The sequence below is a fragment of the Cetorhinus maximus genome, chromosome 7, assembly GCF_964194155.1.
Source record: "Cetorhinus maximus chromosome 7, sCetMax3.hap1.1, whole genome shotgun sequence".
NCBI lineage: Eukaryota > Metazoa > Chordata > Chondrichthyes > Lamniformes > Cetorhinidae > Cetorhinus > Cetorhinus maximus.
In genome coordinates this window covers 132,376,004-132,520,182 of record NC_135885.1, presented here as the reverse complement: position 1 = coordinate 132,520,182, position 144,179 = coordinate 132,376,004, and the positions used below count along the sequence as shown (strand labels likewise).

The 144,179-nt window shown below is 43.8% G+C and overlaps 1 protein-coding gene across 8 annotated transcripts; it reads left to right on the top strand.

Annotated features, from left to right (window-relative positions):
• Positions 1-32,999: 32,999 nt before the first annotated feature.
• scel (sciellin) lies at positions 33,000-141,253 on the top strand. 8 transcript variants are annotated; one of them, XM_078545954.1, is made up of 27 exons: positions 33,000-33,135; positions 61,152-61,270; positions 69,341-69,434; positions 71,334-71,405; positions 72,761-72,826; positions 79,307-79,372; positions 80,640-80,738; positions 86,020-86,082; positions 94,078-94,113; positions 96,379-96,426; positions 96,811-96,870; positions 100,046-100,135; positions 101,713-101,781; positions 102,764-102,838; positions 105,179-105,262; positions 105,717-105,800; positions 106,779-106,856; positions 108,751-108,822; positions 110,121-110,204; positions 111,771-111,854; positions 112,577-112,663; positions 116,093-116,170; positions 119,740-119,829; positions 122,282-122,353; positions 126,849-126,957; positions 130,613-130,715; positions 140,635-141,253. In XM_078545954.1, exons 2-27 carry the CDS (start codon positions 61,213-61,215, stop codon positions 140,649-140,651), a joined length of 1,938 nt encoding a protein of 645 aa, XP_078402080.1. In that variant the 5' UTR covers positions 33,000-33,135; positions 61,152-61,212; the 3' UTR covers positions 140,652-141,253. The 8 variants fall into 8 exon arrangements, with proteins under 8 accessions (XP_078402080.1, XP_078402081.1, XP_078402082.1 ...); XM_078545955.1 differs by lacking the exon at positions 33,000-33,135 and adding an exon at positions 43,637-43,842 and having other exon boundaries at positions 110,127-110,204; XM_078545956.1 differs by lacking the exon at positions 33,000-33,135 and adding an exon at positions 43,639-43,842 and having other exon boundaries at positions 80,664-80,738.
• Positions 141,254-144,179: the final 2,926 nt, after the last annotated feature.

Here is a 144,179-nt window from a genome sequence, read left to right as displayed (position 1 = left end):
CAGCTCACTCCAAACTGCATGGATCTGGTTTGTGGGCTCGAGTCTAAGAGCGCTATGATTGGAACCTAGGTTCAGGGGTCCAGCAATGCTTTGAGGAAGGAACCTCACTACGCAACCCCCCAAAAATCTTGGGATGTCACTTCCTTAGCCGGTTTCTGGTGTTTATTGAAACAGCAGCAAACCATTTGGCCCTTTGAACCTGTTCCATCGGGCAATTAGGTCGTGGCTGATTTATATCTCGACTCCATTTGTTCACCTTGGTTCCATATCCCTTAATACACTTACATAACCAAAATGCAACAATCTCAGTGTTCAAATTTTCGATTGACCCAACCTCAGCAGTTTTTTGGGGCGATCTCCAGGTTTCCACTACCCTCTTGTGTGGAGAAGAGTTTCTCTGCATCACACCCAAACAGCCAAGCATCATTTTAAGGTGATGGCCCCTTGCTCTGAACGTCACCCACCAGAGGAAATAGTTTCTCTTTATCAGCCCTAGTTAAGTGGGGGCACAGTCTCAGGATAAGGGGCTGATCATTTAGGACTGAGCTGAGGGGAAATTATTTCACTCAAAAGGATTGCGAATCTTTGGAATTCTCTGACCCAGAGGGTTGTGGATGCTCCATTGGTGAATACATATAAGGCTGGGATAGGCAGATTTTTGGCCTCTCAGGGAATCAAGGAATTTGGGGAAAGGGCAGGAAAAGTGGAGCTGAGGCGATCAGCCATGATCGTACTGAATGGTGGAGCAGGCCCGACAGGCCATATGGCCTACTCCTGCTACCTTCTGTATTCAAAGGGAATACAAATCTGGTTGAGGCAACAGACACTTTTAATTTAACTGTTTTAGCCACAGCACCGTTCTTGTTAACCTGCACTGCACCTCCCTCCAGGGCCAATCTATCCTGCTGGAGGAGCTGTGCCAAGAACTGAACGCAGTTACTCCAGATGTGGTCTAAGCAGAACTTTATACAACTGCAGCATGTTATATTCCAGCGTCATCAGATAATGGCTAAAATCCTATTGGCCTTTCTGATCATTTTTGGACCAGTTCATGAGCTTTTAGTCATTTCTGCACATGGACCCCTCTATCTATTTGGTCCTCCACACTTTTTAGTTCCTCATCATTTATAAACATCCTGGGCGATCTTTTAGGCCCAAAATGAATGACCTCACTTTTCTCCCCGTTGAATTCTATCGCTTACAGCTTTGCCCACTTACTCAATCCAAAAATGGCCCTTTGCAACCTCCTGCTGCCACCCACACTATCACTTTGCAGCCTATTGTCAGCAAACCTGGATATATTGCTCTCTATTCCTCCATCAGTCTCTCTGATAATATGACTTGGCATAACACTTTGTTCTTACAAAACTTTAGACTCACCAAAGTCAATGCCATTTATTAGAACTCTTATTTTAGAGTGTTCCTATAAAGTAATAATTAATTATTTCCTCCTGCCTAGCTAATTCACCATGCCTGCTTGTCATGCCTTTCCAATTAAGAACGTACTCCTTCCTCATGGAGTCACTCCGAGTGTTCAAATCTGGCCTCTTGCCCGACACTGCTGACTGCTGCCTTCACTATAATCCCCCGGACTCAATGACCTTTGCAGTGATCTCAAGCTCCCACCTGCCACCCTCGTTGTAATCCAATTAATCCGAGCCAGATACTCGCTGCTGCAGCTCCAGTGCGCTAAAGAAAGAAGCATTTTAAGTTAAATTGATGCTTTTAAATGTTTTGCTCCCTCTTAAGAGTCCATAACCAACTTATAGCCAATGCCTGGTCATAACTTCTGTCCTGGGGAACACAGTTCCCAAAATAGTTTCGACAGTGCTCTGCAAAGGCTTTACTGTTTAAATCCACGAGCAAATCTAATTTGATGCTTGTCAATAAGTCAGAGGATTTGTTTGTTTTATAAAGTAGGGGGGGCTTCTACCATATAAGGAGGGGCGATATCAAGGCCTCTGATTTACAGTGATTGAATAAGTCAAATTCTGTTTTCGTTAAATGGTATCCTGAGATGTTTCCTGGTGCCTTGCGGGTTGAATTCCAAGTTCCTGTCCGTTTTATTCTGTGAACAACGTACATGAGTGTCCTTTCTTTGGCTAGCTCTGTATTAAATTCCTATACCAACTCTAAGATTGAAAATACACAGCAGCACAGTGAGCAAGAAAACAAGGAAGGGGCGTTGGGACAGTGTTGGGTAAGTGAAGTATGGAGGCAGTCTTGGGCTTTGAGGATGTTCTGAGCTATGGTAGCACTGGGGCATAATTTGGTAGGACTGGGGTTGACTCTGAGCTATGGTAGCACAGAGAGAACAGTATGGTTCTTTGACTTTGCTTACACAGGTACATGCTCGATCGGTGGCTGATGATGGGCCTCTAGAGTCGTCTGTGAGGCAGCAAACACTGGAAGTGCAGCAGAGTATGTGGGATGATCTAGTGGAGATACATGAGGCTATGCGTGACATGGTGTCAATGCTGGAGGAGTCCATGTGGAGCATCACCGATGCAATGAGCCTCATGGCCGAGCGCCATGCTTCCTCCATGGAGAGACTAGTGACTCTCATGGAGAGGCTCCTCCAGGAGAACAATCAGGGCCTCCTGGGGTTGGGCTTGGACCTGCAAGCCCTCACAGCGGCATTGGCCTCAGCTGATCAGTGGCAGTGTGGGAGATGGTTTGAGCACCAAGTATCCCAGCTTGGTGCCCATCCATCCACGGTGATTAAGGGGGTCCGAAGCGACATCACGTTGGCGCAGCAGCCGCCTGTCATCTCTGCGGGCTCCTCTCAGGGTGCTCCAGATGAGGGCAGCAGCTCCTCTGCCCCTCTGTCAGTGACCGTGGCATCCAATGAGGCTGTGGCGACTGGGGAGATGCCAGCTGTGGAACTGGCCGCTCCCTCTCAGGCGGGGCCATCAAATGCTCCACAGGCCAGAGGACGTCCGCCAAGGTCACCAAGGCCAACAGGACAGCACAGTGAGCAGGCTGTCTCAGATGCCAGTGCCAGCGAGGGGACAGCACCTAGACGTAGCACCCATAAGCGTAAAGTTAAGGCACATTAGGCAAACCACGAGTTTCTCACTGGTGCTTTTATGTTGGCCCATAGTACTTAGTCGAAGACTTGGGTGTGGTGTCGAACACCATTTTTGTTTTGCTTTATGAAGTTACATTTGTTCACTCAATAAATTTTGACATGTTGCCATGCCTCAGGGTGATCCCTTACTTCTTCAAGTGGATAGGAAGCCATGATGTTATGAGTGAGTTGTTTGACATTGAGCTTTATTGACAAGGGCCTTAGTTCATGTTAATGTCCAGGCTGATTTAGCACTCGGTTATCAAGTGTGGAGCCTGCAGCCCTGGCATGTGTTGAAGGCTCATATGTGGTGTGTTAGCTGGAGGTTCTTTGGATTAAAACCTCCCAGTTGTCCCTGCCTCTCTGGAGTACGCCCGGGTCAGCGTCTACCCCCTCAGCATTTCCCCGTGCGTGCTCATATTCGGACTCACTGCTCAACTCATCATGTGCATCCAGAGCAACTGCGTCTCCGTCTTCCTCATCCACTGCGTCCCTCCTTTCCAGCGCCAGATTGTGGAGAGCGCAGCATGCAACCAGAATCAGCATCCTGTGATCACACACTATCTGCACATTCATGGAGTGGAAGCCCTTCCTGTTGACGAAGGCACCGGGCTCACCTGCTGGCGCCTTGATGGCCACATGTGTACAGTCTATTGCACCCTGGACGCGGGGGAAGCCAGCAATGGCTGTGAAGCCTCTGGTTTGCTGTGCCTGACTTGCCTGGTCCCAACCGAAGCGGATGAAAGTCAATGCACACCTGAATAGAGCACCTGTCACCTGCTTGACACAAGTGTGGACAGATGATTGGGGGACACCGCAAAGATCACCCACTGACCCCTGGAAAGAACTGGGGACATAGAAGTTGCAGGCAGCTGTGGCCTTCAGAGCCACTGGCATGGGGTGTCCACCCACACAGTTTGTGGAGATCTCAGGGCCTATCATCTGACAGATGGAGGTGACTGTCTCCGTTGAGAGATGGAGCCTTGTTCAGCACTGGCCCTCAGACATATTGAGGTAGCTGCTTTGCAGCCTGTAAACCCTGGCAGCAGGATAGTGGCGTCTTCTGCAGCTCCTTCCACCTTGGATTACCTGTTGGCTCTGCGCCCCTTGTGCCTGCGCCTGTCCTCCCAAAGGTGGCTTCCCTGGAGGCTGAATGTACACTCCTGGCCTCCTCCCCCTTCTGGCCCTCCCTTCCTCCTCAGAGGAGGTGCCTCCAGTGGAGAGTTCAGCTCCCATTCCCAGGCTAAGGGAAGGCTTCCTGAAAGCTGCAGGCCATAGAAATGCTCTTTACTGTAGAGTCCTGACCAAGGGTTTTACTCCTGTCCTAGCAGCTGGTATGAGTTTTGAAGTCTTACTGCAAGTAAAGGTTAATTCACACTTAAATACTTGAAAGGTCACATTTGCGACCTCAGTCACCCCTCTTATCCCACCCGTGGATGACTTTTATACAAATGTCTCCTACCCGCCTGCTCGTTGCGCCAATGCGATGTCCTGAAGATCGCACGGGCTGCGAAAAATCGAATTCCATTGCTGCCTGAAGGGTCTTAACTGGCCTGTTAATTGATGGCAGGTGCGTATCCGAACTTATAGCGCGCCCCCGCCTTCCCAAGTATTGCGATGGTGCGCGGTGACATCGTGACGCACGCCCGACATCACCAGGCGTCATTCTGCCCTTGGAGGTTCCCTTCAAAAGCGTTGGTTTTCTCGATGTAATTCACTCTACTGGCGTAAAATGTCAGAATTTTAAGCACAATTTGCGTTACGGGCAAGTGAAGTTGACGCAATCTGTTTCCGTACACCTTAATAGCATCACGCTAAATTCAGGTCCTGCACGAATCTGGCCCCACTCCAAGGTGAATCCATCACTATTGGGAGTATCTGCTAGTTTCACACATTTTTAGACCCCCAAGGAGGCTCCAAAAATTAAGTTTGTACGTTTTGAAAGCCTTTGAATTATTTTTTAAAAAACTATTCAGGAACAGACTACTGTATTCGTATATAATTAGGCAATGTTCTTTTTAATTTTCTTAAAGCCATTTTCAGTAGTTTAAAAATTGTGTTGGATTAATACTGTGATGTAAAATGCCTATTTTTGTGATAATTGCATTTTCAGTTATATTAACCAATCTGCTCCGAGCTATCACTCCTAAATATTTCAAAGAATATATTTTGCAGTCATTTTTTGAAAACATATTATGTTCCAGAACATTGCTGGTTGTCCTGGTTTATGGCAGATTTTGCCTTTGGTAATTTAGAAGTGAGTTTCAGCAGAAACTCTTGGTGAAAGACACTTTATAAGGGTGCAATTTGCACTGGAATAACCAATTTTGTTGGGCATTTGTGTTGAGGTTAAACCTGACCTTACTATGTTTAAAGACAGCCATATAATTTTACCTGTATAAAGTCACTGAGATCTGTCACCTAGCTATCTTTCAATTCATTTTGTTAGGGATTGAAGTGTCCTGGTCCCTGCTGGTAAATTATGTGCACTGAGCACTCTCAGACTCCAGGGTCTGTCTTCCCCCTCATAGAATCATCACTCTGGGCAAAATTCTCAAGTTCAAATCCATCATCTTTCTCACAATTGCTCCCTTCCAGGATCTCTCTCCCAGCAGCTCTCCTCATCCATGCTCTCACACCCAAAGACCAACCTCACATCATTGCCGTGCTCTTACAGTTTCATTTTGGTTCACAACCAAAACCACCTACTTTCCTCTCTGTGGCATTACTCACCCATATCCCTGCTGGTCTTCACCACCACGGAAATGGCCATCGACAGCTTCAGTGTCTCCTTTTCACTATACTTAGGTCTTCCAGCCTTTCATAATCTCGTCACTGATTTCACATCCTCTGAGCCCCCATTCTGGCAGCACTCAAACTGCAACCTCCCCGAGTACGTCTGGATCTCAGGAATGCCCCCACCCCTGCATTATTCACATGTCCCAACAATCATGCCCTAAATCACTCTTCCAACTTTGCTGTAACCTGGAACATCTATCCTTGGCACATCTCTGTATATTGGAGACCTCCTCCACAGTTTCCACCACAGGAATTCCCCACTACCTGCACCACCCCTCCACCCCACCATGCTCCCAAACAACAATATAAGTCCACTTCTGTCTTTTAGTCATCAGTAATGAAATACATGACATCCTCCTATAGCTATATTCATAATTGTAATGCGGTCCTTATCTACCTGCCATCTGGGACAATTTCCTTATCCTCCTCTGCCTTCAGGTACCAAGCCCTAAGAGAACATTGGTGACCATGGACTTTGTCCGTTATTATGCTGGCAAAGTGCTGCAGCAGTCTGTGGTTGCCTTTTGCAGTATGGCTGACCAGGAAACTCTCCCGCTCTATATTGCCTGCCATTAGGCATACTGGAAGGGTTTACAGGCTGATATTCAACCTGTTAGGCCACATTATGCACACACCTTGCATGGCTACCAAGTCCTGGAGTGGGACTTGAACCTAGAGCTTCTAGCCCAGAAGTAGGGACACTACCACTGCACCACAAGACCTCCCTATTGTTTCACAATCATTTCTAAGTATAAAAAAACTAAGATCCTCAACATTCCTTGGGGGGAATGGTGACTTCTTTTGGGTGTATTGTTTACATGGTAGATGGTAAGTGCAGGGCAGTGAGGTATATTCACATCTTTAAGGATGGATGTATTTCTCAAATCTAGTCCCTCATCAGAACCATCTACTGTCATGTTCCAGTATGTTATGAACTTTCAGTCAATAGTTTATATTTTTTTAAAAACCACAAAAGGCACAAAAGGCTGTCTGCCTGAGGATCATCTGATTTCTCTTGTGGACTGAAGCAGCACTCCCAACTCTCCCGCTGTCTCAAGAGGCAACCAAAGGAACTTTCCAGAATGGTGTTGACAATGCTTTTTCCTGAAATTAATTCAAAAGGCTAATTTCAGATTGAAAGGATCGTTCATATACGAAGACACCAGCTGTCTCAAACTCTCAAAGTGTGACCACTACTATCTAAAAGGACAAGGGCAGCAGACACATGGGAACGCCACCACCTGGAAGTTCCCCTCCAAGTCACTCATCACCCTGACTTGGAAATATTTCGCCGTTCCTTCACTGCCGCTGGGTCAAAATCCTGGAACTTTCTTCCTAAGAGCACTTACCCTCACAAGGACAGCAGCGGTTCAAGACCACCACCTTCTCAAGGGCAATTAGGGATGGGCAATAAATGCTGGCCCGGCCAGGGAAGCCCACATCCCTTGATTTAATAAAAAAAAGTTATCACCACAGGGTGTGTAATTGACCCAGCCACACAACTTATTTGGAAAAGGACTTTGGACTTGTAACAGGTCACATGATGAGACATGCATGTTTGTTGCCTGCTTTTGAAACAGCAAGAAGCTGTTCTGCAGAGACATATTCCATTGAAAGCCATCAACCAACTGCAAGTCAACTGAGCAATCAAGGTAATAAACAGCCATACCTTGAAAGTGGGAGAAGGACTCTCCCCAATCTGTTCCAACTTCATTCCAAGTTCACCTGAGAACCAAACTCCTATAAAGTCGATTTCAAGAGGCTTGTCAGCTTACTGAAAATCCTATGCTTTACAGAACCTTCATTTCAACCAAAGCATCAAGTCACCTAAGAAAATTTAGGACTGCTAGGAAAGAGCAATCATAAATTGTAATTACATTTTTTTCCTTCATTTGTGTCTAATCTTTGAGTGAATGATAGTGTGAATGAGTTGAGTGGATGAAACGACACATTTTAAACCTTTGGGGCAAGTGTGTGACAAGTAACCTTCCTTATTTTAAAATTCACAGAACGTTTGCTGCTGGAATTGTTTAACTTGGGGCAATTGCTCTCAGGGAAGTAAAACTCAAATCCCTCATATGCAATATTCAATGATCTCTGGCAGTAAGAAAACATGTAAATTCTGTCCATGACACTACTTTCACCCATTGTAATGTAATTTGCTCATAACTTTACTTTGCCTCACCAGCATGGAAACCATCAGCCATCTGAAGCTTGATAGTTCCACACTGCCCTCCTTACTCTATCCTGTATCAATTACAACCAATCAGGAACTCTGGTGTTTTTCTCCCATTCTGTAAACAATTTACCCACTTCGCTCACTAACCATCATAGACTCCACATTCCCCAGTGTATCAATTTTAAAATCACGTTCCTTGTTTTCCAATTCCTTCCTGATTTCAATCCATCTTCCTGCTGAATCTGCATCAGCCTATGTCCCAGAGCCCACCTTCCATTTCTCCAACTGTGGCCTACTCTGCATCACCCTCCTCAGGGTCCACTCTCAGTGACAGGGCCTTCAGCCTCTGCACTCTGGAATTGTCTTCTGCAATCTCTCCACCTTGCCACTTTTCTGCCTGCAGTTAAAAGTCTCCCCCACCCACTTTCCTGTTTGGTATCCTCTAATGTCCTTTAAATTGCCTTGGAACATTTGTAGTTCAAAAAAAAAAGTAAGTTATCATTGCTGTCATTAGGCAGTGAATTTTACGAATGCACACTTACACCAGGAATACATTTATTTGTTCACAGGATGCAGGCATTACTGGCTAGGCCAGCATTTAGTGCCAACTCCAAATTGCCCTTGTTCAGAAGCAATTTAAGAGTCAACCACATTAAGTGGGCCTGGAATCACATGTAGGTGAGGACAGCAGATTTCCTTCCATAAAGGACCAGATGGATTTTTACAACAATTGGCAATGGTTTCATGGTCATCATTAGCCTTTTAACTACAGATTGTTATTGAATTCAAATTTCACCATCTGCTTTGGTGGGATTTGAACACTGGTCCCCAGAGCATTTCTTTGGGTCTCTGGAATACTAGCCCAGTGACAATACCATTATACCATCACCACCCCCAGTAGGAAAAATAGATATCATGAGGTTCCATATTAATTTCTTCCCTTATTTCCCCCTGGGTTATATTGTGTCCTGACTCCTTTTGTTCCATGACATTTCCAGGGTTCTTCTTTCATTGCCAAAGATTATTTTTGCAATTCCGTGGCCAAGAAACAGCATGCTTACAGACCAGATACTGAGAGTTTCTGCTACACCCAGTTGGAGGTGTCAGTGATTTGGGACTTCAGGTAGTTTCTTTTTCTGCAACTTCAATGGCAACTTCCGACAATGTTGGGAGCAGTGGTGATGTTTTACAGATCACACATACTGTGGTAACAGGCACCTTTTACGTGTGTGCCGTAGTCTGGCGATGTGATGGTAGAGGCTCCAGCTTTCTTTCCATCACGTGGACAGCAGAGCCTTGGAGCTGCTCCCCTCTGTTGGGGGTATCTTCTCAGGAAGTGTGATGAACATTCTGTGCATGTGCAAAAACCGAGTTTCCAGCAGAGTTATAACAACAAAGTGGGAGCAAATTCAAGGAAATTTCCAACCTGAATACGTGTCAAGTTATGTGGTAAATTTGAATTTTGTTTGATAAGGAAAAGTGGGTGATGGTGAGTTAAAAGAAAGGCTTGCATTTATATAGCTCTTTTCACAAGCACTGGGTGTCTCCAAGCACTTTAGAGCCTTAATGAAGAGCTTCTTTTGTAAGTGTAGTTGCTGTTGTAATGTGGGAAATGCAGCAGCTAATTTGCGCTAAGTAAACACCCACAATCAGCGCCGTCTTCGTCGCTGGCTGTTCCTCGATTCGAGGATGTCGTCCACTCAGGGTCGGAAATTTCAGCCACGCGTTGTCGAGTAACTGAACAGGCCGACTCTTGACCCATGGATCTTTGGACACATGGAGCAGGACATCCCATGAGGGAGTGGGATCCGGAATACAGAATGTGTTTCCTTTTCTTTCCTTCTCTACTGCTGCTCTGCCTCATGATTAAGGCGTTTAGGCTCTAAGCTTGATGGACAATTGTCGCCATTTTGAATGATTGGTAACGAACTCCTCCTAGTCATCAATGTCAATGCTGCCACGTTTGAAAGGAGAGCTACTGTTTTGAAGCATTTTCTTTGTCTTGCCCTGGAATGCTGGCCATCTGAGAGTTGAGAAAACAGGATCTGACAGGGAGGTGGTTTTCAGCCATCCAGACAGAATGTCCAGTCCATCACAGTTGATTTTGCGGGAGTTTTGCCTGAACCTTGTGGGGCTGGCTTCAAGAAGGACACTAGCATTTATTTGACGTTCCTCCTATTGAATCCAGAGGATGCAGCAGAGGCATTGTTGATTGAATTTCTCTAGCACTCTTATATGTCACTGATGCACAGTCCAGGTCTCACTGGAATACAAGACTGTGGTGACAACAACTGTTCTGTACTCTATGAGGTTTTTGTTGTCAAACATTGGTGTGGTTGGTAGAAGGCTGATCCAGTGTTGCATCTCCTCATCAATGGTGGCCTTTTGAGAGAGGTGGCTGCCAAGGAAATCAAATAGCAATGTGACAATGTCTTTTGAGGGATAAATATTGGCCAGGACAGCTTTCCTGTTCTTCTTCGAAATATAACCATGGGATATAATCCACCCAAACCAGAAGATGTGGCCTCAGCTTAACACCGCCTCTGACAGCTGAGCACTACCTCAGTACTGCACTGGAGTGTGAGCCTTGATTTCTGTGCCCAAGCCCTGGAATGGAACTTGAACCCAGAATCCAATGACTCAGAGACCAGTGCGCTATCAACTAAACCACAACTGACAGCTTGCTTTTTTTTTGCTCCATTGACTTCAATAGAAATATTTTGTAAAATTTTGGGCAAGATGGAAAATAGGCTGCCAACTTACTATCACTCATGTTACAATGTTGCACATATGCAAATTTGCACCCCTTAATTCCAATTTTTACTTTGGTGGAAAATCATTCTTAAAGAAGTTAAAGATTTTGCAACCAATGCAGTGTCAGCAGTTATAAAATTAACATGCCTTTCCTTGTGAAATTCAGCCATATCTTATGAGGTGACTGTACACCAGACACCAACAAAGTTGCCATCTGACATCAGTGCATTGTATTTAAAGCCTTTCTGACTCTGTGAAAGAAAATATCCAGTTAGAAGTGCTGGCATAGCTCAGCATTTTCATTGTATAATAAACAACAGTTTGCATATAGCACTGTTAACGGAGTAAACACATTCCAAGATGCTTCACAGGAGTGTTATCAAAGAAATTTTGACACCGAGCGGCATATGGAGATATTAGGACAATGTGAAAAAGAAGAGGTTTTAAGGACTGTCTTAGAGGAGGAGACAGGGAGATAGAGAGGCAAAGAGATTTAGGAAAGTATACAGGCTTTATTCAAAGTTGCTTATTTCAGATTGACTATTCCATTTTACTTTAGCACTATATTCCCACTTTGGTGCACTATTTATGGTGCTTAATTCAAATTATTGGATAATTCAAATTTCCTTTGTTATAGAGGTGCCCTAAGCTATCAATAGACTGTTGCTTACGAGCGATGGTTTGACACACTGCTCATCCAAACTTGTGGACCTAGTGTTTGTCCATGCTCTGTGCTGTTAGTTGGGGCCCCTTGTTTAAATGATGTCAGATACTCTTTCTTCAGCTCTACCGTAATAGATAAATTCACATTTCCTTTGGTCGTAATGAACACACTAACACTAAACATGAACAACATTAACAAACCACCCCATAAAACACACATAGCATTCCAAATTATCTTTTAAAAAGATGAATCAGTCCAAACCACAAAATGCAGTTATGTGTTATGCTACTCCACCCACAAAGGCTTTCACTCAACAACAGCCTAGAATGTAGGTTTATTGCAGCCGCTCCTAGTTACAGGTCAACGTCAAGAAACTTCAGCATTTTTCACCTTCCTGTGAACAATACAGTCAGTTTTGTTTCTATAGCAAAAATGGATCAGGCATTCTCATTAAAAAACTGGTTAAACCTGAAACGCCTTGCTGCCATCATAATTGCAGAATGTTTTAAAGATTCAAACAGCACACCCATATCAAGTTACCTACCCTGGTTATATTATTTGCAACAGTTTCTTTCTCAATAAATCACAGGGGTTTCCAGCTAGAGTAATTTCTATCTAAGAATTAGTTTGATCCATATGTTGATCCCACCCCACCCTGCCCCACAGCCCGCCCAACCACGTCTCTTCCTTTGCTTCGACAAATGGCTCACGTGTAAAACAGATGTTAGAAACTGCAGTGCAGCATGATGCTCAAAGTGATCTATCCCACCCACTTCTGATACATTTCCCAGTGACAGCCTTAAAGGAGAGAATGCCCTGTGTGTTTGAGGGGAAATATGCTTTATTTCAAAAGCACACGCTGTCGTGTTCAAAGATGTTGGTTCCTTTGTGTTTTCTGCCATCTGATTGGATGGAATTGCAATTGCTTTATTTGAAATTGCTTTTTTAAAAAAATCTTTAAATGTGATCAATTAGTTCGAAGCAAGAATCCACCAGGAACATCAGTCATTTTATTGAATGGCCACAACATGAGAAATTTACTCTCAGTAAACCACTGGACACTCTAGCAGGCTTTTCCAACAGCACTTGCATCATAGTCACCTCAGGCATGAACCCCAGACAGAAGCGTTTTCTTAAATTTGGAGGCAGAAGGTGTGTTGTCGGGGCGGGGGGTTGGGGGTGGGGGAGCTGTTTTCTGTGCGCCATATGTGATAAAGCCAGAAACCTGTTATTTATAAATTGATCTCCAATTCTGGGGCACAAATAAATATTTATGTATTCTCCTTGGTAAGTCAATTTGATGTGAAAAGGGAAGGCTCAGAAAATAGGCTGCTTGAAATGGAGGCTGGCATCGCCACATAACCTACTGAGTCATTCTGTGATATGGTCTTCATAGGCCAAGCTATCTCATAGAGGAGTACAAAGGGCTTCCCAGTTATTTGTTTCATTGCAGATCACAGTAAAAATAGAGAAAGGCAATGTCATTCAGCAAGATTTCTCCGTTCTGCGTAGTGCCATTGAGCATCATGCAGAATCAAAGGCTTCTGCTGGAAGAGACCTTAGCTACTTAGGCGAGGAGTATCGCCAGCCCACTGATGCTGCTACACTTAACACTATGATCAATAAAAGCTTACTCCTAGGGACAGAGGGATTCTAATATTATGCAGTGGTTAACAATTCTTTCACTGTAACTCCGAACCCTGAGGGAAAGCATAGCAACAGCCAGATCGCAGAACTACAATCTAGAGAAGCATGAATGAGAGATTCACAAGCCTCAAAAATCTGTGCTCAGGCAGATCAATGGTTAATGTGAAGACTTGGCTTTCAACAAAGGCCTGTGGGAAGAAACACAGAAACATATTATACTGCGGCGCTGTACTGCAGTATAGCACCAGTCTCTTGTTCTGGACAAGTAACATGAGAAGTTTGTAAAACCACAGGTGCTACAGCTGAACTGGAATGGAATATTTATGGCATATGTATGCAACACCCTAGTGCAAGTGACGTATTATGGAACATGATCAATTAATGAGCAACTAGAAGCCAATCCTCTGCGGAACTTGCAGGAGGCTCCAAACCTACCCCTTCCAGTAGAATATCACATAGGAGCAATGCAGTAGAATGACCACAAGGAGCGACTACACACACCACATGGGGGAGGTACAGCAGCACATGCACAACACCTTTGCCAGTATCTACAATAAAGGTACAAGACATCACAAGTATTTAGCCTCAATAATTATAGAGGCTCTAGGCTTAATTCCAGAAGAAATCCAGAGGGGCACATCAGAATGTAACAGGGCTGAGTTGTGTTGCCCAAGATTCCTGGGTTTCTTGCCCAGCTTTTTAAGAAGGCAAACGTTTTTTTGCCTCTTTCAGGTCAAATAACGTCCAGGTTCCAGCCCTGGTGGTACAGTCAGGCTTGATAACCCCATATGCCAGGGGTTCCAGATTTCCCAGCTTAGCTGGAACTCAGCACTAGACTGGAGTTCTGTGTGTCAAGCGAGATGAGACGTTCCAACCTCCAAATGGTCAATGAGCCTGAGGGGGCTAGTCCCACGTGTAATTGATGCCATCCTGCTGATCTCCAGCAGGGTGGGTTCTGGAAGGCACCGTAACCAAGGCCCACAGATTTTTGAAGACCTACTTCAGTAATTCATTTATCCATATAGATTGAATTGCAAAAACCAGAAATGAAAAGAGAATAGCAAAACAATGCAGTTTGATGTAATGGCTGCTCTTCTGCTAGGACCTTGACTTCCTCTTCCTCATCCTGTGCTATGATTTATAGCTGGTCTCGATCCACAAGCAAGAATATGCTTTTTTTCCCCCATTGCTACAGCATCAAAGAAATTATAATAAGATGCATTTTTAATAATGATGTTAGCAAAATAAAACATATGCTGAGACCAAAAATAGCGGATTATACTAAAGTGATATTAGGGCTGGTTGAGGGGGTCATTTGAAAGGAGAGAGAAGTGGAGAGGTGAGGGTGAGGGGGGAGGTTAGAGAAGGAATTACAGATTTTAGGATCCAGGTGACTAAAGTCTCTGCCACTTATTGTGGGACAAGGAGGGATTGATGCATAAGACCATAAGATGGAGGAGCAGAAGTAGGCTATTCGGCCCACCAAGACTGCTCTGCCATTCAATGAGATCATGACTGATCTGATAACCCTCAACTTCACTTTCCTGCCTTTTCCCCATAACCCTGGATTCCCTTAATGATTAAAAATTTGTCTATCTCATCCTTGAATATATTTAACGGCCCAGCCTTTGCAACCCCCTGGAGGAACAAGATCATGGAGAGATTTAAAAAGGAGCAATGAAGATTTGAGGCATTGTGAGATGGGGGCCCAATGTAAGTTATTGAGTTTTGGGAAAGTGGATGAGCAGAATTTAGTCTGGGGCATGATTTCGGAGGATAAATTTTGGATAAGTTGGGATTTTATAGACATTAAGAACATATTGATATAGTAGTAAGCTATTCAGCTTCTCAAGCCTGTTCTGTCATTCCATTAGATCATGCCTGATATCTCATCTTCATTTACCTGGCTTTGCTCCATATCTCCAGGTACTCTTTCCCAAGCTAAAACTCATTGACCTCAATTGACCCAGCAACTGTATCCTTTTGTGAGTTCCGGAATTCCACTATCTTTTGTGTGAAAATGCTGTAAATCAGGTCAGGCAGCACCTGTGGACAGAGAAGCAGAATTAGTGTTTCAGGTCAATGACCTTCCATTTTTTCCCACTACTTTTTTCCCTCTCTGCTTTCCTTTCCTATCAGTCATTCAGGGATATGGTTCCTGGAGAGCGACAGCCTTTCCAATTCTTATCCTTAATGCATAGATTGAACGGTGAAGACCCAGATATCACGGCACTGTCAGCAGGACTTATTAGATAGCCATCAAGAATAAAAATACTGGCTGTTTGTTTGCCTGCCTAGCTTTGTGGTGCTGAGGTCAATTGTGGTGACCTTCTGAATTAGCTGAAATCAATTTATTCAGCACAGGCAATGGTTGAAATCAGAGTCACTCCCGATCTCTGGGCTTCAGTATTGCACCATGCAGTCCAATGTACATGCTGAGAGTTTGAGGGGATGCCAGTGAAATGTTTCCATTAAAAAGTTGGAAAGTGTAATTAAAGTTACGGATTGGCCACGCCACCATATTTCATTTTCTGTTTCATACAGTTCTTATCATAGAATCACAGACCGATACAGCATGGAGTGGTGCCTATGCAAGCTCTTTGAAAGGGCTACCCAATTAGTCCCACTGCTCTGCATTCATAACCCAGCAAATTTCCCCATTTCAAGACTTTATCCAACTCCCCTTTGAAAGGTACCATTGAATTTGCTTCCACTATCATTTCAGGCTCTGCATTCCAGATCATAACAATTCGCTGTGTCATATTTTTCCTCATGTCGCTTCCGGTTCTTTTGCCAATTACCTTAAATCTATGTCCCCCATCCGAACGCCCGCCTCCCCCTCACACACCCACCTAAACACCCCCCCACCCTCCGCCCCTCCCCCCCCCCCCACCTCCCCTGCAACCGGAAGCAGTTTCCCCTTATTTACTCTCTCAAAACCCTTCATGGCTTTGAATCTGTCTATCAAATCCTCCCTTAACCTTCTCCGCCGAGCGGAAGGTCAGAATGACAAGCAGTGACGTCGGGACACACGCATATCATTTTACACGTCAGCAGACGGGGCCCGGCCCCACACGCCAACCAGAAGATTCTGCCCCTGGTCTAGGATTTGGACCCACAATCTCCTGACTCAGAGAGAAGCTGACAGATCTGCCATGCCTCTACTGCCCTTTTAATCCAATGGGGTTCAATTTATAAACAAATCGACTATGTGGTACTTTATTAAACACTTTTTGAAAACCCATATACACAAATACCAAATGCATTACCCTCATTAATCCTTTCCATTACTACATCAAAGAACTCAGACTAATTAGTCAAACGCAATTTGCCTTCAACAAATCTGTGTGGCTTTCATTTACTAAACCATGTATTTAAGAGTCTATTAATTTTGTCCAGATTAATGTCTCTATAAGTTTCCTCACAACTGATGTTAGGCTGACAGCTCTGCAGTTGCCAGGTTTAACTCACTCCCTTTTTTTGGACAGAGCTAAAACATTTGCAATTCTCCAGTCCACTGGCACCACTCCCACATATTTTTATTAATTCACTCACAGGATGTAGCTGGGGCCACCATTCCTCATTGCCCTTGTTCAGGGGCATTTAAGAGGCAACCATATTGCTGTGGGTCTGGAAGTTACATGTAAGCCAGACCAGGAAGGACAGCAGATTGTCTAATGAACCAGATGGGCTTTTATGACAATTGACAATGGTTTCACAGTCACCATTAGATTTTCAAGTCCAGATTTTTATTGAATTCAAATTCAACCATCTGCCATTGTGGGATTCAAACCCGGGTCCCCAGAGCATTACCCTGGGTCTCTGGATTACTAGTCCAGCGACAATACCACCAAACCATCTCCTACCCCATATATCTTAGGAGGTTTGGAGGATTGTGAACAGAACCTCCAGAATTTCCACCCTTGTGGTGGGAACAGCATTCTGGAACTGACACACCATTTGGCACCAGGATATTCAGCCCCCTCCCTGGCCTCTATTCCCACCTTCAGGGGGGCCCCCAAAAATTCAGCCCTTTTACTCCAAACTTCTTGCAATAGGGCAATGCAACTTGCCTTCCTAATCATTTGTTGTACCTGCCTGCCCATGTCCTGTGTTCTTTGTACAAGTACCCCCAAGTTTCTCTGAACATCAACATTGAGTGGTTTCACACCTTTTAAAAAATATTCTGCTTCTCTATTTTACGGCCAAAGTGAATAACCTCATACCTCCCACATTATACTTCATCTGCCACCTTGTTGCCCACTCACTTTACCAGTCCATATCTCATTGTAGCCTATTTGTGTCGCCTCACAGCTTACATTCCTACCTCTCTTTGCATCATCAGTAAATTTGGGTGCATTGCTCTCAGTCTCTTCATCTAAGTCACTAATATAAATTGTAAATAGCTGAGGCCCCAACACTTATTCTTGTGGCACTCCACTAATTACAGTCTGCCAACTTGAAAATGCCCTGTATACCTGCTCTGGGCTTTCTATTAGTTAACCAATCCTCCATCCATGCTAATATATTGCTCCCAGCTCCATGAGCCCTTATTTTATGTATTAAGCTTTTGTGTGGCAAAGTACTCAGCCATATCTCCTGCCTTCACAAGAAGATCTCATTTTGGTCCCTGATCAGCTCCACCTTTCCTTTAATTACTATTTATATATCTCTAAGCTTAATAATCACCGAGCGGATGCAATTTGGGGCCATAGCCAGTCTGAGGGGTTCCCAGTGTGTATTTGGAGGTTGAGTAGGCGTTGAGGGAATGGGTTTTTTAAGACTTTTGAATTTCCTTTTATGTTACCTGCTGATCTATTCCCATTTACTTTCTTTGCCCCTCGTATTTTCCTTTCTCAGTTCTCCCCTGTACTTTTTGTATTCAGCTTGATTCTCTACTCAGTGATGAATCTGACCTTCATCAAAAATCTTCTTTTCTGTCCTGCTTTTATCTGTATATGTCTCGTCGTCTTGCTTCGATGCTTTTCCTTTCCCTCTCACGGGATCGTGTCTAACCTGGGTCCGAGCTATCCCCTCTCTCTTTGAAGATCTCCCATTGCTCACTTACTGTTCAATCTTTCAATCTTAGGGCAGAATTTTTGTCTCGTCAGGCGGACACGCGCCCGACCTGAATGAGTGTAAAATGACGCGCGATGGTGTTGGGCGAGCGTCCTGATGTCATCGTGCACTCGCGTGATATTTCGGACAGCAGGCACACGTGAGAGTCGGCAGCACGACCGCCGACAATTAAGCGGCCTATTAAGGCCCTTAATCAATTAATTGGCTAGAATTTTTCACTGCCCGTCCAATCATTCAGTTGGCGGGCGAACGAAAAGGCCAAGCGGCCTTTGCATTCTTGGCGAAACCTCATCCATGGGCGGGATAAGGTATCAACCAGTGATTAAAAAAGAAACCTTTTAACACTCACATTTAACATGTCTCTGCTCATGTGACAGAGTCACATGAGGGCACATGTTTTCGTTATTTTTAATATTTTTTTTTATTATTTTAAAAACCTTCAGCTCCCTGAAGCAGCTCTGTGCCTCAGGGGGCTTTTACTATGTGCACCCTCGCGCATGCGCGAACTTCAGTGCTCGCGGCCCTCCCGCTCCCACCCCGGCAACGCTGAGGCTCTGAGTGCGCGATTCACACTGGCTGCCTGTCAATCGGCCAGCCAGCGTGAAATCGCGGTCAGGGGTCCGATCGCGGGCAGCGGTCAACTCCCCGACCACTTCCAGGCCCGCCTGCCGAGCCTGCCCAACGACCGGAAAATCTTGACCTTAGATTCCAATCCATCTAGGCCAGACCCCTTTTCAACTCACTGAAATTAGCCCTCCTTCAGTTGAATTGAATGTAACAAGATTTGCCCATTTATTATAAGGCAATCGTCAAGAAGGATTGGTCTCAAGTGTTCATTCCTACCTTCCATTGCACAGTTGACAAGGTATATCTGCATTGTGTATGTTTGAAAGCATCGGATATATTTGGGCCGGAATTTTCCGGCCCCATTTTGCGTCAGGCATCATGATGGGCGGCGGGCGACAATATGTTGTGATAGTCAAAAAACGGTTTCACGCCATTGTGAAACCAGTTTGCGAGTGTCTGCTCCACCTGTTAATGGCAGGCCGCGTTTCCCGCTGCCACACATCGGGAACCTAATTTCAATACATTAGCATCTCAATATAAGCCCTGTTTGCTGGAATCAACCCTCCGCACTGGATCATCTGTGTATGTCGGTGTGTTTCACAACTGTACATAAGCGACGTGCACCTGGTGGGCTGCACTTCACTCGGGACTTGGAGGTTTGTTTGCCTATCTTGCTTTGGGCAGCACTCGCAGTCATCAGCACCAGGCTTCGCAGACAGCACCACAGCACTTTTAGGGGGGCTCACGGGCAGGTCTCTACCTACCAGGCCAGCTGTATGGCGGGGGTGGCTTTTCAACGGCTGCTGGGCTAGAGCTTGCTTGGGGAAGCGGGAGAAGTGGCCTCAGGCAATGGAAGAGGCTGCAGGGCGAGGGCTGCATTGGGGAAGGGGGGTATCCCAGGGTGTGTGTGGGGGCACATGTTGATCTGTGCAAGTGGCCTCAAGATGGTGAGGGATGAGGAGGTAGTCTCAAAGGAGATGAGGCCAGATGGAGATGTGAGGGTGTGTGTGAGAGAATGAGTGGTGATGTCACTTGAGCTGGCAGTGAGTGAGATGCCAGCGAATAAGCGATGGCCTTGCGAGTGTGAGTTCAGAGTGATAAGATGGCTACCCTGGCACCACGGATGAGTTCATTCATCTATTTTCTGAACGAGATGGCCAACCTCTTGTGTGCAGCATTGGCACTGACCACCTCTGCCACCGCTTCCCAAACCGGGGTGGTGAGGCTGACAGGCCTCCTGTGGCCAGAGATGGGGTAGAGGACATTGCAGTGGGCCACCACAGCATCGAGAACGCATCCCAGGGATGTGTCACTGAATCGGGAGTCTGCACCCATCTTGGCTTTTGGGGCCATGTCTTCACCGGAGCAGTCCTGGGATGCAAACATTGAGAACTGTGCGCATGACTGCAGTTTAAATATGGCGTCCTGAGTGGGGAAGCAGCGAGGTAACGGCATGGTGGGCAAATCGGAGGCTGCCCGCCAGCAAGACAGCATGTTTCCTGTGGCTGCATGATTAATGAGGCGGGAACGGGATGATATGGTGTGAAAACCCACCACTGCGGCCAGCGGGTAAAACGACTTTTTTCCCGCCCGCTACTGCACTTTGTACACATCTGGGACGGTTCCACCCTTGGGTACATCCCTACCCCATGAGTTGTTCAAAATGAGCAAAGCAAGGGTGCAAAATTCGATATTTCAGTCCCTAAGTTGCAGAAAACAAGCAAAGAAGAATTTGCCCTCTGGAGTCCAATGAAAGAAGTGGGCTGGTTCCTTTAAGGTATGAAAGAATGTGAAGCACTAAATATTCGAGTAGAACCAGTGTGTCTGATTGATTTACTAGGAGTGAAATAATAATCACAGGAAATAAAGGCAATGATCACCACTTCAGGAATGTGGAATGCACATCGTGACGAAGAATCACGTAACTACAAAAAATGCTCTTTGTTCTTCTGTTTAAAAACGCGATATCCTAGGTTATTCCAAATTTAGCAGTCTGAGCTGGATATGCTGTTAAAAAGAACAGAATGTTAACACCACTGCCGTTATTAATTAACAAATTGATCAGGAGTTCAGGGAATTAAGAGATAAAGCTTGAGTTACAAATCTCTAGAACTTGCTGGTCATTTTACGCAACTCTTACCTTTGTTACGATTCCTGTGGGGGAACCATAAGCCAAAATAACCAGATTTACCCCCAAAGGAAGAACTTGCCAACTAGATTTCACTTTTTGTAACTTTTACTTTAACACAAATCAGAGCCAACGCAAATTAATCATGATATAACGGGCAAATGATACTTCAGATAAAAAGATGAATTTCGCTTTAGATAGTCAATACAATAAAGATATGTATTTCACAACCACAAGCACTCTCCTTCAGCATGAATGGGATTAGGTAGCTACACAGTTCCACAATACACTGCTCTTTATTTACGCAGGGTAGGTCAGGAGTCCTATCCAACAACAACTTTTGCATCTGTATTTCATGGATATGATTAAGACTCGCGAGGCTCACTTCTACCAATCCTCTCTCCCTTAGGTCACAACAATCCTAGCTTTCCTAACAGTGTAGCTTTCCAGAGTTCCAGTGACAATACCACTGTGCCACCACCTCCCCTTCATCACTGTAAGAATGAATTTTAAATTTTGATGCTGGCGCAGTGGAGAGGGTTTTGGCGGGGGGGGTGGGTGGTGGGTGGAAGCGGTGGAGGGGGTGGGTGAGTGGGGGGTGGTGGGAGGGGAGTGCTACTCTTCTAAGGCAGAAGCCATGGCCTGTCACTTCTCTTCAAGAAATGCCTGCTTTGTGTGGCTGGATTAAAGGGAGCACCGAAGGTGGCTGTAATTGATATTGGCACCGGGCAACAAAACTGACAAAAGTGTTTCACTGCCCACATTCTTCACATTGGTGAATATAAAATTCAGTCAAACTCAGGGGGCTGACCTGCTAGCTTTATGAATAAAGGCGCAGCTAAGTGAGCCACTAAACTACACACATGGGAAGTTCCCAGTCTACGCTGAGTTCACATACCTCAGCTGGATCAGCAGTTAGGACAACAGAGTTGACCTCATCGACCAGGTAAGTGAACTTAGCCAAGGTGTCCAGTCCTAAATGTTACCTCGTGACCTCAGCTAGGATGTGGGTGTATAGATTTTGGATGAAAATTTTGGACAAATCTGATGCACTCCACATTGAAATAACCGGTTCACTATTGAACCTCGCAAAAGAAAATTTGGAAAAAGAGATGGCAACTTACTTGCATATTCAGTTGTTAAACTTGCAGCACATAAATATGCACAAATATGTGACCATGCTGCATTCTAGGAAAAAAATAGCTTTATGATTTAAAATGCTCCTCCCAGAATATATCTACCTACTGATCTAACTAGTATCCAGAGTGAAAGCTTTCTCAGCAATAGGTGTGATGTTATCTAATTTGGTTCATTGGTGTTCTATTTGCACTTCATCATTAAAGAAATTGGATCTTTCTACTTACAACATTTCTAACCATATGAACCAAAGCTTTGGAGCCAGTCAACTGCAGTAACCCAAAACTATTTAAAATGTCTTTGAGTGACAGACACCATCCATTGTGACACCATTATTATAGTGGGCTGCAGAAGGGTGGTTCTCACTGAAAATCTATGAGTCGTCCAGAATTAGTTGAAGTAACACTGGAAAGACATTGCATGCCACCTGTGGCTAGTTGGTTGCACTCTTGCCTCTGTGAGTTCAAGTCCCACTCCAGGAACTTAAGTCGAGGCTAATACACCAGCGCAGTACTGAGGGAGTGCTGCACTGCCAGAGTGCTATCTTTCAACTGAAATCTCTGGTAAATGTAAAAAGAAAAATCCCACGGTACTATTTTGTGTAACTTTGTGGGCAAGATATCCACGGTCAATATTTATCCCTCAACCAACATCTCCAATGCATATTACTTGGTTGTTAACAAAATGCTGCTTCTGGGACCTTGCTGTGCGCAAATAGGCTACTCCGTGACCACACTTCAAAAGTACTCGAGCTGCGGTAAAGTGCTTTAGAATTCCTGAGATTGTGAAAAGTGCTCCATAAATGTTTGCCTCTTTTTTCTCACTCTTCCAGTCTCCTTTCTATGCATATAAAATGGAGGTCCTATTCACGCCTCCTCCCATCTCATTTTTTCATTTTTTTCCTGGCTGTAGCAAGGACAAAATTCATCAATTATAAGGCACACCTTCATACCTTGTAACACTCATGGTTAAATAAGGAAGGAATGAGGTATTTCAGCTAGGAAGGGCGAGTGGGTGGGTGAGCTAATAGTGAAAGGAAAAATAGTTTGGATAATGTGTATGCAGAAAATATGAGGGATATGCAGCAGAGGAATAAAATCAAGCAGACTAGTTGCAAAAGGTGAAAAGGCTGAAATAAAAGCAAGCTCAACATAAATTTAAAAAATGGGAAGAATGTTAAATAAAAGGTTAAAATGCTTATGCTGCAATGCACAATATGTGAGAAATAAATAGCAGAACCTGGGTGCAACTGTCTTACAGAAAGACCTAGACTTGTCCACATTAACAAAAATTTGAGTGAACTGGAGAAGAATGTGAAATGAATAATTTGTGATATATTTAGGACAATTAGAGGAGAAAACAAAGGAGGTGAAGTTTAAGAAACAATCCCAGGATGTGGGAATTGATTGATCTTCTCTGGTTGTATTGCACAACTTGCTTGGCAACTTTAAAGTCACTCTCATTAATATAAGTCGGACACAGGGTAAAGATAGCTGGTTTTCTTCTCAAAAGCACGTGAGTTGGTTTTTAAACAACAACCTGATAACTTTGTGATCAACTTCTCCCTACTTAAGGAAGGATATCATTGCATTAGAAGCACTTCAGACCAGGTCTACTCGACTGCTTCCTGGAATATGGGGGTTATCTTACGAAGAAAGGTTGGACAGATTGGGCCTGTATCCATTGGAGTTTAAAAGAATGAGACCTTGATCTTTATTGAAACATTTAAGATACAGAAGGGACGGGAGAGGGCAGATGCAGGGAGGATGTTTCCCTTTACTGGAGAGACCAGAACTAGAGGCCACAGTTTAAAAATAATGGATCTCCCATTTAAGACTGAGATGAGAATTTTTTTCTCTCAGAGGGTCATTAGTCTGTGGAATTCTCTTCCCCAGAGAGCAGTGGAGGCTGGGTCCTTGAATATTTTTAAGACTGAGTTAGATTTTTGATTGTTAAAGGAGTAAAGGGGTACTGGGATAGACAGGAAAGTAGAGTTGAGGCCGCAATCAGATCAGCCATAATACTAATTCAAATGGCGGAGCAGGCTTGAGGGGCTGAATGGCCTACTCCTGCTCCTAATTTGTATGTTCATAGTGACAGCAGCAGTTTATTTCAAGATTTAAACTGCCATAGTGGGAATTGGAACTCACTTTCACTGGATTAGGGGGCCGGTTAACTCAGTTGGCTAGGTGGCTTGCATGTCATTCAGAATAACGCCAACAGTGCTGGTTTGATTCCCATTCCAGCTCAGGTAGATTTGGGACCTGCCTCCTTACCCTACCCTGAGAATGGAAGGCAACGGCAAACCACCACTGACAAAAACTGTCAAGAAAACTGCTCAGGGTGAAGCATCAGCAATGGTCCAAGGGCCTGTTTTTGGGCAGAGCAATCATGAAATGGAATTATCAGCTCAGGCCTCTGGTTTAATAGCTCAGAAACATAGGGCAGAATATTCCCGTTGGTGCCTACACATAAAATGATGCGTGATGATGTCGGGCGAACGTCCCAACGTCACCGCGCGCCATGGCGATATTTGGGAAGGCGGGCGTGCCATAAGTTCAGATGCACACCTGCCATCAATTAATGGGCCAGACAAGACCCTTCAGGCAGCAATGGAATTCGATTTTTCGTAGCCCGTGCGATCTTCAGGATGTCGCACAGGTGCAGTGGGCAGGCGGGTAGGAGACATTTGTATAAACCTCACCCACGGGTGGCATAAGAGGAGCGAGTGAGGTCGCGAATGTGATCTTTCAGGTATTTAAGAGTGTGAAAGTTACTCAGACTTGCCTGTGTGAGCAGGAAGACTTCAAAACTCATACCAGCTGCTAGGACAGGAGTAAAAGCCTTGGTCAGGACTCTACAGTAAAAATCATTTTTGGGGCCTGCAGCTTTCAGGAAGCCTTCCCTTAGCCTGGGGATGGGAGTTGTGCTCTCCACTGGAGGCAGCTCCTCTGAAGAGGAAGGGAGGGCCAGAAGTGGGAGGAGGTCAGGAGTCCACATTCAGCCACCAGGGGAGCCAACTTTGAGGGTAGAGGCGCAGGCACAAGGGGCGTGGGGCCAACAGAAAGTGCAAGGTGGAAGGGGCTGCAGAAGATGCCACTATCCTGCTGCCAGGGTATACAGGCTGCGAAGCAGCAACCTCAATATGTCTGAGGTCTAGTGCCGAAGGAAACTCCATCTCTCAAGGGAGACAGTCACCTCCATCTGTCAGATGATAGGCCCTGAGATCTCCGCTAACTGTGTGGGTGGACACCCCATGCCAGTGGCTCTAAAGGTCACAGCTGCCCTCAACTTCTATGCCTCTGGCTCCTTCCAGGGATCGGTGGGTGATCTCTGCGGAGTCTCCCAATCAGCTGTCCACACTTGTGTCAAGCAGGTTACAGACGCTCTATTCAGGTGTGCATTGACTTTCATCCACTACCGCTGGGACGAGGCCAGCCAGAGTGAGCCAGAGGCTTTGCGGCCATTGCTGGCTTCCCCCGTGTCCAGGATGCTATAGACTGCACACATGTGGCCATCAAGGCGCCAGCAGGTGAGCCCGGTGCCTTCGTCAACAGGAAGGGCTTCCACTCTGTGAACGTGCAGATAGTGTGTGATCACAGGATGCAGATTCTACAAGTCTGTGCAAGGTACCCAGGCAGTTCCCATGACTCTTACATCCTCAGACACTCCCAGGTGCCGGGGCTCTTCAGTGCTCCAGCCCGGCTGGATGGATGGCTGCTGGGTGACAAGGGCTATCCCCTCAGAAGGTGGCTCATGACGCCTCTCCACCATCCAAGAACAGAAGTAGAGCAGCGGTACAATAGGAGCCACGCCTCCACAAGGGCTGTGGTGGAGAGAACCATCGGTCTTCTCAAGATGCACTTCCGATGCCTGGTCCGCTCAGGGGGCGAACTACAATACCGCCCCGCAGATCGTGTGTTGCTGATAGTGGTTGCATGCTGCACTCTGCACAATCTGGGCATGGAAAGAGGGGACGCAGTGGACGAGGAAGATGTAGACGCAGTTACTCCAGATGTGCACGATGAGTCCAGCAGTGAGTCCGAGGATGAGCATGCACAGGAGAACGCTGAGGGGTAGACGCTGACCCGGGCATTCTGCAGGGAGGCAGGGGCTCCCGGGAGGCTATAAACCAAAGAACCTTCAGCTAGTCCACCACATATGAGCCTTCAACGCACGCCAGGGCTGCAGGCTCCACACTCGAGACCCGAGTGCTAAATCAGCCTGGACACTAACATGAACTAAGGCCCTTGTCAATAAAGCTCAATGTCAAACAACTCACTCATAACATCATGTCTTCCCATCCACTTGAAGAAGTAAAGAATCACCCTGAGGCATGGCAACATGTCAAAATTTATTGAGAGAACAAATGTAACTTCATAAAGCAAAACAAACAGTGTTGGACATCACACCCAAGTCTTCGACTAAGTATTATGAGCCAACATAAATGCACCAGTGAGAAACTCGTGGTGTGCCTAAGGTGCCTTAACTTTACGCTTATGGGTGCTCCGTTTAGGTGCTGTCCCCTCGCTGGGAGTGGCGTCTGAGACAGCCTGCTCACTGTGCTGTCCTGTTGGCCTCGATGACCTTGGCAGTCGTCCTCTGGCCCGCGGAGCCTTTGATGGCCCCGCCTGGGAGGGAGCGGCCAGTTCCACAGCTGGCATCTCCCCAGTCGCCACAGCCTCATTGGATGCCACGGTCACTGGCAGAGAGGCAGAGGAGTGCCCTGAGAAGAGCCCGCAGAGATGAAAGGCAGCTGCTGCGCTGACGTGAAGTCGCTTCGGACCTCCCTGCTCACCGTGGATGGATGGGCACCAAGCTGGGATACTTGGTGCCCAGAGTTTCTCCCACACTGCCACTGACCAGCTGAGGTCAATGCGGCTGTGAGGGCTTGCAGGTCCAAGCGCAACCTCATGAGGCCCTAACTGTTCTCCTGGAGAAGCCTCTCCACGAGAGTCGCCACTCTCTCCATGGAGGAAGCATGGTGCTCAGCCATGAGGTTCATTGCATCGGTGATGCTCCGCATGGACTCCTCCAGCATGGGCACCATGCCACGCATAGCCTGATGTATCTCCGCCAGATCGTCCCACATTCCCCGTTGCACATCCAGCGTTCACTGCCTCACGGACGACTCCAGAGGCCCATCATCAGCCACCGAACAAGCATGTACCCGGTCCCCAGCAGTCTTCCAACTGCCAGCGCCCTGGGCACTCTCTGTCTCTGCCTGCACCTCAAGCGAGTCTGAAGTGCCCTCACCACCGTGCCCCGGAGCACTAGCCGAATATCTAATTCACACCGAGGTGCTAGGACCTGCTCTGGTGCCTGCCTGGCTGAGATGGTGTGATGCTGGTGAGTGGATTTGCTCTGGGGCTTCAGGAGTGAGGCGTGGGCCCTCTGCCTCCTCCTCCCGGCCCTGCTCCGGTGATGCTGAAAGGAAGAGAAAGGACATTTGATTAGTTACAGTGCAGACTATGTCAACTTGCATGCAGCTCCCCCCGATCATTATGCGCTCATCCTTCCATAATCAATGGTTAACCCATGTTGCTACCTTCACTCACTGAGCATTCAGCATTGCCATGGCTTCTGTGACACACATGGTGACCTGAGTGCTCACCAAACATACCATCCCGTGGCACCCCAGCCTCACTGCCACTGGTGGACCTGGGAGCGTGGCGCCTCTCCAGATCCATGGCCTGCTGTTCGAAAGCCGTTAGGATGGCCAACCTCGCCTGCCCTCCACCAGTCCGCATTCATTCAGAGGCATTGTGCACAGTCTTCTCCTGAAAAGGAGAGAAGAGCATCGATTAGTCCATCCTGCACCTGAATTCCCATCACATCCATGCCACCCCAGCCAGAGTGGGACATTGCAGGACTCCAGTTCTTCGTCACCCAGCAGCTGCCGCACACTCACCCAAAGAAGTCAGGACTGACTACCCCCCGTTGCCCAAATGCTGCCTCCTCCACATGTGGCACCACAAGGTGCCACTTTGCTAAGCAAGGAGGCACAAGCACGTGGAGCGCAAAGACCAGCAGATGGATTGGTGCCCCGCCAACTGGAAGCTCCCCTCCCAGCATGTTAGCACCCTGACTTTGATATGCTTCCCTGTTCCAGCTCTCTGCCTGGATGCATCCCTTGACTTTCAACCCCATTCTATACTCTGGGTGTCAGTGTCATACATGCTGCGGATGCAGAAAACATCCTAGCTCAACCCTCTCAGGGTGAACTGGGCATGGGCAATACCTCCCGGCACACCCAGCGAGGGATCCATGCCGTGGGGGATTCAATGCCATTACTGTACTCAGAGTTGCCGGAGGGGGGTTGGGGGGAAAGGATGACGGCTGCTTTAAGTGATTTGAGGCAACATGGTACTCACCCTTCCTGAGCGTAGGAGATGGTTGAATCTTTTGCGGCACTGGAGCCATGTGCGCCGCACCACATCATGGGAGCTCACACTCTCAGCCACCTCACGCACGTTTGGTCAGGTGGGGAGGCCTCCGCTCCCTTCCCTCGGAAGAAGGACCTCCCGCCACACTGCCACCTCCTCCAGGAGGGCAGCCAGGCACTCATTTGAAAAGCGAGAGGCACACTGCCCCCCTGGCTTACCCTCCGGCCTGGCCTGCCCTGATGGATACCTTCCGGAATTGTGTCAGGCACATTGCCCCTCTGATGTGCTCTTTTCCCAGCCATTGGGAGCAGCCTTTCCAGGGCTGCCAGGCAATCATTTAAACAGGCCGCCGGGTCGCCATTGGAGCTGCCAGTCTGAGTGCGCCTGCCGCTGCCTGCCTACTCTCGCTATGCATGGGAGTCATGAACTACGCTGGGCGGGCTTTAATTGGCCTGCCCATGTCAAATGGCGGTGAGGACCTGATCGTGGGCAGCGATCGGGTCCACACCCGCCCGGGCCCACTCCCACATGGCCCGCCCCACATGGGGAAAATTCTCCCCATAACCACTAGAACATGGTACCTGTACAGATCGACACCACTGGTTAAAGAGGGGGCACATGCTACAGGGAGAGTTGATAAAGACAAGGAAGGGTTATAAATGGAGACAAGGTAGTCAGGACTTAAAGTTAAGAAAAGAACATGTTACATTATTAGGACTATATTACAGATCTCCAAATTGTGGGAAGGAAATGAAAGATGAAATCTGCAGCCGGATTCAAGGCCAAATACTGTTATGACAGTTCTGGAAGATCTTAATTATCTTTTGGGATGGCGTTGGTTACATAAAGTGTCTATTAGAAAAGTCTTCTTGGTCTTTGGTATGTTAACCACAAGTCTTTGTTAACCACTTGCAACTATATACAGATATACAGTTAAGTGTACAGGCATGGAGCTAACTCCATCTCTAGGTCTTAATACATCTTTGTCTAACATCACACTGGCCCTGGTTTCGGTCATGTGCCTCCTTCCATCACTGTGTGGGCGGTACTGTACCCAGTACCACCCTGTATGTACCAAACCCTTATACTACACCACCCCCAAGTCTTTAACCCATGGATATAGAGTTACTTTAGTTTACTTCAAGTCTCACATTTTTATAAGTCTAATGTATTTACCTTATTGTCCCAACCTTAATGCTATTCCAACATTATTGCTAATACACTATTAGCATTGAGAACATTCTCAGTACCCCATCTCCCACCTTCAAGTCCTTGGGGTTAGAGGTTCAGGCAGTCTGGAGGCCATATAACCCTTCCACATCTTGTTCACCGTTCTGTTGGGAGAGTGGTACACTCTGTTGGTTTTGGTTCTTGTTGTGGGATTGGAGGTGGGACTGGCATTTAGGTATCCTCATCAATAGTCCTCCACTATGCAATGGAGGGAGCCTGTCTAGGGAGAGGCTGGAGACTCTTCCTGTTGTATCCGACTGTGCCCTCTGGTATGCCAATCTGGTAGGGCTGGGATTGGTCCTCGTTCTGTTGGAGGACCATTCCTTGTCTCCCAATGGTCAAGATCCAGACCTTGTCACCTTGCTGCAGCTGTGTTAAGTGTCTGCTGCGGTGCCATCTGTTGTAGGTAGAAGCTTGCTTCTGTCTGTAGGACTGCTTGCACGTCCTGGTCATCCTTGGCTATAAAAACCTGGCTGAAGTTTCTTCGGCAGGATCGGGAGTTGTGTACAAAGCTTCCTGTCCATCAGGAGCTCGGAGGGGGACAGGCCGAACTGCAAGGGGGTGGACCTGTAAGTGAGCAGTGCGGTAAGGAAGTCCTCGTTTTTCTTCAGGAGGGCCTTTACCATACGGGCTCCTCATTCCACTTCACCGTTTGGGAAGTTGGTACAGTGACGGAAACTGGCTATGGCTGCAAAGTGTGCAAAGCATTTGTTACAGAATTGTGAGCTGTTATCTGATATGAGCTCGTCTGGGATGCCATTGCTTGCAAACATCTCTCTGAGTGCTTTGATGACCATCTCCATGGTGATCGTATGAAGTTGATTTATCTCCACCCCCGGCTGGATAAGTAGTCAATGATAATTAGGAAGGATTTACCACCATAGACAAACAGGTCTGCATCCAGCTTTTCTCATTGCTTGTTGGGAAATTGTATGGGAATGAGTGGCTCCCTTTGGTCCTGGTGGTGCATTGCAGAAACCAAATTTATGATAGTCGCCTCTATTGCTTTGAAGATACCCAGCCAGAGATGGTGGATTGGGCCCATGCCCTGTACTTAGTGATGACCAGTTGACCCCGGTGTATCTTCTGAAGGATATCTGACCGCATAGAGGCCAGGATGACCAGCCGTTTGTCTAGACCAGGAGGTCATCTATGACTGCAAAGTGACTCTGCTGTTCAAACCACATTTGGCTGAACACCACTTGGTCTCTGACGAGGCCACCCTTGTTGGCCACCCTTGTTGGCAGCAGATGCGGATGCAGGCACACTCTTCATTGCGGAGCTGCTCTTGGCAGAAGCGTAGTAGACGGGTTACCGACTGCCATTTATTTGCTCCCGAAAGAGAACTGCTCCAAGGCCTGTGGACGAAGCATCGGCCACTATGGTGGTGGCAGAGCCGGGTTGTAGTGGGCCAGAATGTTGATGGAGAGCAACATCTCCTTGCGAGTGAATGCATGCACTTGCTGGGAACCCCAGTACCACGCTTGGTCTTTCTTGCGCAGGTGTCTCAATGAGTCCATGACTTGTGCCAAGTGAGGCAAAACTTTTGCCAGCTGGTTTACCATCCCTCGGAAACGCTGGAGATTGGCCATGGAGGAAGGGTGGGGAATTCAGTGGGCGCCTTGGTCTTGTGTGGGTCTGCTTTGATGCCTTTGTTGCTGACGAGATGGCTCAGGAACTGGATGGAGGTCTTGGTAAACTCACAGTTATCATTCAGTGTCAGCCTTGCCTCTTGCAGTCATTCCAAGACCGCCGTGAGCCTTTCATTGTGCTCTTCCACCATGACCCTGTGAACCAAGACATCGTCCATATGCTGAAGGCCTTGCAGGATGTCTGGCCTCATGCACTGGAATATCTCTGGCGTCAACATAATCCCAAAGGGCAGACGGTTGAAGTAAAATCTGCCAAAGTGGGGTAATAAATGTAGTTAGGAGTCAGGAGTCCTTATCAAGGGAAGCTGACAGAAATTACTGTTGGTATCTAGTTTGGAAAACACCATGACCGTTGAAAGTTTAGTCAGGTTCTCATCCACTGAGAGCATGGGATGGACCTGTCTGGCTAAGGCCTGGTTAAGCTGTGTGAGGTCTGGGCAGATGGGGAGGGACCTGTTTGGTTTTTTGACTGGGGTCACCCCAAGCACCATGCAGTAGTTAATTGACTGGGGAAATGACTTCCATGTTCACCACCTTGTCCCGCTGCCGCTGTACTTCCTTTATGAAGGGTGGGAACCTTCCATCACACCAGCTTGGCATCACTCCTGAGCGTGATCCTGGGTGCATTTTTCAGGCAGCCCTGTCCAGTGAACAGCTTCAGGGACTCTCGTCTGTATTTGGAGCTAGACCCGTTCTTCTTGGCCTTATCAATCTGTTGCAGGAAGTTAAGTTCGTTACAAGCACTGCGGCTTAATTGAGAGTAGTCCTGGTTGTGGTCCACGAAGAGGGTTGCTTGGATTGTTTTGTCCTTGCACCTCAGAGTTGCCTGCAGGGTGCCTTTGACTGGAAGTCAGAATCCTCCTGCCACGTGAAGTGTCCGTTGTTTGAAGTTGGTGGTCTTTGAGTCATGGTCCCTTGCCTGACAGGACAGTCACCCTGACACCTGAATCTAATTTAAGGTTTGTTAGATGACCATTTACCAGGATGTCAGCATTCCAAAATGAAGAACCACAATCTTTGACCTCACCCAAGAAGCATGGCTGAGTGTCCTCTGGGTTTTTTTGGTCTCGACCTCATGGATTAGCTTTGGGATATCTGTGCAGTGCTGAGCTTTTGACTTGCACAGTTTGCCAAAGTGTCCCTATTGGTTGCAGTGGAAGTATCGGGCTTTACTCGCAGAACACTGATCGCTCCTGTGAGGGTGCTTCGCACAGCAGCGCTGGCAAGGTCACTCTGCTGGGCGGTTCGGGAATTGCTTTCCCTGACTTGGATTGTCCCTGTGTCTTTGTGACCTGATAAACTGTACTGAGGACTGGCTTCTGCCTCATGTTGTATTCTCTCCCCGTGGGACTCTCCTGTGTTGTCCATGTAGTTCAGACAGTCTAACTAGCTGGATTGCCTTGTCCAGGGTGAGACAACCCTTACCTTGCAGGTCTGCAGACTTTTTTTGCTGAAGTCTGGAGCATGCTGTCCCATAAAAATATTTCCCTCCAAAGACTCAAATTTTGTGACTGGTCTGGGCCTTGGGTGAGTCCCAGTCGAGTTGGAAGCGTGGAATTTTAAACCATGTTGAAGATTTTTAAAGTGTGGGTACAGCTTTAAGAGCTTACAGTCTTCCAAAATGGCGTCACCGTTCACTGCAGGACAGTGCTGGTTTTGGCAGGCTTCACAGAATTGCGGCTGTGCTCTTTGGGAAGAAGAATTTCCAGAAAGGGCTGTATAACTCTGCAGTCTGCCGACTTGATTTATTCAGCATTGTAACGTTGTGAGTAGCGACGTGTTTAAATGAACTGCAGGCTTGCTGTTTACAGATTTGTATGGTCACGAGGCTTCCGAGAGTTGCGTAAGTTCATTATTAATGCTTTTATTTCTGTTCAGCTTGGAAACCACGTGTCGAGGCTCAGAGTTGGGTGTTGGGATTAGCGACGGGTTTCATTCAAATGGCACTTCTGCCTGAATTTAGTAAAAGGGTCTTCTCAGGACTGGCTGCAGCCTGGAAGTTAAATAAGATTTAGCTCATCTTTGCAGGTTATGAACTCTTTGTTCTGAAGCTGGACTACCAAGGGAGATCGTATGGAGTCTTCAGCTGCAGTAAAACCTCTGCCTTTAGTTTCCACACTCTCCTCTCTGGAGCTTTTTCTGGCAAATTTTCTCAGCACCTGTAGCTTCATTTGGGAGCTTCTTTCAGTTCAGAATCCATTGAAGATGCCCTGTTTCTTAGCTTTTCAGCACTTCTGTGAGGCTGAGGGTTTTTGATCCAGAGCTGCCACCATGTTGGGATGGTGTTGGTTACAGAAAATGTATGTTAGAGAAGCCTTCATAGTCTTCTGGATGTTAACAGCAAGTCTTTATTAGCTACTTGTAACTATATAGATATACAGTAAAGTGTACGGGTATGTAGCTACCTCCATCTCCAGATTTTAACATGTCTCTGGCCAACATCACACTGAGTCTATGGCCGAGAATTTCTGGCCAAATTTTCCCTTCCTGCCTACGACGATGCCTGCCTGTTTCAGGGCCAGAAAATCCCGCCCTTGGGCCTGAGTTATGTGCCTTCTTACCTCGCTGTGTGGGCGGTGCCGTACTCAGTCCCACATTAACCCTGTATATATCAGACTCTTACACCAAATTATTTACTTATTGATTGAGACATAGGGAGCAAAGATAATTGAATTGCTGAAATATGTACAAGACTCTGTTCTCAATCAATAATCAGTCTACAAAGGCGATCTTGCTGGATCTGGTTCCAAACAATGAAAGAGATCAGGCAGTTGAGCTTATGAGGCCTTGTGGTGCAGTGGTAACGTTCTTGCCTCTGAGCCAGAAACTCCGGGTTCGAGTTCCACTCCAAGGCTTGATAACCGTGGAAGGTGTGCTCATGATGTGGGCCAAACAGGTTGAGTATCAACCTGCAAATCCTTCCAATAGACACCAGTGGCAGGTGGTAATAGTGTGAGTGATTCCTGGACAGCCATGCGATGGAAGGAAAATTGGAGCCTCTACCATCGCTATTCATAGGTTTGGACTACAACATGCATGTTAAAAGCCCATATTGTTGTAGCAACTCGGACTCCTTGGGAGGCTGGTTGGCTGGATGGCTGGTGTGGATTAGTTTGCTGCCAACATCATGGGGTTCGATCCCCATTCTGGCTGGGGTGGATTCGGCACCTGCCTCTTTGCCACACCCATGGTGGAGATAACAGTGCCATGGGTTGGACCTGTCTTTGGGCAGAGAACTGAAGACAAGGAAGTAAGATAATGTGAATGAGCAGCTTGGGAGCAAAGTACCACAATAAGGTGAGGTTTAAGATTCGACTGGAAAGGGAAGATAAAACTAGAAGGCCAGATCGGATTAGAACAAAGAACAAGAAAAGTACAGCACAGGAACAGGCCCTTCGGCCCCCCAAGCCTGCGCCGATCATATTGCCCGTCAACTAAAACATTTTGCACTTCCGGGGTCTGTAACCCTCTATTCCCATCCTATTCATGTATTTGTCAAGCTGCCTCTTAAACACCACTATCATACCTGCTTCCACCACCTCCTCTGGTAGCGAATTTCTGACACTCACTACCCTCTGCGTAAAAAACTTGCCCCGCACATCTCCTCTATAGTTTTCTCCTCTCACCTTAAATCTATGTCCCCTAATTGACTCTTCCAACCCGGGAAAAAGCTTCTGACTATCTACTCTGTCCATGCCACTCATAATTTTGTAAACTTCTATCAAGTCGCCCCTCAATCTCTGTCGCTCTAGTGAGAACAATCCGAGTTTCTCCAACCTCTCCTCATAGCTAATAACCTCCAGACCAGGCAGCATCCTGGTAAACCTCCTCTGCACCCTCTCCAAAACCTCCATAACCTCCTGGTAATGTGGCGACCAGAATTGCATGCAATATTCCAAGTGTGGCCTAACCAAGGTTCTATACAGCTGCAGCATGACTTCCCAGCTTTTATACTCAATACCCCTGCCAATGAAGGCAAGCATGCCATATGCCTTCCTGACTACCTTATCCACCTGCGTTGCCACTTTCAGTGACCTGTGGGCCTATACACCCAAATCCCTCTGCCCGTCAATGCACTTAAGGGTTCTGCCATTTACTATATAATTCCTACCTGTATTAGACCTTCCAAAATGCATTACCTTGCATTTGTCCGGATTAAACTCCATCTGCCATTTCTCCGCCCAAGTCTCCAACTGATCTATATCCCTTTGTATCCTTTGACAATCCTCTTCACTATCTGCAACTCCTCCAACCTTAGTGTCATCTGCAAACTTACTAATTAGCCCAGTTACATTTTCCTCCAAATCATTCAAACAGCAAAGGTCCCAGCACTGATCCCTGCGGAACTCCACTAGTCACAGATCTCTATTCAGAAAAGCACCCTTCCACTGCTACCCTCTGTCCTCTATGACCAAGCCAATTCTGTATCCATCTTGCCAGCTCACCTCTGATCCCGTGCGACTTTACCTTCTGTACCTTCTGAGGATTAGTGCAGGTTTCAGAAAATCGAACCGGTTTGCTGAGGTGATACACAGGACTGTAGAGGACAGTGGGATGATTTTCAAAAAAAAAAACATGACTAAGGTACAGAACCAGTATATTGCATTCCAAAAGGAGAAAAGATACTAGTACTTTTATATTTACATGGATAAATAAGGAGATTAAGAGTGTTGGAACATGATAAGAAATTCTGAAGATGCAGAGAAAGAAGCAATTCCCACACTCCCCAACACCCCACCAATAAAAACAGAGAAGTAAGGTATTTTGCAAGTTTTTAAGGGTGACACGGGACCCTGAGAAGAGAGCATTGTCAAGTTGCAAAAGAAAGGGGGGAGTATTTATTAAGGTTTTACTTACAGTGGCTTTTATAAAAAGGGAAGATATTTGGGATATAGAGATTTATCCTGATATAGTTGAGGCCTCAAAAATGTCTTCAGAGGCTTCATTATGTATTAGGAGCCCAGTTAGCATAAAATTTATAAGACTTCTGCCCAAGTTAAGCAGATGCCTCAGCCCAGCTTTAAATTAGCTGAGGGCTGGAAAAAAGACAGTAAGTGAACCACTTTGATTTTAACTCCATTACCATCTGGTCTCTGTTTGGTTCAGTGACTTAAAATCTCTCCTTATATGTCAGAGCTATATCAAATGTGGATATGTGCCAGAGGATTGGAGAATGGCCAATGTAGTACCCATTTTCAAGAAAGGGGATATTGCTGAGGTGGGTGATTACAGACCAGTTGGCTTAATGCCTGTGGGAGGAAAATAATTTAGAGTTTATAATTAAGGATAACGTTGTCATACATCCAAGAGAAAATAGCTACAAACACTCAGCACATGCTTGATAAACGTCAGAATTCTTTGAGGAGGTAACAGATGTGGTGGATGAGGAAATGCAATGGATGAGATGTAAATAGATCTTAGGGAAGCCTTTGACAAGGTATCACATTGGCGATTAAGGCATATGGAATTAGGCCGGGTTGATGGCAAACTGGATTAAAACTTGATTATAAAGGAGGAAGCATTGGCTCAGTTCTACTGTTCACCATGTACACCAATGATTTAGATATAGGGTTAGGAGATGTGGAGTCAGAATTTGCAAATGGTACCAAGATAGGAGGTAGAGTTAATTCTTCAACAGATCAAAGGAAGCTGCTAAAGGTTAGCGATAAGATAGAACAGTGGGCTATAAAGGTGAAAACTAGCATTTAATTAAAGTAAATGTGAGGTGAGGGGTTGGCTAGATGGCTGGAATGTAGTGCTGAATAATGTCCACAGCACTGGTTCAATATTTGTACCAGGTGAGGCAATTCTTGGGTCTTAGTTCCTTGACTTGCCCCATAGGGATGTCATGATTAGCAACCCTCGCAACAAGTACACTGCATGGTGAGAGAGATGTGTGAGGTGGTGCACTCTGATTAAACAAAAACTGCAGTGATTATATTTTGAGTGGAAGTTGGGTCCATTGTGTGGAAGAGAACAAGATATTAAAAATCTCAGTTGATAGGATTAAAAAAGATGCTGATGGGGTTCTGGGTTTCAACACAAGAGGCATAGAACATAAAAGCCGAGAGTTAATGATAAGATATCAGTTAAAGTATTGGGCTCCACATGATAGGAAAGATATTGAGGCTCTCGAGACAAGTGCAGATTCACTTGGAGACTTCCTTTTGAGGAAACAAAAATGCACATTTGAATAATTGTGTCTTATTCATTAGATTAATGCAGATTGTGGGTCTATATTTCAGAGCCACATAAAATTATGAAACTATAGGACAAGGAAGATAGAAGCTGACTGTTTCCAATGTTTGAAGGTTTAAGAACAAGTGTCCAAGATACGCAGTAACAGATTTAGAATAAAGAGTGGGAGAAACTTCTTTACCCAGAAGCGTGAGGCTGTGGCATTCGCTTCCAGGGTTAGTGACTGAAGCAGAGGTTAAATCAACATTGAAGATTAGATTGAATAGGTGGATAAAGTAAAAGGGATTAAAGGGATTTTGGAACATGGTGGTCAAATATGATTAAAACCAATTGCTCAAATGGAGGGTATCACAGGATGGGCTGAATGGCCTTTTTCAATGTTACAACCTCCATAAATGAGTTCAAATGTGAATCACAATCTGAATGCAAAGCAATAAACATTATGTACTAAGCTTTACACTTCAAACCATAAAATGGTAAGAAGGGTAAAGACTACAAATTCCATGCAACTCATCCTGGCATTGAAGATTTTTTTTCAAGATACAACAAAAGAATACAAGGAATAGGAACAGGAGTAGACCATATGGCCCATCGAGCCTGCTCTGCCATTCAATATGATCATGCCTGATCTTGGGTTTCAATTCTACTATCCCACCCACTCCCCAAATCTCTCAATTCCCTGAGAGACTAAATTCTATCTATTCCAGCCTTAAAGGTATTCAGTGATGGAGCATCTACAACCCTCTTGGGTAGAGAATCACAAAGATTCCCAACTCTTTGAGTGATGTAATTTCCCCTCATTTCAGTCCAAAATGATTGTCCCCTTATCCTGTGACTCGATGTTTTCCCTGACCAGTGGAAACAATCTCTCAGTGTCTACCTTCTCAAGCCCCTTCAGAATCTAGTATGGTTCAACGAGGTCACCTCTCATTCTTCTAAATTCCAGAGACTGTAGGCCCAATTTACTTGGCCTTTCATCATATGACAACCCCCACCCCATCCCAGGTACCAATTTATGGAAATCTTTGCTGTATCGCCCCCCCAATGCAGGTATATCCTTCCTTATATATGGAGATAATAACTGAACACAGTATTCCAGGTGTGGTCTTACCAAAGACACTCATAAACCATCTTCATCTTCATCTTCCTCTCATTATGGTAAAGCTATCTTTCTTCAGTTAAATCAGGAATCTGATCTTTTTAATTTGTTAATGTTCATTGCACTGAGCGGCAATTAACCCCATATGTTAAATTCTATTTAGGCTCCTGGTCTAAACATTACTTATTGACTCCCGTATTGTATTCATGTGAGGAAGGCTCATTCCTAAACGGCCATGGAGAGGAAAACAAGGTAGACAGCTCTGGTATGGAGTCTCTGCCCATAAATGCCCATGGGAAGAACTGGATCTTTGACTAAAATAGGTGTAGATCAAAATTGTAGTAACTGTGGCTTTAAGGAATGTAGTAACTCTAGCTTTAAGGAATGTGGTAACTGTAGCTTTAAGGAATGTGGTAACTGTAGCTTTAAGGAATGTAGTGACTGTGAATGAATCAGCCCTAAGCATGGGAAACTTTAGGGATGGAATTGGTGTCTAGTTGCTCTTCTTGATGGAAGCATGTAACTGCTGCTGAAGCCCTGTAAATAAAGTTAATTGTTTCTTATGAGAAACCTGTCTGGAAAACCAAGTCCATAACAACCGGTGACAAGGATAAACTAGTTCTGGTAAAAACAAAAAACTGCGGATGCTGGAAATCCAAAACAAAAACAGAAATACCTGGAAAAACTCAGCAGGTCTGGCAGCATCGGCGGAGAAGAACAAAGTTGACGTTTCGAGTCCTCATGAGCCTTCAACAGAACTAAGTAGAAATAGGAAAGGGGTGAAATATAAGCTGGTTTAAGGGGGTGAGGGTGGGGGGTGGGGGGGGGTTGGGGGTGTGTGGGCGGAGGGAAGGGTTGTTGGGACAAGCATGCAGTGATAGGAGGAGATAACCAAAAGATGTCACAGACAAAAGAACAAAGAGGTGTTGAAGGTGGTGATATTATCTAAAAGAATGTGCTAATTAAGATTGGAGAGCAGGACAAGCAAGGTAGCTCTAGTGGGGGTGGGGTGAAATAAACCATGGGTGGAATACATTTAACAATAATGGAAATAGGTAGGAAAAGAAAAATCTATATAAATCATTGGAAAAAACAAAAGGGAGGGGGAAGAAATGGAAAGGAGGTGGGGCCTTCGTCTCCGTGCTCACTTCTTTGGACAGGAGTCGTCTCCCCATTCAACGGATCCTTTTACCCACATCCAATATTCTCCCTCCACCTGGACCCCTCCCTCAGACCTTCTCCTGTCTACCCGTGGGTATGGCCTGGTCGACCCTGGGTGAATCTGCATATAGATTATGTAGGTCCATTTCTAGATACCATGTTTCAACTAATAATTGATGCACTTTCCACATGGTTAGACGCGTACGAAGTTAGATTGCCAATATCAGATGCGACTATAGAAAGGTTATGCCAAAGTTTTTCTATACATGGATTGCCAGGAGTCATTGTCTCAGACAATGGTACTGCATTTACTTGTGCTGAATTTCAAAGATTCATGAGCCTAAATGGCATCAAACACATAAAGGTAGCACCGTATCATCCGTCATCTAATGGATTGGCCAAGAGAGCAGTACAAACTTTTAAAGTTGGGAAGAAAAAATTATCAGGAGGATTATTGGAGGCTAAACTTTCACGTTTCCTGTTTCACTAGAGAACGACACCTCCCACACTACTTGGGGTTCAACACCTTCAGAATTACTTCTGAATCACCACCTTTGAATGAGATTAAGCCTGGTACTCCCCAGTTTGGAGAGGGAGGCAGAGAGCAGTTGAAGGGATCAAAAAGTGATTCATGATTTGCATAGTTGAGAGTGAGAATTTAATGTTGATGAAACAGTATTTGTGTGAAACTTTGGTAGTGGATCGAGTTGGTTACCTGGTGTAATAGTTTCTGTGACAGGACCGTTGTCATACCACGTAGAAGTGGAGGGCTGGATCACCCGAAAACACAGGGGTCATTTGAGAAGAACGGAGATACCCCAACAAACTGATGTTCCACCTGTAACCATGTATGCCTGTAGCCCCCGTTGTGATTGATCAACCAAGGATAGACATACTATATGTCTCAGGTGGAGTGGGTAACACTGAGCTGCCTGTGCCTAATGAAGTACCCGATGTTGCTGCAGTTCCAGAAACTGAAGATTCAGTAAGAGGTTCTAAAGTTGTGGAGCTACCACGCTCCACCTGGATCAGGAAACCACCTGAGAGACTGAACTTATAATTTCTTAACCCGTGTATATATTTGTAATGTCATGAATGTAGTTGTTCTTATAAATACAAATTGCAAAAAATATGTAAAGGGGGAGGAATGTAGTAACTGTAGCTTTAAGGAATGTAGTGACTGTAGCTTTAAGATTTAGAGTACTGTGTAGTATCACGTAACAGTGTGAACGAATCAGCCCTAAGCGTGAGGAACCTTAGGGGTGGAGTTTGTGTCTAGTTGCTCTTCTTGATGGAAGCATGTAACTGCTGCTGAAGCCCTGTAAATAAAGCTCACTGTTTCTTATGAGAAACCTGTCTGGAAAATCAAGTCTATAACAAAAATTCCCATAGACAGGAGACCACAGGTACATTCCCATCCCTCCTTCCCTACTTTTCTCTTGCTAAAGCCAGAGAGTATCTAGAGGCTGCCCAAAGAATGGCAGTACACAAGTCTACATAGAAATTCCTGCATGGAAACGGTTTAAGCCAGCCCAGTTTTGGAATTGAGCATTATTTCTTTGCATCTTGACTCCCCTGTTGAATTTGTGTTTTTTTGGAAGCTGAGTGACTAACCAATTGGCTATGTGTAATGTGTAATCAATGGAGTCAAAGGTGATGGGGCGTCGGCAGGAAGGTGGAGTTATGGCCACAATAAAATCAGCTATTGCGTTATTGAATGGTGGAGCAGCCTCGGTTGTCTGAATGGTCCTACTCCTGCTCCTATTTCTTATGATCGTATAATCTTATGATGATGAATGGCAAAATGTGGAAATCCACGCACCGTCTACACAATAAATTGTGCAAATGTGCATTTTGACGTGGAGCCTATTCATTGAATATGCATCCTGCTACAGTAGTGATAAGCACAGCAAATAATGAAAGATCATCAAGTTCGAGTGCTTTAAATGACGAGGCGGTAAAAGAGTAACAGGTTTACAGGTGGAACTTGGGGTATGCAACCTCCAGCCATCTGATGGGCACCAAACACTGTTAGTCTTGCCTCTGACTTTCTTTGTGTCTACTAACTTATGCATTTGTTTCCAAGTCCTGCCTAACCAGGAGAAGGAAACTAGACTTTTGTAGCCATTATCTCCTGGGATTTCTCCGTGCCTATCCTCCAGGGAGGTTTGCCTGGAATGCCCCAAAAGTGCAATCTTTCTTGTATTTATCGCATTTGCACTAACAATTCCGATATCTGGTGCACCTCAGGCCTACCTGTTCTGGCACATGCAGGGATCAATCCTGTTGATGTAAATTAATTTCTAGTCCTGTGTCCATAGATAACAAAGGCATGGATGGGATTTCAGTGGTGGCAGACAAAGATAGTGCAGAGATCGTTGCTGTTGCAAAGGTGGCATTCGATACAATGATGAGATGAGTTTCAAGCTAAGCTCTGTCAGTCCTGTGCAAGGTCTGGTTCATCCTGTGCATGTAATAAGGAAAGGAGGGACTTTAAAACTGAGTTCCTCCAACCTGAGCCTTGTGCAGATTTTAGACCCTTCATCCTAGCATTGTTAGACGCACCTTCTGCTGCCAGAGCCTAAGACCTGCCCAGAGCCCTCTCTGCCTCCCAAGCCTCCATCTCCTTTGAGACATTTCTTAAAACCCACCTATTTGACCAGGCTTTTAGTCACTTCTGCTAATCTGTGCTCGGTGGTAATTTTTGTCTGATTATGTGTCCATAAAACCCTTTGGGATATTTTAGACATTAAGGTTGCCATAGGAATACAATTCCTACTGTTGTTGTCAGCAAAAATTCACTAGTGTGACACTGCAGATAGTCATTGCTATCAAGAAAGGGTATAAAATAATCTTTGTTTTTACTGGAATGGGGAGGTTGCTGGGAACCTCCTGGAAGTTTTCAAAGGTTTCGAGAAATTAAACATTGAAATATTGTAGCCCTGAAAGTAAGTTGGTTTGACATTTGGGCCTGTTCCTCTTGGCTCCACGGGTTAAGTGAAAAAAGGAATTCCTCTTTGGGCCTTTCCTGTTGCCAGTTCCCCTTCCTGATCGGTTGACCTGGCAGGAAAGCCACAGCAGCTTCCCTGCCTTGGGTCCAGGGTAAAAATAGTAGCCGGACACCACGTTTCTCTCCTGTTCAGAAGAGGAGGTTAAAATCGCAGCCTGCGGGACACCGGTGGGTGAATCGCCTGGACGATTTTAAAATCACCCTTTGCTTCCTCTGGTTGGCAAATCAGTAGCAACAGGGTATAGATTCAGGAGTACTACTGAATAAGCAAAGGGGTGGTAAAGGGACATTTTTTATAGGAGAGGTCATTTGGATATGGAAATCTTGAGAATAAATGATGAATTAATCAGAGGCTTTAATGTCATTTAAATTTGAATTGGTTAGGTACTTGAAAAGGTGCGATATTAAAGTGTATGGGGGAAAGGACAGGGAAATAGAGTAGATAGCTCTGCTTAAAAATTTGGCACTAGTAATGTCTGCTTCTTATTAGTACACAAGTGAAAAGAATCAACAGTTTGTAATCTCATTTGAAATTCCAGGTGCCTGTTTAACTGTTCCTTTGGTTTCTGACTTGTATTCATTCTTGGATATCCATTATTCCCTTTTTCTTTAAATGGTATCAACAAAAGGGCTCTGTCAGGAACAGGTTGATTCTCACTGTACCTTGCAGACAGGTGTATACGATGGCTACATTGCAAATACGTTTGGGTGGTGGAATCTGCTCAGGTGGAGTTGCACTGATATGGAAGGAATGCAGTTTAGTTGACCTGAGAGGGAGTGGCGGAATGTGGAAACTCTGCTGCCAATCTAGTTTTTTTTTAAAGCGCTCTCTGCTTGACGGAGGTTACAACGTACCCTCCCTTTTCTCCACCCAGAGGGAGTGAGAGTGTGAGTCAGTGCCACTGGGGTGGAACCCTGTCAATACAGGAACAATTAAACTGGGAGTTAGCTCTGCCAGTGTTACCTTCACCATTACTCTTGTCAGCTCCCTGGGACACGGCAGCAAAGAGTATTCAGCGTTTAACACTGGAAGCAGAGAAGAAACTCCAAAGGAATTCCTTTAGAGAATAAAAATCAAATAGGTGAGTACAAGATATTAATGTTTGTATTTCTCTTAATCAACCTGACACTTTGATAATTTTGATAAGATTTACTCAAAGTTCAACTAGCAACCTATCTGTGTCCTCTTGTAAGTAATATGTAAGAGACTAAAGAAAATCTTAACACCTTTAAAATGGCTCAAATGACAATATTGTTTACCTGGCAGAGGAACCTTTCTTTTCTACTTGGGGGCATTGCTAACATTAATCCAGCATCTGCTGATGGATTATTGTTTTGTTGGGTGTGAAAGGTGTTTCCCTCTTCTTAAAATGGCATTGTATAGGTCATAAATTTTAAGATAAACTTGAATGCTGTGTAAACTAATGAAATTACGGAATTCCGAGGACCATAGTCCTATATGCCAAACATATACTTGGTCCAGATATTCCCAGTAGACTTGTCAAGGAAAGTGAAAATTAATTTATTTTTGGAATTGTAATTGCTTTGAAGTACTTGTTCAGTCGAGTAGTATGACTGTAACTACCTTTCAAATAAGTTATGACATGGAAAGCCTCTGCCTTTATTTTGGTATATCCTTAATCATTTTGGACAATTGAGGAAATCATTGGAAAACAGGTAAATAATAGCAGTGCTTGTGAAATAGCCATAAAGCTAAAGGTGATTTTTATGTTTAGGTGTGTCTGTGGTTGATCTGGCAGGAACAAAAATGTGTTCGAAAAGAAAGGTTCTTTTTTATGTTGATGATTAATCATGGATTCAGTGGGCATGCATAAAGTAGCTCAGGGAAGAGATGATTTGGGCAGTCAGGTGCCTAACATGCATCGACATCCATTACAATGGTTAGCGTCTCCAAACCAATCTGCTGGGAGAGCCAGATAAGTTGAATTTTCATTCGCCCAATATGAGGTGAACGCCCGCATACCTCAGTTATCTCTGCTCAGAGATTATTGGCACAGCTGGAAGGAGACAAACCTTAAGAACCTCAAGCATACAGCGTACACTGGAGTTTAACTCACAGTGTGTTGCTAAGTTTCTTCCTGATTGCCCACCTATATCAGGACCACCATATCTGTTTTGGAGTTAGCTTACAGGGTGGAACAGAAAGGGAAGAATTTTAACTGCAGTGATATGTCTGCCCCTCCAAATTCCCATCATTAAACTGGTCAGCCATTAGAAACAGCCTGGAGTGGTGCCTACCTGACTCGTTCAGGTATTGGATGACTGAGGGTGTCACTGAGTAACAAATTAGTTGTAATCTTCTATCACAAGTCATGCCATCTTGGATCCAACTTGATCCTAACGAAATCTGACTTACACCCTTATCAAGGAAGATAGTCACTAGATGGTCGCTAGTGACACATATGGGTTCAAGCCTTGTCAGAAGGTACTGGGAACTCTTTCCAAGAAATATGGTCAGCTTAACCAAAGTATGAACTCCCTACATACTGAATGGTGGTGGCAGTAGCTGGAACTGCACAAGTTCAGCATTAATCAAATACCAAACCCTGAACATGTGAGCATGAGTTTGCGCCGTCAAGACTCCAGTGATGCCTTCATGCAGCTGGGTTCCAAGCCTCAGAACTTCCTCATCAGTTATATGTTGGAGATTTACCTTCAGCAAAGGACCCATGCAAGACAGCTTGTGAGGTGTCAGCCACCCTGATGTTGTAGCTGCCCAGGTCCAGAGGCACATGTCAGGTTTGCACATCAACACCTGGTCATGATGAAGGTCCTTATGGAAGAGGCTTGAATAAGGAAATGTTTCCTCCATGAGACTGACTCCTCCTCTAGAGCACTGAGGGAATCCACACAAACCAAATGCCTTCCCTCCTGAAACAGTTTCCAGTTTTGACCATAAATTTACTTCACAACTTGCTCCTGTAGTCTGAAAGAGTAAATTGTAAGTCTGGGGTCTCTGGGATTGAGGAGCTGAGAAAGAGATTCATTTTTAAAAAAAATAAATGATACAAGCTGCAATTTATGAAAACTAGCTTCCAGTGTCAATTGATTCCTTCCTTGTTTTTTTCATTTTGAAACACTATTTTGCAGTCCACTCCTGACAAGAGTTCCATGTACTTTTTTTTCAGTTTAGATACAATATCACTGTAAATGAGATGTGATGTGAAACAAAGTTGAAAATAATTTAGGTTTACATATTCCAGAAAAAAAGCTTTGGACTTTAGAAGGGTGTAATGTTTTAACTCCACCCCGTAATGAGAATAAAATAAAATGGACAGCTAGGAGGCAGTGTGGTTGTTCAGTGGGTTGGATCCTATTGGATGTAAGTCCACAGCCTAACTACTCTAAATTTGCCACAGGTGAGCTGGTGTCTATTAACATGCTGAAGCTCACTGGGTAACACTCTTGCTTTTGAGTCCAGATTGTTGTGGATTCAAGTTCCACTCCAGGACTTGGGCAAGTAAATCAAAGTTGATGCTCCAATGAGGTGTTGCATTTTGGATGGGACATTAAACCGAGGTCCCCATCTGCCCTGCTAGTAAAAGATGTAAAAGATCCAATGAACTATTTTGAGGAAGAGCAGGTGAGTTATTTCTGGTTCTTGGCTAATATTTATTCCACAATCAACATCACAAAAACAGAGTATCTGGTTATTACCATATTGCTGTTTCTGGGAGCCGCTGTGTGCAAACTGGCTGCCACATATCCTACATAGTAACAGTGACCACACTTCAAAAGTACCTCACGGCTGCAATCTGCTTTGGGATATTCTGTGGTTGTGAAATAGGTGCTATTTAAATGCAAGTCTTCCTTTTTTGACATCATTGCGTGAGTCAGTGAGTTGGAGACGGGCCAGGACTTATAGCTGATTGTGCTCAAATCAAACAGTGCATTTTATAGCATGAGTCTAAGAGTCTATTCAAAAATAACCTCTATGAGCTTCAGCAAACAAAACTCCTGCATAAAATCAATTCCAGTTATTTACAGCACTGCAGGCTCCAGACGTGATTGGAAAAGAAGTTACCCAATTGTATCCATTTAGCTGGGAATATTGGTAACACTATTGGCAGATGACAGAGGGGTGTCTAATAGGCAATCTCAATCAGAGAGAGAGGTGTGAGAAATAAAATATGTGACCTTGAGCAGACTACCATTGTGATCGGGGAGTACTTCTTCCATCTGTTAGTCATATTACAAAGAAATGCTAAGGGACACCAGGCACCTTCTCTCTAAAATGAAAAATTGCATGGAGCACCTTAACGTTGCTGCATCCAGTGGAAATTCTGACCATGGTGTGAATACATGTAAGAGACTGAAAAGTTTCTTTATTTCTGTTGCTGATGGATGAGACTCTTGTTGGATTACTTTTCATCATCAGAAAATAGTATAGCTCCGAATTGGAAAATGGATGAGAGATAGATTGATGGAGAAAGATTACATGGAGAGTAGAGTACCATATTATGCCAAGGACTTAGGTATGAATCCAGTGAGATGGATTGGAATGCTGTTTCCTTTCTCCTGTTGGCTATAATAGCCCAATTTTGCCAGCTGGCCAGCTTTGCATTAGACTTATACCCAGACCCTGGCCATCATTTGCCACATGGTGGCTAGTTGCAGCCTTGTGCAGAGATGCAATAAACATGATGGTGTGGAAAATGCAAAATGTTTCACTGGCACAGGAATTGTTGGTCTCAATTTGAAGTCTCATACCTTTGTCTGGAAGAGAGTAGAATAGTTTACTTTGCACTTGGAGCTCCACTTGGCTCAAATGGGGCATAAATGCTGGTTGGAATGGTTAGGTCAAATGCCAGTTTCCATTCAGTATATCCTATATAATTCTATGTTAATTACTATACTTGTGCGATTGATACTAGCACTGAGTGTTCAAAATAGGTAAGTATTCTGTTTGTCTCATATGGTTATCTCTCAAAAAAAAAGAACTTGCATTTACACAGTGCTTTTCATTACTTCATAATTCCTAAAAGCTTTTCACAGACAATGAAAGACTTTTTGCAGAGCAGGACAGACAGCAGCTAGCATGCATGCATCATTTATTTCTTTGCTGTTTGCATTCACAAGCTAGCAATGAGATAAATGATCACCTGATGTATTTTGGTGGTGACTGATCAGGGATAAACATTGCCTGGGACTTATCAGTAGAATTCTCCTGCCCTGTGAATAGTGCATGGGTTCTTTTATATGGTAAAAAGGGCCTCAGTTTAACATCTTTCACATCTGAAAGATGATACAATTTTTAAAATGTATTATTTTATGGGGTGCGAGCAAGGCCCAGCATTTATTGCCAATCCCTAATTGCCTTTGTGAAGGTTGTGGTGAGTCACCTTTTGACAACTGAGTCACTTGTGTGGCCAATTCAGAGGCCAGTTAAGAGTCAACCATAGAGTCATAGAGAGTCACAGAGTCATAGAGTTATACAGCACAGAAACAGGCCTTTCAGCCCATCATGTCTGTGCCGGCCATCAAGCACCTATCTATTTTAATCCCATTTTCCAGCACTTGGCCCATAGCCCTGTTTGCTAAGGCGTTTCAAGTGCTCATCTAAATAGTTCTCAAATGTTGTGAGGATTGCTATGGGTCTGGAACCACATATAGGGCTGGCCGATTTCTTTCTGTATAGGGGCATTGGTGAAGCAGGTGGGCTTTTACCACAATTATTGATCACCTTTACTAATACCAGCTTTGTATTCCACATTCATTTAATTAATTTTAAATTCCTCAGCTACCATAGTGAGACTTGAGCTTTTCCAAATCATCAATCCAAGCCTCTTACTAGTCCAAAAACATAACCACTATGCTATCATTTCCCCTTTCAAAAAATAAACATGGAAAGTGTAAATCTACTGTAAATAGAAGCATACAGCTGATAATGGCCTTTAAAGTCAAAGCAGGAAAGTGTTGCATAATTAAGCATTTCTGTCAAAGTCCTGTCAATTTGTAGTTTCAATTAACCAATGTTCCTCTGTAATTAATGCAAACAAATGCAATTTACCTTGATCCAAGTTAAGAACAAACCCAACAGTATTTAATAACAGGGTAGTAATAACAGAATAAAAAAAATCAACAAATTGATTAGATTTAATGAAAAATTTGCATTGGCTGTTAGAATGGGGGAATAAAGGTGTACCATTGGTGTCATTCTGGTGTGCATATAACCCCACCCAAAACTTGCACAACCGGTTTAGATAATTTGCAAACACCCACACACACACACACACAAACAAACTACCTAACTCCTTGTTTAAAGTTTTCATTTTAAAGAGACAGCTTTTCATCACCCAGATAATTTTACTGCATGGTTTCACATCTATTGGATATGTAAGTACAATCTCTGAATTTGTTGTCACTGACTGGAAGGGGTTTCAGATGAAACCAGTCCTGAATACAAAGCAGGATATGTGATCAGGGCAGTGAGTCTTAAACATGCGTTTAAGTGTCAGCGTATTAACTAATGGCCTTTTCTACTGTTCCTCAGGGTTTGAGAGAATGGTTTTCAAGTGGAGAGTTGTGGCTCCTCAGCACACTGTCACTTGTTCCCTTTTTAGAGTTTTTGTGTACCTCTGCTCCTTGTGTTGGGTCAGTCGAAAGAGACTTATGTTTTCTATGCTTCTGATTCCCCTGATTAATGGGAAGCTCCTTGGAGCCATTGTAAGAGCAGTTCTTCTTTATCTTATAGAGGTTAAAGCTCGGCTAGGAAATTTAAAATTATTTTTCGTGAGAAACACAAGCCATTGTTCTACACCTTGCCCTAGTTTTAGAATTGACAAAACAAAGCTACTTTTAATCTAGCGGTAGGGGGCAAACTGTACCTTTAATGGTTCATGTTCAACAGTCTAATGGAATTGCAGAGGTGCATTTTAAGTCTCAGTCCTCTTCTGCTTGTGAAGAATCTAAGGTCACAGGCATTCTATTCATGATATGCTGGGTCACTTAACAATTAAATATTAAAAGTATCATCCAATGTTTGTGGTGGAGAAACAATAACTCATTATGATGAAAAAAATAATGCAGAACTGTGTTTATACCAGTCATTTACTCCTGAATTTCTTCATTTGGATGCTGACCATTTATACACAGTGAAATAGATTGTTGGGCCTATTTTTGCTGGAGTGGGTCATCTTGTGGCATGTGCCGTTTGTTAGACATTTTCCTGATCAGCTCAACAACAGCAACAACAAGTTATTACATTTGTATAGCACCCTTAACATAATAAAGTGTCCCAAGGCATTTCACAGGAGTATTATAAAACAAAGAATGACATTGAATCACATTAGGAGAGATCAGGTCATATGACCTGAAGCTTTTTGGTCAAGGAGGCAGGTTTTAAGGAGTGTCTTAAAGCAGGAAAGCGAGGTAGAGAGGCTGAGGGGTGAAGGGAGGGAATTCTAGAGCTTTGGGCCTCGGCACCTGAAGGCACGGTTACCAATAATGGAGCAGTTTGATTGGAAATGCACAAGATGCCAGAATTAGAGGAGCGCAGTTATCTCGGAGGTTTAGGTGGTTGGAGAAGATGATAATAGGAAGGGGCAAGGCTATGGAGGAATTTGAACACTTGAACAATTAAGCTCGAACGTTATTTGCAGGAAGTGTGAGCTGATAATGATACAGTGATGGCAAGGGAGCATCTGGAACCTTAGTGCACAATGAGACCGACAGTCTATTCTCTTAGCTAATGTGATTGAAGGATTGAGAAAGAAATAGGAATGATGGACATGGAAATAGGGGTGAATTAGTGTCAAATGAGGTTTACGAAGAGAAATAAAGTGAATGAAAGAAGGATTGGACTAAGAAAGAGAGAAAAAAAATGAGAAGGAAAAGTCAGAAAAAATGTAAACAATTCAAATATTGAGTTTTTTAAATTTGCAGGAGTGAGAGTCAAGTTTAAATTGTTCCCTTTCTGGATTAGAGAGATTGATTGGCATTATGTTGCTCAAGGGGTACCCATGCTGTTAATGATGAGCCCTAACCTTGAGTGACATGTTTAATGGGCAAGTTCTAAGGGCGAGACAACGTTTGTGTGAAACAAATGACAGAGTGGCATAAATTGACCAGAAAGTTTGAGAGGTTTGCAACTTATGGGGTATCTCTTTTTCCCCTAAACTTGCTGACGGCTTTATGCATTAAGAATGGCGTATGTGTTGAACTCAATGTTACCTTCTGCAGGAAGATTTGACCCATCCTAGAGTATCATCATCATCGTCATCAGGTGTGCTCTGCCCAAAGGTCCTTGGCTCATAGTGGTCTTTCCATGTCTCTCTATCCTGTACCAGTTTTTTCATTTGCCAATAACTTCGGTTTTCAAGCCATCCAGCACTGATATTCTCTTCCTTTCTCTTCCTCTTTTTGCTTGAAATCTTCCTTCCATAATGTTTCTTACTAGTCCGTTTCTTCATAAAATGTGCCCACCCAGTCTCCCCGCTTTTTACTAATTACGTTCAGCCAATTTCTTTGTTCGTTCACTCTCCTCTGCATCTCATCATTTGCTACGTTTTTCTGTCCAGCTGATCCTTTCCATTCTCCTCCAAATCCACATTTCAAAGCTATTTAGCAAGTTGATCTCCTCCTTCCGTAAGGCCCAAGTCTCACGCCCACACAAACCAACAGTCCAAATCAAGCTCTTTAAAAAATCACTTCTTGTTGTTTATTCAGCTTTCTGGTTAGCAACTGTCTCTTATAAATACAGCCTTTCCCATTGTTCCTATTTCTTTGTTGCATCTTCCCTCTGCAGATATGCTTCTTAAATACTTTAATTCTTGGACCTGTTCATGTTCTTTTCCCTCTCTGAACATATGCTATGAATATTTATTGGAACTTTGTAATTGAAAAAGACATTTGACAAGCGTGTTATTTATCACTAGTCCTCTTCAACTTCAATGCAGAAGCAATGATCAAGGAAGTGCATGAAGACACAGGACTTGGCGTTAAGATTGGGTGGGAGAGGGATGATAACATCAGTTACATTTGCAGATGACAAAGCTCTTGCAGCAAGCACAGAAGAATGATTGCAAGAACTAATAGACAGACAAGTAACAACAGGCATGAACTTTGGAATGAAAGTGAACATTGACAAAACCAAAGAGATGCATCCCTCAAAGTCAACAAGGAATATTCATATATTGATGGAGGAAAAGAGCTAGAGCAGGCATAATTGCTAGAATAATTCAGTTTACATCCAAATCAAAGCCTTATAAGCAGGCAGAGGATGACAGCAGGCTGAGCATTTGATTGCCTGCCAATTTCCTCTGAGCAGTTGAATGCCATTGTGGGAAAAGTGCATGTGTAAATGATACAACTTGTAACCTCCACCTAGTAACTCCTTCCTTAACCAGTTGCATGGGAATGGAATCTGAACCTCTGCACTAACTGGTTTAAATACTCCCAGCTAGTGATGTGGCTCAAATGTTTTCACTTTGTTTCATGAGCTTACCAGAAAAAAAAGCTTCTGGCAACAGAAAAATTGGCCGTGGAATTCATCTTAGACAGTTGTGCATAATGTGCGGCAATGCCTCAGCAGCCCTTTTGACGCTGGAGTTTCGTGTCCACTGACTGGACATGGAGAAGAAAGAAAGGCAGAGTATAAAACAGGCTGCCCATGCACGACAATAAAAGCAAAATACTGCAGATGCTGGAAATCTGAAATAAAAATAGTAAATGCTGGAAATACTCAGCAGGCCAGGCAGCATCTGTGGAGAGAGAAACATTGTTAACGTTTCAAATTGAATATCACTCTCCTTCAGAACCTATTCAATTTGAAATGTTAACTCCTTTTCTCTCTCCACAGGTGCTGCAGTATTTCCAGAACTTTCCATTTTTCACACTATAGTCCATTTTGCATTAACAGCAAAGATAAGCTTCACCTGCATAATAAATATTCCAGCCTTCCTAATCCATAACAAATGATAAAGCTTCCATTATTTAAGGTCAACAGCATCTGAACAACTCAATGACAAAAGTCGGGTTTCCTTTAACAGCACATAGTCTTTTCACAATAAAGTGTGAAATTAATCTTCAGTAGCACTGTGAAATACGTCTTAACGCAGCCCATTTTTTCCATTGATAGAAATTGCATGTATTTAAATTGTAAAACCACAACAAAACACAATACTTCATTTACAGCAGCTGGTAAAAACCACCCCTGCTCTTTTATTTGATTTCTTTAACTTAAATGTTTTTCAATAGCTCTGTTTATGTCTGAACAGTGATTGAACGAGCGCTGACAACAGCTTGCATGGGCTGCAACATAAAACAATCATGTACTATAATGAGGAACTCATATGTTCATGATATATTCTTTAACTCAGCTACCCATCCCAAAAGAATTCCTCATTGCTGTTTGATGACCGTTTACATTACACATCTCAATACTGAAACAGATCAGGTTCTTTAAAAAATTAAGAATTGGGGTGTGGGCATTGCTGGCAAGGCTTATTTTTGTCCATCTCTAGTTGCCTTGGAATAGGTGGTAGTGGGCTTCCACATAAACCCTTACTGTCTGTCCGTGTGGTGAAGGGGTATTGTTCGGTAGGGAGTTACAGGAGTTTGATGTATGTCCAATGGTGACATATGTCCAAGTCAGGAGAGTATGTGACTTGTAGAACTTGGAGTTGATGGTGTCCCCATGCACCTACTGCCCTTGTCTTTCAATGTGGTGGTGGTTGCTGTTTTGCATGTGCTGCTGAGAAGCGTTGGCAAATTGCTGCGGTGCATCCTGTCACTACTATATACTGCAGCCAGCGTATGTCAATGCTGGAGAGAATGGCTATTAAAGCCAGTGTATGGGGTGCCAATCAAATGGACTGCTTTGTTCTGGATGTTATTGAGTTTTTTAAGTATTGTTGGAGCTGCACACATCCATGAAAATGGGTGTATTCTATTATATTCCCGACCTGTGTCCCGTGGATGGCGAAGAGGATTTGTAAAGTCAGGGGGCGAGTTACTCACAGTGAAATAGTGAGTCTCTGATCTGCTACAATATCCCAAACATTTATATGGGTTTCCAGTTCAGTTTCTGGTTAATGGTGACCCCTACGGTGTTGATGGCTCCAAAACTACAAGCCTTCATGAGGCCCAGAGTTAACGATGACGACTCCCACCAGACTGTATACCACTGTGGTCCTACCTTTAGTGAGCGTGTCCTGCTTGTGTGACAAAATATAACCAAGGATGGTGATAGAGGAGTTTGAGACATAGGTCGGGATTCTCCGGCCTTGTCACGGGTGGGACCCGCCGGGGGCAAGGCGGTGCCCCAGCCAGAAATCCATTGACTTGCAGCGGGTCCGGAAGATCGCGGAGTGTGGGTGTGGAAAATCCCGCCCATTGACTGATCCCGATGTCAGGTTATTGTTTGAGTCGCTTTTGAGGGAGATCTCTCAACTCTGGAGCCAGACCCAGATGTTCGTGAGGAGAAGTTTGCGAGGTCGTCTAGGCTGAGCGTGCTGTTATTGTGTCCTGATTCAATACCTAGGTAGTAGCCAAGTGATCTGTCCAGGTTTTATTATTCTTCTTTTTTTCTAGTGGTTTGATATGACTGATTGGCTCGCTAGACCTCTTCAGAGGACACTTAACAGTCAACCATGTTGGTATGGGGTTGCAGCCTCATAAAGGCCAGGTTGATTAAGGATGGGCGGTTTCCTATCCTAAGGGACATTAGTGAACCATTTTTGGTTTTCAGTGTGAACCATCCAGTTTGTAAAACAAATGAATCACTCCCTGTGTAGTTGACACATCCTCCTGCCCTCAAGCCTGTTCCACTAAGGCGAGCACCATTTGTAAAGCATAGAACAAAAAAAGGTACAAGTGTTTTCAGTTGTTAATTTGGAAATGTCAACCTTAAATTTTGTGTTGTAGATGACAGCTTGTTATGTGAAGTGTTGTTACAAATGTGCAATGCTTCTACTGACCACCAGTTCATTAATATTCAACTGCTTTGCCCAAAAGCACAGTCATATTTTTAGCACCTTAGATCTGTTACTAGAAATGATCATTATTAATAGTCTTCAGAATACAGTGGAATAAATTACTGTATCTATTATTCTTTTGTCCATTTCAGCATTAAAATGCTACTCTGACTCATATTAGTCTTATAACAAGAAGGATGTCTTAATAGGGAATTGAGGGAAAGAAAGACTTGCATTTATAAAGCATCTTCTGCAACTTCAGGATTAGCTTTACAGCTAATGAAGTACTTTTGAAGGACAGACACTGTTGTAATGTAGAAATGTAGCAGCCAAATTGCACATAGCAAGCTCCCACAAAAAGCAACGTGATAATGATGGTACTCTGTTTATAGTGATGTTGATCGAGGGTTAAATATTGGCCAGGGCACTAGGAACAACTCCCCTGTGCTTCTTCAGAATAGTGTCATGGGATTTTAAAAATATCCTCCCGAGAGTCTCAGTTTAACCTCTCGTGTGAAAGATAGCACCTCTGACAGTGCAGCGCTGTCCAGAACTGGAGCATCAGCCTAGATCTTTGTGCTCAGTTCTTTGGAGTGGGACTTGAGCCCACAGCCTCCTGATTCAGAAGTGAGAATTCTCCCAATTGAACCATGGCTGAGACTACAGCTGCAAGCAATTCCTTTTCACGTATTTTAGGTGAAAATATTTTTCCACTGGAGTAGCTCTAGTTTCAGCAGTGGGAGCTGTGATGTTAAAAAGGTAATGCAAACAACTCCAGTGATGTGGATCTCTATATGGAAGGGGGTTTATTTTGTTTTTACTTGTGGTGCTGGCTGTAACTTTAAAATGACCCCTTATCATTACTGGATGGCTACGCTTTCAGGCCTGTATTGATTGTTTTCCTGACATTGGGAGGGTTCCTACTCTGACATTGTGGAGTATACCTGGACAAGATGTTACATTTACAAATGCAACTGCTGAACGGTTGCCCACATACAGTATAGCAGATCCCGACCACTGGCGCCCTGAATCCAACAGCGCCGTGCAAAAGGGACAATTTAGCATGCCCAGAGCCAAAACAAATAGAATGTGTCCATCGTTCTGATAAACCAAGTGGAGTATCCTCTATAATGCCTTTGTCTTTAGTTCTGATATCAATAGTCAGAGCTGGATTTTACCCTCCCTCACTGACTTCAAGGCGTGGGGGTGCGGGGGACGCGGGGCTTGTTAAATCCAGTGGACGGCCTGCTCGCCGCCTACTCACTCGCCCCTTCCTCCGCCACAATTGTACCAGCAGCAGGGGTGGCGTTGGGTGGCTGCCCGCCAGTGGGCCAATTGAAGGGATTTAACTGCAGGCGGGGGAGGCCCGCACCAAACTGGCATGTTTCCCCTGTGACAGCTGGTGGTGGCCATGGGGTGTGGGGGGAGGGGGGGTGGGGTTTCTCCTTAATGGGACCCCTGCACCCATTCAGGCCCCTCCCTCCCGCTCACTCATCAGGGCCTGCCAGCTGGATACCCGGTGAAACCCTCAAACACTGACCCACATCCCGATCCAACACTGCACCCCTCTGTCCCAAAGTGTTGGAGACCTGCCGGTTTCTGATTGATTGGCAGATATCTGAGGCAGGACTTCCTGATCCAGAAGGGTGGGGGAAGTCCTGCCTCAAGTCTTCTAATGGCCAGTTGGCCGTTAAATGATTGCGGGGCAGCTTGTGTTCTGTCAGGGAGCTCCCCACTGATTTTTTTTTAGCTGGGGAGAGGGGCAGGCAATCCAGCGCCTCATATTATTCAGCCCTAAGTTTCTTCGACTTTCTAGCATGGATATTGGCAGAAAACACTTAATTTCTTCACTGAGAGAGGTGGCACCACATGTTGATCTCACAGGACATCCTCTAGACCTGATCCTGCTTAATTGAGTTTGAAAGTGCAGCAGATAGCTCATCAGAAGGCTACATGCCACAACCTCAGGAATGAAGCTGCATTATTGGCCCGTGAGAAAAAGAATAAGGAAACTCGCCAAGGCTCCTTCGACAGCACCTTCCAAACACATGACCTCTTCCGCCTAGAAGGACATGGGCAGCAGACGCATGGGAACACCACCACCTGGAAGTTCCCTTCCAAGCCACACACCATCCTGACTTGGAAATGTATCACTGTTCCTTCACTGTCGCTGGCTTGCAATCCTGGCACTCCCTCCCTAACAGCACTATGGGTGTACCTACAGCACAGGGACTGCAGCGGTTCAAGAAGGCAGCTCACCACCACCTTCCCAATTAGGGGCAATCAAAGATGGGTAATAAGTGCTGACCTAGCCAGCAACGCCCACATCCCATAAATGAATAAATTTAAAAAAAAGAAGAAAGTCCAAAATATCTGTGAGGTTATGAAAAGAAACAACCATTACAATTTTGAAGTGATGTGGTCTCCAGGGAAAAAAATAATATTCAAACTTTTATTTTGTTTGGAGTGGCAAAAGTTTGGCAATTCATGTCTCAGTTTGGTTCTCTACCGGCATGCACAAGGGATGTGTTTCGTTGAGACTTACCTCCATGCATTGTGCACTTGGACACATAAACTGAAGAGGTTTGCTGAATGCTTTTCACATGATGCTTGTACTTTAATTACAGAAAAATCAGTTAAAAATCAGGTGCACATTTGTGTGAATATCTGAGATACGGAGTTAGAGATATTTATCCAATGCTTGAAACATTACCTATTTTGAGATTGATCTGTAAACTCTTAGAGTTTTGCAGAAATGTGCTATTGTTTGTGCTCAGAATAGTTTGTCTGCATGCAAAAGACTGAACAGTTTTTTCGTGACATAGAAAAAGTGACTGTGGATAACATTTGTGTATTGCATTCTAAAGGTATACAGACAATATTGGAAATGGAAGGTGAAATTGAACACCAATCTTCTGACATTCATCCTGCCAATGTGTAATTTGATACACAGGGATAGTTGCTAATATATAGCTACACTTCAGATAAAGCACAGGTAACTTCCTCAGGGTTCACACAACATGGAACACCGCCCAAAGTTCAGACAACTCATAATGCTAACACTTCCTATAACTCAAACAATGCACATGCCAACACTCCCTGGACAAAGCACAGTGCTGATGTCCACAGTTCAGACAATGCACAGCACGAACAGCCTCGACAGTGTGGACAATGCACAGTTTTAATTTTGAAAGTAGTAACAGAGTAGAGGCACTAACACAGCTACAACACTGGCATCTACCCAGCAATGTGGAAAATTGCCCAACGTATGTCCTGTACACAAAAAGTAGGCTAAATCCATCCCGGCCAATTACAACCCCGTTAGTCTGCTCTCCATCATCAGTAAAGCAATGGAAGGGGTCATCAACAGTGCTATCAAGTGGCACTTGCTTAGCAATAACCTGCCTACTGATGTCCAGTTTGGGTTCTGCCAAGGCCACTCAGCTCCTGACCTCATTACAGCCTTGGTCCAAACATGGACAAAAGAGCTGAACTCCAGAGCTGGGGTGAGAGTGACTGCCCTTGACATCAAGGCAGCATTTGACCGAATGTGGCATTAAGGAGCCCTAGCAAAACTGGGATCAATGGGAATCAGGGGAAAACTCTCTGCTGGTTGGAGTCATACCTAGCACAAAGGAAGATGGTTGTGGTTGTTGGAGGTCAATCATCTCAGTCCCAGGACATCACTATAGGAGTTCCTCAGCGTAGTGTTCTAGGCCCAACCATCTTCAGCTGCTTCATCAATGACCTTCCTTCCATCATAAGATCAGAAGTGGGGATGTTCGCTAATGATTGCACAATGTTCAGCACCATTCACGACTCATCAGATACTGAAGCAGTCCATGTCCAAATGCAGCAAGACCTGGACAATATCGAGGCTGAGGCTGACAAGTGGCAAGTAATATTTGCGCCACAGAAGTGTCAGACAATGACCATCTCCAACAAGAGAGGATCTAACCATCGCCCCTTGACATTCAATGGCATTACCATCACTGAATTCTCCACTATCAACATCCTGGGGATTACCATTGACCAGAAACTGAACTGGACTAGCCGTATAGAGACTGTGGCTGGAAGAGCAGGTTGGAGGCTAGGAATCCTGCAGCAAGTAACTCACCTCTTGGCTCCCCAAAGTCTGTCCACCATCTACAAGGCACAAGTCAGGAGTGTGATGGTATACTCTCCGCTTGCCTGGATGACTGCAGCTCCAACAACACTCAAGAAGCATGCCACCATCCGGGACAAAGTAGCTCGCTTGATTAGCACCCCATCCACAAACATTCACTTCCTCCACCACCGATGCACAGTGGCAGCAGTGTGTACCATCTACAAGATGCCTTGCAGGAACTCACCAACCCTCCTTAGACAGCACCTTCCAAACCCAAAACCATTACCATCTAGAAGGACAAGGGCAGCAGACACATGGGTCACCACCACCTGGAAGTTCCCCTCCAAGCCACTCAGCACCCTGACTTGGAAATATATTGCTGTTCTTTCACTGTCACTGGGTCAAAATCCTGGAACTCCTTCCCTAACAGCACTGTGGGTGTACCTACACCACATGGACTTCAGCAGTTCACCACCACCTTCTCAAGGGCAATTAGGGCTGGGCAATAAATCCTGTGACACTCATATCCCATGAATGAATTAAAAAAAACACAGCTAGCCATTAGAAGCAAGAACCAGTCTGTGCTAGCTTAATTCCCAACCTTGTTTGGCTTTGGCTCAAAAAACTATTGCCCGTTTTTCCAAAAGCCTTGTGTACTGTCTGCAGTAGCTTTTAAAAGAAATCGTGGTGGTGACAGAAAAAGTTGATTAGGCATTCACAAAGGTGCAGGAGAGATATATAACTAGAACTACTCTCGATGCTGAAGTGTTGCAGTTCCTGCTGTAAGAGGTTTACCAAAACAGGCTGCGGCAGAAGACTACTTTCCAGTCAAAGTATAGGTGCAAGCTGTACTGAGTAAGTTTATTGAATGAGGCAGTGCATTCACCGAATCGACCCTGGTGTCCGATCTCAACTGAGGAAAATGTTTCCATTTAAATGTAACTGTACTCAATTTTGATCACACTTCTTGTATGGTATGTGTGCTCTGCCTGAAGGCAGCTCCTTGGTTCATTGCCTGCTGAAGCTTCATCCTGAGCTGTTTTTCCTTTGCAGTTCTTGTCACTGGTGATTTGCCATTGTTTTCCACAGAGGTAGGGTGAGGAGGCATGTCCCAAGTCCACCTCAGCCAGAACAGGAATCAAACCCCTGCTGTTGGCATTATTCTGAACCACCATCTAGCCAATTGGGCTAACCAGCCATCACACTTCTTGTGGGGCCCAACAAACATGAAACCCTAACTGGGAACTCTTCACCCTCTGGGAGGTACCATTTGGAACAATGTGCTATTAGCCTTTTGCTTACATGAACTCTTTGAGCTTGCACATACTAAACAATAGCGAGGATATGAATCCAATTACTGCATAATCAATTTGCTTGGTCAGGGCTTAGGCGGGGAGAAGTAAGCTGCAGTGAGCTACAATCAGATAGTCAGGTAGATGAAATTTGAGACCTATAAATCAATTCAGCTGAAAAACATAAGCATGTTTATGCAATGAAGTTAACACTGTTTGTACATCTGCTTAGAATATAAAGTTGTATTATGCAGGAACACCGTGAAGAAAAGTTGTTTGTTGTCAAAGTTTACACATTAAATATTGTAATCTACTAAAAAATTCAAGGCGTAGAGAAATAGATAACTTAGGGTATAAAATTAAGAAAAACAATTTCCTTTACAATATGTTGTTTGTGGATGTATTTTTTTTTCTACAACCAATATATTTACAATAATTCGTGGCAAAGAGTTGGTTTACTCTTGAACTTGATGGTCTGCTTTTACAGATTCATTATCTGTTGACATTCACGATTTTTTATCTGAAATGAGACTCCCACATCACTTTCATTCCAATTGCCAAAATCTCTCCATAGTGTCTAATCTTTCTTTTTCCCTTCAACAACTCTTAACAGGCTATAATTCCCAATTTATGCAACACCTGAATCGTATAGTTAGATTTCTAGACTCTAAAGGCGTCAAGGGGTATGGGGAGAGAGCGGGAGTAGGGCCTTGAGTTAGAGGATCAGCCATGATCATATTGAATGGTGGAGCAGGCTCGATGGGCCAAATGACCTACTCCTGCTCCTATTTTCTATGTTTCTATGATCCCATATTTAGGAATGTAATCTCTCAAATTTGCAGATGGTTTATCTGGTGAGCAAGTCTTCTCTCTCAAAGATAACATCCAATCTCTACGGCTGTTGCAACCTTTTAGGCTTTTCTTTGCAATGTCAATGCTACATTTTCCATTTGATTTGTAATAACATTGTTCCTCTAAAGTGTATCCTGTGATTAATAAATTGAACAGATGGTGGACTATGAATTTTGGCTAAACTTTGCCTTATTTGCTTGTAGGTGAACCTGTTGAAGAGTTTATCTTCATTGAAGAAGCAGTAACGAGTTCAAACCTTTGAAAATGTCAATATTTCGCAAACTAGCAGACTCTTTCTCAGATGCGAAAACCGCTCGAGCAGGTTTGTAAATTTGATATTTCTTGCTGGGATTTATGCACGTATACACGATAGGGCAGAACGTTATGGCCCCATCATGGCGGGGACAGGGCCTGAAATTCGGCAAGCATTCAAAAGTCCAATGACTTCGGCAAGACCGGGAGGAGTCGTAAAATTCCACCCGTTGTTGGATCCACTTGTAAATATGTAAAACAGAAATTATTTTCCCGATTGCTCGCCAATGAATGTCAGTAGGGATGTCACTGAATGATTAAGTAATGGAACAAAGCATCTAAAAGGTGATAGAACACAAGAACCACCACTTAATGGATAGTGCGAGCATTGATGCACCTGATGGTCTCTTGTCATCCTTCTCTTTAGCTATTCTTATGTATGCCCTGAGTTATGTCAAGAGTAGAACAAGCAAATGTTGCCCCTATAATAGTGAGGCATATTTTAAGGATAAATGAAAAATAAAAGCGTCTTTTTGTTGGTCTACCTTTTTTGAAAGCTTTTGCCCACTGATACATTATAACAAAGTAATATACAAAGAATTGCAAAATGATCAAAGACGTTCCAATGATTACGTTTCCTGTTTTATAGAATCACCATTCAAAAATTTATGGGCTGGATTTTCAGTAGTAGGTAGTGGGGGTCGGGAAAGTTCCTGGCTTGGACCGCCCACCTCAGGGGAAAGTGCCCGCAAGGATGCGATTTTCATCGGGTGGTGGGGGGTGGAGGGTGGGATGGGGGAGGGGTGGCGGTGGGTGTGAGCTACTGTCACATCAGCCGACCCCGGGGAAAGAGTTTGCAGGCAACCAGCGGGGCTGTTGGGTGCCGAGACGGATGCCATCCATGCCACCTCAGGCCCCACGCACCCCCTATGGTCCCTCATGCCAAGCCTTGCTCTCCAAACAATTGCTATGGCCCCTCTTGCACCCCCATGCCAAGCTATGGCACGTCTATGTCAATTCACCCACTATACACTGTAGAGAAGAAATTAACCCTATCCTTACAGTGGAATGGTAAAGAAACATTTTAAAGACAGTCATTCATTGAGCACTTTCCACTATCTTAAAAAAAAAATACTTTTTATTACAGCCCAATAAAAGTGTCAAACGTCCAGACCCTTTAAAGTATCAAAAGCTGAAACTGACACGTGAAAACGCTTTATCTTGTGTAAATAAACGTTGTGAAATTGATAGTAGTAATCAGAAAGTAAGCAATGTCAACCAAGCAATGTTTTCTCTGGGTTTAGGTGTTTTAGTACTCTAATGGATGCCTATGCTGTCAGCCAAGAATACAGAAGAGCTCAGACATCCTTGGGGCTCAAGGGGCCATAGGGTTTGTTTGGATTGGCATAGCTTGACTTGTGGGGCATAAGGGGACATTGGGGTTGTTTAGGAGGCTTTGTTTGCCATGGGGGGGAGGTCATAGGGTTTGTTTGGTGGTCTGCACGTGGTGCATGAGGAGGGCCCCTTGAATTTACCTTTCCAGAGGTTCCCTCATGCAGACCATGGTTTACGATACCTCCTGAGGTGCCATGAACCACGCATCTTTGAAAAGCTGGCCCCGCTCCATGAAAATTGAGGAGAGCCAGGCCTATCGCCTAATGGAGCCAGCCATGTCGGGAGTGCAGTGTGCGGGCTATTGACCCAAACCAGCCTGCACACTTAGAAGGCACTTCTGAAAAGCAAGAATCACTGGGAATGGGGTTGGGAATGGGGTTCTGGCTGTTGTTTTTAAAAGGCTTCCAAGTCATCCCTGTCATGTGTGATATAATGATATAAAAGCACCAATCACTCATAAGGGATTGTGCAAACAGACTGTGGGTACATTTACAAAGAACAGGCACATGTGAACATATATACATGGATATAACGCTTGAGGACATCAGCAGGAGGATTCTACTCCAGGCCAAAGTGAAACTGAGGGTGGATCACACGACATGCTTTCCTTAAAGTGATAGCATGCTGCTATTCCTTAAAGACACATTACAACATCCCTCTTTCTTTTTAAAGATACTTTCCCTCTTTCTAACAAAGTATAAAAATTTACAATACATGTTCATGTTTGGTTACAATTACGTGAGTTTATAGGACTCATGAATCTATGAATCTATAAAGCGTAGAGGTAATCTATTGGTAGGTCCAGATGTTGTAATGGTAACCTTGTCTGGAGGTTTCTTTGATTGCTCACGGTGATCTGTGGGATTGTCATTCTTAGATGTTGTTCCTAGTTGTATTTTGGATCTTGTCCTAGATGCAATAGGGCTACACGGTGGTTGAAGAGCTGGAATGGATCTGATTTGTCCTTGGTTATGTCTCACCATTACGCCTTTGTGTGATGACTTCATAGAGCCTTGGTTCCGAAGAAACCCTTGTCACTTCGGCTGGTAGCCATGTAACTTCTGTGGGATACTGGATGCAAACTTGTTATCCCAACTGTAAACTTGGTAATTCTGTACCCACATTTTTATATGGCATGTTGGTCATCCTCTTTTGCAGTTTTAACAGTTGTTTTCTAGTTTCTGAGAGAGTAGAATGGGTAAGAGAAGGTAAATTGGTACATGCTTGTCTGTCAAACATAAGCCCTGCCGGTGATGGAATAGCTGCACTTAAAGGTTGCTCTCAGATGTAACATTGCAATGTGTAGACCCGGATTGGCGTGTCAACATTTGAGAATTAGGGATTTCACCATGTGAATTATTCATTTGGTCTTCATGCCATAGGAGAGGCACATCCTTAACAATTCCCATAGTGAGGACAATTTTTGGGCAAAATTGGTAATGTATGGGTACAGGAAATTGAAGAGACCTGGACGTCTTCGAAGTTCATCCTTATCTTGAGGATAATCCTTAATATCCTATGTTTTACCTGTATCGGGACATATGCCAGCAGTGGAATAAACAGAACCAAATTAATTGAGCTGCTGCATATTAATGGCACATTTCAGACTGTTGAACACCACGCCTTCACTCTGAGCCACTTGCATCAATAAGTGCAGATCATGGTCACGTTCTTGCTTTGTTCTTCCCACAACGGCAATGTCATTGGCGATACAGATGCATCCTGGCACAGTGCATGTAATACGGTCCATTTGAGCTTGAAAGAAATCTTGGCTAACAGAAAGCCTGAAAGGAAGTAATTGAAAACAGTATTGTCCAAACAGGGCACGAAATGTGGTAAGTTCTTGGGACTTCTCCACGAGATATACTGACCAGTAGCCATATTTGCCATTAAGTTTTGAGAACAATTTTGCACCTGAAAATCTCGGATTTAACTCTTCTAATGTGGGTATTTTGTAAGGACAACGTTTCAAAGCTGCGTTTAAATATTGTGGATTGAGGCATAGTCTCAATGATCCGTCCTTCTTTATGACACACATAATTGAGCTACACCAGTCTGTGCACTCTTACACTCTTCTAGTGATTCTGTCTTTCCCCATTTTGTGTAGTTCGACCTTCAATTTGTTTTGTAAGTGGATGCTACAGTTACACAGTGAATCAATGGACAGACTTGCATTCTCCTGTAAGTGTAATGTTGCAGCTTCCTTGTAACTGCCAATTTTGTCGAAACATTCTGGATATTTTGATGTTCGGTCGTGAATTGAGGTGATAGAAGTAGTTTCTCAGTTTGATCTGCCATATGAGGTCTGACTAATTCTGTGGATTGTCATTTTTATGAGGCCGAGGCATGCTGGTAGACTTGCACTTGCCAACTTTTAGCCTCCATGATGTAGAAATTCTGCGGCACCAAGGAGGATTAATTACACTTGCATTCCAGGACTATGGAACTTTCACATGGAATTAGTAAACTGTTGTAAGTCAAAAGTTTCACAGCAGCAGGTTTCACCACAGTCCTCCATGTCTGTGAATATATGTTTTTAGAATTCACAGAGATAATATGTTGGCACTTGCCCCTGTGCCAATCTTGGGCAATAAAGAATAGTTACCAACTTCCTTAGGCCAGGAATTTTTAAGCCAGGATTTCTCAGTCGGCGAGCGGGGGACAGGGCCCACTCGCCGACGCATAAAATGACGTGGAATGATGCTGGGTGGAATTCCCGACTTCACCCCGCTCCATTTAAATTTTCAGGTAGGTGGGGGCTCAGCAAAATCAGCTGTCCAACTGCTGACCTGTCAATGGCCAATTGAGGCCATTGACAGAGTTATTAAAGTATTAATGGACCTGCCCGTCCAACCTTAAGATTGGTGGTCAGGCCAGGAGCCCTGGCGGGCATTAGAAAAAGCATGAAGCCTCATCCACGAGAAGGATGAGGTTTCATGTAGGTTTTAAAAGATGTAATTAAACAGTATTTAAAAGTGATGGACATGTCCCAACTCATGTGACAGTGTCACATGAGGGGACATGTCTATGAAATTTTTTTTTTTCTATTTTTCACATTTTTTACTGTAGAGCCGATCACCCTGAGGCAGCACTTAGCCTCAGGGAGATGAGTGTGCTCTTTTGTGTGCATGCGCGAAAGAGCGCAGCCTCAGCTCAGGAAATCCCCCCCCCCACCCCGCCAGCACGGAGAGCGCATAACGCTTCTGTGCGGACGTCACGCTGGGCAGGCCTTAATTGGCCAATCCACATAAAATGGCAGCGCGCCCCCAACTGGGGGCGCCGATTTGGAGGCACGCCTCCACACATCCACTCTTAAACTTCTACCCCCCCAGCGGGGAGAAAATTCTGACCTTAATCTTGGTGTGATGGTATCTATGTTTTCTTCAAAATTGATAGTGTGAAACATGTGTTCACTGCTCTTCAGCTTGTCATGCACATCATCGTTATTTTCTGGTTTGTCAATCACCTCACCTATATGTTTCTGACAGGATACCGATGGTCATCCTTACTGCTTGAAGGCACCCATTGTATATGGTCTGTGTGGATCACTGCGCGGCTCTTTGTAGCTGCATCAACCTTTGTTCTAGTGCACTGCCACCTCCAATGCCCCTTTCGGCCACATGCTTTGCAGCTCTGATGGAAAGCTAGGAATTTCCTTGCTGCATGCAGAAGGCCACATCTTCCACATGCCTTGCCAGGTTTGCGCCTTTTATTAAGTACATCAACAATTGGGGGTGTACTTAGGACCTGTAAGCTCTGCTGACCTGCGAGGACCGCTTCATACCTGTGCCCCTCCTCGAATAGCTCTTCAATGCTGTCCTTTTTGGGCTTGTCTAGCAGATCTTGCTGAGATGCTTCCATGGGAGTGGATGCGATCACCAACTCAACAATTCTGTCTGCTAGTTCTGCATCTGAAAAATCACAGCACGTTCCCTTTTCTCTGCATCTGCTGATGAAGTGGCCTATGGATTCTGTAGGCTATTGTGGAAATGATATGAACTCTAGTCGATGAATATGGAAGTTTAACCTGATTCTGAACTGGTCTTCCAAAGTAGTCCATTTCTTTTGGGGATCCTTTAGCTCTTCTACTGTAAATTGTGATGTGTTCAGCCTGTGCATAATGAATTGTGCAAACACACTGTGGGTTTATTTATTAAGAACAGGCACATGTGTACATATATAATGGATATAAAGCTTGAAGACATTAGCAGCAGGGCTGTGTGTCTGTTCTACTCCAGGCTGAAGTGAAACTGAAGCTGGATCACATGGCACACTTCCCTTAAAGTGATAGCATGTTGCTATTGTTTACAGGCATTTTACAACAATCCCGACTCATTGGAAACCCAGCCCTATTTATTTTAGTACCTGGGACTTACACTGTTAGGATAAAGTCATCAAGACTCATAAGGTGTATCTGATGTTTGTATTAGCAACAGTAGCAGAAAGATGGATTATTATTGGATAAACTAAAATGTCACCTTCCATAATCACTGGCAGGAATGTTTATTTTAATTTCAGAGCAATTCATTTTCAAAAGTATGGAAGAAGTGATTCTCATAGACCACCTTTTTAATTCCTGCTCTCTCAAGATTTGACCAAATGGCACCCATGTTCAAAGTGAAAACACCCCAAGGGTTGGACCTCTTTAATGACTCTTTTGATCAGAAATTATATTTGTATTAATAATACGCAATTGAAAAAAATCAATTGACTTACTTTAGACAGGTGTGCAACATGATAGGTGAATCTGACACTTGTACTCTATAGCTAAAAGCTAAACATGTAATTTGGAGCACAAGTACTGTGGGTAGATTTTATGAATCAGTGCTTCTGGGACACCAAGACGACAACTTGGGAAATCGGGTAGGGGTAGGGCAATGTGGCCTACAAAATTTACCTCCCCATTTAAACTCTGTTCTGATTATAATTCTTCCAATAGGCTTGTTGACTGGGCCTTTCAGGGCAGGCCTTGTGATTGAACTTTTAGGATAGACACATCACTTCACGCCACAACCGGATATGTTCAGTCAACAGTAATTCACACTGGGGTTTCATATGAGTTTTGATATTGTGCTGCTTTTTGAGTTTTTCCACTCGGGGCATTTCAGCGTTCCTCAGGATAACTTATCTCATTTGTTATGTCCTTTTTAAGCATGCGAATTCTAAATGAAATTTTTTTTCTGATTACGAGCTGGAAAATCTAATTCCATCAAATACAACAGAGCGTTTTTTCTGGAAATCATGAGGGGAGGGCTTTCATTGCAAAGCCAAAATTGCCAACAGTAGCCAGTTACATAGCTGTTTGCTCTCCGTTGAATATGCCATCCTCGTTTGGCTGTTTATATCTCATTGCAACTAGGTGAAAAGCAATGTGCTTGCCTCATTACAAGCACACAGTTAAACTGAACCAGTGCAGCACACTTGGAGAGTCATGGCAGAACAAAAACAGCTCATAAAAGCTACAAAAATAATGAGAACCCTGGAAGTGGGGCCATTTATTCCAGAAGGAGCTGTTGATGACATGTCTGCCATTGCTCTCTTATGGCAAAACTGCTCAAACCAAAGTATTAGTTTGAGAGGCCAAGTATATATTATCATTCACTCTGGCTCCTTTGCAAACAGTGGCTGTCTGCTGGCATCCTCATGCAGGCCAAAGGAAGATAAAATAATTTATTCTAAGTCCTCCAGGAAAAGAAATGGACATGCTCTTGGCTACTAGGAAGAGGCAATCTTGAAAGCCTTATATCTCGATGTAAAACCTGGGGTTCCCTGGGCCATTGGGGAAGGTAAAGGTATGTGTAGCTGCCTTCTCGCAAGCACAGTCTGCCGGACGAGTGCCCAGAGGGGAAAATCTATCCGAGTGACTCAAGTGAAACAGTAGAAACCAAATCGTACAGAGTCCTTATCTAGTAGAGCTAAAGGGGCTATTGGAATGTGGACTGCTATACAAAGGTTTATAAGTTATGGTATAGCTGTACAGAGCTCTGGTTAGACCCCATTTGGAGTAGTGCTTTCAGTTCTGGGTACCGCACCTCAGCAAGGGTATATTATCTTTGGAGGGGGTGCAGTGCAGATTTGCCAGAATGTTACAGGTGCTAAATGGGTTAAAATTATGATGACGGATTACATAGACTACTCTCTTGAAAATACAAGATTAAAGGGTGATCCAATTGAAATGGTTAAAAATATTAAAGTATTTGATATTAAAGGATGCATGGAGAGAATTATTTCCATTGGTGGGAGAGCTCTGAACAAGAGGGCATAAACCTCAAAATAGCAGCTAAAACCATTCAAGGGTGATGTCAGAAAGCCCTTCTTCATACAAAGAGTAGTGACTGCTCTAGAATCGGGAGCTCTCTCCTCCAAAAAGCTGTTGAGGCTAGGCCAATTGAAAATTTCAAAAATGAGATTGACAGATCTCTGCTAGGCGAGCGTATTAAAGGTTACAGAACTAAAGCGGATAGATGGAGTTTAGATCCTGGTTGATTCGTATCTTACTGAATGTCAGAGCAGGCTGCTCCTGTTTGAATGTTCCTATTAGAGTGGAGGGATTGCAAAATGCAGAATAGGAAAAGAATAGAAATAAAAGTGGTTGGTGTAAAAGAGGATCTAAATGGGATGAACCTGATAGTTTAATGGCTTTTTCTTTTACCTACCTTGTTACTTTCTGATGATAGACCTTTGCTTTCATCTGTTTTGTCTCTTTAACCATAACTATTGACAGAGTGTAAAACTTCAATTTCAGATGAAGACAGGGATCAGGTCATTCGGGAAGCAAAGAAGAGGACTCGCTTATTAAACGATGGCGACTGGATTAAAAGTAAACCAGAGGAATCTCAGTAAGTGTTGAACCACATCCTTGAAACTATGGTTAAAAAGTAAACGGGACCAATGCTTCAACATGTGCCACTTTCAATTCATTATTCTGCTTGAAATGAGCTTTAATAAAATATATTGATTGATTAAATGAATAGGAAATTATGTATTTATAAGAACAAAAAAATAAAAAAGCTGTGTATGCCGTTTTTTTTTTTGGCATAAACTTTTTTTGTGGGGAAGGGATTCCTCAGGATGTCTCCTTAGTCCCTGCACCAGCTCTGGCCAAGAGGACTGGAGGTTGAAAGGAAGTGGGGAGCAGCTCACAAGTCAGTTCGCTAGCATCTATCAATGCTACTGATGAGCCAGCCGTTGGCAGGCACCTGTCAGCACATGTCACGGTGACTCTCAGTCCAGTTTTCTAGCACTCCTCCTGATGAGTGGTCTGGCCTTTACTCCGATATCACCCCACAGCAGCAAACCTGGGTTTGGCGACTCAACTCATTTTCATATACTTTACAGGAAGAGATTTACAAGGGCAGGTTGAGGGTTGAGAAAGAAGCTGAAGAATTTTTCCAGAAGGAAAAAACAGTTTGGATCAGTACTCTTATTTCCCAGTTTTACTGGTGTTCCATTTTAAGATATACAAGACCAATTCAGACCAGTATCCCTATTTTTCAGTTTTTACTGTTTTTTCCTTGTGGGTTGGGTACAAGAAGGATTAGCAGACTCAAAGAGACAGGGTTATAGGAAGCATTTGAAAGCAGGGAGATAGATAGCAGAGGTAAAACTGATTGGGGTATTTCAGAACACATGGCTGATAGGTCCATGAATAATGATGGAGCTCAGGTGGTGGGATCAAGCAGTAATCCAGAGCTAGAAGTCCTGATGGTGTAGGGCTGGAAAGTATTTCACCGGTATAATGGAGATTAGGTAACAGAGATGGTTGAAGGCAAGGACAGGTGAAGGCACACACAGCCAGCAGTTGTGGATCTAAGGGAATGGGAGACGCATAAGAAGCCAGAGTTGGAGGGTTTGGTAAATAAATTGATCAGTGTGGCTGCCAATCACATTTAGAGGGTAAGAATTCAGCTCAATAAATTATTTTGTTCTCCCTTAGGCTACAAAGTTGACGATTTGGTTAATTGATATAAGATCAGACATGTGGCAACCAAATTATTTTCGACCTGTGCATAAATGGACTTCAGCAACAGGCCAATGTTTGTGCAGCAGTTTTTACTATACTGAAGATACTCACGCATCTAGGATTTATGGACATTTGGTGTCATCATCTACATATACCACTGAATATCGCTCTTCTAAAATAGTTGTATTTTCAAATCGCTCCACCTGGGCTTCTGATCTTCCTCCATCAACTCAGTCCCTCAGACCCCCATCATATCTCCCATTTTGTTTCTTTACCATGTCAATGACCTCCTCAAATCATCATCCTATTCACCTTTTTGCTGAAGATTCCACTCTACATTTACCAATTCCATTCTGATTTCCCGCAATCAGTATTTACAACGTCCATTTCTCCCTCAGGGCAATATTGCTGGATGTTGATTTCTGCCACACCCTAGTATGGGGCAGTGAAAATTTTGTTTTACTTAATCCTTGACCATACAATCCTTTCATGTCTCTCACAAGTCTAATCAACAATTTTTTTTAACCTCTGTCAGTTCCTTCACTATGATGATTGACATATTCACAATCATCTCTGACCTCCAATGGAACTTCCACTTATCCATTGCTAAAGCTTTAAAAACAATCTGCCATTTGATGACTGACCACCCTGTAGCAAACTTCATCCCCTCACCCCTCCCCCTCTAAAGCTATGCTTCAAAATTAAGGGGCAACTTTTATTCTGAGGTGTTTATACATGCATATTCAATAAAAAAAACTATGTTCTTTGTTAACAGACATATGGCAGCTGATGTTAACTATGGCAAATCTGCACTAAACCAAGTTAAACCTGACGAAAGCCTGAACAGGTAGAAATGTTCTGCTGCTTGAAATTTTTCATCAGAAATTTCACACAGAAAATTGCCGCTTATTTTCTGTGAATGGCTCACTGGTTCTACACTTGTACCTGCTTCATGTGTGGGAATCCTTATAACTCTCCAGGTTTTTGTAAACTGCTTTCGTATTTTTTATTTTGTTATTCTTTGTCTTTTTCTCTCAATCTCAATTTTGTCCTTTATGAAAGCTAATCAGAAACGGCTTCATGTGACCCCTGACTTGACTAATGTAAGCATTAGACTAGGTTGCTGCACATTTGCTTCTACGTGTACCTAACACCTGGTAGAAAATGCTTTAAAAAAACTGACCTTGGTGCATGTTTAAAGGAGCTGTATGTTATTGGAGCATGAACTTGGCACTATCTATGAGGGCGAGTTATGAAATATTGAAATATTGTTGGATCTGCAAATATCAGAAATGCAGGGGAGCTAGGGCAATTAGGGATGGGCAATAAACGCTGGCCCAACCAGCGAAGCCCGCACCCCATGAACGATTGAAAAAAATATTATTACATCTCAATCATCATTTAACAGTATCACTCCAACACTATTTGTGTCCTGCATCTTTAGCAAAGCTAAAGAATTTTGCACAACAATCTCAAAAGTGTAATGTAGCACTGCTTATTCCATTGACATAAGTCTGACCACCTCAAAGACAGAGGGTTGTTTTTGCTTTGCATCATCGTTACTTTGAATGCTTCGCGTTTAAAACCTGCTTTTGAATAATTAATTTATTATTAATTGATGAGTCATTTTAAAACTCATCATCGGTGAAAAGACCTGAGAGTCATCAGCGCTTTTATCAATAAAAATATCTCTGGCCCACGGAGAAGCTGAGCTTCATGTATCCACGTGAGTGTGCAAGCGTGGAGTTCTGACTTGCCCACTCCTTAAAGGGAAGGCGAGAAGACAGACTATGAAATGTAGATACTTTTATTTAAAGTTACTGTTTGCTTTTCTTCTCCTTGCTGTCAAACGCATGTCTTGAATCAATTTCAGCAAGTGCAGAAGGAAATGTTCATTTAATGAAAATAGCTTTAATTCTTTGCCTTTTCTTCCTATCTTCGGTTTAACAGCATGGTCCCAATAGCATACAAATTTACAAAAGTTACAACGCCTGTGTCCCTCATGAAAGGCACTGATCCCATAGTGAAGCCAAAATGAATAGCTGTGTCTCTTAATTCGTTAGTCTGATTATGCTCTTTAAAATTCTGTGTTCTTTTTCAGCAGACCCTTTTCTTGCTTTGCTAGTTGGTGTGCACAGCACATTAGTTGAATCGTGTTTCTCTTAATGTTTTCTGAGCCTGGCTTTCATCTTGTTTATTCAGGGATCTGAGTAACACTAGCAACCTGAGATCAACAACAAAATCCGACACCATAGATGGACGAAAACGGTAGGACTTTATTGAACGTTTTCCCAGGTCAGGATTTTTACGGCCCCTCCCGCTCGGTGGGATATTATGGCCCCGCCGAACTGAATGGAGATTTAAATGGCTTGCCGCGTCCATCGGGGGAGGGGGGGAGACACGCTGTGGCGGGGCCATACAATCCTGGCCCTAGTATCATACATATTGCTGTGTTTTTAAAAAAAACAAACGAGTTGTTCTGTTAGGGTGGTTCGCCAATGTAAATGACGATCAAAGACTTCAGCTTAGAAGGGCTATTGTCTCATGAACTCACTTTCTCAGGTTGAAAGAGTTTCCACAGGTTCCCACACGGAGTTCCAAAACCTGTCATTCCCACATTGATAAATGGAATTAATCCAACCTTCCCTACTGGAATCATGACTCCTGCTGGGCAAAGGTAGAATAACATTAATACTGATGTAATGAGAAGTCTGTGGCCTAGAATATCTTACCTTCCTTTCATTAGAAGTGAGCAATTTTGCTACGTTAGGACATTTAGAAAGGTCTGTGTCTGCGAATTTTGCTGCGCACAACACAGGAAATCTTCCCAGATGTGAGTAACAGTGACGATGTTCATTCTTGTTTAACAGCGTTGGATATACATTCTGACAGACAGCATGACATAATTGACAAAGGCTATGTTTTGACATTACCCTTTCATTTGTGGCTAGTCCAGCGAGGTGGAATAAAAAGATCTGTCTTTGCACTGAAAGTCTAAATGTGAGCCTGGAAAGTTGAATTCCAAGTTGACAGCAATCATACTATCAATTCCAGTGTGTCGTAGAGAGGAACAGAAGACAATAATTTGGAAATTTTGTTTTGTCAGCAGATATATCAACTACATAGTGATCTCAAGACCAGGCTTATAAGCAATTCTGTATAAACAGCTTGGTAAATGCAATCTCTTTGTCAATAATTAACTATCATGTAACGTGCCCAATTTGAAATTAAGCTATAGAGAAAGAAATCTGGGGTTCAGGACTAGTTGAACTGAATTATTAATGTAAATAGGTTTTGGGGGGGAAGGCCAGGCAGCACCTGTGGGGAAAATGGACACATTAACATTTCAAGATCGGAATCTTTCCATAAAAACTTCACTGAATTCTGTGAACAAATTGATTAAAAACCATGTTTATAAAAAAAAAAGTTCCTTTCACTGCATTGAGGAAGGTGTACATTTCAAATGTTAACTTGTCTGCTCTCCCCACACATATTGCCTGACCTTAGTGTCACCAGCATTTAGGGAACTTTTCGTGGAATTTTGAAGGGGGATTTATTTTTTTAAATAAGAATTTATTTTATTTTATAAGAAGGAAGACAAGCAGGGCATTTGAGGAATGCTGACGGTTTCTTAAGCAAATATGAGATTTGGAAATTTACTGGGAGTGGTGAGCAGGGTGTGGTTTTAATGGAAAACCACGATATTAAAGCAAAATCTGGAATGACAAGTTTGACAAAATAAGGAAAAGAGCACAGCTGGTAATAACGTGTTGAACAGCAAGCTTTTCTAACCTTCAAAGGCTGACTTAAAAGGGAATTGTTACGAGATTGAGGAGTTTTCTGAAACTCACAGATACAGGCATAAGCCACCTGGATATTGTCATTTTTTTTTCATTCTTTCATGGGATGTGGGCATCACTGGCAAGGCCAGCATTTGCTGCCCATCCCTAATTGCCCTAGAACTAGAGTGGCTTGCTCGGCCATTTCAGAGGGCAGTTAAGAGTCAACCACGTTGCTGTGGGCCTGGAATCACATGTAGGCCAGACCAGGTGAGGATGGCACATTTCCTGCCCTAAAGGACATTAGTGAAGCAGGTGGGTTTTTACCACAATTGATGATGGCTTCACGGCACCGTTGCTGAAACTAGCTTTCAATTTCAGGCTTTAATTCATTTTACTTGAATTTCACCAGCTGTCATGGTGGGTCTGAACCCAACAGAGCATTAGCCTAGTCCTCTGTATTACTATCCCAGTAACATTACCACTGTGCCACTGTCTCCCCGCCATTTGTATCAAAGTTGGCAGTCTGAGCTGCACAAGATGTTATAATGGCTGTTGAGGAAGATATCATGCTGCTCTTTGAAGGTCTCACTGGAGGTTATTTCCATGAGCGACTGCAGATTCATATTTGTAAAATGCTGCTTGGGTCACTTAAGATGTGAAAATAAACGTCTGACGCTGGGTATCGTCATTTTTATGCTTGTGCTGAATCTTGTAACAGTTTTTTCCTTCGAGCAGGAACCTTAATTAAGCCAAAGCGTGGGAATTTTTTCATTAAATAAGGGGTTCTCATGCAGATCAGAGTTGCTTTGAAAGATAGTTAAAACAGGGTTGAATTCTTCTTCAATACCAAAAATCAATTGTAAGAAAGAAGTGTGAAGAATGATCCAAAGATATAGTATGGTTGAACAAAGTCATATAGTTCTAAAGATTCAGTGAATGGCGCCCAATGATTTTGTGTGCAGGCTGAGTTAGGTGTACATACGCTGATTTGTGCATTATGCACTTGGTGATGATTAGAACTCAATTTCCAGGAAAAGACATTGGAACAGGAAATTATTGGAGAGCACTAAATAGCTGGGGAATAAATGAAGATTTTCCAGTGCTCAGTACCCAATAGATTTGCAACGGTGTTCTGTTTTAAAAAATGTTTCAGCTTTCTAATGTGAAGATAATCAACGTGGAAAGAGTTCAACTCCGTTCACATTCCATTTGTGTGAACGGGATCGCTGGGGTTAAACTGTGAGTCTGGTTAATAATTATGGTGTGGCTTTAACTTCCCCAATTCCCACATCTCAGGTACTATGGTTAATTGGAACGTATGTACATCCACCATCGATGAATTCAGCACACAAGGATCAAAGCTGGGGAATTCCTGTTTCTGTTTTACTTGGCTTCTTTCCACCCTGATCATTTATTTTGCCATCAGAGCATTTTCCTTCCTAGTATTTGGATACAGTGGCTGCAGTTTACAGTTTCTGGCGGGGTGAGGGAGGCTGAACGGTAAGTGAGCGGTCCACTCGCTCCTGACCCCGCCATCTCAGCTCAGTGAATCAAGAGCAGAATTTTCTGTTCGGCGTGCCGATGGGTAAAATGATGCACGGTGACGTTGGGTGTGTGTCCCGACATCACCGCGCGTCATTCCGATTTTCCATTCGGCGGGCATGTGTCGGAGGCAGCTGCGCGCTCGCCGAACTGTCAAAAGGCCTGTTAAGGCCATTAATACACCAATTAAACTAATTGACAGGGCTGCCGGTCCAGCCTTAAGGTTGGCAGGCAAGCGAAGAACCCAAGTGGGCTTCACATTTTTCATGGAACCTCACCCACGGGCGGGATGAGCTTCATGAAGGTTTTATTAAATAAATAAAAAAATTTCTGACAATTCGTAAACATGTCCCAGCTCATGTGACACTATCACGTGAGCTGGGACATGTCTGAATAATTTTAATCTTTCCTTTTTTTTCAATCATTAAAACTGAACTCCATCTCCCTGAGGGAGCTCCGTGCCTCAGGGAGATTTCTGCGCTCTTTCGTGCGCACAAGAGCACAGGCCCCGACCCTCCCTCCTCCTACACCCGCCCGCACAGGTATCACTGAGCGCCACCGGGTGCATGTCAAATTGGCCCACCCACGTCAAATGGCGGTGTGCAGCCGATCGTGGGCAGCCGATCGTGGGCGGTGATCGGCTCCGTGCCCGCTCCCAGTTGGCCCACCCAACAGGGAGAAAATTCTGCCCCAAGTGTCAGATGGCCAATTAGCGGCTACCTGGTGAGAGGGCGGACAGTTAGCGGTGCGAAGGGGATGCCAACTGGGAGTCTAGCCCGGGATGCCAGGGGTTATGCCGTGAACAGGAAGCCTGTCACAGTGACAAATTTAAAGGCCCCATGTTCTCTCCGTCTCTCTCTTTTTTTTCTTATGGCAGGCTCAAAAAGATTCACAACTGGAAGTCCAAAAACATACAGACAGTGTCACCTTCACCAGTATAATCTGCTGCCACATGCAGCCGTTGTCCCGTTGGTAGGCCTTTTCTTCTGCCCTCCTCATACCCGCCGTAAAAGACTCCCAAATTTTTTTCCCGTCCGATGCCCGTATATTGGAGTGGGCAATGAAAAATTGCCCAACAACTGACTCTTTAACAAGCTCGATCGCTTGTTAATTGGTTATTTCACAATGGCGGGTGGGGCCCCTGATTTTGATGCCCGCTCGCCTTCTGTAATAGCTGAGACGGGCATGGTGATGCCGAATTGCCAACCCGATGCTATCACGCTGTATCTTTCCGTTCACACCTGCCCGATTTGCAGCTGCACAATCCAGCCCGGTGAAACGACTATCATAGAAATAGTGTTGAGACTTTTTCTTCATTTCGGGTTTAGTGATATTTTCGATGGAAAGGACCGTTACACAAAAAAAAACCCACTTTTTTAAGTGTTGCGTTATTGATATTTTAACAAAAGGCCAGATTCATCCCATCAAAGGTAACCGTGGATTTTTAAAAAAACACATTTTAAGGCAGAACTGTTCTCTTTATCAGCAGCAGCACTTGGGTAATTAATGGTGGCCGTAACAAAGTTGTTCTCAGCCGATTCGGATCTGAAGAGTTCCTGGACAGGTAGAAATGCTGGTGGTACCAGTACAGTCTCTGGCCGACCTCCGCCTGAGTGGCATTGATGCACATGAATTCCTGAAATGATTCTGGCTTGCCCGATCACCTTGAATCAGCTTAATTTCATTGGATGATTGCTTATAGATCAAATTTCCTTCTTTCTAAATATTGAATAGAAATGACCAGATTTAAGCCATGCCTTCAAATGACATTTGCTTGTTGATTTTGTCCTGGTTCAGACAATTTACTTCTGTTCAAAGGATACCTAACAGGAGTAATCAATAATCTTAAAATTAATTGAATGAATGTGAAACATAAAACCCTGCAAAATTTTTAACATGAACATCTTTGGATTAGAGCACTTCGTCGTGAATGACACTGGATTAAACTGCTTTCATTCAGGTTAGAATAGGGCTCAGGTAGCTGAATGTTTAGATAGCTGTGACTATCATGTCCCACTTTGGAATATTTGGAGATAACTATATTTGAAGGAAGGGAACTTTATTTTTTTCCTTTGCTAGATTTAAAAAATGTATAAATATCTACCTTGTTCCTCAAGCCACAAGCTCCCATAAATACATAAAAATGGCTTGTCATTGTAACTCTAATCCAAAGGAAGTGACTATAGTTGAATAGTTAAAGAATAGAGTGTCTGGAAATTTTGGTAAGCAAGGCAAAGCACAGCTGGGATATGCTGGAATGGCAGAAATAAGATCAGATCCAAATATTCTAGATCCCCTGATCTTTCCTGCCTGCTTTTGTGGGGCCTTGTTTGAGACAGACCCTTTGCCTGTTCCAAACAAGAACATTTGTACCAGAGAAGGTAAGGCTGGGAGCATGGGAATTCCAAGCTGGAGTATCCTCATTCCGGCCTGGCAATGTGCTGGCAGACTGGTATGCCCAGCTCAGTGAAAGTAGGTAAACCAGCCCATTAACTAGTAAAACTGGAGTCTACCTTGGAATCCTGCCTGGGACATGGTGTGGACCATTTCTTTCTTGATCCCTTGGATCAAAAAAGGCCAATGAATCATGTTTAAGAGCCAAAGTTCTTAAGGGATATGGCGAAAAGGTGACTAAATGGAGTTAGGTTGCAGACATGATATTGAATGCTGAAACACGCTTGATGGCCTTCTCCACTTTCTATGTTAGGATGTTTCTGGGATCTCTCCCAACCCCTACCCCCACCCCTTAAGGAATTGTTCCTTCTATTGTGATTCCTGACCTTTTTTGACTGGCTGGCTGGTCCCTGACATTACATAAGATAGAAGGCCCAGAAACAGGCCATTTGGCCCAATCAGCCCTTGTCCCTAGTGCGCTCACTGACTATATTCAACTGAAATGATATTTTCTTGATGCCAGATATTCTCCTAGGGTCAGGAGACTTGAAGATCACCAGTGGGTTGATCCAGGCACTGCCCTTGAAATTATAATACTGCAGAATTTGAGGCCAGAATGCATCACAGATCAAAGCCCCGCCCCCACCCCCCAGCTCAAAAATATAGATTTTAGAGTTTATATATAAAACCAAGTGAAGACAATGATGACGTTCCTTACATCTTTATGGTCAAGGTTAATACTGTGTTGTAGAGATAGAAGAAAAATGCTGGCGATCTGAAACGAAATCAGATAATGCTTGAAATGTATAGTAGGATGGATTAGGTGAAAGAGAAAGATAGATGAAAGGTTACACCTGAAATGATAACCTGTCTGACATACCAGACATTTCCAATTTTTCAAGGTTTTTAGCACTTTGGATTTTTGCTTTCTTCGTTTCATTACTGCAGGCTGCAAATCTGATGAATTAACATGAAAATGTACGAACAGCAAAATCTCCTTTTTAACACTGATAGTTTTATTTTTGCATAGGGATACGGGCAGTACTACTGATCTCAGCAAGATACAGCGGGCTTCAACTTTGGACAGACCTACAAGGTGAGATCGCAGCAGCAACTGTAATCATACATCAAAAAATGGAGGTTACATTTATGAAGCCCATATGGCTATATCCTACAGTATTGGACTGACCCAATAAATCAGGAGTGAAAGGCTGCACATGAGTTGTGGTCAGTGGCGCATGTGGATTAAATAGAGTAAAAGCCAGGCCCACAGTTCATGGGAGGCAGGGAATCAGCCACAAAATTTATGGTAACCTTTGGGAGGTATGAATGGTTTATCCTTTATCCACCATCATTTTTGGATTTTTGTTCCAGTTTGACAACATAAATTATTGCTTCAAAAACAAAAATAAATACAGTTAACTTTTGCTATTGCATTTTTAGCATGAAGCTGTGGAGAAGCATTGTGGGGACATCATGAAGGGTTAACAGTACAAAACTGTTCAGAATTTGCCACGGGAAATTCTTCCCCTCATATTAGAAATGGGTGTTGTGGAAAAATAACATCTGATTTATATAGCAGTTCTGTAAGGGCACTGGTGCTTCTGCTGATGAATGTGCTCTGTTACCGCAGAGTGGATACAGCAAACAGCAGAGGGACTTATAAGCATTGCAGATGTGCTGTTAGTGCCTTTGTCATTCTGGCTGAAACCTTCCTCTTTGCTGTGAGATGGACTCTGTTGGCCAGATATAAATGACAATTGTGATGTTGGAAAGCTTCACTTGAGCTGGAACGAGCGTCCTCCACATGATCAGATCCATGGTATCTCTCTGCCTGTCCCCCTCCCTCTCCTTGTTTCTCATGAAAACCCACCCCTTTCAGCAAGCTTTTAGACATATCCCCCTCTCGTACTCTTTTGGGCATGGGATTGATTTTTGTCTGATTGCTCTTCCGTGATGGGCCATGGACTGTTTTGCTACGTTAGCAGGGCTTTTTAATGCAAGTTGTTGTTGTACAGGTACCCTAAATGCCAAGATGGCTGATCCAACCAAAGCGTCAATGCCCTGAAAAGCGTCCTTGAGGATGGCTTGCTCTTATGACATGTTTTATTGCTTATTTCAGGGTTGCCTTTAATGTGTTCGAACCAGTGAAGGCAATCTGGTAACATAACTATGTATGAGGGAAGTTTCACTAAAGCCTGGTTTTCAGTTAGTGTTGATATGGTTTGACATTATGCAAGAAGACAGTTATTTTGTTATAGTGGCGAAACAAGGAGAAGACTTTCAGCATCTTAAACCCCGATGGTATGCGCAGTGTGAGGTCAGAACCTTTGAGTAAATTTGTTTAGCTTTGTATGTTTGAGGTATAGAACTGTTCTTTGTGTCAGCAGCTCAGAGTCAGCTCATGGACTTCATGAGAATGTTATGCTCAGCCGACACAGATCTGAAGAAATCCTGAACAGGTAGAAATATCAATTGTGGTACTGGCCAGCTCCATCTGAGCTGCAGCGAGTCTCCTGCACATGATTGAATGCAAGAAATTGTCCCAGCAGCTTGAATCACTCTTAAAATAGAAGCTGCATGGTGAGAATGATGGAAACATGCTGTTCATTATATGAGTACGGCGGGCCTGACAATACAGCATGTTTTGGTTATTCATGCTGTATGCCTGCATCATTGGCTAATAAACAACATGCTATTCCCATTTCGAACAAAGGTAATTTATACAACTGGTGTTTTTTTGAAAGGTCTATTTTAAGGTGTTTTCTTTTTAAGTAAACCCTTGCTGACTTCCAGCACTGAACTCACGCACACCTGCATCATTTCAGAGCTCCTGCACTGATCCAGTAGCACATTAGGAGTTCCTTTTCCCATTAATGTTACACGGGAGCTGGGTGCTTCATGGACAATGCATGAGCTACGACTACACTGGACCTACATTGGGGGCTGGATTTTTACTGGTGTGAGTGGGTTGGAAGGGAGGTGGGCAACCTGCAAAAAATTACACCGATGGCCTGTGTGCCGGGCCTGTCGATTCCACTCCTGACCCAGGCGATTTTCAAGAGGACAGGAGGAGAACAGGGTGTTGGGGGTGGGGTGGGTTAATGAACTTACCTGCAGCAATGATCAGGCCAATTAAGACGCTTAAGGAGCTCATTCGGAGCTCGCCTTTGATTCTTTACAAAGTTTCACAGGGGCAGCTGGCTTTTGGGAGCTCCTGAATGCAGACCAACTTAAGGGTGGCGAGAACAGGGAGGACATGGGGAAGGTCAACTTACAAGCAGCAGAACAAATTCTCAAGTTCCTACCCTATCTCGGGTCCCATATCTCCACCTACCCTCAGAAACATGAAAAGTCTGTGCTTTTCATTTTGCAAAATTTAAAAGTTGCTGCTGAAATGCTGAAACTGCGAAGTTTCTTGATGGGGATGATGGCAATCTCCTCTCAGACCCTTTTGTTGGTGTGGCAGTCATTGCCAAGGCGGGTGTAATATTTCTTTATGATCACTCGGGCGGCTTTCTTGACCACTTTCTTGAGGTGAGTCAGAACGTGGCGCATGTTTCCATTGACCTGCCTCTTCCCCTGCCTCACTGGCCTCTAATTGGCCGGCAAACCCGTCCCCGACCCAACTGACCGCTCACTTCCACCAAAATGCTGCAAAGTTTCCACTTCCCATTGGGGTGGGGGGGTCGCGACCTGGAGATAACCCACCTCCTGATTCAGGCCGCCACCACGAAAATCTGGCCCTGGGTCTCAGAAACCTGAGCCCACCAACACCAAACAATGTACGAGCTGAACACAATTCCCTGTGATTACAATTTCATATCTTCACATGCCATTTATAGATTGAATGGTATTTCTTGTGGAGTGTGAAAATGGAGTGCGAGAGAGTAGAAGTTGACAATAGTGCAATGATGTTGGGGGCTTGTCGGAGGTGTTTTGCTATCACTCCATTGACTAGCAGATTAAGTTGCCAGCTGTAGTGAAGACAAAGGCTTCAAGTCTGCTTATTACTTACCATTTTTGGTGAGCTTCTTTTGATAAACTTGCAGCCTGACACTATGTGGGTAAATCTGGGGGTGGAACACATTCCAGGTAGGTTTGGGTTAGTACTCAGTTAACCAAAAGCAGTGTAAAAGGTTATTTGTGGAACTTTTAATTGTACAGGTGAATAGTGTATTCATGCGTATGGGAAGTTAGGAAAGAAAAGGGAGAGTAGAGAGTGGGCAGCATATTAGGGTTGTGAGGGGGGTGGGGGTTGGTGGCAGGTGAACAGATCATGCCCTCTGGCAGGAAAGTCATTGTGGAGTTGACCCACGCCACACCAGCCCACCCCATTGCCAAAATAGGCTGCGGGTGGGCTAAATTGGTGCAGTTTGGGATTGCACCCCCTCACTGGGTGGAAGTCCTGTCCTTGAAAGCTACCAGTCAATCTGATTGGCCGCTGGCTCCAGCAGTTCCGGCAGTGCCAAGAGCGCATTAGTGGGGTCTGCAAGCAGGCCCAAGAAAAGAAGGCCCATGGATCCCGGAGCAAGGTAAGTCCGGGGTGTTTGGCGGGGAGGGATTGGGTTGTTTAGAGAGGGAAGTGGGGGGGGTGAGGGTGTGGGAGTGGTGGGTTTTACAGAGCAGGCAGGTAGGAAGAAAGGGAGGGGTATTATCTCAGGGGTCTGCCCCCAATGCACAAAGGCAACTTCCCAAAGTTAGTACCTCGCTTCCATCCTACTATTTAAGAAATATTTTGAAAAAAGTGGCCTGCCCCCTTCCACCTGACTGCCAATGTCAGCCATATTATGGCATGGGCAGCATATTATCGGGGTCAATTGGCTTGTTAACTAGCTTAGTTGACTCTTTATTATTTACTTAAATATGATTAGCAGCCTGTCCATGCTCCTGTATTATGGGGATGAGCTCAAGGGTGGGTGAGAAGGTGGTGGGGTGGGCACCTACCCTATTGTACATGCATGATTGGCGGGGGCACAAAAAATGCAGCCTGATGTGTTACCTTCACTGCCCTCATCAGGCCATTGATTTTTTTTCCTGGCACATATCTGCAGTTCTGGAGATGTGAAGGTGCCACTGCTACCTCCCTCTACGTGACAATCAGGATATGCGGCCATCAGTCTTCCTCTCTGTTGTGTCATTTTCTCCAGGGGCTTTTGAACACCAATCTCATCGGAATCTATGAGCCCTTCTTTTATATTTCCTGCAATGTTTTGCTCTCTTCTGTGGGTGCCCCTGTCAGGGCCTCCAGAGAGCAGCCTTCCCCTCCCACCCAAGTGGCTCCATGGAATTTTTGGCCGCAATTTTAAGATGACGTTAAATTTCTTAGCACGTTGGAGTGCAGTGAGGTCAAAGAGTTTTTCAACACAAACACCAGTTGTATGAATCAGAGTAATTGGATCGCTGATTTCAAATCAGAACGTGCGCTTTTTTTGTATCTTCAATGTTTATTTGAAGTTTATGACAATGCTTTCAAGTGACATTTACTTACTGATTTGAGCAAATTTGTATCTGATGAGCCTGCTACCGAATTGCTTTCCTTCTAACACAAGTTTTCATGGCATTGACTGATGATGTGTGTTGATGTGCTTGTTGAGTAGGCCATTCAGCTCCTGAGGATGGCCTGCTGTTTTTGTTAGCTATTGGAGCTTTATTATTTAATCTCGTATCCCTGCCTCTTCTCCACACTTATTAGGACCATCACTTCTCAAGTAAATATCTCTCTTTTAATTCCTTCAATTGATTTGGCATCAGTGGCTTATAACCGCTTTCATTTGAACCATAAGATTATGCCCTTATGAAAATCATATGTCGCAGTGTCAGTAAATTTTGACACATTCTGGGAAACCAGACAGAATTACTGATGTGTGCCCTTTGACAATGTTAGCATGATAAAATGCTGGTGTGGTTGCCTAACACATCTCCCATAGCGGCAGTCTGGAGAGTATCAGCGAAATCATGCAGAAACAAACTTGTTAAACTATGGTCACACCTCAAGGAAGTTTAAGTGATGATATCATGCGAACATCCTAAGTCAAAGAACTTGTCAACAATCAGCAAATGTTGACTAATTTGAAGTACTTGTCTGACATTTGAAAGTGCGACAATAAGGAAAAAATACTTGCGATTTTAAAGTTTCCAGTACATCAACACCTTCTTATTTAAAATGTCATGTAAATACTTGTGGTTTTCTCAATAATTCAAATTTTATTTAATAAAGTAATTCTAAATCATGGATAAATATCGTTTTATGAATTGAAATTCTGAACAGCCTATAGGGGATCTGCACCTGTCTCCGCATCAATCGATTTTCCTTTTAGTGGCGAACCCGGGCATTAAAGTTCTGTAGACATTGATAGCTGTCAGCCATCAATTTGGAAATGCTTTAGAATTATTGCAATAAGCATAATGACCTTAGTACAAACTAATAGTGTTCATTGGATATAACAACAAACTATGTCCCTGACCTCACCAGTTAAGTTTGCTACCATGTTGTGTGAATCAGCAAGCCAAAATGTTTATTAGAAAGACACTAAAAGTTAATGCAGACTATTAATAAAACAGTCCTCAGAAAGCATACCTTATTGGCTCTAGGCATGCACTGTGACTATAGTTCAGCTTCAGTTTCAGCCCTGGTTTTTTTTCGATCAGGCGGGTGTCCTTGCACATGGAAACCCAACACCGTGTTTAAAAATCTCAAAATCACACGGCTGAGAAACTTACAACAATTTGTATCTATATAGCGCCTTTAACGTAATAAAATTTCGAAGATGCTTCACAGGAGCATTATCGAACAAATTTGACCCCAAGCCAGGTAAAGAGCTATTAGGGTGGGTGACCAAAAGCTTGGTCAAAGAAGTAGGTTGTAAGGAATGTCTTAAATGAGGACAGTGAGGTAGAGAGGCGAAGAGGTTCAGAGAGGGAATTCCAGAGCTTAGGATCTAGGCAGCTGAAGACATGCCTGCCAACAGTGGAGCAACTAAACTTGGAGATGATCAAGAGGCCAGGATTGGGGAGTTGCAGGGCTGGAGGAGATTACAGAGCAAGAGAGGGATAAGGTCATGTCGGGATTTTAAAACCAGGATAAGGATTGTAAACTTTCTTTACAAGAAACCGGGAGCTACTGCCGGTCAGCGAGTACAGGGGTGATGGGTGAAGGGAATTAGATGCAAGGCAGCACACGGGTAGCAAAGTTTTAGATGACTTCAAGTTTGTGGAGGGCAGAACCTGGGAGGCCTGCTAGGAGTGCTTTGGAATAGTCAAGCCTAGAGGTAATTGAAGAGGGTTTCAGCAGCAGAATGCTGTTAACATCCCCCCCATTGCAGCATCCAATTGGTTTTAGCTAAATTTAGGATTATTGCTCCACCTGGCAATCAATTCTACGCAGTAATCACCCTTTTCCTGAGAGGAACTTCCTGTTATCAGTCCTTAAATTAAATAGTTACTATCATTGACTATGTTATATACCTCTGTTGGATCACTTCTCAGACACCTTCTTTCAATTCTGTAGAGCACAAAATTTTCCATAACAAATGATTCTACCAATGCAGCAAAAATGATCGCATTTAATTAATGCTGATAGCTTTCTAATCAAGATGCCTTCTAAATTTTATGTCTTAGAATTGTGTTTTGTGAATTTTTCTGATCTTTGTTGAAAACTGCCACGCTCGTAGTGCTCAAAGAATACTGCTTTACTTTCATGTTAACTGAATTTCTCTGCATTTTTGTTCCTGATGTACACAGAAACACAGGCAGCGCTGACATCAGCCCTACAAGCAAGTATTCAAGTTTGGAGAGAAACACCAGGTAGGATGGAAATTCCACAGTAACGTGGAATATGTTTTACCCTAAAATGGGGTTTACTTTTATATCACATCAGCAAATATTTATAATCACACCAAATATAACACTTTGAGCTTTGGAATTAATATTAATCAATGCAGTTTATGGCTGGATAATTATTTGGTAGGCACAAAGCTAGTATTGAAGCTCAAGAGGACCATTATAAAAAATAAATGAATTATTTCAGTTCCAATTGATTTCATTTTGCTTAAGCTTTGCCAATGTCTTCTGTGGTGAGCAAATGGATAGAATGCTATACCACAGGCTAGGTTATATTGACTTATTTTCCATACCCCTGCTGGTCAATGCTGCAGCACTTGCTTGGCAAGTCTCTCTGCTTGGTACAAGTCATTTTTAAAAAATTTGTTCATGTGGTGTGGGCATCACTGGCATTTATTGCCCATCCCTAACAACCTTGAGAAGGTGGCGGTGAGCCGCTTTCCTGAACCATTGCGGTCCGTGTGGTGTAGGTACACCCACAGTGCTGTTAAGGAAGGGAGTCCCAGGATTTTGATCCAGCAACAGGTAAGGAACGGTGATATAGTTCCAAGTCAGGATGGTGTGTGGCTTGATGGGGAACTTGCATGAGGTGGTGTTCCCATGGATCTGCTGCCCTTGTCCTTCTACGTGGTAGAGGTCACAGGTTTGGAAGGTGCTGTTGAAGGAGCCTTGGTGAGTTGCTGCTGTGCATCTTGTAGATGGCACACACTTGCCACTGTGTGTCGGTGGTGGAGGGAATGAATGTTGAAAGTGGTGGGTGGGGTGCCAATTAAGCAGGCTGCTTTGTCCTGTGGGCTCCAGTCAGGTGTTGGGCTCCCTGAGTGTTAGCTGCACTGATCCAGGCAAGTGGAGAGTATTCCATCACACACCTGACTTGCACCTTGTAGATGGTGGCCAGGCTTTGTAGATTCAAGAGTGAGTTACTCTCCACAGAATTCCCAGCCTCTGTCCTGCTTTTGTAGCCACAGTATTTATATGGCTAGTCCAGTTCAATTTCTGGCCAATGGTAATGCCCAGGATGTTGATAATGGGCGATTCAGTGATGGTAATGGTAATGCTAAGGGGAGATGGTTGGATTCTCTCTAATTGGAGTTGGTCATTGCCTGGCACAAATGTGACTTGCCACTTATCAGTCCAAGCCTGAATGCTGTTCAGGTCTTGCTGCACATGGACATGGACTGCCATCTGAAGAGTCGCAAATTGTGTCGAACACTGTAATCATAAGCGAACATTCCTACTTCTGACTTTGTGATGGGGGGAGGGTCATTGATGACGCAGCTGAAGATGGTTGGGCCTTGGACACTACCCTGAGGAACTCCTGCAGTGCCTGGGACTGAGATGATGGACCTCCAACAGCCGCACCATCTTCCTTTGATCAGATGTGAATCTAAGAAATAATAATTTTTCACAACCTTATGATTCCTAAAGCACTTCACACCTAATGAATTACTTCTCTGAAGTGTAGTCATGGTTGTTGTATAGATGGGTATAGCAGTAAAAGTACACAGATCAATGACCCCAAGCATCAGTGAGATAAATGACTAATTATAAGTGCAGAGAATGCTGGAAATACTCAACAGGTCTGGCAGCATCTGTGGAAAGAGAAACAGAGTTAATGTTTCAGTTCGATGACCTTTCAGTGTCAGGGTTCTGATCGGGGGTTGCTGACCTGCAACGTCAACTCTGTTTCTCTCTGCACAGATGCTACCTGACATACTGAGTATTTCCAGCATTTTCTGTTTTCATTTCAGCTTTCCAGCATCTGCAGTACTTGGCTCTCGTAAATGGCCACTTAGTTTGTTTTGGTGCCATTGGTTGAGGGAGACAGAACTGGCAAGCTGACTGGAGGGGCTATTTTAACTCCCTTTCCTGACTCCAGTAGTCAAAATCCTGCCCCTGATCTGTAATCGGGGTACAATAGTCACACGATCAGGTCAATAAATTGCACTGCTGAAACAAATTTGAAGACACTTGTTAATGAATAATGATGGCACAACATGTCCCATTCAGAATTTGCCTTGCAAACATGGAACTGGGTGTGAAGTCGGTAAAAATGATCAAGGCAGATAGATTGGATAGGATAGGTGCAAAGGCATGAATAGGATTCAGGAGAAGCTTTATTGCAATGTCAGAGATTGCTTGCCATAATGAATTAGCTTGGTAGCTTTCTCAAAGTCTAGCAGAATGGATGAAGTAATGTACAATGTTTCATGTTTCAGAAAACATACGTGTTTAGAGATGATTGTGAGCAGAAGTAAGAAGATGATTTCAGTGATAGTTGGTTACAGATGAGCAAAGTCTGCAAGGACAATTTAAGTGAAGTAATGGAACAGCACAGATGGGAGTAATGTGAAAAACATGACAGGATTGAAGTAAAAAAGTGTCTAGTTTTGTTAATCAGCTGCCCTGAAGTTGAATCCTTCTCTGAGGAATTATGGGCTTCCTATTTCCATATGGAAATATACCCTATATAGGAGCTTTGTATGCTAATATATTTACCCAAGGTAAATTATATTGAACACAGTGCACAGAATGAACCATATAATGAGTTGTCTTTACCAGAGTTTGGTGAGTTGTTTGAGATCAGCATTCGGTGGTGCACGTTTTATATTGATTGAGTTTCCACGTTAAATGTGACATTCAAATGGTGAGACTGGTGGACCCCATGTTATTTAGATAGTAGTGATCTGGCCAAACTCAGAAAACTGATACTTTAAGTCCCTTCATCAGACACTAGTAGCCAGTGAATAGTTAGTGTAGTGCAGCTTGATTTATTATCATGAACTATGGGGCAGGATCTTTAGGTCAGCGAGCAGGGGGTGGGGCCACTCACTGACGCGGAACTCCCGACATCACCCCGCCTCATTTCAATTTTCAGGTTGGCGGGGGCGCAGCCGAATCAGCTGTGCACCCGCCGACCTATCAATGGCCTATTGAGGCCATTGACGAAGTGCTTAACGTCATGAATGGACCTGCCCGTCCAACCTTAAGGTTGGTGGACAGGCCGGGAGCCCTGGCGGGCTTAAGAAAAAGAACAAAACCTCATCCACCAGCGGGATGAGGTTTCATGAGGGTTTTTAAATTTTTTAATAAAGGTTTCACTGAAAGCGATGGACATGTCCCAACTGATACGACAGTGTCACATGAGGGGACATGTCAGGGAAATTTTGTATTTGTCTCTGTAACATTTTAAAATTTGGAGCCGATCTCCCTGAGGCAGCACTTAGCCTCAGGGAGATCAGTGCGCACTTTCGTGCACGTGCGCAAAAGAGCGCACTCTCAGCTGAGGGAATCCCCCCCTGCCTGCACAGGGAGCACATAGGACGTCACGCTGGGCGGGCCTTAATTGGCCCGTCTATGTAAAATGGCGGCACACCCCCGATTGGGGGCATCGATCGGAGGTGTGCCTGCCTGTGCTCCCCCACCCCCCCCCACCCACCCCCTCAACAGGTGGGAATCTATTCGTGACAAACATTTTGTTCAACTAAACATTGGAAAAACAGGAGCCATTGGCTTTAGCCATCTTCACAAGCTCCATAACATCTGCACTGATTCTATCCCTCTACTTGGTCTTTGTTGCAAGGGGGATAGAGTATAAAAGTAGGGAAGTCTTGCTACAAATGTACAGGGCATTGGTGAGAGTACCATGTACATTTTGGGTCTCCTCACTTAAGGAGGGATAAACTTGCATTGAAAGCATTTCGCAAAAGGCTCACTGGCTGATTTCCCAGGATGAGGGGTTTGTCTTATAAGGGAAGGTTGAGTAGGTTGGGCCTATACTCAGTAGAGTTTAGAAGAACGAGGGGTGATCCCATTGAAACGTATAAGATTCTGAGGGGGCTTACCAGGGTAGATGCTGAGAGGAAGTTTCCCCTTGTGAGGGAACTTCGAAATAGGGGACACGGCTTAAAAATAAGGGGTCTCCTATTTAAGACGGAGATGAGGAGGAATTTTTTCTTTCAGAGTATTTGGAATTCTCTTCCCCGGAGAGCAGTGGAGTCTGGGGTCACTGAATATACTCAAAGCTGAGTTAGACAGATTTTTGATCTTACAAGGGAGTCAAAAGTTATAGGGGGGGTGGGGGAGGGGGGAAGGAAAGTGGACTTAAAGCCACAATCAGATCAGCCATGATCTTGTTAAATGGCAAAGCAGGGTCAAGGGGCCAAATGGCCTACTCCTGCTCCTCTTTCTTGCGAAGTTATGACCTTGGTCACTATTTTATACCGTGCTGGGATTTCTGTTCTCCTGATATTCTGTTCGACCTTGAGCTGAACTTCTGACCTCAGACCTATCAGAAAGACTGCCCACCCACGAAACCCTAACTCGTGACTCTCTCACCTCCCGGTTCAGTTATTCCATTACTTTCCTGGTCATTTGCACGTTATCCATTAGCTTCAGGTCATCCGAAACTCTGCTGTCCATCCTGTAAACTACACCGAGTCGCACGCACCCATCGCTTTTGACTTTGCTGATATACAGTGGCCCCTTGTTCACTAACAGCTCAAATTTAAAATTTTCATCCTTGTGTTTGAATTATTCCACGGGGCAGAATCTTCTGCCTGTCAGACGGGCCGGTCGGGAGCGGGCGCGGGTCTGATCGCCGCCCTCGACTGGCTGCGGGCCACCATTTTACGTGGGCGGGCCAATTAAGGCCCTCCCAGAGTCATGCTCCGCGCTACCTGTGCAGGCGGCGGGGAGGAGGGAGATTCAGGGGCATGCGCGCGAAAGAGCGCAGAAATCTCCCTGAGTCACGGAGCTGCCTCAGGGAGGTTAAGTTCATATTTAAACTTTGAAATGAAGAGAGAAAAAAATTATTCAGACATGTCCCCTCATGTGTCGGTGTCACATGAGCTGGGACGTGTTTATGAAGTAAGCACAATTTATTTATCAATTTAATAAAAGCTTCATTAAACCTCATCCCGCCCATGGATGAGGTTTCATGAAAAATGCAAAGGCCGCTTGGGCTCTTTGCCTGCCCGTTATCAAGTGAGCTAAAAGTGAAGAGATTCACCTCCTAGTTCTCAGACATCATTCAGTTGTCAAGTCAGGCTGCTGCATGCCACATTTTATAGTTTTAATTCATTTTCTGTACTTTTGACCTCTAATATTATTTGTAGAAGCTTTTGCCTTTGTCAAGTGAACTAACAAACAATAAAACTTACTGAGAACAAGTTTGACTTTGGGCAATAGTATGAAACAAGCAATATTGGATCATTCGTCCATTGTGCATCTCTCCCACTTTTAATTTTCAATAATCATTAGTGAGCTAATCCTTTTAGCAAAAGTAATGAATTATTACCTTCTGATATAATTAATTCTTGCCTATTGTTGCATAACTCACAGATCACCAAGCCAATAAACCCTAATTTGAAAACCTATGATGTAGTGCTAAGGCTGGTGATTAATTAAAGAGACTCAACAGACCTCTTGTAACAAGTAATTAAAATGGGATACATGAAAAAAAACCCATTAAATCATAATGATTAAACTAGCAATAATAAAAAATTATTACCCTCTGTTATCATTAAGTCCTGTCTATTGCCTGGACAAAGGCTGTGAGAAAGCATTTCCCACAAGTTGAGCTGAAAGTCATAATGAAATCCATCCTGAGTTCAGTGCTTACGTTATAACCAGTAAGCGACTCGCTGCTTAGGGTACATAAGTGAATCTGACTGTGCAGCAATTCAAGAAGCTGATGCACTCTCACATCATCAATAATTTATTACCACAGCCATCAACCGTGGTCAGGATTTGCAAACATATCACTGAATTACGTTTCAGTGAATCATGTAGGAGGAGGTCTTGTGGTGCAGTGGTAGCAACCCTACCCTTGAGCTAGAAGCTTGAGGTTTGAGTCCCATCCCGGGAGTTGATGGCCATAAAAGGTGCATTTGTAATGTGGCCAATCAGTTCGATTATCAATCTGCAAAACCTTCCAATACACCTATGGCAGGCGGTAAGAGCGGGAGAGTCTCCTGGTCAGCGAGAAGCATGTGGTAGCTGCAGTGCAACAGCCTCCCCATGTTTAAAAAAAAAAACTCCATGCACAGGTTCTTGCCACAGTGTGTGTTCTGTGTCAAGTGTCCTCCTCGCTTTGAGGGGCTACCAGAGAGAGTAAATCATACACATGGTTGATAAAATATCTTAGGCCTGAATTTTGCCTTTGGTGGGCGCGGGTGATCGGCAGACCCGGGAGCAGTTGGGAAACGGGTCCGCCAATCGCGATCGGCACCTGACCTCGATTTCACACTCGCTGGCCCATTAACGGCCAGCCAGCACGAAACGCGCGCTGAAAAGCTCAGCGCTGCTGGGCTGGGGAGCGGGAAGAGGGCAGGCGATGATGTTTCTGGGTGAGCGCTGCGAGAGAGCTGCCTGAAGGCAGACAGCTGCCTCAGGGAGCTGCAGACCTGAAAATGCTAAAAATAAAGGTTCAAAAAAACTGCAAAAAATAAAAAAATTCCTCTGCGTCACAATCAATCACCTGAAAATAGAGCTGATAAAAAATGCTGTCCACAGATATTTATTTTAATTTTATTTCACAATGGAAAGTTCACCCCGCCCTTGGATGCAAAGGTCGCCTGGCCGATTCGCCCATCCGCCAACCTTAAGGAGCACAAAAAATCGGAGATAATTGCGCCCGTTAATGGGCTTAATTGCCCTCTTCATTGTCGGCGGGCGCATTTCCGACTTTTGCACCTGCCCACTGAGCGAAATGTTGCGCGAGTGCGCGGTGATGCCGGGACGCTCGCCCGATGTCTTCTCGCGCAGTTTTATGTCCGATCAGGTCGGGCCCGTGGGATGTAAAGTTCGGTCTTTAGCCTTTCATAAATTTTCAGTGTTAATATCCCTGACGTAAATTAAAACCTGCCCTTATATAAAAATAAACGACATCAATAAAGCCAAGCTAAAAGACTCACTTGCACAGATTTTGGTTCGGTAAGTCTAAAAGCAATATCTCGTCACTGAGATTATCGAGATAAAGGAAGGAAAGTGCTTTGAAACTTAACATTCGTTCACACCCAGGGCCAGCAAAGCACGAGGCACACCGGTCCTCTCAAACATTACACTAATAAAACACCCAAATTACAGCAGCCACGACCTTATCCTCCCTCCTTGTCTGTCCCCGCTATTGTCAAGCACAACACCAGCATGTGGTATTTTCCTTACTTTAACTCAGCCGTTTATTTTCAGATCTTATCTGTATTAGTTTGGTAAATGAATTTAAGAAGTCATTGATGTGAAACACTATTATGCAGTTCATTTATCTTAATTCTCTGTACGGGTCACATTTAGCGCTTGAAATCTGAACATAATCCTCAATGCACTGATATCAGAATCCCAGTGATTTGGGCTGCACAGCAAAGGTCGTTTCTCTGAGTGCCACTAGAGGGTACTGCCTTCTGCAGTGTCATGACAAGTAAATTTTAGTGATTTAATTTTACATTTTCAACCGAGCTTTCCTGTGCATAGCATCAGTAGGTTAAATTGCTTGTTCTTTAGCTTTCCTCAAGATTTAGAATATTTCTTGATTTATTTTGCTGGAAAGACTTTACCCAACCAACTTGGTGCAGGCTTTCCAATCTATTGTCCAGGCTTTTGAAGTTGTCTGAGATTTAAAGGATTTTATTTGAACAGCGGTTAAGTATAATAATTCTCAATATGAATAAAACATCCAAATAAAAGATCAGTCCTATCATGCAACTGATAGGTAGCTCTCAGATTACCTACTGATCTATCCCTGCCACTTTTAGTTTTAAACCATTTAATCTGATTGCAGCAGATTGGCAAGATTGTGAATTGAGCATTTGATAGGGTGATCTCAAATGATTTGAGCATTTCATTATTCACACTCTTTATAACGTTAAGCAATGTTCTTGCAACCAGCAAATTTAGGCTGATTATGATTGAAACCAATGAAAACATGACCTGAAAGTTTGCTTCTTTTTGCACCAATTACAGGACCACTTCATACAAAATAAATGACTTGCCGAAGATGTGAGTGTTTGATTCTTATCTAACTACACATAAACTGAAGGGATTGGGATGGATATTATGGGGTTGGGAGGGGGGGGGGGGAGGGGAGGGAGCTCACACCACAACCATTTAATGGCTATCAGACATTAATTGGCTTGAGGTGGCACCTCAGCAAGCTAACAGCCAATCAGATGTCCTGCAGCCCTCTGTTCCCTGCAGCACCACTGGGAGCGGTGACCACCGCTGGGATTGCAGCCTGTGCTGAAGGAAGTGTTCATCAATGGAGTCTGGGGATAGTCGGGTGCAGGGGTGAGGAGGGTGGGGTGCCAGGGTAGATGGGGCAGGGAAGGGGGAGGGGAACCGTGGTGTGAGAAGGCCTTGAAAGGGGGAGGAGGGTCTCTGACGGCCTGTAAAGGATGTCCCCCCCCACCTGATTAACTGGCCAAGTTAACCACTGAAACCTGCAGGGCTGCACATTTGGCGTGTGCCTCTCCCACCTTGGTTGAAACCCCTACTGTCAGCGGGAGGAGACCCTCAAGTGGCCGTTAATTGGCCATTTAAGGGCCTCAGTTGACCCACATTTGCGCCTCCCCCACCACTGGTAGAATTGCAGCGGGGTCAGGAATGGGTGGCATGTTGCCCAGCTTTACTCTCCCCCCACACCCCCAACCCGCACCTGCCAACACACCCCCAGGGACCCGCGGTATCCAGGCCTATGAGTCACTTAATACTGACTTTCTGGAGACCTTACTGACTGACAATATTATTAGTCATCATGACTTCACTTTAACAGCTCACATTTCTTTTCACTATGATCTCAACAGTAGAAATAAAGCAGCCTGGCTGATCATGTTGATGGGGCACAATAATCTTATCTTGAATTTTGAATTTACATTTAACCCCATGAGTTAGGGACACCTCTTGCTGATGAGTGCATTTTACCACATACTGTTCCACAGTGATTATTTTACTAAACTGCGATCGCCACCCATTGGGATTGCTAATTATTTAATTACTTTGAATCTGTTTACATTATTTCCTATTGTTTGCCCTGCATCCTGCTTTGATATCATCGGCAGACACGCAGGTTTAGCATATGGTGCTCTCACCAAGGTATTAATATATTAAAAGTAGCACACCAATATTCCCTCCGACGCATTAATAAACTTTCTCTCAGAACATAGGAACAGGGGCCAGAATTTTCAGGGTGGCGGGTGTCGAATCTGCCATCCGAAGAGTTGGCGGAGAACATATCCTCACCGACTCCAGCAGCCCCAATGCTATTTCATGCCCCAACGAGCGTTGATTGGCAGAAGGTGGGACTTCCGCCCGTCTCTGGGAGGATGTCCCACTTTGGAGAGCTGGTTGGCCGGCAGCTCTCCAGTCATCCCACGAACGGTGCTGCAGTGGCCAGAGGAGGCGCTGCAGCTAGCTGCCTGGACCTAAGTGTTAGCAACCGGAGGGGAGTTAAGTGGCAGGGGTCAGGGGGGTGGGTTGTGGGGGTGGGTAGGGAAGGTGATCGGGGTATCGGGGGATAGGTCAGGACGGGAGGTCTGGAGGGGAGCACACCCCCAGTCAGAAAGGGGCTTCCGATGGAGGCACCACCCCCCTCCCCCCTCCCACCCTCCCCACTTCCCCCCACTCTACCCCACCCCCCCACCCCCATTCCTGCCCGAGATTGTACTTTGTTCAATTTTGGCTTTCGGCCTTGAGCTTCAATCTGCCCGCCAGCCTAAAAATTGAGGCTGGGTGGGAAAAGGCCATTAAGTGGCCACTTAAGAGCTTTAATTGGGGGAAGGACCGGCTTCCCATCCAAGGGCCTGTCTGCCCCAATGTAAAATTGCTACCAGGTCAGGGCAGGTGGGATCCCAGAGGGAATCCCATCCATGCAATTTCACATTCCTCCTGCCCAGAAGTAGGCCCTTGAGCCTGTTCTACCAGTTAATTTGATCATGGCTGATTTCACTTACTGGTATCCATCGTTGATCCATGTCCCTTGATTACTTCATCCAACAAAACTCTAATCGGTCTCAGTGTTGGACCTAGCATCCTCACCATTTTGGGGGGGGGCGAGACAATTTTAGATTCCTACTACACTCTGTTTGAAGGAGTGCCTCCTGATTTCACTCCTGAGTGGCTTGGCTCCAATCTTAAGATTATTCCTACATTGTTCTAGATAAAGAAATGTTCTTAAATTATTAATTTCCCCAAGCCATTTGCACATTTTGAAAATTGCATCATTTTAGCTTTGCAAATGCATTTTCTCTAACTTCATGTTTGTTACAGGACCATAATTTCATCTGAAACAAAACTCGAGAGTCCGACCAGCAAGGGGTAAGGCCGCGACTTATATGACTTTGCACCAGCTGAAGTTTTGGATAGCTTGAATTCTATTATATAATTATTCACGGTGACACAGTTAATGGAGACTATCTCTCAATTCTATTACCCACACAAACATTCCAGCCCTGTAGATTGATGTGATAATCTTGTTTTTTGGTGTGCATACCTTAAAAAAAATGCTCAAGTCATGTCAACTCTTTGCACCAATAAAGACCAGCGCACTGTTAAATATTTTCTGCATTTTTTTTTACGTTCATTGTGACTTGTGGAATTAATGTTGTTTCTGTGATCAGGAATTCAGAAAGTTTAACCCCAAGGGCTTGAATTTATTTTACGCCATGTTTCAATGATTGCTTTGTTTTTCTTTTTGCTTAGCATACAGAGCAGGCCTAGTCCTGACGGTCAAGTAACAACACAGGAAAAATCACCTACCAAGTAAGCATTGGGTTCTGGTCACTGTATAAATTTGCTTCACAAAACTTTAAATACATTCAAATGTTTGTTTGTCTGAATTCCTTGTGGTGTATCTGAAGCTTTAGGACAGCGCTTGGATGTTTCTGCAGGAGGGATTTACTTTATGGTATTGTATTTGCACATTTTTTCTTTATGTTCATTCATGAGATGTGGGTGTTGCTGGCTAGGCCAGAGTTTATTGCCCATCCCAAATTGTCCTTGAGAAGGTCATGGTAAGCTGCCTTCTTAAACCGCTGCAGTCCATGTGGTGTAGGTACACCCACAGTGCTGTTAGGAAGGGAGTTCCAGGATTTTGACCCAGCAACAGTGATACATTTCCAAGTCAGGATGGCGAGTGGCTTGGAGGGGAACTTCCAGGCGGTGGTTTTCCCATGTATCTGCTGCCCTTGTTCTTCTAGACGGTGGTGGTCATGGGTTTGGAAGGTGCTGCCTAAGGAGGGTTGGTGAGTTCCTGCACCTTGTAGATGGTACACACTGCTGCCAGTGTGCGTCGGTGATGGAGGGAGTGAATGTTTGTGCCAATCAAGCGGGCTGCTTGGTCCTGGATGATGTCAAGCTCCTTGAGTGTTGTTTGAGCTGCACTCATCCAGAAAAGTGGGAAGTACTCCATCACACTCCTGACATTGTCCCCTGTAGAGCCCTCATTTTAAGTGTCCTTGCATTGTTTCTCCAATAATTAGCTCCTTAACCTGTCTCAACCCATAATTGACCTCTCCACTTCCTAAAGTCATGACGGACTTTATTTGCTCTATAATAGCAACCTGTCAACTTGTAGCATTTAAAATTCCAAAGAATATTATGGTTGTGGTCCAAACATTTTGACTGAGCCTCTGGACAAGGCTTTATCCTCGAGCAGAAGCATCCTGGCGTCCTGGCTTCATGGGGCATGGAGGCGTGTACCACAAAGCCTTCCACCAAAGTATAAATCCATGTCCCACTAGTATTCACCTCTCTCAAAGATCTGGTATGAACAAATCTCAGCCAGAACCTTACGGTCCTCCACTGGTGGGATTTTGGTGGGGGGCGGTGAGCGTGAAATTGAAGGGATGGGATTGCCTCTGGGTCCCTGCCCACTCCGACCATACAGCAATTTTACGCTGGGGCTGGGCAAGGCCTCGGACAGGAACCCTGCCCTTGCCCCAGTTGAGGCCCTTAAGTGGCCTATTATTGGCCAGTAAGGATCGTCTCCCGCCCAGCCTCAATTTTTAGGCTGGCAGGAGGTTTGAGGCTGCATGGGGGAAGCTCAAAAATCAATGGAGTTCGATCCCGGGCAGGAGTGGAGTGTGGGGCGGTGGGGTTGGGGGGAGGGAGTGGGGTAGTGGGGTGGGGGAGGGGTGGTGGGGGCGCCTCCATCAGACGCCCTCTTCTGAAGTCGGGCACCCTCCCCCCTTAAGGACCGGTGGCCTCTGGACCTCCCTCCTCCCCCAGCCTCTTCCCCCAGACTCTGATTGCCCCCTTTGCGTGCCTCCCCCCCCCACCCCATGCCTTCCCTACCCTCCCCGTCCTGGGATCCTTTAAACTCACCTGGTCCTCTGGCACCTGGAGACTTAGACTCTGACGTCCTCCTGCATTTCCCCACCAGTCCCCTGCTGCCCTTGTTGCTGCAGGGGCTGGAGATCGGCTGGCCAATCAGGTGGGCCGGCAGCTCTCTCTAAGGCGGGGCTTCTTCCTGAGTGACGAGCGGAAACCCCGCCTGCAGCCACTTAACGCTCATTCGAGCGGGAAATGGCTGCCGGGCGCTCGGAGTCAGCAGGGACATGGTCCCCACCGACACTTCAGATGGTGGGAAGGAATACGCCGCCATCGGAGAAATACAGACCTCAGTGTTTTGAGTTAGGATTGATTCACTGAATTGCTAAGAAGAGCTCTTTCCAAATCGCTTAGCCCATAAAATACAAACAGGACAAACCAACGAGCGAAAGTAAGATTTAGCGGAACTGTCAGGGTTTTGAGGGCTAATCGATCATGGCTTGGGGCACCACATGTTACCCAGAGGCCACAGTTTGGAGGTTACTGATGTACATTATTTTATAGCCACTGGACTTTTCCTTAAATCATTTCTCTGGTGAAGAGAGCTGCTAGATGATGCACTCTGAGTTCTGATAACTCCGATGTGAAACTGCTACTCGGATGGGTGTGCAAATAGCCTATAGCAGTGGCCCATGCCTCCTTGGAGGAGAATAAGGGCTGCATTTTACGTGCCCCCCTCGGGCATGTTGTCGGCAGTGGGGATATGTAAAATAGGGCAAGTGCCCACCCCACCCCCTTCCCTCTCGCACTCAAAATACGGGAAGTGGGTGCGCGCTGAAATCGGCAGCCCGCCCACCATATTTAAGTAAATAATCCAAGGGTTATTTTGGCTTGTTAACAAGCCTGTTGGCTCTGATAACACGCTGCCCGCGCCATAAGTCGGTTGGCGTGGGCAGTCGGTTGGCGTGGGCAGGTCCTTCTTAAGAAAAAATTTCAGAGGGTGGAAAGGAAGCTGGGGCATTACCTTTGCGGATTGGCGGGCGGTACCCCTAAGATTGAAAGCCCCCTTTCTTCCTACCCGCTTGGTACATTAACGCACACCCTCCCCCTCCCCCGACACCTCCCCACCCCCAACACCACACTGCCACCCCCACCTCCCTAACCTGCACAAAACCCCCCTGCCCAACCCTGGAATTACCTGGCTCCGGGATCCACTGGGCATTCTCCTTCTTCCTGGCTTCAGTCCCGGTGGTGCCCGCTGATGCGCTTTTGGCACTGCCGGGACGAATGGAACTGCTGGTGAATCGGATTGACCAGCGAGGGACGGAAGCCCCACATTGCTCCTTTGCTGGCTTTGCTTGGGGCGGAGGGGGGGGGCCCAGCATTCCAGTACACCCCCTCCCCCACCGCCCCCCCACTCCACTCCCCTCCCCTGCCCCCCCCACCAGCCATAATATTTGCCCAAAATCTTTTAACCCTCTCTACCCTGCCACCCTCACCTCAATTTTAAAATAAAAACTACAGTGAATTAGGAGGTTCATACTTAGTATCAAATTTGTGATGTTAGAGATTTTAAATAAAGTAGCTTTAGACAATTATAATCTCTATCGTCGAACCTGTGCTTATCAGATTGAGAAAGTGACATTCTGATATTTTTGATTGACAGGACAATTTTGAAATGGGGTAGCCAGAAAGATGTAACTTCAGGAAGTAGCTATGTGCCAAAGACTTCAACACTGGAACGAAATACTACAAAGTGAGGAGCCTGAAAACTTTCTAGGAATAATTTGTTTATGCTGATTGATATTTTTCTTACTGCATGGTTTTGAAAAGAGTCTAATGCTTTAATAACAGAAAACAAGATGGTGCTTTATTCAAGCATAACCCTTGTGGGGTGTAGGAAAACACCTACTTAAAGGGAAAGGAAGTTCTATAAGAATACTCCTTACTTAAAATATTGCCCCTAAGGCTGTGCATGTGTCTGTGTGTGCATGAGTGTGCGTGTGTCTGTGTGCGTGTGCACATGTGTGTGCATGTGTCTGTGTGCATGTGCATGTGTCTGTGTGCATGTGTGTGCATGAGTGTGCGTGTGTCTGTGTGCGTGCGCGCGCACGTGTGTGTGCATGTGTGTGTGTGTGTGTGTGTGTCTGTGTGTGTGTAAATATTTCCTAGCCCAACCAAGTCTTTCCATTTCAGACACTCTTCCCTCCAGACTGGTCTGGTAAGGTCATGGTGTTGGGTGGATCTGCATATGTCCCCTGGCCCGTTATCTTCATTGTCATGGATTTCAGAACGTGAAGTTACTTGATTTGCGACTGCTTGTCAGTGCAGCTTATGGCCAAGGCCTGTAATGTAAACTCAGCAAAGTACCTTTGTTATGATCACAAGATAGGTAATTATGGCTCAGGAAAAGGAACTTCCCCTCTCTCTTCACTGAGGGCAATTATCCTGACCAATGCTCTTGTAGGGCTGAGCTGCTCATTGGATGAACACATGAGGCTGGGTTTTTGGACCCCGCTGATGTTGGGACAGAGGCTGCCGAAGCCTGAAAATTACAAGGCAGGCTGGCACGCCAGTTTCCTGACCCCGTTCCCGATTTCGGCCATTTTGGTCGAAGTGGGTTCAGACCCTGGGAAAGCGGCTCCCTGCCATGGTGCAGGCAGATAATTAGGTTCATTGGGAGCCTTGCTGAGCAGGGATTAAGTTTCCTGATGTGCGGGGGGTGCATGGTGTGGGGGGGAAGTGGTGGGCAGATCAACTGCCTGGAGGTAGGCACCCAGCAGCAGTCTGGAGTGCCAGCAATCTTGGCAGGCATACCAGCCCTCCCCTGGGTGCCTGGGTGGGGATGAAGCCAAAGGCCGCACTATATAAGGGTGAAGGGCTCCCCCTTCCCCACACCTTCCTCTCTCTCCTTCTCACAATCGTAGCCTGGCTACATTTTTTTAAATTAAAGTTTCTAAAAGGTGGCTGAGAGGGTGCCTTCTTGTTGAGGCATCCTCCCGGGTACCTGCCATGCACTGCAGCCATGTGCTCCTCTGAAGCTGGAAGGAACCTAGTTGGCCCTCGAGGGCCTCCTCACCAACCTTAGTTGGATAGGAAACCCATCTCTGTGTGAATTAAAGGCTCATCTACACGAAAATCTTGACTTTATTCAGTTTCCCACGCGAGGGGGGTTTGGGGTCCCACAAAAAATGCCAACTCCTCTTTCCCACCTCCATGTAGAAAAATTCAGCCCATGGAGTCAACTGGAACACCAGCTAGAGTAAGGCTGACATTGACTTGTATTAAGTGCCAGGGCTGTAGCCATAACCCAATTTGCTCTCCTGTTTAAAGAACATCAACGAAGGCTGAACCGGAAGGCCTGATTGATTTGACACCTACTACCGAGACTACAAGCAAGGGGTAAGTACCGTGGCTAACATTTTGGTGGTGGGTTATTATCAACACCGCACTTGACAGCTTCACAAGTTTTCCCAGGCTCAGATTTTGGTGCTTTCCTCTTTTAGAATTTTTGTAAATCTCTGAACATACTACCCTCGTGTCCTGCTGATAATTTCAATTGCCCAGTATGACTGAATAAAGAGACAGGCGATTGAAGCTTTTCATCTTGCGCTCATCAGGACAGATGCAAGAATGCCAAATTTCAAAAGGAGCAACAGTTTGTACTGCGTGAGAAAAGGGCGCTGATTGGTTGGCCAATCAGCTCTGATTCGTGGAGGCATTGCCATGGAGAATGCAGCAGGGAGCTATTGCCTTTGTTTAACTCAGAAAAGGTGCAGTCTATCTGTGATAAGCGCAAACGAGAAACTTCAACAGCATTTCTCTTCCTCAGAATTATTCAAGCTCTGCGCCACCCAGCAACTAATTGTCCAATATTTGTTTAAGGTTGTGTCCTGCTGCACAAAATGTTATTTCCTCCACTCTCCGATTTTCTCTCCTCCCCTCTCCTCTCCTGAAGGTGTTTCCTCTTGAGTTTGTCATGGTTTCAAGGGCACTGCCCATCCTCTGGTACCTCAACTGAGCATCAATTCTTCATGTCTGAACAGTGTGAGTTGGCAAGCAATTCACTATGGGGCTGTCACGTAAAGATCAGCATAAGTGGAGGCCATTTATATCGTCCAATCTACCGAGGTCACCAGGTTCCTGTTTAGGACGCGCATCAGTCCTGTTTTAATATGCAAATATGATATTAGTGCTGATGAAGGAGAGTGTTTACATTCATGTGGCATTCAACAAAATCAGTGTCATCCATTGAATCAGCCTGCAAAACAAACTGGGGAGTGGGGGGGGGGTCACTGGGAGCAGTTAAAATTGATGCCCAAATATGCATTGTACGGCTACTGGAATCTGTGGCTGTATAGCAACTATTTTTTTCTGTTTTCAGATCCGATTTTATATCTAGGGTTGGAAGCAAAAGTCTAATTGATCTTTCATTCACTCCAGAGAAAACAAGTACAGGGTAAGATCACCAGCCTGGCTAACAGGCTGGGCTGTGTTAGTAAACATACAACAATTGGCAACATTTTACAGTTTCCTTGCTTTTGAAACTTGTTCTCGAGAAATTTTCGAATTCTTACCATCTCTCAGACATCCTGCCCCTCTCGAACTGCTGTTGCCATATTTGATTAAACTATCTTGTTGAAAAGAAAATGTTACTTCATTTTCTTTGTCATGGCCCTGCTCCAGTCCAACAGTTAATCACCAACCATACATTCTATTGCTAACATTAGGGCTGGGAGTATACACATAATGGCCACCCCAATTCTGCTAATAGTAAAACTTAATCTCAGTCCAGCAGCTGATTAATGAATAATTACATGCGAACATATTTTAACGAGCATATTTTATATATATCTTTTATATATATATTTACATATAAATGCAAACATACTTATGTTTATATGATTGATTACACCTCACTGGAGTTCAAATTTATGTCTCTCTATTGCTTGAATGTGTATGGAGTTGCCCACAGGCGAAGATTTGTGTTGACAAGTCCATGCATTGCTCCTAGGATCTCTAAGCTGAAATGTTTGCTTAATTCAGCCATTTCCAGCATGTTCAGAGAAGTCTCTTAATCTACTTTCACTTGCCACCCGAGCCATACTTGGCTGGCTCCTAATCTGCTTGTTGTCACCTGCATGAGAGAATTTTCCGGTTGAAGGAATATTTTTGCAACCAAGCATTGCGCTGGGCAAGTGACCTTCAACCCGTGAAGAAAACCCGAATTTGTTCTGCTCTCAAGTAAAAGCAACTCTGCTCTGGATGCAGGTCGAGTATTCTGCTTGGCGTGTTATTCTGTGCACAGCCATAGAATTGCAAGTACAGCACTCTGCCCGTACCTGAGGTGCAGTTGACTGTACCTGAAGCCAGAATAAAAATTGTGGTGTTCTTTATCTAAACTCTCAGCCTCCAGAAGCTGCAAAGGCTGAGTTTTAACTGCAAAAATCATTCTGCAGATTTAAGGGGTTTGGTGAAATATATATAATAACAATTGGCTTTATAGAAGGAGGCAGAGATTACAAATATTGGCAAGTTAAGAGAAACTTCTACGAAACACTGGTTGGAGTACTGTGTCCAATTGTGAAGACCACACTTTAGAAAGTACACCAAGTCTTTGGGGAGAGTGCAAAGGAGATTCACTAGAATGGTGTGAGAGATGAAGAGTTTCAGTTAACTGGGATTTTTCTCCCTAGAGCAGAGAAGGTTAAGGGGAGATTTAAATGGGCCATGCAAATTTATTACAAGCTTTGATAAGGTTAGATAGGGGGAAATTGTTTCCACTGGAGGGAGGTCCAGTCACCAGAAGGAATAAATTTAAGGCAATTGGCAAAAACAAAAACAAGGCAGGGGGGTCGATGAGGAGGGCCAATTTATTCGTTGAATGCATTGTCTGTGAAGGTGGTGGAAGCAGATTTAAAGGCAACTATCAAAAGGGAATTGGATAAACACTTATGATTAAGTAAAAGTACAGGCCTTTGGGGAAAGAGTAGGGGAGTGGGGCTAATTTGCTAGCTATTTCAGATAGTCTAGCACAGCCACGATGGGCCGAATAGCCTCCTCCTATGCTATATGTTTTTATGACTCCATTCTATGGGGCAGAATTTTGCCCTTGGCTGGCGGGTGGGCCCCACTGGCTTGGCAGTGGGCGGGCAGCCGAACTCTGCCGCTGAAACGGGGCCCGCCGCCATTTTGAGGCAAAGTGCTGTCTCAGGGAGATTAGTGACAGTCTAAAAAACTTTAAAAATAGAAAAACTAAAAAATTATTAACATGTCCCCTTCATGTGACAATGTCACACGAGATGGGACATGTTAATAAATATCACGTAAAATTTATTAAAGTTTTTTAAAACAGACATGAGACCTCATCTCATCAGTGGATGAGGTTTCATGTATTATCAGAAGCCCGCTGGGGCTCCTGGCCTGCCCGACAACCTTAAGGTTGGACGGGCAGATCTTTAATTATCTTAATTACTCTGTCAATGGCCTCAATTGGCCATTGACAAGTCGGCGGGCAGACAGCTGATTTCGCTGTCCGCCCGCCTTCCTAAAATTTTAAATGGACCTGGATGACGTCGGGGGTTCCTCCCAATGTCATCCCACGTCATTTTCCCGTTGGCGAGTGGGCCCCGCCCCCAAATCGCCGACGGGAAAATCCTGGCCATGATTACATCTCAGGCACTTCACTTCATTTCTGCAAAATGCAAGATCTCTTTTTCCTTTGTGTATAGAATAAGATTAATAGAACATTGCATTAATGTTGGAATTGTGGCTTTTGCCAATTTTGCTCTTGTTTAAGAAGTCCAGTTGCCACTCCAACTACTCCAGTTCGAACTTCAAGTCTGATTGAGCTGTCACCATCCCTTCCGGCCAAATCGAAGAGGTAAGCTCTGAAGTGCTCTTCCCACAGCTGACATTTTTGGGGTTGGATTATTTCATATCCCTTCAAATTCATGTTTAAATTAATGGTGCTCTGCTGCTCTTGGTTGACACATTGCAATTCCCCCAGTATGATGATCTGTTTATCACCTTATTAGTCTTATACCAGCCCTGGATATAATGGCTATTGTCGTCCCTTGGCTGATCTGTTTTGTTTTTGCAGTGATTTCACCTGAATCATGCATCATGGTGTACCTGCTCATTGTTAATCTGATACCCTGCTGACAAGGACCAGACGCTTAACGATATGTCCGCCTATTTGTGGGCAGGTGTATTATTAGCATATGCATACTAGGGTACTGACAGTATTTAATTTAAAGCAAATAATTATCCTTTAAAAATTGATATAGTCTGCAGTGAAACCTTTAAAACAGTCTCTAATTATATCTTTTTAACAGAAACAGTGGTGAGTGGGACAATACCGGCTATTCCACAACCACAAGCACAAAAACAACCTTTGACCCGACTTCAAGGAAGTCAAGGTATTACATAAAACAACCGTGCTCTTTTAATACAATTAACTCTGCCTAAATAAAGTAACCATTTGCATTATCCTTTGAATGGAATGAAAATCAAATGAGCTCCAAAATGGGCTGGTGATCTACTTCCCAGATTACCACCTGTGTAAAAGTAATCTCCCGGTGATCCTAGATCATGCTTGGGCCTGAATTTTACCCGAGGCAGGCCCGGGAGCGGGCGTGAAATGGACCCCCTGACCGCGATCGGTCCCCGACTGGGATTTCACGTTGGCTGGCCAATTGCCAGTCAAGCGTGAAACACACGCTGAAAAACTCAGCGCTGCTGGGGTGCGGCTGGGAAGAGGGCGGGTGACGATGTCCCCGTTGGCATGGGTGGGCACGGCGAGAGAGCTTCCCGAAGGCAGACAGCTGCCTCAGACCAGCAGATAATGAAATAAAGGTGTAAAAAGCTACAAAAATGTGCCCATGCGTCACAATCAAGCACCTGAAAGCATACCTCATAAAAATGCTGCCCACAGATATTTGTTTTTTATTTTGTTTCACAACGGAGATTTCATCCCGCCCTTGGATGAGGTTTGATGAAAAATGTAAAGGCCGCCTGGCTGATTAGCCCGCCCGCCAACCATAAGGTTGGACGGGCCTCAAAAAAACGCTGACAATTGCGCCATTAATGGGCTTAATTGCCCGCTTAATTGTCGGCGGACACGCTTCTGACTTTTGCACCTGCTCACCCAACGTCATCTCGCGCGATTTTACGGCCAATCGGGTCGGGCATGTGCCCATCCAGTGGATGTAAAATTCTGCCCTCGTTGTCGTCCTCAGCACTGGGTCTTCGCTCAGTAATTTTGACCGGGTAAAGTTGTGCGATGTGGGGTGCTTTAGTAGGGAAAAGATGGAGAAAAGTAAAAGTAAACCGAGGACGTTTAAATGTCATTAAAATTTGCAGCATGGTGTTTGAAACAAACTATTTTTTTTTAACAGGAACGCTGGAGACAAGGATGAATCCAACTCATACACTGTTACAAGCACAAAATCAACCTTTAACCCAAAAAACTCCAGGTACTGTGACAGCAACTTCAATATGGTAAAACTAGCCAAGAAGCTTTTCTTGTATTTGCCCAATCAGTGTAAAGGTTTGCCCCGACATGGGAGCAGTTTTCAAGATTGGATGGACTGAATGGACATAGGCTTTGGAGACCAGTTGCTTCAACTTTTGAAACTCTGAGCCAAGCGACGGTAGAACCTGAAGCTTGTTGCCTGATTACTGATGCCCCAAATTCATGATGCCAGCTGTTACTTTGGCACCAAAGCAGACCAACCTGATCCCTAGAGGAGGGAAAATGTTTGCAGGATTGGGGGGAAAATAGTCCAGCCAGCCACCCTAGCCTTACATTGCGAGGTTCCCAGAAGCCAAGGGTGGGATTTTTCGGCCCCTCCCCCAGCCAGGATCACCTGGTCCCTCCAAAAGTCGATGGACTTTTGGCTGGGCTGCCGAATCTCCCATGGTGGGTCCCACCACGATGGGGTTGGAAAATCCCAGCCCAAATATGGAGAGCATGGCCAAGGTATGGTGGAATATTGTACAGCGCGGCAGGGGCTGGAGTGACTCCAGGAAAGGGATTAAATCATCCTTTTTAAGTCACTGTGCTTTTCACTGGGCTGTCATTAACACTGGTTTTACGTTTCCCTTGATAAGAGCAACAATGATGTTTGGGTCAATGCCTGATTTGGTTCTCAATGATGTCTACACGTGGGTCATTGAATGATTATCGTGGCAGAATTTTGCCCTTGGCGGAGGGGGGGGGGTGCTCGGTGGGGGTGGACGGGCCAATTAAAGGCCCGCCCTGCGTGGATCGCGAGCAGCAGCCCTAAGCGCTGCCTGTGTGGGCGGGGGGAGGATGGAGAGCCGGGCCTAGCGCGCAGTTTGCGCATGCGTGGTAAAGAGAGCTTCAATCTCCCAGAGGCATGGAGCTGCCTCAGGGAGATTGAAACGCTGCGTAAAGAAAAAAAATGAAGAAAATAAAAATGTCATAAAACATGTTCCCTCATGTGGATGCTGTCACATGAGCAGGGACACGCTTTTAATTCAAGTGAGAAATTTTGATTTTATTTTTATTTGCTTTAGGAAACCTTGTCCCGCCCATGGACGAGGTTTCCTAAAACGTGCAAAGGCCGCTTGGCCTTTTCGCCTGCCCGCCCACCGTAAGGTGGACGGGCAGAGTAATCTTGAAATGAATTACCTTTTTAATGGCCTTAATCGGCCTTTCAGTTGTCGGTGGGCGTGCTGCCGACTCCAGCACGCGCCCGCCGAACAAAATACCGCGGGACTACGTGATGACATCGGGACTCTCGTCCGACATCATCGCGCTTAATTTTGCGCTCACCCGGGTCGGTCGCGTGCCCGCCCGCCGGGCTCGATATTCTGCCCCAGACGTAGTAACCCTGGCTGATTTTAATCTTTCTCCAAGGGTTTTGAGGCTAATTTGAGCAACCTCAACTCCTTTCCTAGCCAAGATTTTTTGATGGATTTTTAACCTTTGACGGGGAAAGGAAAATGCCTTTTTAGCCATTACCGATACCAAAGTAAATTTTTTGTCTTCTCCACATGTGCAGTAATGTAGCAAATGGATCACCTGCCTGTCATGGAACCCGCTTAACCACTTTTTATTAATTGGAATCAATGCGATGATATTCAGGCAAGTCGCCGAGCAGCTGATAATCCATTTTCCAGATTGCCGGCTGTGTGAAAGCAACTTCCCAGTCATCCTAGCTCACTCTTGCAGTCCTCCTAAGCAGTTGGTCAAAATCAGTAATTTTGACCACAAATGTGTGTGGCTGAGGTGCTTTGAGCCAGGAAAGTTAGAGAAAAATAAAATTGAATGATTATTTTTTAAAAAAATCTCTATTGGCAGTGTGGTATTTGACACATTTTTTTTCTTTCTCATACGCTTAGTGGAGACTGGGATGAACTCAATTCCTACACCACAACAAGCACTAAAACAACCTTTAACCCAAGAAACTCGAGGTACTGTGACACCTGATAATGTTCATTAATACAGCTAGTTCCTGCTAAGGGAATTTGCAGTTTGTAACAAAATTGCATGTACTTGTCAAGATTACAAAGGAAAGTATTTAGGGCATTTTTTTTTTTTGTAATTGTTTGGGAACGTTCCAAACATTTTATATCTTATTTCTGATTTTTCTTCTCTCTTTTCTGGAAGGTGCTGGCCCTTGCTGGGCAGCAGTTCCATCGCGAATGGAACCCTTCACTTTCTTGCTCAAATGTCAGGGCAGTGAGTGGGTGACAGGTTAAGCAATCATGGATGATTTCAAGAAACCAAACCTGGTGCCGCCCTCCATTTGTTATTATACAATAGATAACAGTCCAGAGTGGGAGCCCTGGCTGATTTCCTATCACTATCCCAAGTTGCGCCTGATTGTATTGTCCTACCTATTCCATTTGCTGATGTGTATATACGATTTCCATCTTGACCTTGTACGTGAACTCTGTGGGACAGAGAGAACCACGTTGCTCCATTTTTCAAAACACAGTTGATTTGTATCTTTTGCAAGCCCGACCAAAAGCTGCAACCTTTAGTGGCTCCAGCCTTGGTTCATTTGCTTGGTTCATCTCCCTCCTTCATTTGTCAACATAAGTGACCTCACTGATCTCAGATGGGGCTGTTCTATCTCCTGCATTCCAAACTGTCTCCAAGAGGCCCGAGTCTTCTTTTATGCCAAATACTGCTTTCCCTTAAAAGCTCATTTTCGTTTTATATAAACAAAAATATATGCCAATCTCTTTCTAGTTAACAGCAACTTGCATTTATACAACAGCTTTAACACTGCAAGGTGCAAACAAGGAGCTTTCCTTGTATCTTGTACCGGAGTGTGCATCGGTTTGTAAAGGTTTCTCCAGATATGAGAACGGTATTTAAGGTTTGATGAGTTGGATGGACTTGGGCTTTGCAGACCAGTTACTGAAGTACTCTGAAGTTGCGGGACCTTGAGCCAATTGATGGCAGAACCTGGAGCTTGTGTCTGTGACTACCAACCTCCTGAATTCCTGACCTCAGCGGATACTTTGGGACTTTGGGAAATATGTGCCCAAGAAAAGGGAAAACAGTTCAGCCTGTTACTCTAGACATATACTGTGAAGCTCCTGAAGCCAAGAATAGAGAACATGATAGTCGAAGGTGTAAAATTGCATGGTGGGGGTGAGATTCAGCAAAGGGAATGAGTAATTTATAAAAAAAAATCTCTACAACTTTGCAGTGAGCTGTTTGAAACACAATTTTTATTTTTGCTTTCTCTTTTGAACAGCAACAGTGAGGACTGGGGCAATGCCAACTCTTACACCACAACAAGCACAAAAACAATCTTTGATCCAAACTCAAGAGCCCCCAGGTATTACTCAATATAGTCAAGATAATCATATCAAATAATATCGAATGTCATTAATTCTTGATTTTTATTAATTTAGTTCACTTGTTACACAGCGAAGTAATGGGAAACATTCCTGCTACATAGCTTTCTGTATAATTTGACTTCAATTAAAATAAGAATCAGAAGAGATGTAAGACGGGCTGATGATTGGCTATCGCCTGTTTTATCAAAATGCACAAAGTAAAAGTATCCCTTTGTTCCCTTTCTAAATGTCTCTCTCCTCTTCTGAAGGCATCGACTTTTAATGGAATATAACATGGCTATTGCAGGTCTTGTAGTGTAGTGGTAGTGTCACTCCCTCTAGGCTGGGAGCACTGGGTTCAAGTCTCACTCCAGGACTTGATGGCCAAACAGGTTGATTCTTAGCCTATAAATCCTCCCATTGTGCTTGTTGGCAGGGAGTGAGAGAGTTTCCTGGTCAGCTATACTGCAGAAGGCAATGGCAAACCACTGCTGTACTTTGCCAGCATAATCATGGACCAATCCAATGGAAGTCCATGTTGCATTGGCATTGCTTCAGTTCCTTGATCTGGAGGACCACTTTCTTAATTGTTGAGTTTAGGCTGAGTGTCAGCAGGCAGTTTGATCATGGAGGGCTTCAAAGCCAAATCCGACACTGTCCTCAAAACGTGTCCACTGTTCTTTAGAAGTCTCTGGCTAATGCAGTAGAGTAGGAGCCATTTCAGGTTACGAACTCTGGATGAACTTTGCTGCCCTTATCGCCAAGGCACTGGACCAATTTTAGACCTTGGCTGCTCCCCTGGCTGAGATTTTAAGATTATATTTAAAGTTAGTCTTCTCCATGAACTGTGGTGCAAAAATAAAATAAAATTGACCTAAAAATATGTGTAGGCTACTTTTCAATTGTCCTGAAGGTGGGGTCCTGAGGATTGTGAGAAATTGGTACTTGGGTCTCATCTAAATAATGGCGGCCAGACAGCTCGCCCAGTGAAGGAATCAAATTTTGACCAGCTGTCTCATGAGCGGTGGCTGTCAGGCTACCAGTGCCCCAATGGCTACCAGCTTGGACCCTACTGGAGTTTGCAAGGTCAGTGAGGGGGCAATTATTTATAGTGGGCAGGTGGACTCGAGCGCTACTATTGGAAAATATACGACACTCGCCTTCCTTGTGTGACTGGAAAATCCAGTGTCCGCCCATCATTTGGGGCGAAGTTACCCAAGCAGCCCTCCTGACCTTACCATATTGTCTCATCTTCCAGGACAAGAGGGATAATCAGAATTTTCTTTTTCTCCTGTCAAATCTTTCTTCAGGGCTCCAGAAGACTTTGCTGGTCTATTCTTTTTGTGCCAAATTCCACTTGTTTGTCTCTAACAGCTTTTAACTTTCTAAAAAGTACATGTCAACCCAAAAGTTTAATACCATTGCATACTTCAAGAGGCATGATTCTTCAGCAGACTTTTTCTTCCCTCCTGTCCAATTAAGGCAGAAGACTCTTTAGTAGTGCTAGAACAGAGAATTAAGAAATATGTTTTATAGTTTACACTTTGTCTCTTTTTTTTTAACAGGAGGAGTGGAGACTGGGAGAATACCAGCTCTACTACCACTACAATCACAAAAACGTCTCCTGATCCCATTTTGAAAAGCTCCAGGTATCGTTAAGTACCACGAAGGATTTTTGCAATTCATATTATCTTTAATTCACTATTCAGTGAATGTTTCAAGTAGTTTGAAGCCCAACACTTAATGGTGTAAGAATTATCTGTCTTTCAAAGAGAACATGGTAAAACAAGCAGAAATCTGTAAATGATCGGGGCCCAAGGAAAGTGTGGAGATTTTGCCATATTTCTTCTTTATGCTGGAAGATTAAAAGCTTGAAGCCTATCAATACATCTTTCTAGAACATGTTTAAGGAAATGCAATCATGGAAGCCTTTCGTCTTTTTTTATAGTAACACATTCTGACGCTGCAGTAATAGTTATAATGACAAAGGTAATAAAATGTCAGTCTCGTTGAGGAGCAATAAAACAGTACTTTAAAAATCAATGTCAAGCACCAGAAGTATGACATTGGGTCCTGCTGTGACTGAAATTTGAGGCGTAAATTTACACTCGTTCATAACTGACATAAATGCAGGGAACTCATATTCACCGGTCTTTTGCATGGGGGTGGAGTGTGGTTAATAAGCAGCAGAGACGCCATGGAATTGGCACAAAAGATCGAGGGAAAAGCAATGTAAAATGGGTGTAAGTGTCATTTGTGCTCAAAATCAATGTTACACAACGTTGTTGCAGCACAAGAGATCGGAAAATTGCAGGTAAATTTTGTAAGCAAAATCACAGAAAAAAAATCACGAATTGTGTTTTTACCTTAGTTCCACGAGCAAGCAGGCTCTTCCTGAAGATGAATCTTCAGCCTACAAGTCACCAACCTCTTATACCAAAACAAGCAGGACCTCCAGGTACTTACTGTGCATCTTTATCAACATTTCACTGGGGATCAGCTGCAACCACCCTGCCTTCATTTATGGTCCAAAATGATCCAGTTAGCATCTGCTTCAAGGACACCAAGTTAATGCTCGATTTAACAAGTGTAAAATCTGTATCGAGGTTAGTTGTGCTGCAACTTGGTGGGAGCACACAGAGAACAGGCCCGAATCTTTGCAGAGTCGGGCCATTTAAAAACGATGGGTGGGACCTGATTCCGGGACTCCTGCTCTCATTTCTGGCACCGGCAATTTTAGCTGGCACGGGATAAATGTCCGGCTCTTTCCAGACCTGGCCGGCTGCATTGCGGGGATAGACATTGAAGCCGGGCCAGCTTCTGAAGACACATGGTTCACAGCCTCTCTGAGAAGCCATGCACCTGGATTTGGGAACATTTTGAAAGCTAAGTTTAAAAGGTTTTTACTAATTCCCCCATCCGTGCCTCCATGCCTTCTGCATGCCCCCATGCCACCTCAGTGGCCTTCATGCCATGTCCATGCCAACTCCATGTCCTCCATTACCCCTCCACAGTCTCCATGGCCTCCATAGCCCTTCCATGGCCACTTACCCAGAATTCACTATGTACAGAGCCAGTGAGCCATATAATAATGGCACGTTTTAGAATGCTGAGGAATAAAACGCCCATTCAGAAATCTGGTTTTGAAAATAAAAAGTTGTTCCTACAACCCTATGAAGTGTCAATCAGATGGGGCCTTTATAGTATCAGTAACAGAAGCTTTATTCACTTCATACCTCATAATCCTGTCCAAATAAACATACAGACATTGACAAAAGAGATCACAAAAAGAATAACTTATTATAACCTCATAAAGAAGGCAATCAAACAAAGTAAACACTCCACTTCAGTTAGCTCAAACAGATATCTGCTTAGCTAAAGCACTTGTTAATCACAGATAAGGGTAATTTAAATAATCTTTATTATTATAGCTCTATTCCATGCCCTCAGTTAATCTGACTTTTGGGGTGGAGTCGTCCCAGATTTGCACAATACAGTAGCGGGCAGGAAAAAGGATGTTTTACTCGCCGGCCGCAATGACAGCTTTTCATGCCATATTGTCCCAATCCCACATCATTAATTATACAGCCACAGGAAACATACTGTCTCACTGGTACATGGCCTCTGAATTGCCTACCACACCATTGCCTCGCCGTTTCCTCACTCTGGGTGCCATATCTAAACTGTAGCCGCCCACACAATTCTCAACGCTTGCAGTCCCAGACTGCTCCAGTGAAGACATAGCCCTGAAAGCCAAGAAGATTTCAGTGACACTTCACTGGAATTCCTTTCAGAGGCCCGCCGTGATGTCCACCACTCCCACTCTGGCCGCAGGAGGTCCAGCAATCTCACCACTCCAGCTTGGGAGGTGGTGGCAGTGGTGGTCAGTGCCAATACTGCACAGAAGAGGTTGGCCATCCAGTGCAGAAAGAGGATGAATGATCTCATCTATGCGACCAGGATAAGGCAACCATCTCATCACTTTAAACTCTCACACTCACAAGCCTATCACACGTTCACTGGTGTTATGACCACAGTCGATCTTAATAGCTGCACAAACCAAACCCCAGAGGGCACCTTGGCTTATGGGCCATGCCTTTTTTTTTGTACTCTGAAAATGAGAAGACATACTGATCTCAGCAGTATCAGGTCCAGTAACACTTTTGGAATTTTAAAAATTAGAAGTGAAAGTTTTATTAACAAGAATAAAAGAAAACTCAAACATGTAAGATTACAGTTGCACAATTAAGGTTAGTCTTACAAACATTTCCCCAAAAGACCCTCCACTTGGTCAGGCCCACAAGTAACACCTTCGAGGCAACACTCCCTTATTGATGTTTAATGATACTAAATCCAGTAATATTACCCAAAGCAAACTGCTGTCACTTTAGTAAAGGCATACCACAGGACCTGTAACTTACTTCCATTCTGCTGTGGAAAACCAAACTTCAGAATAAAACTCTTTTCGTCGCTGGATGGTTGTTTCAAACTGCGTCTCCTCCCAGCCCAGAGCTAACATCTCCCAACTCAACAGCTCAAACAGCTCCAGCTGCTCATCTCACAGCTCAAACAGCAGCTCCAGCTATAGCTACTCTAAAACATAATTTTCACCTTTCATCTCAGGTTCCATTGTTTTCACACCTCCTTGAAACTCAAACCTTTCCAAATATAAGATCTTTCATGTTTCCATCTTGTCTTTGCTTTCGGATCATTAAAAAAATGATATCCCCCTCTCTATTTACCTATGGAACTCCTGCAAGATGCAAACATGTTTCTTTGTACCTCTTACTCCCCTTTGATATTCAAACAAACTCTCCACTTATCTAAAAACGCAAATGTTAGAACTAACCATTTATTTGTACCCCAAACCTTAACACCTCTATCCTTTTCATGTTTTAAACCCCACAGATAGTCTGCTTCCTATTAATCCCCGTCCAGCTTAATTAAATCATACACACAGACACACACAGCCTTTTCCATAGAATAACACAATATTCCCCAAAAATATACAAAAAAATCTATTTCTCACACTATCATCTCACTCACTGCCAGCTAAAGGGACTTCACTCACTCTCTCACACAGATACTCACATCTCCATCTGGCCTCAACCCCTCTGGAGACTGTCGCTTCAGCCTTCACAATTTGAGGCCGCTTGCACAGACGAACATATGACCCCACACACACCCTGGGATAACCCCCCACTTTCCCGGTACTGTCCTCATCCTGCAGCTTCTTCCCTTGCCTTAGGCCACTCCTCCCCCTTCCCCAAATAAGCCCTAGTCCTGCAGCCACTGAACAGCCACCCCCGCCTTACGGCTGGTCTGGTAGGTAGAGACCTGCCCGTGAGCCCCCCTAAAAGTGATGTGGTGCTGCCTGCGAAGCCTGGCCCCAATGACCATGAGTGCTGCCCGAAGCCAGGTAGGCAGACAAACTTCAAAGTTCCAAGCCAAGTGCAGCTCTCCAGGTGCGCAGTGCTTATGTACCATTGTGAAACACGGCAGTGTGCAACCATGCCAACGTGCTGGGATGATCCAGCGCCGGGGGGATGATTACAGGGAGCTGGGCTTATAATGATGTGCAGATGTATTAAAGTGATGTTCCCAATGTGTGGCAGCATGAAACACGGCCTGCTATTGATGGGTGGAGTGGACTATTGCAAACTGGTTTCACAACCCCGTGAAACTGATTTTTGGCCTTTCCGTCATATTGTCTGCTCAAGCCCCCATGATGCCTGATGCCAGCGGGCATGGAAAATTCCGCCCTTGGTAAATCCTTTAGCAATTCATATGTGGCACTTGGTGAAATTTAATCAAATTAGATGTGTTCAGTGAGATGGATTCATGCAGTTAGCGTGAAAAAATCATCATGGATGTTTGTCTGTTTCAGCTCCAGTTCACTCAATGATAAAAGCCCAGTTGTAGAATCGGAACGGTATAATTCCCGATCATCCTACAAGGAAAACAGGTAGTTATATCAATCCCAACCTGCTGTTTCGCTTTCCCTCCCTCTGCGCCTTCTCCATTCTGGAGACTGTTTACCAATACAGCCCATCCTTTCTGGTGGATCAGTGGTCTTTATGGAGTCAGCAGACTACCTGGAGTGGTGAAGACCTCGTTGTCCCTGTGCTGCAGAAAAGTCTTGTTTGTGTCATGATGACCCTTTGCTATGTGATCTTCTTGTAAAGACACAATCAGTGTTACAGACAGGAGGGGGATTAATTTAAACAGTCCTGATTTCCTCTCTCACTACCTCTCCGTAAACAGAAAGTTATTTTTGAATTCTGATTTCCCCCCCTTTATAAGCGGTGGTGTGTTTCCCCTAGCCCTTCAGTTTGGAGCAATCCAGTCCTCTATTAATAACACCACAGCAAACTGGAGATAAGGTAAAATAAGAGGGTTGGTTTATTTTACACACACACAAAACACGGGAAGGGGTTTTCGCAACTGCCACCCCTTTTTGCACTCATACAATAAAAGAGGGATAAGGGAAAGAAAGGGATACAGGGCAAGACCACAATAAAAATAAGAGTTATGGTTTCACAGGAGTCCAGAGACCAGAATCAAAAGTCCAGTGGTGTATTCCAGGGTGATCTGTTTTTCCAGAAGCGAGGACTTCCACAATGGGAGAAGGCATGTAGAGATGAATTAATCTTGAAGGCACAGATACAGGAGTTTCAATGTTCCAGTGGTTCACAGTGTAGATGAGGGCCAGATGGAGTTACCTGGACAGTGCACTTTCTGCTGCTACCTGTTAAGTCTGGGTTAAGTTCCACACGGCAATATCACAGGTTCTAGCAGCTTCTGAGAGGCCATGTGGCATACCTCCCACTTCTTCTCCTGGGTGTTGGACAAAGGATGTATTTTCCCAGGTCTGGAATCTTGAGGCGTTTAATAGAGGAGCCATTGCTCCTTTTGTCCTTTGCAGGCATACCGTCTCCATTGGCTGGAGGTCTGCCTGAGGAATGCAAAAGTTGTTGGTGCATTTCTTTGGAATTTGATTGTCTGCAGTCACAGAGGGCATTATTACCTCTTTAAAGATAGCATGTTCCCTGCTGGTTTCTGAAGGTTAAAAATTCCTCTGGTATGAGTCATGGCTAGTCAGGGTAAAGCCTTGTCCATTTTTGAAATAAAAATAATAATTTTGCAAAGCAGCCAGGTTGATGTAGTCTTCTGGCTGGGTCATCAGCCTTATTGTCAGTACTTCTTCATGTTGGAATAATCTGATGAAACTTAATGTCTAGACTCACACATGAAGAATGGCCACGGGACTGCCAATAAAACCCATAAAATGTTTTTATAAAAAGCCAAATGCTGCAGATGCAGGAAATCTGAAATAAAGATCCAAACATGCTGGAAAAACTCAGCAGAGCTCTGCAGAAGAGTCATGCAGACTCTAAACGTTAACTGTTTCTCTCTCCACAGATGCTGCCAGGTCTGCTGAGCTTTTCCAGCACTTTCTGTTTTTATTCCAGATACTACTTTGTTTCTTACAGGTTCAACCCACTGCTTTTTGCCTAAGACATTAGGATCCAATTAACAGCCCAACAATGGCAGAGTGTGTAAATAGAATTTTGAACTCATTGCTATAATGATTCAAAATCCTGTTGATAAATCATAACTCTTCATTCAAAACTGATACCATGTTCAACAGGTTGGAGTTTCTGTGGAGATAAATGCTATAATCATTTACTATTGCTGATGAGGTACTTCACAAAATGGGAGCCTACAAAGGAACTAAGGTGCAGAGATTTCTATATGTTGGTTATCATTTAACCGCTACTGGTGTTCAGATCACTTAAGTGTACCAAAGAATGTGTAGTGCACAAAGCAACGACCTTGGGTCCATCCACATTTCTTAGTGTAGATGGAAGTTCTGTATGCCTATGTATGCTAATATGAAGGGACAGAAGTAAGCAGTGCCAAAATTGACAGATAAGCAATGAATGGTGGAAAGAAGGCAATAAATAGGAGTGATGAACGTTAAACAAAAAAGATGAATGGCCGATGTTAAAGATGCAATGTCAATCCTGTAACAATTCCTTGGACTACATTGAGGGAAAGTTGTGTTGTACTTACTTCACCCAGGGAGGGGGATATTAAGCACACAAGGCAAACTCCAACTGGTTCTGTGGAGAGAGGGATGGGCAAGGTCCCACGTGGTAGACTTGTTAACAAATAAAAGCCCATGGGATCCAGGGGAATATAACAAGCTGGATACAGGAAGGAAAGGGTATTTCTGCAATTGGAAGGCTGTTTCCTGTAGGGTTCCACAGGGCCCAGTATGCGTTCCCCTGCTTTTTGTGGTATATATTAACAATTTGGATATAAATGTAGGGGGCGCGATGAAAAGGTTTGCAGACGACACATAAATTGGCTGCATGTTGATAGTGAGGAAGATAGCTGTAGACTGCAGGAAGGTATCATTGGAATGGTCAGGTGGGCAGCAAAGTGGCAAATGGAATTCAACCCAGAGAAGTGTGAGGTGATGCATTTGGGGAGGTCAAACAAGGCAAAGGATTGCACAACAAATGAGAGGATACTGAGAAGTGTAGAGGAAATGAGGGACATGGAGTGAATGTCCACAGATCCCTGAAGGTAGCAGGACAGGTCAATAAGAAGGCATATGAAATTGTTTCCTTTATCAGTTGAGGTATAGAATATAAGAGCAAGGAGGTTATGCTGGAACTGTATAAATCATCAGTAGAGCTAAAACATGAGTACTGTATGCAGTTCTGGTCACCTCATTACTGAAAGGATATAATTGCATTCGAGAGGGCACAGAGGAGATTTACGAGGATGTTGCCAGGATTGGAAAAATTGCAGCTATGAGGAAAGATTGGATAGGCTGGAGTTGTTCTCCTTGGAACCGAGGGGAGATTTGATTGAAATGTACAAAATAATGAGGAGCCTGGATGGAGCGGATGGGAAGGGCCTTTTTATCAAAGGGGAGAGGTCAGTGACTAGGGGGCACAGATTTAAAGTCATTGGTAGAAAGATCAGAGGGGAGATGAGGAAATCTTTTTTCACCCAGAGGGTTGTGGGGGTCTGGAACTCACTGTCTGAAAGGGTAATAGAGGCAGAAACCCTCAGCTCATTTAAAAGGTGTCTGGATGTACACCTCAAGTGCCGTAACCTTCAGGGCTATGGACCAAATGCTGGAAAGTGGGATTCGGCTGGGTGGCTCATTTTTCAGCTGATGCAGACACAATGGGCTGAGTGGCCTCTCTCTGTGCCGTAAAATTTCTACGATTCTATGATTTCTATGAAGCTGGCACACTATTGCAGTTGTTGATTTGCGTCATTATACACTTTGCTCTCGATGCATAATCACGTTTGAAGATTTGTCTAGGGAAATTTGCAAATTATATTATCGGTGTTTAGCGATAAGCAGGTAAATATTAGGGAAGTGAGACTGGACTGATATGTTGCATACATTAAAGACGCAAAGAATAATATGAAAATTAACAAGAGGAGCACTGAGCAGAATATATTTTACTGAGTTGCAACAAATGATCAATTGTGTTTTTATTCCAGCCCACCAACTCAGCAAACTTCTGATGATGATGATGCACCACCATCCTACCGACCACAAAGTTATACTCCGCAAAAGAACAGTTACTGCAGGTACTCCCTGCCTTTTACAACACTTTATTGGGATAGTCGTTTGGTAGTACAGAACTTGAGTATTGCGGAAAAAAGAGACATCTCAAGCCCTTCTTCTTGCACTCATCAGGATACTTTGCGAGATTATCAATATAAGGGTAAAACAACAATTTATACTGTATGTAAAGAGAGTGGTGATTGGTTGGCCAGTGGGCTCTGATTGGTAGAGGTGTTGCCATTAAGGATGCACCAGTGATGGTGGCTGACTGTTAACTGCCAAGCATTGTTTGAAATTTAAACCAGGCAGCTTGACCCTGATTGGTCAAGGCATTGCCCCGAGGAATGAGCCAGCAAATGGCTGCCACTCATTTTGTTTAGCTGAAACAGGTGCAATGTGTGTACACATTCTTTCTGTCCGCAAAGAACAGGGCCCTGTGAATTAATATATGTAGCCTCCAGTACACGCAAATGTCCCACACTGCAAGCCCAACCGACAATCTTAAATTGGTTGTCAGATTAATTCTCAGCTCACTGAGGATTATCTATCAACTATTGTCCAATCGCGGAAGCACATCTAATGCTGGACACTGTGTTTTGAATTTTGCATGCACGGGCTGGTTGGGTACGGTCCCTACCTTGCCCATTGCGAACAGTGGCTGGGACAGGCTGTTTGTTACAACCTGCCAGTCTTTGGGACTTACGGCTTACAGACCTAGGATAACACCAGCACTGAAATTCATATACCACATTGTCTCTTTTTTAAGCAATACTTTATAGGGAATTCTCTAGCCACTTCAGAATGCTTCATTTATGATCATAAACAAATGTGGTCTTGCAAGGCCACAGAGTGGAAGCTTGACAGAGGGTGAATTGACCGTACAGATTGAAGTTTGTAGTAGAATTTAATGATACCCACAGAAGAATTTGTCACCAATTAAAAGTACCATATTGTATTTCTCATGATCTAAAATGTGCTTTTAAAATGAAAGTCAACACTGCTATATTTCTTTGTGAAGTATTTTTGCCGACATATCAGCTAAAATTTCTTAGGCCAATTGCACCATCCCACCCCCCACCCCGAACCCCACTCCCTCCCTGAGGCCTGCAATTCCTCCCATCCCCCTCCCAAGACCCACAGCCGTTCACTTATCTCAAGGACGCTAGCAGCAGCCCAATTTTTGTCCTGCTTTGCCCCACAAAGCCGATCTTCATGGTAATGAGTTATTGGGCCCGGTGGGGATTCCTCCAATCACTGCACTCTGGTTCAGGCTCCTAATGTCTAGGCCACTGACCTCTCTTGGAGGTGGATGGCTTTAAAGGAGACAATTTTAGATGATTAGGCCTAGGTGGCTTTCTGTTCAGGAGGTAAGAATCTGACGAATGGAAATTCATTGGCGTAGGAATTAGATCTTGCTGTGCCTTTTTTTGGGTGTAAAAAGTCCCAAGTTCTCAGAACTGTGCCCCAAAGAACCCTGGAAAGTATCTGATCTGAAATTGGATCAGGACATTTTACACTTCAGGCCACACTCAGGACTCTTACACTGCCGCTGCTAATAACCTCTCTAATCCCGCCCCCAAGATCCCACCCTCTACTTCAACCCCTGCCAAATTTAGGCCCAAAGACAGGCCCAGAACTCCAGATGTGCTGGGGAGCACCCCACCCCCAGATGCGCTGGGAAGCCCCCCCACCCCCACCCCCGACCGGAAGTCTCCAGGTAAGGTTTGCACAGCAGCTGTCTGAGCAGTGCAAACCTCCCCTAGGCAATTGCCCTGCACTGAGAACCATCAAGAAATGCGACTTAAATCGCAAACTTCAAATGGTTTCGACTGTGTTACATCAATAGTTACCCAGAAAAGATTAGAATGATTAAAACCAATTCTAGCTTCTGGGTAACTATTGTACAGACCCACGTCAACCCCCCACAGGACTCCCCTCACCCCCAAGGGACTACAACCCTTGATGGGAACTCCATAACCCACAGAATTCCCTCCACTCCCCATGAGACTCCCCACCCCCATGGGGACTCTTTTCCCCCTCCCACCAGGCCCGACCCTCACCCCCACCCAACATCCCCACCCCCGCAGGCTTGACCCGACCCCCGACTCCCCCCCCCACACACTTGCCTCATATGCTTCGCTTCTCCTTGGCTTTTCAAAGGCCTTAAAACCTGGCTGAACCCGTAAACTTAGCTGGTTTACGGCAGCTAATGGCGTAAAAAAGGGGGTATAGCTTACTTACCTGTGACTTTACGGCCCTCGATGCTAGGCCTGGGGGACACACTGCACCACCCTGATCTCGCCCGGCATGAGTCGGAAGGTCAGGTGACATGGGATCGCCTGGATTTCAAGGTAAGAGCTTTCGAGCAGAGTGGCACTCTGACTCAATTGCCACTCCATCGCAAGTAACGGCCCCAAGATTTTAAGAGATAATCACAGGATAAGTAATGCAATTCTGTGTTATTTGTTTCTGCAGCTCATCTCTTTCAGATGGCAAGATTCCTGCAAAAGTGATAAGTTTAACTACTGCCTTCACCAGTGCTCAACAGTAAGAAAAAAAACATTATTTTTGAATGTGTCGATTTTGTACACTAGAGATTTTGCCTGACTTTATTGATGCACATGTTTAACGTTGATGACCTACTTCTCTATTTTTAATAAGAATAACATTTATGATTTGGTGCACAGTCATACCTGACGAAGGTTGTCTGAGTTCAACCTATGGGAGTGACTGTTTTGTGGGGCACTTCAGATTTTAAAGGTTTTCTTAGAGCCATTAGGTGCTGTCATTCCGATGCATGAAAATCAAGAATTTCTCAATAACTAATGATGCTGATTTTGAGTTTGTCTGCCCATGATGTTGGCATTGGGAGGGTTAAGAGGCAATGGCCCTGTAGTAACTGTAGCTTTAAAGAATTTAGTAACTGTAAGTTTAAGGAATGTAGTGATTGTAGCTTTAAGACTTATTGCGCTGTGTAATGTCACATGATAGTGTGAGCAAATTAGCACTAAGCGCGGAGAACCTTATAGGTGGAGTCTGTGTCAAATTGTGGATCTTGATGGAAGCATGTAACTGCTGCTGAAGCCCTATAAATAAAGTTCACTGTTTCTTACGAGAAACCTGTCTAGAAAATCAAGTACAGCTGACGACAAGGATACATTGATTCTGATGCTGTCCCTCACCGAGTGAATGCGAGAATCTTGTTTTAACAGAAAAAAGGGAAAATATACTCAGTGAGCATGCCACTTTTTGGCAGGATTGACCCCTTCTTCTCATCCACAGAGGATTGGAGTCAATATATAGAATGCCTCGGTTTCTTTTTTCAAGCAAATGAAGTAACGGTGGAGGAAAAAAGGAAAGCAATCCTCCTAAGCGTTGGTGGGAGTAAAATTTATAATTTAATCCGTAGTTTGATGGCCCCAAACGCTCCCGATTCAAAGACCTTCAGCGAATTGGTAGACCTCGTAAGGGGTCATTTTCAATCCAAACTCTCTGTAATCGTGCAAAGGTTCAAATTTAATTTGAGAGTAAGAGCCCCGGGGGTGACTATAGCAACATATGTAGCAGAGTTGAAACAGCTAACTGAACATTGTGACTTCAGGAAGACCCTAAACGATGTGTTAAGGGATCGTTTGGTCTGCGGTGTGCACGATGATGCCATTCAACAACGGTTATTAGCTGAAGTAAGTACCAATTTTAAAAGAGCATTGGAAATAGCTCTTGCGATGAAAAGCGCTGAGCGGGATTCGCAGGCTTTAGAGTGTACAAAATGGAGCAGTTTTCCAGTTGGAGCGGGAACAGACTGCTGGGCGTGGTGCGAAAACCAGGCAGCCAGTCCCGAAATGGGAGACAGTCCCTGTTACCTGAAAATTTAAAAAATATACAGTAGACAGCTCATCAGCAAATCTGAAAATGAATTGTTACCGATGTGGAAGTAACCATATCTCTGAAACTTGCCATTTTAAAGAGGTGGAGTGCTATTATTGTCATAAAAGAGGGGACCTACTGAAGCAATGTAAAGCAAGATTGAGACAGGCTCCCAGGCAGCAAACTAAACTGATCGAAGTGCATAATGTGGAAGAATCAGAAACTACTAATTTTGATTCTCTATTTGATGTGAAAGTAGGGAAAACAGAGCCAATCACTGTTACTCTGCAGGTAAATGGAAAACCTTTAATTATGGAAGTGGATATTAGTACATGAACCACTGTAGTGGGGGAGCACACATTGAAAACATATACTGGTAAAACCATATAATTGAAAGATATTACCACTGTACCTGTTTATTACTAGCACCAGACAGCACAACTCCCTGTGATTGTAGTGGAAGGTGAAGGACCAAGCCTTCTAGGTCGTAATTGTTTGAGGGAAACTAACCTTAATTGGCCAGTGAGATTTCAAAAGGAAGCAGAAAGAGTTCCTGAGTTGGAAAAGGAATAAGGCAAGGTACTTCAGAATGAGTCTGGAGAGTCAAAGGATCTTAATAGGATAAAAAAGGAGTGTGCAGCCATTTAGCAACATGAAGAAATGAAGACTGTCTTAAACAGAGGCTTGGAAGAACAGCAGGAGAAACTCAAGGAGGCTCTGCTGAACTACAGAATTCAAGATGAAGCAAGTGAGGTTCGCAAAGAAAAGGAAAACCTGTTGAAAGACCTTCACACACTACAAGGATCCCTCAGCTCAAAGTTTGTATCTCTGGAAAATTATGAAGACAAGCAGGATGAATTTAATGTCACTCTGAACAAATTGTTGCCAGACAGAAGCGCTGAAGAATCAGCTGTGCGAAACAGTAGAGGCATTGGAAGGAAAAGTCATGGAATTTTCCAAAATGCAAGCGGGTGATGACGAAGCTATGGGTAGCTCAACCCCTGAACTGAACCAAGCTGAGATTTCGCCTGAGAGAAGTCCGACCGACTGTGAAGTCAAAATGAAGGACAAGACTAAACTCTATGGTAGTTAGAAGAAGAAGACAAGATGGAAGATGGTTCAGAAAAGACAATGGTGCTGCATTTACTGGTGCTGAATTTCAAAGATTCGTGAGCCTAAATGATATCAAATACGTAAAGACAGCACTGTATCATCCGTCATCTAACGGATTGGCTGAGAGAGCAGTACAAACTTTTAAAGTTTGGATGAAAACATTATCGAGAAGATCATTGGAGACTAAAACTTCATGTTTCCTGTTTCACTATAGAAGAAACCCCCACACTACTACAGGTTCAACACCTTCAGAATTACTTATGAAGCTCCGCCTTTGTACGAGATTAAGCCTGGCACTTCCCAATTTGCCGGGGAAGGTAGAACAAATAGAACAGTCAAGGGAATCAAAGAGTGACTCATTATTTGCATAGTTGAGAGCGCGAATTTACTGTCAGTGAAACAGTATTTGTGTGAAACTTGGGTGGTGGATTGAGTTGGTTACCTGGTGTAATAGTTTCTGTGGCCAGACCATTGTCGTACCAAGTAGAAGTGGAGGGCCAGAGGGTAGCGGGCCCACAACCTTCACTCCCAACCTGCCTGGCTCCATCATGGGGGTAGGCATCTCCTAGCACCCGCAACCCCCCCACCCCCAATTTTCATAGAGTCGGGTTAGCATCTCCAAGACTCGTGGTTTATAGGCCTCAGGGAGGTTGTGGACCACAGTCTAGATTTGGGAACCCTTTGAAACGTAACTTCAAAAAGTCTTACCCACGTCTGCTCCATGTTAACTCAATGCCAATTAATGCTGCCACCCAATGGACCCTCATTATGCCTGCTTGTCTGAGGGCCCAGACTCATAAAAGGATCAGTGAGTAGAGTTTGTTTCTACAGCTGCAGAGAGCTGTTGACTTGATTAACACCTTTGTGTTGTGATAAAAAGTTATTTTTCCTGTGATATCTTTTGTCAGTGTTGTAATGTTTATTTGCATAGGATTAAGAGCTGTGAAGTGCTTAAAACTAGCCATTGATACTTGAATAGTCTGTTTGATCGACAATTTTAGAAGGTCAAATAATTACGATTGGGCAGTATTTTTAAGCAGTTTCACATGTGCTATTGTCACTACAGAGTTCATTGGTTCCATACATTATGTATACTGGGTGGATGGGCCATGAGGTGGCATGGAGGGTATGAGGGGCCATTGAAGGTGAGTGGGGTCATGAGTTGGCATTGAGTTGGCATGAGGGCATGGGCAGTAGATGGGGGAAGGGGTGATGAGGTATGAGGGATGAGGGCTAGAGAGCCTAAAATGTAACCAAACGACTGAGATGAAATACCAGAAAACCAAGCCAGGCTTCTAACCAACCCACCTCAGTACTCAACCGACCCCATGGCCGCCTCTGCTCTACTGCAGGGGGCAGAGGGCCTGAATCCATCCCACCGCCCCCACAGGAAAGATCACACCTTTTGGGGCACTTTCTATCGAGATGGGTGCGGCGAGCAGGGAAATTTCCTGACTTGAGCTACCAGCCTCAGTAGCGAAAATTCAGCCCTTTGTCTTTGTTATGTGGGTAACTTTGTTCTCTAATTCCTAGATTTTTTTTTTTACTTCCTTCTCCCTTGTCCACCTGAAACGATGCTTGAAACTGACAGGGTCGGCACATGATATGGTCTTCCCAAGCATGATTGCCCCACCCTTATGGTTTCTCTCTTTTGTTGGCAAATGCGACAGCCTCTGCTTTGCACTTCCAGGTCAGATAGGGAACAGTCTGAAGGTTCATATCAGTGGCCAGCACAAGGCAATGGCAAATGTGTGGTGCCCATGTGTTTTATTTTCATCTTTAATGACATTTTACAAAAATATGTTGCAGTTTATTAATTTTTCACCCTATACTACTAAATGTGACACCACGCAGGATGACAAACGTTATTAGAAAAAATATAAAAGTATCACTTTGTTCCTTTTTCACCTTTGCTTTTCTCTCCTTGCTCCTTTTGTCTTGGAGCAGGTGGCTCATGTTGAGTACAAGGGCAGACAATAATGGTGATCATCCAGTACCTTGCCAGTAATTTTGTATACGTGTTTAATTGTCCTCATATTAAACTCTGGTGTTTGGTTTGCAGGAGATCCACGGAAAAAAACCTGTGCAGCCAATGCTACAAACCCATCAACCAGGGGGCAAAAATGATCTTGGAGGAACTGAACATTAATTGCCATGCAGCATGCTTTAAGGTATAAGACACTGTTGTAGAGTAATAAAACTGCTTCTTATAGATTAGTGCACTGCAATAGCTAAAACTCACAAAAAAATAATGTAATTTGAACTTTAGCATTGTTTTCAGACCATTTACTAAGTTGTACACAGCAGCGTGGTGAGTTGTGTCAACCTTTTCCCTATCACTCAAGGAATATCTACTCTGGATTAATCTTTCCCTCAGCAACTTGGTCAATGTCAAGAAACCCCCGTGTGCGGAGTCACAGACCCATATGCACAGTCTAACATTCTGCATAATTTTGACTTTGGCTGATAGTATATAACAAGAAGCAGAATTTGACCCAAAGTCAAAATTAACCCCTCCATGTCTATTTAACCATCTACATCAGGCTTGCCCAACATTTTTGCATTTTTGGGGGTGGGGAAGCATTTTTCCATTTTCTTACCTACTCAATGGGCCAATGAGCAGATTTCGGAAAGATACATGAATTTCAAAAAATAGTTGAATATGAAGAAAAGAAACAACTTCTGAGCAAAAAGAAAACAATGTCAAAGCAATAAACTGATCATTTTTAAAAAGAGTAATGAATGAAAAATGATCATTAACGTGTAAGAGAGTAAAAGTGTGTGTGTCCAGCTCACTCTCAGTCTCAGGGTGTTTATTCACTCACCCTCACCCACTGAGAGTGGGTGCGAATATGTGTTGGTGTGTGGGGGTGAGGGTGACTGAGAATCCTGAGACTGGGAGTGAGCCAGACACACACTTACTTACTCCCTCCCTCACACGCTCTATCCCTCACTCACACGCTCACTCTCTCCTTCCCTCTCGCATGCACCCCCAGTAGTAAGTCTCTTCACCCCTCACCCTGGCCCCGTGGCCTCTCTCTCTCTCTCTCCCGCAGCAACTTCTCTCCTCCGGCTCCACAGCACCTTCTCTCCTTGGGCCCTGATATCCTTTCTGTCTCCCCAGCACACTTAGTGCCACAGGTGATCGCTGCTTGCCCAACCAGAGACTGTTTCTCTCCCACATGTGCTGTTGTTAGGCTCACTAGTATGTCTATCAGCAGCAAACATGAGGAAGTGATGGCATGTGATTGGACGAGGAGCCCCTTGCAGAAATCTTCAACTTCACTTACCCATCTCACCGTCATTTTGAACAGTGGTTCCAGGGGCCACATCGAATGGCTTGGAGGCCAGAATCCCAGCCGTGGGTTGGACAAGCCTGATCTACATGAAAGAGTTACAAGTCAAGTATACATCTGTCTCTCTTCAGACATTAAACTGCAGACATAATTTAGAAAAATTTTCTCAAATAAAAGAGAAAACAAGCCGGGTATTTCCTGACAGTTTTTCTCACCATGTTGGTCTAGTCACTTCCCAATAGAATGAAACAAAAACAAAAATAGCTGTAAAAACTCAGCAGGTCTGACAGCAACTGCGGAGAGGAATACAGTTAACGTTTCAAGTCTGTATGACTCTTCAGAAGAGTCATACGGACTCGAAACGTTAACTGTATTCCTCTCCGCAGATGCTGTTAGACTTGCTGAGTTTTTCCAGATATTTTTGTTTTTGTTTCAGATTTCCAGCATCTGCAGTATTTTGCTTCTATCCCAATAGAATGAGTTGGGGATTTACAACCATCTGCCAATCCATAGAATCTCTTCCCAACTATTAACCAATAACTGACCTCAGTTTTTTTTTTTGTTTTTTAATGTGATGTGGGCATCGTTGGTGAGGCAAGCCTTTGTTGTCCATCCATAATTGGCCTTGAACCGAATGGTTTGCTAGGCCTTCAGAGGTGTCTCTGAACATGTGCATGTGGAAGTTTAATATTTGATTTCATCAGCTGGTTACATATACATTGAACTTCTGTAAAAGAACTTCTGCAAAGCAAAGACACCAACTTTAAAATTGCTGCAGAAATCAAGTGACTTATAAATTGGCCAAATCTGCAAACTTCCGAACAAGGATTTGCTGGGAGATATGGCTATAGGCAGTTTTCCTGCTGGACTTCACACCTTCCATTATCGCTCCAAAACACAAGAGCAATGGGCAACTAGACTTTCTGACTACAAAAACTACTAGGAACAAAGATAAACTAACAAAGCTCTACAAGAAGGGTGCTAAGGATTCTTTCTGCTTCGGTGGCATCTTGATTAGCTGAGAGACTAATATTCAATCACCTTTGGCTATCACAATGGCTAACAGGATATAAGGAATTAATCGTCTGATTAGTTGAAGGCCACCCTTGGTTTGTAGCGCTTCTAAAAATAGCTGAGAGAGAATCCCAGTGCCAGAGGGGACAATAACTGTTCAGTGAAGGCCAGTCACATGACACAGCACCCACCTTACAGATGTAGATATAGAAAAAGCAACGAGTCTGCAGAAGACAAAACAGAAGAAGAAATATGCAGAATGGACCAGTAACACCATCTCTCTCAAGTTCAAGACCCTATCTCTGTTACATTTTGGAATTCATCACCGAGATAGAGAATTTCAATTGAAAGGGACTCTGCCTGCTTACGTCATACTGGGGACAAAAGCCAGAGAAGTTCTAAAGGAGGATTCAAAATTCCAAAACAGCATTTCCAGGGGAGAAAAAAACAAGGACCATCTTTAAAGAACTGCCTCAATCACAAACAACAGTGAAGGACTCATAAACAGTGAACTCTCTATTTTTGCCTTTCAGTATTGAATCTAATTTGGCAAAATGTTAACCTCCTCTGCTGTATAACTTACAGTTTTGCATGTTTGTGTGTGTGTGTGTGTTGCGATGGTTGGGATGTGTGTTTACCACCTTAACCTTTTTTAATATACTTACCTTGGTAGGTTTTTAGTACAATAAAACCTTACCCCATTTGTGTTTATACTCAAGAAAGCCTGTCAGACTGAGTCCTTTGCGATCAGCACAAAAATAGTTAAGTACATATACTGAACTGACACATTCACACTTATAAATTAAAAAAAAAACAACTCTCACGATCAATCGAGGAGTGGAAAAAATGGGGAAGTCCTGACACCTGTCCTCACCTGGTCGTAACAGAGGGCAGTTAAGAGTCAACCACATTGCTGGGGGTCTGGAGTCAGATATAGGCCAGACTGGGTAAGGACAACAGATTTCTTTCCCTAAAAGACATGAGTGAACCAGATGGGTTCATACAACAATTAATGATTGTTTCAATCGCCATCACTGAGACTAGTTTTCAATTCCAGATTTTATTAATTGAATTTAAATTCCACCAGCTACTATTGTGGGATTTAAACCCATGTCCCCAGAGCATTAACATGTATCTCTGGATTCCTAGTCTGGTGACATTACCATGACTCCCACCATCTCCCCCAAATAGGCTGTGCATTTTAAACCTGCCCCCCACCACCTCCCACTCCCCACCCGCCGCCCCCCCCCACCCCCACCCCAAAGTGTATTTGAACATCGGTGCTATAGGAAAAGGTTATAGACAACTCCACCATTGTAACTAAATATCACAATTACACTTCAACCTGCACCAGATGTGAGTGACATAATAGGAGATCATTCAGTTCCAGTCTGTGCCTCACACAAGAAAAAGTGTGCTCATATTTAATTTGCCTTTGCTGGAATGGTTTAATTGATTGCAAAGAAGTTCACTGCAGTTCACAGAATAATTATAATTATGTTTTATTTTACTACAGTGCCAAATTTGCAACTCGTCTCTTGAAAACCTGAGTGCTGGAGACAACTTCTGGGTTCACCATCGTACCGTACACTGTGAACCCTGCTACGATAAATTAAAGAGTAAGTGGCAGAGTTAATTGTCATTAATAAAAATATTAAATCTTGCTCTTTTAATTGTTGAAATCTCAGTTAAAAACTCCAGCTGTTGTGGGGCAGTTTGCAGAAGCTGGTGCTATCCCAAATCACAAGAATGGACAGAAAGCAAAAAGCAAAATGTTACATAGGAACAGGAGGAGGCCATTCAGCCCATCAAGAAAATAAGATCCTTGCTGATCTATGTAAACTTTTGTTGATCCAGTGCCATTTTCAATGCAAGGATGTCAAAATTAATTCTAGTTTAGGAAATGTGGCAGCCAGTTTCCACATAGCAATCTCCCACAAACAGCAATGAGGTGCTGACCATGTAAAATCTTATATTGATGGTGATCAAGGGATAAACATGGCCAGCACACCAAGAGCTTCCTCGGTCTTCTTCATAACTGTGCAATGGGGTCTTTTATGTCCGTTTGAGAGGTTCAGATGGGGCCTCAACATTTGCAACACTGCTTCAGCAATGGTAGCTGCCATTATTGACCTATTGCTCTGAGGTTGGACATGTTAGGTGGACCAATGGCAGGAGCATGGGGCGGGGGCACGGTGATAGGAGGCAGGAGGCCATGGGGTGAAACCCCCCGGAAACGCAACCTACCAGATTGGCCAACCCTAGCAGTCGGCAAGGTCGTCGCCTGTTCCTAAGCCCAGAAGTGGGTGAGGACAGGGACGGAACCAAAATCTGGGACATTGACTTCAGATCTAAGGGCTGGTTTGAACTTTCGTCAGAGGTGGAAAACGAGCCTGATTTTCCTGCCACTGGGCAGTCAGCCCACAGATGCCTGTATCCCACCATGGTTGAACTTCAAATCGACTCCTTGATGTTTGGTTTGCTGCTGGTGAAAACTCTTGAAAACCTTAATGTTAATGGAGCAATGCTTCTGCGACATAAGATACAGACATGACAGAAAGGAAACAAAAAAATTATGGCCAAGATTTCCCGGTCCCTCCTGCGGCGGGAATCATCACAGCAGGATGGAAAATCTGAGGACCAGCCAAAGGTCTGTCGACTTTGGGTGGGAATTTCCAGTCCTGTGGCGGGTGGGGTTTTTAAAAAGAAAACTCAGACTTTGTACACTTTGAAATTTCTGGACAGTTCATTTAAAGTTAAGAACTAGGCTGGTGGCTGCCATAGTTGGACACCAACTGCACACATAGCCCAATATACATTGGCCCAACATCCATGTTTTTTTTTGGAAAGAAAATTAAATCACCATCTGACTTTTGGGCTCCTGCTGTGCTGCTACAAACGTCCATTGATCTTTTTTGTAGGAACAGTTAAAAATTGTTGAAAGTACAGAACATTATTTCTTTTTATCCATCCCATTGTCCGTACTTGAAAAAGAAAAGCTAGGGAAATTCTATACTCCCCTGCTTAGGCTGACCAATTTGAAATTTCAGAGCAAATATGTTAGTTCTCTTGTGAAAAATATTATAACCCCTCTTAAAGATCCAGTTTGCTTCATGAGTTGGGCCAAAGGTGACCCTGCATTGCCACAAAGACTATTCTCTATTGAACCAGGCTGGAATCCTGTGCCATGTAATGATATTGCTGACTGCTGCATGCAGAAAAAACACAAAACACAGTCGCTGCACATACAAAAAGCTTTCTATTGACCTAGTGCTATGATACCTTTTCAGCATAATATAACAATAGGCCACAAAGTTCATGGAATAAGTCTGAGCCAAAGGTTATTCTTTTTACGTGTTTTTCTAAACACATTTTATCTTATTAAAACCAAGGCCTATTTCATAGTCTCCTAATTCTACTCACTGGAGTAGACTTTGACTTCTGTGCGGTAGTGTAAAATGGGTGTCAGTGAATTGGTCTCTCATTTTGCATCTCTCCCCACCCTTGGCTAATGGAAATAAAAGCTGGAAGAGACATAAAATGAGCTGCTGATTCACCATCACCTGTTTTACACAAAATCAAGATCTACCCCATTCTTTCCCAAAATTTTGTGTAATCCTTTGCCATTTTGCCATTCCTTCCTCTAACAATCTTCAAGCCTTTAAAATCCAAGTGTGGTGCCACTTAACCATTACTTACTAATTTGCTCCATTTTCTTTTCCACTCTTCTCCATTGTATTATGGACCTTGGCTCTACACATGGATTTCTTAAAAACAAAATCACATTTCAGGCTACTTGTGTGAGAAGTAGTCTAGTTTGCAGTGATGTTTTATGAAAGTTGTTATGAAAGGTGTGTAGATTATTGGCCCACATTTTGCTGTCAGCGATAAAGTGACAGAATTTGTCGCTGACCTCGAGGAAAGATGCCCATGAAGATCCAGTAGTCTCTGCAGTATGGATTTCCCCTTTCCCAACCTAAGTTTGAATCTGGTACCAGGTTGAAGGAATCTCCAGGTGTCTAGCAACTGTGATGTCCTCAAGCAGGATAAGCATACGAACATACAAATTAGGAGCAGGAGTAAACCATTTGGCCCCTCATGTCTGCTCAGCCATTCGATAAGATCATGGCTGATCTGACTTTAACCTCAACTTCACATTCCTGTGGACCTCTGATAACCTTTCATCCCCTTCCTTATCAAGAAACTATCTACTTCTGCCTTAAAGATATTCAGGGGCTCTGCCTCAACCACCTTTTGAGGAAGAGAATTCCAAAGTCTCACAACCCTCTGAGAGAGAGTTTTTTCCTCATCTCTATCCTAAGTGAGTGACTCCTTATTTTGAAATTGTGACCCTGAGATCTAGATTCTCCTACAAGAGAAAACATCCTTTCCATATCCAACCTGTCAAGTCCCCTCAAGATCTTCTATGTTTCAATCAAGTTGCCTCTTACTCTTCTAAACTCCAGCAGATGCAAGCCTAGCCTGTCCAGCCTTTCCTCATAAGACAACCTGTCCATTCCAGGTATGAGTCTAGTAAACCTTCTCTGAGCTGCTTCCAGTGCACTTACATATTTCCTTAAGTAAGGAGATCCATACTGTCTTCCAGGTGTGGTCTCACCAATGCCCTGTATAAATGAAGTATAACGACTTTTTTTTCATTCATTCATGGGATGTGGGCATCGCTGGCTCAGCCAGCATTTATTGCCTATCCCTAATTGCCCTGGTATTGAGGGCATTTAAGAGTCAACCACATTGTTGTGGGTCTGGAGTCACATGTAGGCCAGACCAGGTAAGGACGGCAGCTTTCCTTCCCTAATGGAAATTAGTGAACTAGATGGGTTTTTATGACAATCGGCAATGGTTTTGCGGTCATCTGCCGTGGTGGGATTCGAACCCTGGTCCCCAGAGCAATACCCCTGGGTTCCCAGATTACCAGTCCAGTGACAATATCACTACGCTATTGCCTCCCTTTTGTATTCAATTCTCCTCACAATAAATGATAATATTCTATTAGCTTTCCTAATTACTTGCTCCACCTGCGTGCTAACCTTTTGCGATTCATGCGCTAGGGCACCCAGATCCCTCTACACCTCAGAGCTCTGCAATCTCTCAACATTTAGATAATATGCCTCTTTTTCATTCATCCTGCCAAAATGGACAACCTCACATTTTCCCACAATATACTCCATTTGCTAGATCTTTGCTCACTCACCTAACTTATCTATATCCTTTTGGAGTCTCCCTGTGTCCTCTTCATAACTTACTTTCCTACCTATCTTTGGGTCATGAGCAAATTTAGCAACCATACCATTAGTCCCTTCATCCAAATCATTTACATCATTTTAAAGAGTTGAGGCCCCAACACTGATCCCTGTGGCACATGACTCTTCACATCCTGCCAACCAGAAAATGATCCATTTATGTCTACTCTCTTGTTTCCTGTTAGCTAGCCAATCTTCTATCCAAGCCAATATGTTAACCCATACACAATGAGATTTTATTTTCCATAATAACCTTTGAGGCACATTATCAAATGCCCTCTGAAAATCTAAGTACAGTACATCTGCCGGTTCCTCTTTATCCACAGAACCTGTTACTTTTTCAAAGAACTCCAATAAATTGATTAAATAGTCATTTGGTAGTACAGGACTCGAGTATTGCTGAATATGTCAAAACTTTTCATCCTGCACTCATCAGGACACTTCACAAAAATACAAATATAAAGGGAAACAACAATTTATACTGTATGAGAAAAAAAGTGATGATTGGCTGCCAACTAGACTCTGATTGGTAGAATTTTTGCCATAGAGAATGCACCATTGATGGTAACTGACAGTTAACTGCCAAGCATTGTTGAAATTTAAACCAGGTAGCTTAACCCTGACTGGTCAAAGCATGAGGAATGAGTCAAAGAATGACCATCACTTACTTTGTTTAGCTGAAACAGGCACAATGTATGTACAGCATGAAACACGTAGCTTCACCTGTTGCTCAAATTTTTGAGATACCTTGGCCTTCCAGATAATCTGAGGTTGGCTGGGCACTTTTCAGGGCCGAAAGTGACGGCCTTAGGCCCATTCATGGGTTTGCGTGATGATGATCTGATCAGGGTAGCTGTTATCCCACAGGATGCCTTTGATGCACCCTATTTCAGAATCAAGCTTGCATGGTGAGCAAATGTCTCAGGACCTATTTACAAGTTGCTGATAAGACCAATTATAGTTTGGTAATAGGGTTACTAATTGAAGCCATGACCTACACTGCGCTTGGTCTGAGGCACGCAAATTTCTTTCATTTTTCGATTTTATTCATTTATGCTGCTATATTGCTTCAATAGGTGACCACACCATAAACAGTACCTGTTTGAAGCACGCCCGCACCATCAAACCACTTAAGCAGATGCAGTTTGGCAACACAATTAATTACGTCACTAAACACATAACAAATCTCTCTGACCATGTACTCTCAGAAAGCAAGGAATTTGTTCTTGCACGTGGTTTCAATTTTGGTGTGCCTTCATCCCAAATCAGGCAGGAAGAGGTATTTGCTGAGTTCGAACTCTTTTACTCCCAACTGTCCTGCCACAAACCATCGTCCACTGAAGTTGCTGAATCCTTGAAAGCGCATCTAGCTGATCTGGCACACGCATATTGCGGGATTCTGAATGACTTGCCTGACTTCCACATGCAACGTAAATGTCTTACAGCGTTCCGAGGCCTTAAGACCAGCCCACAGATACACATCAGTAAACCTGACCAAGGGACGGGAATAGCCATCTTTAACAAGCGTGGCTATATCAACAAAATGCACTCCATTTTAATGACAGGTTCAAATTCGTATCCATTGGACCTGTCGCTCAACATGACCAGACAGCCTTGTTTGAAAACACGCTAAAAAAATGGACTCGTATATGAGTGATGAGCTGCCACGTGATTTATATGACAGGGTCCATCCTCATAGCTTGCTGCATCTGCTTATGCCTGGGCTGCGCAAGACACACAAAAGTTTTTTGCACAACATGAATTGGCAAAACAGTTGAGCAAATTGTTACAACCAGTTTTGAGCAAGTTCTCCACATACACAATGAAGGATTCCTTCACATTTGCGAAGACCGTTCAGGACTTGTATATTGATAGCAATGCTGTGTCCATGTGTTCATTTGCCATTGCTGACTCATTCACCATTGTTCCATTTAATGACCATAGATATTTGTGCTGCAGCACTATATCGTGGTGATCTAGACCCACCACCATTATGTGAATAAGTTTTCATTGAGCTTATGAACTCAGCAACTCATGCAGTTAAGTTCAGTTTTAATGACACCATGTATACCCAAATAGATGGTGTTGCAATGGGATCCCCTGTAGGCCCAGTTCTCACAAACATCTTTGTTGGGTTCCATGAGAAATGTGTCTTCGATGGAATGACACCTAACCTCCTACCCCCTCGCATATTTCTGCTATGTTGATGATACATTCGCTGTATTTAAATCTGCATGTAATAATTTCCTTACATGTTTTGGTGGGCTCCATCCTGCACTCAAATTTACCTTTGAAATGGAGCAGTCAAAAGAACTCCCCTTCCTTGACGTACTAGTTGACAAATCTGCCAGGGGGCTCTCTACCACGGTCTATGACAAGCCTACCTTCACTGGTCAATATACGCTTTGGGATTCTCACAGTTCCACACGCTATAAGATTGGTCTTATCAGCAACCTTGTAAATAGGGCCTGAGCCATTTGATCACCATGCAAGCTTGATGCTGAAATATGATGCATCAAAGGCATCCTATGGGATAATGGCTATCCTAATCAGGTCATTTTGCACTGTACATCACACAAACTCATGAACGGGCCTAAGGCCATCATTTTTGGCCCTGAAAAGTGCCCAGTCTACCTCAAATTACTCTGGCAGGTCAAGGCATCTCAAAAATTTGAGCAACAGGTGACGCTAGCAGTTTCATGCTACTACTATGCAGTAGCAACAAGAGTGGTATTCGTCACTAGCAGGATGCTGCCATCAAGCCAAAAAGATGTTCTGCCTGTCACACAAATGAGTAATATGGTATATGAATTTCAGTGTCGGTGTGATGCTAGGTATGTAGGACATACATCTCAAAGATTGGTGGATCATATCAGACACCATGTTCCAGCTGCTGTTTGCAACAGGCAAGTTACAGACCTTACCCAATCAGCACGTGCTTGCAAAACTCAAAACACAGTGTCCAACATTAGATATGATTCCGTGATTGGACAACATTTGCTAAATAATCCTCAGTGTGCTAAGAATTACGCTGACAACCAATTTATGATTGTCAGTTGAGCTCGCAGTGTGGCGCATTTGCATGTACTGGATGATACATAAAATAAACACAGTGCCCTGCTCTTTGCAGACAGAAAGAACACACATTGTGCCTGTTTCAGCTAAACAAAATAAGTGACAGCCATTCACTGGCTCGTTCCTCAGGACAATGCCATAACCAATCAGGGTCAAGCTGCCTGGTTTAAATTTCAACAATGCTTGGCAGTTAACTCAGTCACCATCACTGGTGCATTCTCCATGGCAATACCTCTACCAATCAGAGTCCACTTGGCAACCAATCAGCACTCTCCTCTCATATAGCATAAATTGTTGTTTTCCCTTATGTTGATATTCTTGCGTCCTGATGAGTGCAAAACGGAAAGCTTCAACATATCTCTTTTTCAGCAATATTCAAGCTGGTTAAACATGATTACCCTTTCACAAAACCATGTTGACTCTGCCTGATTACCTTGAATTTATCTGAGTGTCCAGTTACAACATCTTTAATAAAAGCTTCTAACGTTTTCCCTATGACAGATGTTAAGCTAACTGGCCCAAAGTGGCCTGCTTTCTGTTCTCTCCCTTTTTGAATAAAGGAATTTTATTAGTTATTTTCCAATCAAATGGAACCTTCCTCAAATCTAGTGAAATTTGGAAAAGTTAATGCACCAACTATCTCACTAGCCACTTTGTTTAATACCCTAGGATGAAATGCATCAGGACCCGGGGACTAGTCAACCCACGTTCTAACAGTTTGCTAAGTACCACTCCCCTGGTGATTGAATTTTCTTGAGTTCCTCCCTCCCTTCCAGCTCCTGATTTCCAGCTATTCCTGGGATGTTACCTATATCCTCTATAGTGAAGACCGATGCAAAATACCTGTTTGTCTGCCATCTCTTTATTTTCCATTAGTAAGCCCCAAGACCCCTCACTTTTTATAGGACCAATGCTTACTTTGTTAACTCTTCTTTTTAAAATATCTATAGAAACTCTTACTATCTGTCTTTATATTTCTAACTAGCTGTCTCTCATGCTCTAGTTTCTCCCTCCTTATTAATCTTTTAGTCATTCTTCACTGTTTTTCATATTTCATTCAATCTTATGACCTGCCATCCAATTGCCAGTTCATTTCCACTAGTTCTGCTTTCATGCCACATAAAATTGCCCTTATTTAGGTTTAAAATACTAGTCTTAGACCCACTCTTCTCTCCCTCAAACTGAATGCAAAATTCAACCATATTATGATCACTGCTGCTTAGGGGCACCTTCACTGTGAAGTTATTAATTAATCCTATCTTGTTGCACTATAGCAGATCTAATATATTCTGCTCCCAGAATGTGCTGATCTAAGAAATTATCCTGAAAACATTCTGAGTTTGTCATTTACGCTACCTTAGCCCATCTGTTTTTTTCCAGTCTATGTGTAGATTAAAATCCCCCATGACAATTGTCATACCTTTCTGACAAACGCGCACTATTTCTTCTTTGATCCCCATCCTACCATGTGATTACTGTTTGGAGGCCTGTACACCACTCCGAAAAGTGACTCATTGCCTTTATCTTTCCTCATCTGTACCCAAACCGCTTCTTTATTCTGGTTTCCTGAACTTTCTATTATGCTAATGTTGTCATTGATTAACAGAGCCATCTCTGCACCTTTTCTTAACTTGCTATCCTTCCTAAAAGTCACATACCCTTCAATATTCTGGTCCCACTCGATGCTACCCTGCAGGGAATGTGGTGGTGTAGTAGTATTGTCACTGACTAGTATTCCAGAGACCCAGAGTAATGCTCTGGGGACCCAGGTTTGAATCCCACTATGGCAGATGGCAAAATTTGAATTTAATAAAATTCTGGAATGAAGCCTTTGCTGATTGTCATAATAACCCATCTGGTTCATTGATGTCCTTTAGGGAAGGAAATCTGCTGTCCTTACCTGGTCTGGCCTGCATGTGACTCCAGACTCACAGCAATATGGTTGACTCTTAAAAATGCTCTCTGAACAAGGGCAATTAAGATGGGCAATAAATGCTGGCCTAGCCAGTGACGCCCAGATCCCATGAACGAGTAATTTTAAAAAAAGCCAATATTGCCTATTATTATCATACTTTATATATATCTCTATACTATCTATAATATCTCTATACTGTCAGTTCATCTGTTTTGTTTTGAATGCTGCGTGTATTCAGATACAGAGTCTTATGCTTTGTCCTTTTATTATTTTTGTAATCTCTAGCCTTATCTGTTGGTTTACTCTTAGAATTGTATTCTCTGTCCCTTCCTGTCATGGTCTGTTTATTATTTCCCATATTAATAATATTAATCTCTTATCTTGTCTCCACTCTTTGATATACCACATCTTCTCACATTTGATCCCCTCCACCCACGATTTAGTTTAAAATGCTCTCTTCTTCCCTAATTATGTGATTTGCAAGAACACTTGTCCCAGCATGGTTCAGGTGTAGACAGTGCTAATGGTACAGCCCCCACTTTCCCCAGCCCTGGTGCCAGTGTCCCACTAACCAGAACCCACTTCTCCCACACCAGCAACCAATCACATCAAAGCATTCTCACAGACAGCAAGCTAAGAAGTGAAATGCACTGATTAGCCTTCACTTTGTAATACCAGTTTATGGAGAGTGATGGAAATGATTGGGACAGACACATGAGATCAAGGTAGAAGCTGAATTATCATAAACAAATTTGGAAAAATAATATTTTTAAAAACGTGCATTGTTTCATAATGGAGAAATTTGATATCCCATAAATGTAAAATTAGTCCTTCAGGGTCAGAGAGATTGTTCATTCATCATTCTGAACTTAAGTACATTGTTAAAAAACTAGCTACACTTCATTCAATAAGGTGTAATTTTTTCAAGGGTTTCTACAGTGAGGTTATTAGCATAAAAAGGCAAGGATTCCTCAGTTCAGTGATTTATACTAAATTGAAATCTATGGTGACTTCAACAGTGCGCCCAATGGAGAAGCACAGGCTCACAGAAACAGTTTCTGGCTTTCTGTGTTTAATTGCACATGCGCGGAACTCCAGACAATGTTGTCCTTTCCAGAGGAGCAGCAAATGCTGATAGTTTTGCCTTCATTGGTGCTGCAAAATCCAGGCCATTATGTTTATCCCTTAAGATAAAATGTGTTTATGTTTCATTTGCAAGTACAAGCATGCACAAAGGAATATTTTAATGGTTTTTAAATCTGAAGAACATTTCTACATTTTTTGCAGTGCAACGGTCGTACTAAATTGACTCTCAGACAAGAGTATCAACCGAACAACGACAACTCTACAGTTTGAAATCTATTGGGGTTAGGAGGATATATTTACACTGCTTTATGAATTTCAGAAAAATCTCTTCTATAAATTGTAATTGTTTTTTCTAATTATAATTTCTGGATTTTATTTCAAAATAAGGATTATATTTCCTAACTACTCCTTATATATTATGTTCTGGGGGCAAATTGCTACAAAGAACCTGCATCATGTGAAAGTGAAGTCGCTGCTTAAAGAACAGCCATGAAATAATTTCTCTATTTGATCACTGTAAATTTAAATAGGCACAATAAGATCCAATGTGGTTTCTTTCACAAAACAATGTTCACCAGCCTATGTCATTGCAAATGGATAACTATTCTGTGTTTTTTTTAAAGCATTGTGCTCTACCTGTATCTAGAGAGTAGCATGCGATCCCCAAATGATAAAAGATCTACAGGTTAGCTGACAAAGTAAAATGACATGTATTAATAGAACTGAAATCTTCCATGTGTTATGTGTAATGCAAAAATAAATTCAGTTTTCCAAGGCAATATTACAGGATTTGAAAATAAAACAGATCCAATATATTAAAAGGGTAGTATGCGTATTAGTGGAGGGTTCAGGCCTACTCAGTTCTTGAAGTAACAACTCATAACTAGTGCTGCAGAAATGGTTTGTTTAGCACCACAACTTATTTGGCAAAATGATTTTTTTAAAATTTCAAATATTTGCGGTAAATATGGTATTGCGGGACACAATTTGCTTCACAGTAACATCGGGACATTGATGATTGTGTCAAGCACCACCCTAATTACTATGACAACACAGCATCTTTAAGAAGCTGGCACTGTTATGAGTTAAATATTATGCTGTTTCTGAATTTTAACTATTAGCTTTCAGGTAAACTGAAGATTTATGAAATTATTCTTAAGTGTAATTTGAAAAAAAAAGAGTTCTTTAACAGCAGGCAGCAGGAATTCAAAAGGAACATCTCTTTTATATACAATTTCTTTACTAAATTGTGGCTTTAGGGAGGTTTATGTTTCTATATGGTAAAGAAAATCTGTAAATGAAATTAGCATTTTATTTCAATTATTATGGATATCTATGTGACAAACAATCTGGGCCAGATTTTCGTCTTGCAGTAATAGTTTTACAGCTGATTGTACTGACAGAAAACCTTTCTCTTCACATCACTGACAAGATCGTTCAAAAATGCTCACAAAAATGCCTACCCAATGAAGTTGTGACATTTTCACCACGTAACTGATAGGGATAATTATGATTTCAGAGAGGAGTAATCAGGACCAGGTGGCAGCCTTGAAAGTGATTTGAGCTAAAATCACCTTCTGTTTTTCCTTGTTCCTGCTCATGGTAGCAAAAAGCAAAATAAGAAAATATTCATGGTTCTGCTATTTGTAACACCACACCTGAATGCTGCATGCAATGAAAATCTGGCCCACCGTTTTTAACATTTTTAAAGATAGTTTAGATTTCAATGTACAAAAACATGGTTTAGGTTAGTTGGGATTTTAAAAGAAAGTGGAAGCAATAGATCCATGACCATCATATGTTCAGAATTCTTGAATACCACATATATATTACATCATCTGCAGAAGTGCAAACTTTTATATTCACTGGAGAGTTAACCTGAGATGCTCAATTGTGATTTATTACTTTATTGAACTGTTAGTTTCGCAATTGCATCACAAGAAATATACAGTGAAATTGAAGACCATAGCTTTTATAAAATCTTTGATAGCTCAACCTGCCTTAAAGTCTCAGCACCTCATGCAACTGACAGTGAATTTAGATCTTAAAAAATCCCGTGCTGAGAACAAGTGCATTAGCAGGGATAATATTCTGATGAATCTAACTATCATTTGTCGGAAGCAAGCAACAAGAGCTCCCATATGAAATGATATTTTGCATGTGAGGAATATGTTAAGTAAAATGTGTTATGTACTAATGCATGAATATTTAGCAAGAGAATATGTTGGTACAGAGGTAGTTTATTAATGAACTGTAATGTGTTAATAAAAAAGGAATTGACCAATTTGGAAATACTGTTGTTCTTAATTATGCATGTATTCCATTAATTACTTGAAAATCACTATTTCGATTTTTCTTTTAATTTTTTCAAGTATTATTTGACATTCAAAGTCTTTCTAATACCTTATATTCATACATACACAAAATTATATCAGATCATTTGGTCACTTTTATGCTTTGGCCTAGCTTACATATCTTTCCCTTCCTCTTTTTTTTATACATCATCCAGTACTTTTTTAATTTTAGCAAATGTTTTCATTCTATTCATGCATATTCAATATCTCAAAAAACATTTGGTTTTAACTCAATGGTATTTTGCCCACCTTTCCAATACATGCCCCTGACGGGCGAGACTACTTATACTACAAGCCCCAAACCTTGTTCTTTTCCTTTGGGCAATTAAAATTTTGACACCAAGTTCCTTCATGTCTCTTGTAAATCTAATAAGTTCCTGTCATCTATTTCCAACAATGGCTCCAGCTTCAGTCATCTTTCATCAACTCTTGTCCTCACTGTGGGAGTAAAATCCCTTCTTTGAATAATTCTATTGGAAAGTGTCTGGTAAAATGATCAATTTTGACCTCAAATGGCACTTTCGCATCTCTTGATTTATGAATGCTGCCTCCAAGAATTGCAGTTATTTCTTTTGTGACAAACACCTTTTTTTTTCTCAATAACATGGCTCCTAAGTGCAACCCTGACAAAGACTTGATTATTGCTCCCATATCTTAGGGAGGTTCTGTTGGCAACTCTTTCTTGTAATACTGGATAAAATGCTAGAAAAGGCTTATAGTTCAGTAAGCAATCCCTGTCAACTTCAGCCTCCGCACTCTTCTTGCTTTTCACTTTTTATTACTACCACTGTCGCCTGTGTTCTTCTGAACTTTCCTCTGTTCCTTTTGATCTCTTTTGAGCTCTAAATGCCTTTCCTCTTCTCTGCATCCTCACTGTGTTGAAATCAAGGGTTATATACAGTCTTCTACTACCATCCCCTTCTTTTCTCAGAGCTCAAAACCGTGTAACTACTTACCTCTAATAGTTTTCCTTCCACAATTTTCCATGCTTTTAACATTCAAGTTTAGCGTTGGCTAGTCCATGATATATGGCTTACTACTTCTATTTTGTTCTTTCCAGATTTGTTGGTATTCTTTATAATTAGTCTTTATACCTCATCTTAGGTTATCAATTGACTATACAAAAATCTATGACACATGTAATATATAAATACACATAGCTGATCAAATTGAGATCTGTGCATGCTAGGAAATGCAGCAGTTTATATTTCAGGCCTTAATGCAACACTGGAGCCAAACACAACATTAAGAACCTTTGATTTTGACCTAGCTAAGAGCATTCACTCATTTTTTGATTTCATCTACAAACCGTCCTGTGACAGTTTTGAGTAAGATTGCCAAGCTCTGCTAACTTGGAGCTTGCTTTACGCCAACAACACAAAACAAAATACT

Excerpts from the sequence above, each read along its gene's own strand:
- scel (XM_078545954.1), top strand. The coding sequence starts at position 61,213 with ATGTCAATATTTCGCAAACTAGCAGACTCTTTCTCAGATGCGAAAACC. Across the intron at positions 106,857-108,750 it reads TTTAACCCAAAAAACTCCAG|TGGAGACTGGGATGAACTCA; the intron begins GTACTGTGACAG and ends TCATACGCTTAG. Across the intron at positions 112,664-116,092 it reads AAAACAAGCAGGACCTCCAG|CTCCAGTTCACTCAATGATA; the intron begins GTACTTACTGTG and ends TGTCTGTTTCAG.